General features: G+C 38.4%; 2 protein-coding genes and 1 pseudogene across 5 annotated transcripts in view; 1 reads left to right on the forward strand and 2 right to left on the reverse strand.

Annotated features, from left to right (window-relative positions):
• Nucleotides 1-6,436: 6,436 nt before the first annotated feature.
• LOC114459043 (transcription factor IIIB 90 kDa subunit pseudogene) lies at nucleotides 6,437-14,853 on the reverse strand (annotated as a pseudogene).
• A 5,314-nt stretch (nucleotides 14,854-20,167) lies between these two features.
• slc7a10a (solute carrier family 7 member 10a) lies at nucleotides 20,168-72,255 on the reverse strand. 2 transcript variants are annotated; one of them, XM_028477303.1, is made up of 11 exons: nucleotides 72,065-72,255; nucleotides 57,307-57,511; nucleotides 54,562-54,713; nucleotides 29,164-29,289; nucleotides 28,588-28,741; nucleotides 25,219-25,342; nucleotides 24,296-24,399; nucleotides 24,084-24,180; nucleotides 23,847-23,996; nucleotides 22,572-22,749; nucleotides 20,168-20,501 (listed from the first exon to the last, which is right to left on the reverse strand). In XM_028477303.1, exons 1-11 carry the CDS (start codon nucleotides 72,159-72,161, stop codon nucleotides 20,401-20,403), a joined length of 1,488 nt encoding a protein of 495 aa, XP_028333104.1. In that variant the 5' UTR covers nucleotides 72,162-72,255; the 3' UTR covers nucleotides 20,168-20,400. The 2 variants fall into 2 exon arrangements, with proteins under 2 accessions (XP_028333104.1, XP_028333110.1); XM_028477309.1 differs by lacking the exon at nucleotides 22,572-22,749.
• A 29,132-nt stretch (nucleotides 72,256-101,387) lies between these two features.
• Nucleotides 101,388-144,179, forward strand: part of rhpn2 (rhophilin, Rho GTPase binding protein 2) — a 58,752-nt gene continuing 15,960 nt past the window's right edge. For 2 of the 3 annotated variants that reach the window (XM_028477291.1, XM_028477275.1), the window contains exons 1-9: nucleotides 101,388-101,610; nucleotides 113,102-113,217; nucleotides 124,765-124,893; nucleotides 137,087-137,162; nucleotides 137,633-137,710; nucleotides 138,560-138,684; nucleotides 139,105-139,271; nucleotides 143,315-143,502; nucleotides 143,592-143,748. In XM_028477291.1, the coding sequence (XP_028333092.1) occupies nucleotides 101,539-101,610; nucleotides 113,102-113,217; nucleotides 124,765-124,893; nucleotides 137,087-137,162; nucleotides 137,633-137,710; nucleotides 138,560-138,684; nucleotides 139,105-139,271; nucleotides 143,315-143,502; nucleotides 143,592-143,748 (1,108 nt within the window). In that variant the 5' untranslated portion in view covers nucleotides 101,388-101,538. The remainder of the gene's footprint in view (nucleotides 101,611-113,101; nucleotides 113,218-124,764; nucleotides 124,894-137,086; nucleotides 137,163-137,632; nucleotides 137,711-138,559; nucleotides 138,685-139,104; nucleotides 139,272-143,314; nucleotides 143,503-143,591; nucleotides 143,749-144,179) is intronic. The other variant, XM_028477285.1, reaches the window with a different exon arrangement.

Genomic DNA, 144,179 nt, shown 5'->3' on the forward strand with positions numbered 1-144,179 from the left:
TGTGATTGTATTTTCATGTTTTATTGAAAAGCATTGATGGATTCTCAGTTCTGCTCTGCTCTGCTGGAGTAAGGATCTGGGCAGTCATATACTGCATGCTGCTCATAAGTCTTCATATTGAAGGGCGATTTAGCAAAACAAATAAAATACAAAATATAGTAAGCAAAACATTCAACTGTGAGCCAGATAGCAAAAAAATAGATGACATGTAGGTGGTAGCAGCACACCTTTGGATGAGAGATCACCTGTGATGAGCGGCTCTCAGATGAAGAGGAAGGAGTTCACAAGACAGAAAATGGCGCTACGAGAGTTGATGCTGAAGTTCCCACCAGCTCACAGCAGTGCACAGTCGACCAGAACATGTGTGGAACTAAGTGCACTATTGAGAGTGTCGCGATGGTGAGATGAACTCATTCAGTGCCAGCCATTTTCAGAATTTCTACCCCCCTCAGTGCCAGCCGTTTTAGAGCATTTTGACTGATTTTTAAAGACCCACAGAATATTTTGTACTATGTACTATCTGATATCTGACACCAGATTCTGAAAGAATAAAGTCTCTATTTTCTCCAAAAAGAAATAAAAATTGTTTGTAGCTTGCTGAGTTTTGCCGTAATCAATAGTTGAATAGAGCAAGTTTTACACAAAATGCCAGTTTCAGAGCAAAAAGCTGAGAAAACAGGCTTTTTCTAAAAAAAAAATCTCAGTGACTTTGAAGCATTTTTTTTTGCTTTATTGAAAACTATAACATCTGAACATTTGTTTCCTTCTAAAAAACACTAACAACAACACTGAGACAAGGCTTTTGATGGCAAAAATATTAATATTTTGCTATCTGGCTCACTGATGAATGTTTTGCTCACTGTATTTTGTATCTGCTCCCCACGTCGATCACACAGACGTAACTTCCTCTTCCTCCCGACACGCAGAGTTGACCCGTTTGGCCCAGTTAGTTGCTGGTTTAACAACCAGCTAGTGAATGATCCTGCTATACTACCACAAGAGCTGAACTCATTGTTTCTACTCTCCGTTGTCAAACTTTTAAATTAAAACCAATTTCTGAAGCAGATGCTGTAAAGACCATAAATACCATGAAAAACTCAAAAGCTAAAAATTATTATGGTTTTGACGTTGACCTCCTTAAAAATCATAAAATGGCCATATGCAATTAATTAATTTGTTTGTTCAGCTCTCCATTGTACCGTATACATGGAAGGTGGCCACAGTTATCCCTATTTTTAAGGCAGGCGATAAAAGTAACATGAACCACTAAAGACCAATTAGCATACTGCCAGTATTTTCAAAGGTCCTCAAGAAATGGGTTGCAAAACAGTTAACTGAACATTTAATGTATGGCCAAACTATGAAGGTAGATATGTTGCAAAATGTGAGAGCTTGTAGAATGTCATGTGAGCTTGTGTATAACATAATTCACACGTGAAATAAATTTAAAGGTCCCATGTTGTGCTATTTTTCACCCATCCCAAAAACATAGTATTTGAGGTTTATTTTCCCAAACTCGCCTGTTTTCCAGAGTTTTAGCCTCTAAAAAGTCACTTTCTGAGCAACTCTACACAAACAGGCTGATTTGTGGCCTACTTATGCATATTCATTAGTGGGCGTGTCTATAGACGGGACACTGACTTCCTCCTCCATGCACGGTGACGTAGAGCCAGAGGACGGCCCGCCCTCCTCCCACCTACTCAGCTCATGCTGATTTATAAACATGAGACAGCGTGTTGGCGGGGTGTTCGCCGGTACATACACAGACTGTAGAAAATGCATACATAGTGCTGTGCGAAATGCTCACCTTCATAGCGTGTCTGTTTACATGTCAATCACGCCAAAGAGCTTTCTGGAGGCGTGGCTTCTCCAGCTCAGTGCCGCGTCAAATTCGTCATTAAAGTGGAAATGCATCATTAAATTGGAGCGAGGTGTTTGGGCTCGCCCTGCAGTAAGAAAGGAGCAAATCACCCTCTAACTAACGATTGAGGGAATCAATGAAAAAAACAATTTGATCATGTGTTTGAAGCCCAAATAGCACTTTTATGATGTTTAAAACACAGAAAAGTCAATGTAGCATAACATGGGCCTTTTAATGTCACAAATGATGGGAAAATTTATACAATCTGTATAATGTGACGAAGCATCAAAACAATGAACATGTATGTGAACTGTCTCATAAAAATAAAGATTTTGTAAAATATATTAACCGCTTGGCCACTGCATCAGCTGTCAGCTCTTCATTCTCATCTCCACATAGCGTTTACCTAATTTTAAACAAGGAGAAGCACTCTTCATGACTCTTTTTGTTCAAAAATGACTCTGACAACCTTTTTCAAAGAATCTGTGGAGGCAAATTTCAGCATCCTACTTTTACGGTGAAGAAAAATGACTTTGTTTCGGTCATATCACCGACTGCTGCGCTAAAAAGACACAGCGCTCTGTCTTCAAATCCTCGCTTCTGATTGGTCAATCCCACACATGGGTGAGCGGGGAGGGGAGGGGGGCATTTCTACGAGCATGAATCAGTTTTGCTACAGACGTTTTGCAAAATGTGTTGCAAAACTCAAGTAGTGCAGATTCACACCAGAAAAGTAGTTTGTGCATCTGTAGCGGCAGATTGGAGAAGTTATAACCGGAGAGTTACGCTACTAATCATTTACGCAACTAATTAACAAACGTGAATAAATGATGGATTACAAGTTTGCAGCTGTAATTTTACGTGTAAATATCAGTCTATAAATGTTTTCCCATCATTTGTGACATTACATTTATTTCACGTGTGTGGATTTTTTCTAAACACAAGCTCACATCACATTCTACAAGCTCCCACATTTTGCAACATATCTACCTTCATACTAAACTCCTTTCCATCCCATGCAGTTTGGCTTTCGTGCACATCACTCAACTGAATCGGCCATAACAATGTTTGTAGAAAAAGTAAAAAGTAGTTTGGATAAAAATTATTATGTAGGTGCACTTTTTTTTAGATTTGAGAAAAGCATTCGATGTAGTGAATCATAGCATACTCCTGTAAAAGTTGCAATCTTTTAATTTTTCTGAACAAACCTTAAAATGGATGGCGTCATATTTATCAAACAGAAAACAAGCCACCATGGTTAATTCAGTGAGATCATCTTGTTTGGATTGGATTGATCAGAAGGTACGCTGAACAGGAAAATACAGGACTGCAGTGAATTTCCATCCATCCATCCATTTTCATACCCGCTTATTCCCGTTTAACAGGGTCGCGGGGGTCTGCCGGTGCCAATTTCCGGCTCTCATAGGGCCCTTGGCGGGGGTACACCCTGGACAGGGCGCCAGTCCATCACAGGGCAACACAGACACAGACAACCATTCACTCTCTCATTCACTCCTATGGGCAATTTAGAGACTCCAATCAACCTTACAGTCATGTTTTTGGATTGTGGGAGGAAGCCGGAGTACCCGGAGGAAACCCACGCAGCACGGGGAGAACATGCAAACTCCACACAGAAAGGACCCAAGTCCACCACTGCAGTGAATTTGAAATATAAAACTGTTTTTATTGCAGCACACTAACAAAAGAAATAAAATATATGACAAAAGAATTGTACTTCTTTGTGACCTCTATTCTATATTCTCATACAGCACTTGGTAGATTGTATGTTTGACTGCCTGAACTTTGTGTGCTGGGATGGATTCCAGCATGTAGCAACAGCACAGCCAAACCTTGTGTGTGCTGTGTCCTCAATGGTGGCTCTCATTTTCTCAATATCTACTAATATATTTTCAAGCAGGTCAGCATCTCTCTTTTTCAACTCTGGTCCTGGCGAAACACTCCTTGAGGAACTCCTTTTACCTGAGTAGTACGGCAGAAGTGATCAGAATCAGAAAAAACTTTATTTATCCCAGAGTGGTAATTAGGAAGGCACTGAGCGGCATATAAAGAAACAATAATAATAATGAAACAACACCAATAATAGTAATTATACACAATAACGGAACAACACTAATAATAATCATTATACACACAATATATATAAATGTGCAATATATATATAATATAATAATGTTATCCAAATAATATACACACATGCAGAAAACAAGGGGGTTGTGATACAAGTATATAAGTCAGGCAACTGGCAGCCCGGGGGCCACTAATTTTATACAGATTACAACAGTAATACACAAAGGTACAGAAAATTACAACAAAAGTACACCAAAAGACAAGAAAAACATGAAAAAAAGCCCACAGCACTAACAAAAAAGCAAGACAGTAATACACAAAAATAATTACTCCAAAAACACATAATGATTGCACAACTACACAATACTACTCCAAAAAAAACATATATTTTACAGGAAAAATATGCAAAAGAACAGAAATGCACAAAATGCCTCACAACGAGCAAGAATGAGAGAGAGAGAAATGAGAGAAATACACAAAATTACTATAAAACTCTTTGTTCTTTCCTGTAATAATGCTCAGATCACTCATTATTTTAAATGCTGACATTAATGTTGATCATGTGACCCTCTGCTCAAACAAACGCATTTTTGTGGCCCCGCTGTGATAAAAGTTGTCTATCATACATCCACTCATAATGCAAATTGCTGAATTTACATTTACAAACCGCTTCTGTGCTGTGAAACCTCTGCGCATTTGTGAGAGAAATCTCTGCGGTGAATTTTGAGACTGCCCTGACGTCAATAAATCTGATTAACAGATTCATCAGCCAATCAGGTGTGTTTGCCAATCATAGGGCTTCTTACATTTTCTCCACACTTTTAAACTAATTGCAAAGCTACTGATATGTGCGCATGCTCAGTGTTCAAAAAGAACATGGCGCTTCTGTCCACAATGGTGGACAGAAGAGACAGAATGGAGAGACTTGCCTCAGGTTGATGACATACCCCCGGCTGAACCTAAAACCAGGCTTAAGGTTCAGCGTCAGGACCTACGATGGGGGCATGTCGTCAACGTGACGCGGAGGTTGGCCCATTTACTTCTGCGTGGAGCGAATGCCTCGCTATGCGATTGGCCGCCCTGCCGCTAGGGGGTGTGGCTGTGTGTTGTTTCAAATGAGCATTAAAAAGCCCTTGAAGAGAACAGAAACAGAACAGAAAAATGTTTTTTAAGCATCTTAAAATGTAATTTATTTCTGGATTATTACTGACCTACTGTACCTAACCATGTTCAATTCAACTTTATTTGTATAGCACAATTTACAACAAAGTCATCCAATGCGCTTATCAAAATATGAAATTTGTAATAAGAAAGAAAAACATCCACATGAACAAGCATTTAGCCATCTAACAAAATCAACGTTGTAAAACACCATTAAAGAAACATAAACAATTATTTAATATAGCCTCCATACTCTCCCAACAAGATATATCTCATGACACGGCAGCGAATCCATTGTTTGTGTTGGAAACATAGAAACACAGAGAAAATGACAACAACAACAACTCAGAACAGCCTCAATGAGGAGCATCCACAAAGTCAATCCTTCCTTTTGTACCATTCACTGTAGAAAATATGAAACATTTTCTGACCTTACCTTTGCTGAAGGTCACTCAGGTGTTGGTCTCCCATCTTTTAAAAGCTGTAATTTTTCCTCCAAAAAAAGTTTCTTCATCGTCTCTAGCGCTGTCATCCTGACTGTGGTGTTATCCCGCCCACTAGCTAGAGAACATAGCAGCAGCTGTCACGTGATATCAATTCACTAATGCACTGTGAACTTACGGGTAGCATTTAGCATAGCACGGTTACGTCCAAAGGCAGCGTAGAGAGCTGCCTTTGGACGTAAATGGTTGTCATCTTGGGGAACTGGCTGCGCATGGGCAAATGCAGCAACGTGCCTTTGAGAAGGGGTGTGGCCTCCTCCTGCCTTACAGCGGTTAGGAAATAGCGATGTTTAGTGATTTGGGTTACGAAAAGCACAAAATGCACTTTCAAACTCATAAGTATTGTAGGCTATCGGAAATTGAAAAATAAATAATTCATAATTATACTATAATTAAACAAACAAATAATCAAAAAAACAATTCACCCTTGGGTAGGCACTGCCTACCTTGCCTACCCTGCACGTCACTGGCAATAATTCAGAATTTTCTTGCCGGCGTGCAGTTTGTAGACCTGCTGCTTTATCTCCAAAATGGCAACTTCTGGGTTGATGACGCGATGGATGACGTGCCGTGAAAACCCTCTATACACAGTGTGTACACATTATTATTTATTTAAAAATATGTAAACAAAACAATGCAATTCAGTGACACAACTAACCATTGTCAAAAAAAGGTAATGGCCTTTCCCTTTCTCCTTTTGGAAGTCTCCTAACACCTTAACCCCATGTCGTCATCCATGGGGTTAAGGAAAAGTGGGAGGTAGGAGGGACTACCAAACGCAGCCTTAGCTTTTTCCATGCGTTTTGTTATATCAGCATCAACGTCACTTAATCATCTGTAGCATCTTCATGATGGCTTCGTCCGCCGTGTTGGCTTGGATTTGATTGCGTTTTTTTGAGTTTCTTGGATTCCTTTCCTTATTGATCCCCAGCTCTTTCTCCTTCGCTATCTTGGCCTCCTTCTCCATCTGTTCTTTGAGGTAGTCGGAGTTCTCGGCCATCCACAGCGCCGTCTTGATTTTGACTTCGTTATCGGCGAGCAGATACAGTTCGATCTCAGTGTCGTCGATGCCGCTCAGGTCCAGCTCTCCGCCATCAAGATCTCCGTCGTTCTTCTCCTCAATGCTTTCTCTGTGGGACACACTCAGAGTGGCTGAGGATGGCTGAGGACCCAGGATGAACTCCAGCGCTGGCCCTAGTCTTTTGGGGATGTCCTGATCCTGGTCCTCTCCATCCTGTGCTTGTCGCTCCAGTTTGATCAGAGCCTCCAACGTCAGGTCGTCCAGGTCCTTGCCGAAGTGCTGGGCCACGGCCCTGAGAACCTCATCTTCGTCCGGCTCCTGTAGCTTAACCTCCAGAGCAGACGGAGCGGAGACGGCGGCATACTGACAGCTCTGCTTGGCATAGGCAGCGTACACTCCTCTCAGTTTGGGTCTGCAGCTCTCCAGCTCTGCATCAATCTCATTCTGATATCTGTGAATCTCATCTTCAACGTTGCCCACCTTCTTCTTTAGCTCGATCTCCAACTGCAGCATCTTATTCTTCACCAGTCCCTCGGTGTAGCACGGAGGGTCACACTCCTCATCCAAATCCACCATCAGAAACTCCTCGATGGTCAGCTGACTGGTGGGCGTGTCCTCAAACTCCTTCAGTCTTTTTCTCAGCGTAGTTTCGCACACTTTAACCACGCTAACCACTTCTTTGATGGTTCGATGAAAGTTGTGCATGTGAGCCGAAACCAGGAGAGCTGCTCCACAGAGTCCTGACGGCCTCCTGCCGATGTGCATCCAGTCCCTCTTCATCCTCTGCACCAGTCGCAGTGCTGTCATGGACACGCTGTGGTTCTTCTTGCCAAACTCCAGCATCTGGGCAAAGCGAGGAATGTAAAGGCACGGGTCTATGGCTGGAGCGTTGATGCAAAGCTCTTTCGCCAGGGTGAGGTACGTCTTCCCTAGGACGTAGACGTTCACCTGTAGCAGGTCACTGAGATCCAGAAGCATGTGAGGCGTCCCCTCTGTGCGACAGACTATGTAGATGCAGGCAGCGATGACGTTGGAGCTTCTGCGGCCGCGCGTTAGCTGCTTGTTTAGTGCCATCTTGTAGAAGTTGAGGGCCATGTCCAAACAGTACTGGTTCATCTGCAGCTGGGAGCCCAGATTGCTGATGTGCTGCTTGGCTCTCTGCACTGTCTGTGCTCGAGATTCCCTCCCTATTCCGAACAAGGGAGCATTTCCAAATGATGGCATTTTGGCTCCACCCTCTGATGACACAAACTGTCCAACGGCGTGCGATCCGCCTCTGCCCCCCTCTACGAACTCCACCTCAGACACGATGATGTTGTCCTCCAGCACTAAGCCGCAGCCCATGCAGACGGCGTTCCCTCGAGCCTGGTCCACGTCCACATCAGAACCGATGCAGTTCTTACACTCCCTCATGGTGGCACTGTGCGGGTCTCAAAGCCTGACGAGAAATGACACTTCTGTTTTCTCCGGCTCGGTTTGGCTGTGCTGTGTGAGGTGTGAACACAAGCTGAGGAGTACAAAGTAAAAACTTTATTAATTCCCAAGGGGTAATTAGAATGGCAAAGAGCAGCATATTAAAAAACAACACAATTATGAATAATAGTTATAAGCGCTTTACAATATCAGATCATGCACAGGGTTATCACTGAATATGTTAATATTTGTTTTGTTTGTGTTGAATTTCATTTTGTCAGTTGGTGACAATGATAAACAATGATAACAATGTTGTTACTGCTTTATTTTGAGGTTTTGTGTTGACTCTCCATATCTACTGACAGTTCTTTTGGTTTTATGTGATGTGTTTTTATTTGGTTTGTTTCACATTGAGCTTCCACGGTTTGTTTCTTGTGTGTGTGTGTGTGTTTATGTTGCTTTTTATGTAATATTGTAAATATTTGTAATGAAAATGAAGGAGACCCCAGGCAGAATAGCTCCTGCAGTAAGTCAGAAGCTAATGGGACTCTCAATAAAATGAAATTAAATGTATATACATGATTTACAAGCTCACTTGATTCAGGATTTTTTAAATTTTAATTTTAGTTTGCCGGTCTTCACAAACAAACTAAAAAGTACAGAACAAAAACTCAAGCTTATAAATACCTACCCCATCACAACAATACAAAACAAGGTTCTCTATATAATATCACACACAGAAAATATTGAACTTATATTACTATTTTTACAATATACATTCAATATATATTCTGCACAAGTTTCGTATGTACAGTTTATACAATCACATCAAACATATATATATATACACAGTGGGGCAAAAAAGCATCTAGTCAGTCACCCACTTAAAAAGATGAGAGAGGCCTGTAATTTTCATCAGTTATACCTCAAATACCTCAAATTAGGTTTAATGATCATTTATTAAGATCAAACCATTTTTTTTAAAATGTACACATCTCTATAGTAACTATCCTCAAAAGCTACTGCAAGTCCACATCAGTACAAAACATATTGGTATCATCTGCAAATAACACGTTTTATTTTTTCACTTACTTTACAAATATTATTGTTATACATTTTCGGCCCCAAAACTGACCCCTGTGGTACCCCACATTTAATATTCAAACAACATGATTTGTTCTGTGATATCTGTACAAATGGTTTTCTGTTGCATAGATAACTTTTTATCCAGTCCAAAACAATAGCCCTAAAACCATTTTTTTCCATTTTTCTTACAACTTGTGCTGTTGATCCATTATTCCTGAAACTATACTGTACTACTATACTATCTGTTAATAGTTCATTTATTTCTACAAAATGTAGTCATTCACTATGTTGGTAAATATATTATGAATGAATGTGGCGCTATGTGATGTTATTCTTGTTGGTTTATTTATCAAAGGTAAAACACTCATTCTGTGCATTATGTCAATAAATTCAGCTGTACCTCTATTGCTACTTGCATATAATAGGTCAATGTTAAAGTCTCCACAAATGAACACTTCTTTGTGATTTAAGTTAGAGAATAGTTCTTCCATACCTTGAGTGAAAGTATCCATTTTGGATCCCAGAGTTCTAGATACACAACTAACAAGAATATTTTTCTTTCTTTCCCGTTATACATTCCATTACTTGCTCAATCGTAGTTGTCATCTTTTCAACTTTAATAAATTTCAGGTTTTTGTCAATATAAAGTGCCACTCCTCCTCCCTTTTTATCTGTTCTATCTAAATGCACAAATTCATACCCATTCAAACCAAAATCTACTCCAAATTTCTGATACTACTATAATACTAAAAGGTCTTGCAAATGGGCTTAAATATTCCTTTATGTGGTGAAAGTTTGCAAAAAAGACTCCAATTAATATGAATCATTGTTAATCTGTTACTTAATTTATACTCTCTTTATATTGTTCATCTGTATAGCATTTACATGTCCTTACTAACCCATTGAAGACAGTATTTCAGGGTCAATGTCATTTTCATACATAGCTGTCATATTGTACCCATGCATTTGTTATTATATTTAATACTCGATTACCAAGTTGGCAACATGATCCCTGATGCCATCATTTGTACTCATCTGTACGCCTCCATTTCTCTGATTACTAGGATCTTCACTTCTTCAGGTGTGTCCAGTCATTTTATCCAGACTTTACAATTCCTGGTCCATGTGGACTGAATGTTCCCTTGTTTCTTCAGGGCCCTAGCTTGTCTCGCTATGTCTGAGTTCTTATTTGTTAAGTGCTCATTTATGTACACTGCCGTACCTCTTAACTTTGACGGTCTCGGAAGGTCAGTTTTTACCTGCCTGTAAGTAAACCTGATAATAATGGCTTGTTTTGCGAAGTTCTCCCTTTGAGGGAGGGTATGACAGGCAGAGATAGCTTTACTGTCTATTTCAATGTGCTTTGACTAAAAAACTGCAGGACCTGTTGCTCCAGGTTATGTAGCTCCCCCGAGGACTCATCCCCACCATTCTGTTCACCTGCAGTTATTCAACTCACAGCGGCTGGATTTAATACATCTGAGCACTGAAGAGTTCTCTAAGCAGAGTTGACGGAGAGGTAAGTGTTTTTTATCTTTCTGTGTCACGTCAACACTAGTTACGTGTTAAAGGGGAGGTTTTATGTAAAATCGACTTTTTCAAGATTTGTATCATGTTACTGTGTCGGTCCCTCATTAAAAACATGCCTGGAGTGTTGCCTTGGCTCATTCATGTATGTTTGAGTCATCTTTAAAAACTCTGACGGCATCCATTTTAGGTGTAGATTCACCTGAGTCCTCCTAGGAACGCCCTCACCTCCTGGAAACGCCTCTGACCTCTGGTCACCGCCCACTGCTCCACAGCACAGCAGCTCGAAAAGGCAACAGCACAGCATCAGCAACACTACAGCTGAAGCCTTATTTAAAGTGCACGTTTTGAAACCGTTGTTTTAATGTTTGTGTCCAAGAAAAACACATGTGGTTAGGTACAGTAGGTCAGTAATAATCCAGAAATAAATCACATTTTAAGATGCTTAAAAAACATAAAACATATTTTTTTGTGACTGGAAGATAAACAAGGGCTTTTTAAAGTTAATTTGTAACAGCAACACACAGCTACACCCTCTAGCAGCAGGGCGGCCAATCGCATAGCGAGGCGTTCCCTCTACGCAGAAGTAAAAGGGCCAACCTCCACCCCCTTTAAAGCAGTGCAAATGGTACGACCCATATGTGCTGAGCGCTGTAGTCTGAACTGTGGATGTGACGTGGAGCTGATAGATGGCAGCATTTCCTTCTTCAAGAAAGGAAAACCAGGCCAAAAACTCAGAGAAAGGAAGAGAAGGTGAAATGAGGGAAAGCAACTGCTGACTCAGTTCTTCAGAGGTGAGCTTTAAAACACTCACATCTTTTTTAGGCAATAAATTATTTTGTTTGAAATTAACTACATGCACATTTAAATGCTGGAACATTCCTTTTGTACGTCAAATCTTAATTGGAAATAAGTTTTTTTTTTTTTTAAACTTTAATAGGCCAGATAGCCAGAGTGACCCCATGATTTTAATCATTCTTTATTTACCTTTTATTAACCTTAGTACACGTTTGCTACACGTACATTAAAATACAATAGAACAGATTTATAAAATACAAGCAATAGATATGGAGTTATTAGGTTATTGCAGTTTCTTTTCAACCTTGGGGTCAGGTCCCCATGCGGGGTCAGCCTGGAATTAAAATGGGGTTTAAATGTATTGTTTTTCAAATGCACATCACACACAATAAATATCAAATAACTGTATCCTATACTTTAATTTTCTGAAATATAAATCTAGTTCAAATAAAATGCAGTGTAAAAATATCGTGGTGGCACACTTGTCACCGTGTGCACTAATCCTGGCTGCTCTGTATTTGTAACACACTTTAATAAACATGATCAAAAACTAATTCTAGAAAGAAAATGTCCCTGGGGTCTCCGGACGTTTGTGATATTCAAAACGGGGTCACGACCCAAAAAAGTTTGGGAACTTCTGGGTTAACATCATCGCTAGCTGTGATGATGTTGACTCTTTTATGGCTAACTTTAATAATCACTGTCTGACTCTGTTAGACACAGTAGCACCAGCTAAAAACGTTGTTAGCACTCATAAAAAACCTTGTTCATGGATGAATGAAACCATTTTTAACTTCAAAAGAAGCTGTCGGAAAGTGGAACGGTTGTGGAAAACAACTAAACTGGAAGTGCATCGACTCCATCTTAAGGAAAAGATAATGGAGCTAAATGAAATAATAAAGCGCGCCCGCTCTACTTATTTCACTAACCTTGTTCTACAAAATAAGAGAAACCCCAGAGTCTTGTTCAACACTATTGAACATCTTGTTACACCCCCACCGTCCCATGTCCCTGTACACACAAGGGATGATTGTAACATGTTTTTAAACTTCTTTGTAAATAAAGTAGAAGATATTAGGGCCAGTATCACGACTCCTTTGGTCAGCTTGTGCACTTCTGTAGCTCCCGTCAGCACATGGTCCTCCTTCTCTCCTGTCAGCCTACAGGATATTCAGGATCTAGTGAGAAAAATGAAACCCACATCGAGCCCTGTGGATATTATTCCAACCTCACTGCTTTTAAATGTTTTTGATGAAGTCGGTCCATGGTTGGTGAAACTGATCAACCTTTCACTTAAATCCGGCACAGTCCCCAGCTACTTTAAACACGCCCTAGTAAATCCCATTCTCAAAAAGCCTAATCTTGATCCAGGTCAGCCTATAAACTACCGGCCCATATCTAAGCTTCCCTTCATGTCAAAAATGATGGAAAAAGTGGTAGCCAAGCAGCTAACATCAATCATGGAAGATAATGATCTTTATGATAAATATCAATCTGGTTTTAGGTCGATCCACTCCACTGAAACTGCCCTTGTGAAGGTTTCCAGTGACGTGATGATGGCTGCTGATTCTGGTCGCTACACAGTTTTAACTTTATTGGATTTAACATCTGCTTTCGACACCGTAGATCACAACACACTGATCCATCGTCTCAAATCAGTAATGGGGTCTTCCGATGCTGTACTACAGTGGTTTGCCTCGTACATAAATGGTAGAACTTTTAATGTGGCTTTTAATGATGTAATGTCCAATGTGTCCACCCTGTCATGTGGAGTACCCCAGGGCTCTGTTCTGGGGCCTGTTTTGTTTTTATTGTACCTGATGCCTCTTGGTCGGTTGATCCGTGGTTTTAAAAATGTTTCTTATCATTTTTATGCTGATGATATCCAGTTATACTGCTCTTTTAATGACTCAGAGTTTCACTTTTTACCTGAGTTCTTGGACTGTATCTCATGCATCAAAAACTGGTTTTCATCAAACTACCTCCAGATAAACCCCAACAAAACTGAAACTCTGATCATCGCCCCTGATAAAAAGATCCCACTTATTAAGAACTCTCTCGGTGATTTGGGTTCATCAGTGAAATCCAGCATCAGACATCTTGGGGTTGTGTTTAACCAATCGATGTCTTTGGAGGGCCACTGTCGTCAACTGACTAAAAACTGTTTTTACCATCTGAGAAATATCTCAAAAGTGAGGCATCTACTGTCCAAACCTGATCTGGAACTGGTCATCCATGCTTTTATTTCGTCCCGCATTGACTACTGTAACTCAGTTTTTACCTGTTTTAATAAGTCGACCCTGTGTAAACTCCAAATGGTTCAAAATGCTGCTGCCAGACTTTTGACCGGTACGCCCAGAACATCACACATTACCCCGATACTTTCCTCCCTGCACTGGCTCCCTGTCAATTTCCGGATTGAATATAAAATACTGGTTCTAACTTTCCGGGCTTTGCATGGCCAGGCTCCTCTATACATTTCAGACATGTTGTGTCCCTACACTTCAGGACGCAGCCTTCGATCCTCAGGTCAGGGTCTACTAAGGTTCCCAAAAACTACATTTAAAACCAGAGGAGACCTGGCATTCCAGGCTGCAGCCCCCAGACTCTGGAATGGTCTGCCCCAGTCTCTCCGGGAGATGAACTGCGTGGACACTTTTAAAAAACATTTGAAGACTTCGCTTTTCAATAAAGCTTTTAGTTAACAAGATTTTATTTTTAATTTTTACTGCTCTTTTATGATGCTACACATGTGATGTAAATGTATGTTTATTGTTTCTGTGTACAGCACTTTGTGATTTTATCTGCGAAAAGCGCTTTATAAATAAATACTTACTTACTTACTTACTTACTTAATGTGAAGAAAAAAAGAAAGCTTATATAAGAATACTAGTAAAGTTTCCGGGCGACAAAAAAGTGTACATATTAAAACTTACAGGAGGAGCCCAACGACATGGTTTGTACCCAGGGCCCAAAATGTGATGCTACGTCTCTGAATCAGAGCCTTCCCAACGCCCAGACATAAAGGGGAATTCAATAAAGCCAAATAAACCGGTTTTCCATGTAAACCTTTTTTCATGTAAGCACAAAGCAGAACACTGAATGATTTAATTCGGAATAACTAATTCCAAATTTAAAAAAAAATGTAACTGTGTCCTATGTTTTGCTATACAAAAGTGGGAGGTTAAGTAGCTTTTTCATGGATGGTTTACATGGGAGCTTTAATTCCTTTTTGATTCAGAATATAACTTAAATCCTCTTTAAACTGACCTTGTAAACACTTAATTCCTAATACAAATTTAATTCTGAATTACACACACACTATTTATTATTATTATTACTCACCTTAGTTACAGACGTTGCTCACTGAGGACACCTGCTGGTCAATATTTACAGCTTTCAACCTATCCTGTTACCATGACTACCTGTCAACAATGACAATGAGCTGTTCTATCTTATCCTGAATTAAAATTATTACCTGTCAACATTGAGTTGTTCTCCAAAGCTACATTTAAGACCATCTTATGAAATAATTAATTAATGGTATCATTGCATTCAAAACAAATCTGACGTTGCAGAGTTGAACCAAGCGGCAGCCATGTTGAAAGTCTCAGGTCAGTCTAAGCCTGATTCGCAGAGATATTTGAATAACACACAGACAGACAGAGGTTCCTTGCTTTATAGATAGATAGATAGATACTGTAGATAGATAGATAGATAGATAGATAGATAGATAGATAGATACTGTAGATAGATAGATAGATACTGTAGATAGATAGATAGATAGATAGATAGATAGATAGATAGATAGATAGATAGATAGATAGATAGATAGATAGATAGATAGATAGATAGATAGATAGATAGATAGATAGATACTGTAGATAGATAGACAGATAGATAGATCGATATCTAGATACTGTAGATAGATAGATAGATTAGATAGCTAGATAGATAGATTATGTAGTAGCTGATAGATAGATAGATAGATAGATCGATAGATCGATAGATAGATAGATAGATATGTAGATAGATAGATAGCTAGCTTAGATAGATTAGATAGATAGATAGATAGATACTGTAGATAGATAGATAGATAGATAGATAGATAGATAGATAGATAGATAGATAGATAGATAGATAGATAGATAGATAGATAGATAGATAGATAGATAGTCACAGGAACTAATGTTTTCTGGAAAAAGATGTAGTAATATTTTTTTAAAAAAATGGAATTTAAAACAGAAAACAGAATTTGGAAAAAAAAAAAAAAAAAATTAAATTAAATTAAAAAAAAACCAAAATAAAATAAAATGCATATGCATTTAAATGTATAAAATATTTGTTTAAAAAAAAGTCTAATCAAAATCTCAATATTTGTCAGAAAAATTGCAATTAGGTTTTTTGTCAAAATCGTGTAGCACTAGTTCTTCGTGCAGTCACTCCTGTAGATTCTTAGTCTGAGTTACCATGACAACATTGAGCTGTTGAAGGAGTGCAAAATTGCCCAAAACGAAACAAAAATAATAACAATTAAAAAACATATAATACATTTGAAACAAACCCTTTACAATCAATGCACATGTTTTCTCTTTATCAAATGTTAATATAAAAACATTGCTGATCTTCTGCCGATATTTATGATATATTGTTTTTTAATTAAAACATTTTTCTCCTGCTATTTTTTAAAACTAGATTTATGTTTGAGAGAGTGAAATTATGGAATACAACTGTTTCAAATTGTGTGAAAAAGTAATAATCTAACAAAAATAATAATACAAATAATACAAATTTTTATTATTATTTAATTATTTTATGACTATTTAATTTCATATTTGAGTAAGTCATAGTATAGAATATTTAATTTTAAAAATAATAATTATTTTAAAACATTTCAAAAATAATATATTTTGTATTTTTAATATGATTTAATTATTTGAAATAAAAAAAAAAAATGAATGCAAGTATGCTGAAGTGATGCGATTTTAAGTGTGTCTCTGATAAGGACATAAAATGTAAACTGAAAGTATACTGTTTTAAAGTTTTAGTTTAAATAAGTATACTCTACACACATTTATTTAGACTTTGGACTTTATGGACTTGACCTGAACAATGGAGCACATCTGAGACATTATGTCTCGTTCCATCCACCAATGCGTCTCACCACAGACTGTCCAGTCTTACTGGTGCTTTGATTCTGCTCCAGGAGGAGATCACTCTCATCTGGAGGATGTCCAGTGCACACAGGCACGTGGAGACCACACTTTTAATTTACGTATCTTCAGGAATGTTCACTATAGTTGGATCAGCCTGTGATCTGATTTTTTTTCCCTTCATAGGATAATGATCTTGATTTCCTTTGATCATTTTTTTATGTTCATTTGTTCTCAAAGCATTCCACTATATATGTAATAAATAAAAATCTCCATCAGGAATATTTCATTGATTGATTGTTTTTAAAGTGTTCCCTTTCTTTAAGCGGTGTGTTTTCTACACGACTCACCTGAGCACATACAATTAGACTCCATACTCTCACACCCTTAGTTTTAAACTTGTAACTTTGATAATCTTTATTTTGTTCTTTGTTGGTTCTGCTTCTGTTATTAAATCGATTTTGAAAATAAGTTGGTTCTGCATCTTGTAACATTATTCAGTGTTAAACCAGATGAATAAAAGATTAAATAATCTTCATGTCTTTGTTATCTTTGAGGATTATCTGAGTCAGGAAATACCTGTGCAAGGCTAACATTCTGGTTAAAGTAAAATTAAATCGCATTCAACGTATGTCAGTAATACTCATCACTCACAGAAAATCATATATTTTTTTACGATTGTATTTCCCGGGTTATTTAAAAAAAAAAAGTTGTAGTTAACCAACGGCCAAACAATTGTGTGCTTGTTTTCCCTTCAGAATATTCTATATTTATTGATCAAATGTTATAATTTTACAACTTCTTCTTCTTAATAAAACACAGGAGATACACCCAACGTAATGTACAGTATGCAAATGAGGAATGTGATCTTTTCTGATTCTCTTCTACTTCTTGTCTCTAGTTGTGAATTTCATAAACTGTGGAGTTTGTTTGGTTCAGGTATCAAAAGTTACTTTTAAGATATTACCCAAATATACATAGACTTCATCTTATTTCTATGCACAGTTGTTCTCACAGTTTGATTACAACAGCAAATGAAAAGAATATTTATAGTTTCTGATAGATTTTCAACTATCCTAAATAACTATACATGGCAAAAACACAACTATGATCATTTGTTTGTTCACCTCTCAACCTAGAGCAGACATGGGCAACTGGGGACACTTGGTCAAATTTTATGTTGGCCTCAAGATAAATGACAGTACAAAATGACAAAAAAAATACACAAAACAAAAGAAAGAATACATTAAAAAATACAAAGAATTACAACATTGTAAGAAAATACAGTAAAAAACAAGAAAAACACACACAATCACTCCAAATAACACAAAACAACAACAACACAAAAACACAGGACCAAAATAAAATATACAAAATTGTAGAAAATGACAACAAAAGTACACAAAAAGACAAGAAAAACACAAAAAAATGACTCTGCAATTGCACATTACTAACAAACAAGCAAAATGACAGCAGAAATACACAAATATATATATATATATATATATATATATTTTATAGGAAAAATACACAAGGACAAAAGAAATGCGCAAAATGCCTCATAACAAGCAAGACAACAACAAACATACACAAAATGACAGAAAAATACACAAAACAAAAGCAAGAATACATTAAAAAAAACAAAAAATTACAACATTGTAGGAAAACACAGTAAAAGACAAGAAAAACACAGAATATACTCCCAAAACTTCTACAAAAATGAACAAAAAGACAACAGTAATACATATATCACTCCAAATAACACAAAATAACCCCCCAAAAAATACAAAATTACAAAAAATTACAACAAAAGTACAGAAAAGGACAACAAAAACGCGCAAATAATTGCTTCACAAACGCACAGTACTAACAAACAAGCAAAATGACAACACAAATGCACAATATGACTCTTAAAAACACATCTTTTACAGGAAAAATACACAAAAAGGACAAAAGAAATGCACAGAATGTCTCATAACAAGCAAGACAACAACAAACATACACAGAACGACAGAAAAACATGTTGATAATGTGGCCCTTTGATCTAATTAACACATTTTTGCGGCCCCCGCTGTGATAAAAGTTGCCCACCTCTGACCTATGTTTTCGTGACCTCTCATCAAGACAAGATAAATGACTGGACTTCAGTGATGCTGCTTCGTGTGAAACAAAGAAATGAATGTTGAGAGGCAATCCACTGTTAGCTGGCCTGTCAGTGACGGTGGATTCTGCTACAGGTACCAACATGTTCTGGGTAAACACTGTCAGAACTTCAGCATTAACATAATTAAGTCCTGTTCACAGTGACACTGTCATACGGCGCGTTTCCATACTACACGGCTCCACACTCCTCGCTTTCGGGACCCGATACTTTTCCTCCGGAGTGTTTTCTTTGAGCACCAACCTGACACGAGTAACTGTTAGACTCCACGGATTTTACTTTTCTTCTGTCATCCTCACAAGATCGCCAACAAAATCAATAATTCCTCTCTGTGCGTGAGTTGATGACTCATTACAGATTTTTGCAAAATAAAAATGTTATTTCTAAATGTCGACAAAGTATAATTGCACGTTGTTTCCATTGAACGTTGTTTTGGGCAGGAATCTCTTAACTCCCATGAAATCTCATCCCATGAGACTTCGCTGCAGGAAGATGGACGCTACCTTATAACACTCTGTATTCCGTTATTGTTTCATGTCTAAGTATAATGCTAAGTACGAAGCTAAGAAATGTCACAGTCTCCTTCTCTGTTTACACGTACCGTGTCATGTCTACTCGGATAGAAGTGGTCATGTGACCATGTACGTCACATTCTGTGACCTGTAGTTGCGGTAAAAGTGTTTCCATAGCACTTTTGTGACTCATTTTAACATCGAAAAGTCTGAAATTCCTCCTCATGAAAGCGTAAAATATTTTTTGCGATATTTGAGTGTTTTTTTTTTTCAAAATTCAGGCGTTTAGATTTTTCACATTTCCAAGGGTAATGGAAACGCAACTACAGTCTGCTTTGTGCCTACGTCACATTTTCAGACCAGAGCTGCTTTTTTTGGAATCTCAACAAAGGAAGTGCTAAAAAAAAGCAACGCCATGTACCAGGAAGGAGGTACTTTTTCCCAGTGGAAACGCTCAAAAAGAGAGTAGAGCCGTGGAGAACGATTATTCCTGGAGGAAGAGCCTTACATCAGGTGATCTACTAATGCCCAAAATCAACCATCTGCTGGCTTTAGAGCTCTATGAGGAAGAAAATGGGCTTGACATTACAACAAAAAGGCACATTCTGCACCTGTCACCAAAGAAAAAGCACAAGGAAAAAATGAACGACATACCAGAGTGAGGCAAACGAACCTGGATCATCATGTGAGCAGATATTGAAACAGCAGCAGAGATTATGGCTAAGAGCAGAAATGACTTGCATAGTTATGGTAAAGTTAATATACACAAAATGCAGACAGGATTATATCTACTTTAAAAGGCACATTAGCACAGGTTTTAGGTTAAAAAGCATCTTGAAGTAAGAAAAAAGAAAAAGTGTGACAAAAGAAAAGTTGGCATGAGTGCATTATCATTGGTGAGTTTTACTGAACCCAAAAAGGTAAAAACAGGCTTCTGCTGTTATATTTCACATGCCAACACCGTCGGTAAACCGGTACATTTCAAAAATACTGGTGGCTCCATTGTTGACCCCAACAGAGCAATGCAGTCATTTCTTCGCAATTCATTGACCAAACAAAATGTCCAAAATTGTAACAAAAACTGGATTTAGTGGCGTTCCTGGAGGAAGTGGCTGGTCAGTCAGTGGCTTTGGAGGCAGTGAGGAGTTCAGTCTCTGAGGAGTCTTGCTGAGGAAACACTACATAACACACCTTCTGACCAATGTAGGTCACCTTTTCTGAAACACAAAGGAAGTAAAGGAAGCATCAGAATCAGAAAGCACTACATATAAATGTAGTTGTATTCTAGCTAAATGTGCATATATGGATTTAATAGGAGTTTTTAAAGTGATCCCTAAAGCTGCAACAACGAATCAATAAAATCCATAAAAATCACCTGTTACAAGCGTTGGCAACAAATTGAATTATCCATTTGTTGCGTTGCGCGATTTATGTGTCACTGACTGTTTGCTTCACCTGCAGTTTGTGTACGAGTGTTTCTGTGCGCTCCCACAAGTGGTTGTGAGTGTATGCGCCCATGAGTGTTTGTGTGTGCGCACAAGAGTGTTTGTGTGTGCGCCCATGAGTGTTTGTGTGTGCGCACAAGAGTGTTTGTATGTGCGTGCAAGAGGGTTTGTGTGTGCGCGCCCACAAGTGTTTGTGTGCGCTGCCACAAGTGGTTGTGCGTGTATGCGCCCATGAGTGTGTGTGCACAAGAGTGTTTGTGTGTGTGCACAAGAGTGTTTGTGTGTGTGCCCACGAGTGTTTATGTGTGTGCACAAGAGTGTTTGTGTGCGTGCGCAAGAGTGTTTGTGTGTGTGCCCACGAGTGTTTGTGTGTGTGCCCATGAGTGTTTGTGTGTGTGCACAAGAGTGTTTGTGTGTGCACAAGAGTGTTTGTGTGTGTGCCCATGAGTGTTTGTGTGTGTGCACAAGAGTGTTTGTGTGTGCGCACCCACGAGTGTTTGTGTGTGCACAACAGTGTTTGTGTATGCGCGCCCATGAGTGTTTGTGTGCGTGTGGCCATGAGTGTTTGTGCGTGCAAGAGTGTTTGTGTGTGCATGCCCATGAGTGTTTGTGCGTGCAAGAGTGTTTGTGTGTGCATGCCCATGAGTGTTTGTGCGTGCAAGAGTGTTTGTGTGTGCATGCCCATGAGTGTTTGTGTGTGAGTAACAGTGTTTGTGTGTGCCCACGAGTGTTTGTGTGTGTGCACGCAAGTATATTTGTGTGTGTGTGTGCGCGCAAGAATGTTTGTGTGCGTGCACCCACGAGTGTTCGTGTGCACCCAAGAGTGTTTGTGTGTGCACACCCACGAGTGTTTGTGTGTGTATGCCCACGAGTGTTAGTGTGTGCGCGCAAGAGTGTTTGTGTGTGAGTGCCCACAAGTGTTTGTGTGTGCGCCCATGACTGTTTGTGTGTGCGCGCTCAGGAGCATTTCTGCATGCTCATGAGCGTTTGTGCGCGCAAGAGTGTTTGTGTGTGCGTGCCCACAAGTGTTTGTGTGTGCGTAACAGTGTTTGTGCACGCGTATGAGAGTGTTTGTGTGTGCGTGCAACAATGTTTGTGTGTGCGTGCAACAATGTTTGTGTGTGCGCGCAACAATGTTTGTGAGTGCGCCCACGAGTGTTTGTGTGTGCTCGCCCGAGTGTGTTTGTGTGCGCGTGTTTGTGTGATTAATTCAGCGTAAGCAGGGTTTAAATGTGATTTATATATAAACTTCAATTGTAAACAATTGTGGTAAAAGTATTGCAAGAAATGCTTGTATAAAGTGCTGCATTGTGTTGCAGAAATACATGTAATAATGTGCCGCACGAAAATGGGTGTCTTCAACGTGGTCTGAATGATCCGAATAACATTGTTCACATTGATGCATATGGACGAAGGCCCAAAAAACAGCCTAGATAAAGCCTCAAGTTTACATTTTTTGACCTAAAGTGAGAATGAGGACTCTGGTCTGTAATGGAGTGAGGCTTGCATTTAGACAGGAGTTAAAGTAACTTATTACATCTACTCAACTTTGTTTAAAGTATTTTTTCAAGGTACTAGTACTTATATATATATATACTGTATATAGTTATGTGTGTGTGTGTTTTTTGCTCTTTAAGCTACGAATTTGCCTTAACCTAATACTGCAAATCAAACAAGTAAAATATTGAGTTGCTGTAAATTGTGCTATAATACATACTCGTACTATACTATCCGATTCATCAATTAATCAATTTATTTATTGATCGATTAATTGATTATGAAAAAAATCGTTAGTTGCAGCTCTCGTGAGCCATGGAGTAAAGTGGTGTGTCTGCTGCTTACCAACAACCTGGTAAATCCATTTAGGCTTGTTCTTCCAATGAACTCCCACAAAGTACACAGGAACCCCCGTCAGCATGATAACCATCCCCAGACCGCAAACCACGGGCTCAGAGTACAGACTGAAGCCAAGCAGCACCGCCCAGAAAATCAGGTAACTGATGGGGATCAACAAGTTTACCTGCACGCACACACACACACACACACACACACACACACACACACACACATGCACGCACGCACACACGCACACACACACACACACGCACACACGCACACACGCACACACACACACACACACACACACACACACACAAGAGCTCAGTATTGTACCACATGACACAAAAATGAATAAATATAACAACCCAAAAAACCAGCTGAAGTGAGTTACTGTATGAGTTGTCTTGGATCAAACACTTCAATGCAACGATTAATTACACAATACCTATAAAAAGTATTTATCCAGTGTTTCCCAAACTTTATATCCCCATGTACCCCTTAGCCTTTATTTCTTATCTCCAGTACCCCTGGCCTTAGCTCATGTCATACATGATTGTATGTTTCTCAAATGTGGGTACGTGTACCCCTTGGGGTACGCAATGACACTACAGAGGGTACTTGAGAGAGAGTGAGAGAGAGAGAGAGGAAAATTAACAAATAGTTAATAGATTTTTGAAATATTATTATTATTATTATTATTATTATTATTAATACAACACACAGCCATAAACAACTGTGTTTCTATACTTTCACTTTGTGAATCTAGTTAAACTAAAATGCAGAAAAGAAGAAAATATCTGAGCTCAAACATGATCAAAACCTAATTCTATAAAATAAAAATATCTTTGGGGTCACCAGAAATTCTTGATATCAAAATGGGGTCACGATCCAAAAAAGGTTGTGAACCGCTGCAGTAAATACTGTTTCTTTTCCACTTATTCATAAAATGAGATTCTTTAAAATGTGTGCTATCACTCGTTCATTCCATTATTATGCTCTGTAGTTGTTTTTAAAATGCTTTTCTAAGCAAAATGTTGTAGTCCGACAAAGGGGGTACATGGATTTAGAAATAAACTAAAGGGGTTACGAACCAAAAGGTTTGAGAACCACTGAGTCATATACGACTCAGCAGTACGACTTAATACTTCTTGTTTTGGAAGCCGCACAAAATTAGAGTGAGGGCCACATGTGGCCCTCGGGCCACCAGTTGCCTATGCCTGCGTACTGTCCCTACTTTTAAATAGATAAACTTCACACTTCAAGTATAAATAGTTGTACCTTTATTGGTCGGACCAGGTTGGGTCTCTTCTTACGGAGGTAGAGCAGTCCAGCAATGGTCACGCCATATGACAAATAGTTGATGAAAGATACGTAGTTGATCAGATTGTGTGTTTCTCCAATGCAGAGGATGAATATAGTAGCAATGCACTGAAAATAATCAAGATAATAAATACAGTATTAACACCAAAGAAACAGCACCTCTTCTGCTATAATTTTAAAGAAACTTGTACTCACACAAACCAACAGAGCAGGGATTGGTGTGCAGTTTTTCAAGTGGATCATAGCCAGTAGATAAGGCAGGTGACCCTCTCTGGCCCCCGAGAAACACAACCTGTGAAGAGACGCAAGGGTTTAACATTTTGGATCGCCTGGACAAGGAAAAATAAAAGAAGCTGTTGGCCCCAGGCAGTATGTGTGTGTGTGTGTGTGTGTGTGTGTGTGTGTACCTGGAGGAGGTGAACAAATATCCATTGATTCCTCCAAAAGTAGAAAGTGCTACAGAGATTGGCATCACCCAGGAAAACTGTCCCAGTAGTTTTTCACCAAACGTCTGAGGAGAAAAAGGTGATTCCTGCATTCAGTCCAAACATGACTAAGTATGAAATCAAAATTAGTATGTATTGTAGTGCGTTCATATTAGATAGAATGAAAAGATTGAGTATGCGAGAAATACCCAGATATATATTTTATCGTAGGGTTGGGGTCAATCATAATTGTATTTGCGTAATTGATAATTACTTACAATTATAGCGTAAGTGTAACTGTAATTGAAATTTAAAAATATTTTGCTGTCGTAATCATAATTAAATCGTGATTGAGTTTAGATAATTGACTTTGTAATTGTAATGCCTTGAAAATTCTATGAAAATTGTCAATTATAATTTATTGCAAAAATGGGGAACAATGTCACAGTTCTACACATATATAGTTAACAATTATTAAAATATGTTTCATATCAAGCTTTCCTACATTTTACCATTAAAAATATATATAACTCTAATTGAACTTTAGTAATTGAGAATGTAATTGTAATTAACTTTCTGAAGATAAATAATAGTTGTAATTTAATTTTAATTGAAAAAAAGCCAGTCACTGTAATCGGAATTGAATTGTAGTTGAATGTGGGTAATTGAAAATGTATTTGTAACTGAAAAATGTAATTGACCCCAACCCTGCATATTGGGACATTTAGTATGTATGCACGGTGGGCATACTAGTCATACTAAACCGCCCCATGATGCATTGCGAGCGGAAAATAAAAACATAAGGCAGTGTGCGTAAAGTGCCTTGCCCCTAGATGACCCACTCTACCACTGAACCACGGTCACGTCTGAAAACTGCTGATGGGGATTTCCTCACAGCTGCTCACCACAGCTACAGCATTGGAGGCCAGTAGCTCCTGGGGAGTCATGGAGGAAAAGTAGGCGATGTTGGTCATTGTGTACACCAGGGTCACCAGTGGGATGGAGATGAAGATGGCACGAGGCAGGTTCCTTATATTACACATGAAAAGAGAAGTAAAACACAAGTTGTTACAACTTTTTACTTTAATGCGCCTTTTCTTTTAATTCCTTTCAGAATAAATCAGTGACATAAAATCAGGAATATCTTGGCCCAGAGTGATGCTGAAAAACAAACCATGCATTTGTTACATCTAGACTGGATTATTGTAACTCTCTAGTGTCAGGATGTCCCAGTAACTCACTAAAAAGTCTCCAGTTAATTCAGAATGCTGCGGCTAGAATACTAACAGGTACTAACAGGAGAGAACACATTTCCCCAGTATTGGCTTCCTGTAAAATCTAGAATAGAGTTTAAAATCCTCCCATTAGCCCACAAAGCTCTACATGATCAAGCTCCTGCATATCTTAGAGACCTGTTAGTGCCCTATCGTCTGGGCAGATCACTGTGTTCTCAGTTTGCTGGTCTTCTGGAAGTTCCTAAAGTGTCTAGAAGTAGAACAGGAGGCGTTTAGCTACCAGGCTCCTCACCTTTGGAACCAGCTCCCAATTTTAGTACAGGAGGCTGCTACTCTCTCCACCTTGAAAGGTAGGGTAGGCGATTTTCAAAAGATAGCATGATTTTGAATGTAGCCTCCCCTACGGCTCCGCCTTTACCCCCCTTCCCCCTCCCCTCTGTGCTCCGTCTCACTCACATGCATGCTCACAGCTGCTGCAGAAGAGGAGCTCAGCTCATCGCTTGTATTATGTAGAAAATTCGTTGTCTCATGTCTCAATCAGCAGTAACTAAACAATAAACTTTATCATTATATATGTTAAAAAACGTGACCAAAAACTCAGTTTTAACACTGTCAGCGGTGACGCGCTTTCAGCGTGAGCTTGTGCATGAAAGAGGTCGAGAACGAGCAGGGAAACAGGGAGACATGACTGGTTAAAAAAAACGATTCATTTTTGCAAAGGTGTATGTTCATTATTTACAGGAAAAATTAACGCGTTAAAAAAAAATACTGCCATTAATCACAATTTTTTTATCACTCCAAACAGCGCAGAACATTTCTTATTTTCAGAGTTCCCAGTATACGCATAATACTGATGAGACTACCGAGCTGCTCTGCTTCGTTTGTGTTCATTTTTGCTTTTAAAAACACTGGATGGAAAACTAAAGCCGAGCTGTGTCCAAATTGTGCAAGAAAGAGTTTGGCTAATCACCGGAGCTTTGCAGCCTTTGCTACCACCTTAATGTAGCGGCTAGCACGAACAGCTAGCATGGACACTCAGACAGTGCTAACTACTACATGCTGCAAGCACGCCGTGACTGACAAATGAACAAATTCACTGTATAAATATTATTATCTGAAGGAGAAAAAAAGCAACAAGTTCGGTATGATGTGTTAACTTATAGCACTACATATGATGTTTTATTTCATTTGTATTTTCTATGATTGTGAGATTGATTAAAGTACACATCAATATGACATGTAGCCCTTGGAACTAGGAATGTAAATGCTACGCCTGCATCTGTTCTAGTCTGTTAAAAACAAACAATAAATGACTTTTTAAAGCCACTTTGTTATATATCAATGTTTTAATAATGTAATTTAATTGAAAATACCTCAAGTTGAGGGCGTTTCTCAGCACCTTTTAGGTGCAATTAAAAAGACATTAATTAATTAGAGAGCATGACTAATTATTCGCACATTTTTTAATCTCTTGACAGCACTACTAAAAACGAAGATTATATAGTAGAACACCAACATTACATTCAGACACAATGCACTATCTACACATAGCTCTGATGGGTTGACGTGCAGGCAGACACAGTCGTAGCTAATACTGTCACGTTTTTCTGCAGTCAGTGCCTTCTCCTCGCCCTTCTCTCTCTGCTCTGTTTCAGTTGTTGTAAAGCTGATCTGTGGTTCAAGGCTCAACTTGTCTGGAACATCCTGATGTTCTATCTCTCTATCCTGTCCTGTTCTCCTCCTTCTGCCCACTAACCCCAACTAGTCAAAGCAGATGTTCCCCACCTCTGAGCCTGGTTCTAATGTAGATTTCTTCCTGTTAACTCATTCAGTGCCAGCCATTCTCAGATTTTCTACCCCCCTCAGTGCCAGCCGTTTTTGAGCATTTTGACTGATTTTAAAGACCCACAGAATATTTTCTACTATGACTATCTGAAATCTGACACCAGATTCTGAAGATTGAAGCCTCTACTTTCTTCAAAAAAAATTTGTTTCTGGCTCGTTTTATTCTTTTGTAATCAGCCGTTGAATAGAGCAAGTTTTACACAAATCTTCAGTTTCAGAGCAAAAAGCTGAGAAAAAAGCCTTTTTGTAAAAAAAAACCAGTGACTTTAAAGCTGTTTTTTTGCATTAGTGACAACTCTGTTTCCTTATATAAAACTAAAAAAAAAATAAACACAGACCGGGCTTTTGATGGCAAAATTATTATTATTTATCTATCTGGGTCAGAGTTGAATAAATTTCTTAATGTATTTTGGCGTTCCTCCAACTTTCTCTCTTGTCAGTCTGCACACACGCAACTTCCTCTTCCTCCCGGACATGCAGAGGGTCACTGCTTACCCCGTTTTTTATGGTTTTATCTTACCATCGCCACATTATCCATGAGTTCCACACTTGCTCTGGTCTAGTGTGTGATGCTGTGTGATGCTGGGAACGTCAAATCTCGTACGTAGCGCCATTTTCTGTCTCATAAACTCCTTTCTTCTCTCCCTCTTAGCTCTGCTGAGCATGGATGATCTCTCATCCAAAGGTGCGCTGCTACCTCCTACATGTCACCTATTATTTTGCTATCTGATGCACAGGCTGGGGGTATTTTGTATTTTCTAGTAATCCCCGTGAAAAAACGCAAATGACGAGTTTCTCGTCAATGGTGCTGAGCGTTTGGATTTGAAATGACGAGATATCTCGTCAATGGCACTGAGTGAGTTAAAAGGGAGTTGTTTCTTCCCACTGTCGCTGATGCATGTTCATGTGGATTCGTTGGGTTTTTTCTTTTTCTTAAGAATTTTATATTTTGATAGCGCTTCAAGATGACTTTTGTTGTCATTTGCATTACATAAATAAAGTTGAATTGAATTCAATATATACACTTAGAGAAACTGGTTCTTGCGAACACTTGTCTTTAGTTATGTTGCTATAGGATTAGTCAAGAGAGGAACCATCTGCTTTCTCTCCATGCTCTCCCATGACTGTGCTTGTGGATTGTGGAGGAGGCGTGGTAGTCAGTTCTATGAATGAAAAATGATTATTGACTCATACTTCCGTGGTTCCACCACCTCCTCTGTGACGTAGTTGAGAAAGTTCCAGCCACTGTAGGCAAATGAGGCCTGGAGAAAAGCCAGAGCGATCTGTCCCACTGAAGGTTCCTCACGGAACTCAAAGGCCGTACTGGGCCGCAGGGCGTCATAGAAACCTGGATTCAAACAAAAAATAGGATCAGGGTTGGGGTCAATTACATTTTTTCAGTTACAATTATGCTTTCAATTACCCATGTTCAATTACAATTATACAATTAATGTACGATTACAGTGACCAGCATTTTTTTCTCAATCACAATTAAATTTCATACAATTAATTCTTTTAATGTGGCCGAAAAGAATATTTGACAATTTTGTACCTATTCTATATCTCTGCTACAAAAAAAATAAAATGAAACTAAATATATGGGTATGACTGAAGAATGTGGTCAAGACAGTTTTAACAGGACAATTCAAGACATGGGTCTATCAGCATGAAATACTCCTAAAGATGCACTCAGCATATTAAATCAGAATAATAGAATAACACTAAGCTATAGCAAAGAGATGACATTACATTTGAGTGTGTTATATTTACCTCTGCAGATCTGGACCAGTCCGACCACTATGATGAGTACCAGAGCGAGGAGCTTTCCAATAGTAAAAACATCCTGGATTCTTGTCGCCCAGCGCACACTGGAGCAGTTCACCCAGGTGAGAAACACTGAATACACACACACACACACACACACACACACACACACACACACACACACACACACACACACACACACACACACACACACACACACACACACACACACACACACACACACACACACACACACACACACACACACACACACACACACACACACACACACACACACACACGTTTGTTTCATTATCCAACTTGTCACTTGTTGGGATCTTTTAAGAGTAACTGAACCCCAAAACTTTTTTTCTGCTGAAAACAAATGTATTTGAGATGAAGTAGTGTTGTTGATTGATCCTAGCCCAACTCATTTGGGGCATTTTGTCGTAAAATAGGATGAAACCATGAAAATGGTGGTTTGTGACGTTTTGGTGGCTTTTTAATCATGAACTACCACTGTTGGCCCCGCCCCTTCTATTAAAACTAGCACCTGTGGACTCTGCAATCAGTGGCAAGTAGGTTGGATTGAAGGATTTTTTAATAGAGAGGTATAGTGAGGGCTTGTGTAGTCGTTAACGCGTCTGCCTCACAAGCTGCGTTTCCAATACCCTTGGAAATGTGCCTAAAAATATCCCTAAAAAAGTTTTTACGCTTTCATGAGGAGGAATTTCAGACTTTTCGATATTGAAATGTGTCACAAAAGCACTATGGAAACACTTTTTCTGCAAATACACATCAAAGAACGTGACGTACACAGTCACATGATCACTTTTCTCCAAGAAAACTTGACGCGGTACTTGTAAACAGAAGAGGAGACCCAGACATGTCTTTGCATTAGACTTAAACATTATTAGTGCCACATTAGACGTGAAACAACAAAGGAATACAGAGTGTCATAAGGAGGTTCTGAGCGTCCGTCTTTCTGCGGTGAACTCCCGCGGGATGAGATTTCACAGGAGTTACGAGGCTCCTCCCCAAAACAACGTTCAATGGAAACATGTTCAAAGCGCAATTACACTTTGTCGACATTGAGAAACATTGCTTTTATTTTGTGAAAATCTGTAATGGAAACTTTCTGTCAAAGACTAGCCCCTCTCCAGGGTGTAGCTGTCCATGTTTGCCCCGTACGGCGATGTCATAACACGGCAGTGGTGATTTCCAGTCATCCTTTTTTTACAAACATGTTGGCCAAAGTTTCAGTCAATGGCCTACTGCTTTTGTATTTATTTTTAGGGAGGGTGTCGTTTACTTATTACATTGTTCACATCGGTAATGTCCTAATCAAACACAGCAACATCCTCCATGACTAAACATTAAAGCTGCAGTATGTATAGTGGGTATGCAACCATCACTCCGCATCCAGACTGTAAAATGAATTCACCTTGAATAAGCTTCTCTTAAGTTTACGTGCGATTTATCCCCTCTGCTCTTACTCTCCCTCTGAAGCCAGTACATGAGGCCGCAAAGGCCATTCCTCCCAAGTTTGTTTGTTCACCCCAGTCTGCATGTTTCCGCTTGATTTGCCATGTAACTGTTGTGTCTAACGCTGTGAAGGGGACTTCTGCTGGAACGTCCGCCATTGCATTTGGTACGTGAACATAGGCCTTGGCCGATACCAGATTTTGCTGGACGATATATTGTCCCACAAATTATTGCCGATAAACAATATTATTGTCGACAATTTTTTTAGACCAAATTAACCACTAATGTAACGATAACATATCATAATAATGCAAGTACATCCTTTCAAATGCAACTTGTATTTCTCATTAGTATTTTTTACCATTGTGATTGCACACTGTTAACGACTTGCAATAAATATTAAAAATTGAGGCACAGAGGTATATAGTTGTACATTCCTTAACTGGTAACACTTCCAATCCAGTTAGAATCTTTGTAAACAAAAATGCTAGCGGCCCCGCCTCCCCGTTTCATTCAGTTCCGTTTTCATTCAGTCTTAAACCATACAAAATGAACCAAATAGTTTCTAGATTCCTCCGTTCATTCCACTATGGAACAAACATGTTCAGGTGCTGAGGGTGAACCCACTTGTCATCCATCCTGTTTGGAGGCGAAAGACTAGGAAAGCAAAATACTTAGACTTAGCTTGGTTGCTAGCCCCACTCGGCATCCCCGCGTCTGCTTCCGATCACACCGCTTATGTCTCCTCCGCTGAAGGACACTGTGGGTAAGAGGTCCCGCTGCTTCACAGGCCGCTGGGTGTAGCCGGCATAGCAATCCAAAGCTACGTAGTAGGTCCAGAGTTGCTGCATCTACTGGACTATAATGGTTTGAGTTACCTAAATTTAAGATTGCCTGGCTGTGGTATACTATTTTAGAGTAATTATGCTGCAGTTTCACTAAGAAATTATTAGAACTGACTGAGTTATCTGCTGTTTAATATCCGTTGCTAACACTAGCCTCTGCAGCCGACAGGCGCCAAATACGCATGAATATGACAATATATTGAGGCTGGCAAACTTACAGAGTTAAATTTCATTTACCGTCTGGTTAATTGATTTATCGATTATCGGCCCAGGCCTACGTGAACGCTCCTGACTTCAGTCGAGCAGCCAATAGTAATGCCCAAAACACCCCACGGAGCACACTTGTTTGTACAAAGATCTCTGATTGCCTGACATCTAGCGTCACACTCCTGGATTTATAAACTTATTTTACAGAGCCAGGATAAGGGATTCACAGCCAACTCAGAACACTTTTGGATTACAATATGCTCAAAGACGATTATCGATTTTTGACCAGTGACGCAAAAAAAAAAACTTACATACTGCAGCTTTAAGGCCATCTGCATGATTCCCGTGTGTGTGTGTGAACATACTTCCATACTGAAATCATTGACCTTGATAGTGACCTCAGGCTGTTTGTGTTTGCTAATGGAAGACTAATAAGGGCTGGCCCAGTTCCAAGCGCAAGCGGCCCCAAACTCTTCTTTTAAACTTTTAAAGCAAAGCCAGTGGGAAGATCTGCGCTGGCCATTAACGGATGTGATACACTTAAAGGCTGAGGAGTAGTTAGTGTTTTTTGGGGGGACAATTATATAATTTCAGGAAATTTTAGAACCTGACAGCAAGAGTCAGTACCTGCTGTTAACATTTTTTAATTGTAAATTCCACCCTCCCTTCTTGTTTGTACCATCCCCAACACAGAGCCTCATTTATTCAGCAGCAGCAGACTGACTGAGAGGAAAAGGTGCTACTCTTCAACAGAACACAATGGTACCTGTTATGACCAATGACCAGCTATTGCCCAAAAGTGGGTAATTAGTTCTTTTAAATGAATTTTACCAATCCTTAATCTCTTATACAGTACATATTTTGGGCCCTAAATGCATGCCATAGTCATGTATTCACATTTAAACAACAAATAAAGAAATGAAGCTAATTCTAGTATTGAATCCATATTGTATTCAAGACTATACACTTTACATCATAACTGTTCAAGTTCCAACCTAAATTTGATTTTACAGTTCATACATCGTCAGACGTTAGCATTAATAACAGTTTCTATTTTTTCTAAATTCAACATTTAGACAATTACAAACCTATGGCCTTCAAAAGTATTCTTTGTATTCTTTTTGGTAAAAGTTTGTGAACGTTTTAGTATAAAACCTGTATTTTGGGGAAGATTTTTATTCTGTATTTGGTTGGTTTAGAAAGAAAGGCACCACTTCACTAGGCTAGGCTAGGCTAGGCTAGGCTAGGCTAGGCTAGGCAAAGGAGTTCTTCACTGTGACTGCGTAGGTCAGAGCTGGGAAATTCCACACCTCAAGGACCGCTGTCCTGCATGTTTTAGCTGTCTCTCTGCTCCAGTAGAGCCCACAAGTGATTCTCTGAAAATTAAAGACTTTCCTGTTTATTCTAATACTGAATATTTATTTCATGAGCAAATTTGAAGAGAGGTATTCATTATTATTCTGGGTAATGATCATATTCTTTGTTGCTGATGGAATGGTTGTGTCACAGATTGTCAAACTTTGATTCCATTATATAAAGTAGTGTAGTGAAGTCTGTGTGGTAAAGTACAGTCAGCCAGTTATTCCAAATATGTTAAAAATGTTCTTGTGGGTACTTATGATTACTTGAAGATGACCTTTATTTGTCCTTAAGGGGGGGTCTGTGTTTCTGGTCTTCTGAGTCCTGTGACTCAGTGTGTGTGTGTGTGTGTGTGTGTGTGCGCGTGCGTTTGTCATTTGAACCCCTACTTTACAGGTATTTCCCTGCTTGTTACTTTGGTATTTATAATTAGAAATGGTTTGTGAGAGAGTCTGTGGTTGTTTTCTAATGTGGGTTTAATGGTTAAATCTAATTTACAATCAAAGGGGTGTGGCAGGAATCAATTGCAACACTAGCTGTGTTTCCATTACCATTGGAAATGCAAAAAAATCTCAATAGCGCAATAAAAACTGGTAATGAAAATTACAAAAAAAAAAAAACACTCAAATATCGCTAAAAAGTTTTTACACTTTCATGAGGGGGAATTTCAGATGTTTTGATATTGAAATGTGTCGCAAAATCGCCATGGAAACACCTTTTCCGCAAATACACATCCCTGAACGTGAGGTACCTGGTCACATGACCACTTCTCTCTGAGAAAACTTTAAAATTATTACTGCCACATTAGACGTGAAACAACAAGGGAATACGGAGTGTTATAAGGAGGTTTGGAGCGTCCATCTTCCAGCAGTGAAGTCTCCAGGGATGAGATTTCACGGGAGTTAAAAGCCTTCAATGGAAACACGTTCAAAGTGCAATTCTACTATGTCAACATTTAGAAATATCGCTTTTATTAAGCAAAAATCTGTAATGGCAACACAGCTACAGTCTAGTGTATGATGTGCTTACTGAAGGCCTTTACAGGAGTAATTAATGATCACAGTGCTCCAAAGTGAGATAAACATAAACCACCACTACAACACTCACCCGACACACACACCCTCCGTTTGCACGTTCTCGTGTTGGCTTAGCCATATTAAGGGACGTCCCAAACCATGTAGTGTGTAGGGCGAGTGGATTTGATTAAGCAGCCTTGGCCCCTCAAAATGTAAACACAATGCATATGCAGGATTTATCCATTTGTTTGATTGGAAATGTCAAATGGTCATGGGGTTAAAGGACTTATGGAATCACTTCAAATTATTTCAAGTGTAATGTAGCTGTGGTTGCTAAATTTACGATGTTAGGGATAACATGACAGTGTTGCGGCATGTTGCCATGGCGATGAGTGCTTCCATTTTACAGTTGAATGAGGATGGCGTCCCATTCCTGCCCTTAGTTTACATTCCCTCCACAGCTGCGAGTGTGACGTCGTTTGGAGGGACACTTGGTAGTGAAGGGATAGTGTGTAGGGGTGGTTTGGGTTTGGGCCATCCTCTCAAACTCCTGGTCCACACTCATAACCAGTGGGTGGTGGTAATGTAACGAATCAGATACTTACAGCATAAAAAACCCAAAGAAGAAGAAGGAGATTTAAGGGTCTATTCTCTCGTCTGGACTGAAGCGCTTTTTTGCGCGCCTGCAGTTACGCACTTCTCTCCTATGCGTATTTTCCGGTCCAGGCTGCTGACACGCCCACGGCGCGTAAGGAGACCAAAAGAACGTATGTGTGAATGAAGGCGGGCTGAAGGACAGGAGGTGGTGATGCCATTTTTTTGGGCTGTCTAGAAATCACGGAACATGGATTTTTCCCAACGCTCCGTGAAAATTATAAAGTTCACTTTTAATTTGAAATGCCTTCATTGATAAACAATATAACAGGTTGATTTGATCAGATCATTGAATAGATTATTGCAGTGTGACTGAGTCACAATTAAAATCTCTTTCCTTGATCATCATCATCATCATCACCATCATCATCATCATCATCATCATCATCATCATCATCATCATCACTGTAAAGTGTGACAGAGTTAGATGTGCTGGAGATATGAGGAAATAACGCGGCCACAGAGCGTCCTGCTTTAATACAGAGGGATGTTTGCAGTGAAACACAACTATTGGCTTCCATAATACACAGTTTTAGATATAAATTGCTTAAAGCGACCTGAGCTGAGCCTCATTAAAATATGTGTGGGAACAGTTTGTGGTCCATCCTCATCTGCATATGACAGCTTGTTTCAGTCTGTAGTAGATCAAACTGTGACTTTACGTTGGACATAGTATGAAAATAGTTGAATCTCTGTGACCAACGTGGACAGAAGTCTGTGTCTGTCAGAGTTTTAATTAATCGTGCAGCAGCAGCTGAGTGATCACAGCTGCTGCTGCGCAACGCACGAGTCCGTGTGGCTTCAAATGTAACTAAGTCCATATTTCTAGTGCAATACAGTATAATGTTTCACCTTATAGGGGCACTGCACTTATTCCAAGGTTAAAAGTGCGTAAGAGGAAAAGAACTAACGCACGCCAGATTTGAATGGCAACACCCACATTTCAGGGCTGCTCTTCCCAGAGAGCGTAACTGGGATGGAGGCACGTAGTGACTGACTTAAGTACAGGGGGAGAATAGCACACATGCATCCTTTACCAAAGGAGACCACATAATGCTGACCCACAATTCCTTGTGGCGATAACATTTAAAGGGGACATATGCTAAATCCACTTTTTTAGCCCTTAAATGCATTTTGTTGTGTGTTTAGAAGTACAGAAAAGTTCAAATTAGTCTCTTCAGATGCTCCGTTAATATCTTTATATTCTGTTTTGGTCATATTTTTCAATCTGTTTCGATTTTTCTATTCTCTATTACGTTTTTTGAACAATAACGTCACAGTATTTGCAGCAGAACTGCAAAATTAGGACATCGACTCCAGGCCCAACACTTCGAGCAATCCGCCATTTTTATTTCTCGCTTTTATTTTGTAGTCCAAGCTCAAGGATGCCAAAGTTACAAGAGGATAAATCAAAATGTTTGGTTGTTGGATGTAGTAACCCACACGCTTCATTACACCGTCTCCCAGCATCAGAACCTTTTCAAAGTGCCTGGTTGAGTTTTATTTTTCACAGAAATGTACCCACATCTGTGGGTAAGGTCATTTTTGTGTGCGTGAAGCACTTCAATGATGACTGCTTCATCAACCTCCGCCAGTATAAAGAAGGATTTACAGAAAGACTTTGTCTGATTGAGGGTTCAATTCCTTCTATCTTTGGAGACGACGAACAGAGCACTTCGGTAAGCTGTAAATAACGCTAAAAAGTGTGATGATAAGACGTCCCTGTCATTGTTTTGTTAGCATTAGCAGTTGCACCGTCTTCATATGTTAGCGCTGTGTGCTTGTTTTAGATCCTTGATGATATGGCCTACGTGATTTAATTTAAGTCTAAAGTTTTCATTAGTCATTTCATTTTGCCGTTTTTGTCTCCGAAAAGACTGTATTAAAATGCATTTTGTGACGTTAGCTTGGCGCTAGCGTTAGCTCGGTGCTTATGTTAGCTCACTTGTTAGGGTTCTGCAGGTTCATCATCTTCATTTTCATCTCGCTCCGCTGGGTCAGACTCTGGCTCGAACATGTAAGGCTGGATGGACAAGTCTTCTGTTGTTGACATTTTGTAAATAACGTGTGAATAAAACGTTTCTGCGCCGCTACATAATCGAATCTCTTCTATCAAACTACAAAAGTGGCCGAACAGGGTGGAGTTGAACCAAGTGTCACCTCTGCAACCTGGAGAGGGGGCGGGGTATGAAGTGTCTCATTTGCATTTAAAGAGGCCGCACCAAAACGAGTTGCTCTCAGAAGCACATAGAAAAGGGGCAGAAAAGGGGCGGAGCTATAATAATGAGGAATTCAGACCCAAGCATTGCAGTTCCGCTTTATATAGACCACAACTGTATGATTTATATGTAAAAAGGAAGGATTTAAAAGCATGATATGTCTCCTTCAAAGGGACATGCACACCTGAGCGCTCACGGAAACTCATGATGACCGACAAGGGACAGAGATCAAGTTAAGTTACCAATGCAATAATATGCTTTGAACAACTTGAAATAATCTAAAACCCATATTTTATGATATGTAAGACATGTTATTAGATTATAACTGACATAAAACAGACACTGTCATTCTAGAAAAAGGGATCAGAGACATTTTTAGCTACATTATGTTTCATTCAACATATTCCATTCACCTAGGAATGCTTTGTGCTGTTGTACATGTGTATGCCTACAACGATAGGCCTATATCTTGCATAAATGCAACCATTTCATAAAATCATACTAATTTTGGATTAATGTTGATTGAGTGGAAGGTAAATGTGAGCAACCATTCTCAATGTGACATTCTTTTAGTTTCACTTTTGTTGGTTGTAGCCTGATATTTGAGATTATATCCGCTTTTAGTAGTCCATTTTCAGAAATTTGTAGTTTTTTCACCACGACAGACGTCACTAACCTTCGTCACCTAGTGGAAGTGCGTCTGATTGTCAAAACAACGTGATGGCCTTTCCCTAACTCCCTTAGGAAGTCTCCTAACTTCTTTCCTTAGCTTTGTGACGTCATCCAAGGGGTTAAGGAAAAGTGGATAGGAAAGGAGATAGGAGGGAATATTCGCTCCTACGGGATAGCTCACATGACACTTACAGTATACTGGTGTAGATACTGGTTTTAAACATGGAAGTAGGACAATATCATGACAATATCTCCATATTCTGAGTAATTCTTATCTCTTCCTTTTTCTGCTTCATCAAATGAATTTGTTCTGCAGATTATTCAGTCTATATACTTTCTGTCCTCTAAGCTTCCAGTACTTTGAAGTGTGTGCGTGTTTGTGTTTGCAGCCTTATACATGCAGTCTTGGTGTGGGTGGGAGGGGGCTGTTATGAGCCATGCCATCCATCACCACGGCAGGGTTTCCCTCCCACTACAGAGATGGGAACAAACCACTTCCGCAGACTCACACACACGTGTGAATTTTTGGCAGAAGTTTTCAGTGGCACCGGGCAGAGCTTTCTGTCTGCTTCAGCACGGCTGTGTTTTATAGTCAATTACTCTGGGGCTGTTGTTGCATTTCCGTTTCTGGGTTCCTTAAAGTCCCCCCCACCATGAACTCTCCCCCTCCCTGTCTGCTTTCCCTTATTTTAACCCTGACAGGAAGGAGGTGCCAGTGGCTTTGAGTGTGACAGTGCAGGTAAATCTGCGTCCTGTCGTCTCAGCCTCCATTGAACACGGCCTCAGCACCAGAATACTAAACTAATTACAGCTTTGAGTGTGAATGAATCCTGATTCTAACTCTGTGGGGGTTTATTAGAGGAAGGCTGTGACCTCAGTAACGCCTCCTCCTGGTCCACCCTGTGGTTATTGCAGTCAATGAGCCCCCGTCCCTCCACACTGCATGCTATCGGCCAGCTAAAAGCCTTCAGAGTAAGAATGTGCGATATGTTATCGTTGACGGTATATCGTCAAAAACATTCTCACCGGTAAGAATATGTCATCCCACGATAGAAACGATAAACTCTCATGTCAGAAATTAAAGAGGGCCATTGGCCATTTGTCCCACAATTTAGCCAAGAATGCCTCTAAAAACCTTGTTCCATGGGCCAAAATCTCCCCCAAGTATTCTCTGGAGTGGAGCGCTGTTCATGGCAGCTCCACCTCGGAGCCGACATGGTGTGCGCCGCCAACACCACCGCCCCTCACTCCAACACAGACGGCTCTGCTCGTCACAGCCTACCTGAAGCTACCGTGCTGCGATAGATCATGGACTGCTAGACCAGACAACTATCCAACCAAGTGAAAGAGTCCAAGGGGATATTTCATCAAAGTCTTCTTAGTAGAGCCAGGCCTATGATTTAAACCTGGTTTAGCTAAGCTGTCCATGACCATGCTGGCTTTTACCATTCCATCACACTCTTCGCAGCATGGAGCTCTCCAGCTGAGCCAAGCCAAGTGACAGTGATTAACTTAAGTGCACATCCTCATAAGACCCACGAGATTGATCACAGATTTAGGGGTCTATTCTCCCGTCTGGAGTTAAGCGTTTTTTTTGCGCGCCTGCAGTTACGCACTTCTCTCCTATGTGTATTCTCCGGTTCAGGCTGCTGTCACGCCCACCGCGCGTAAGGAGCCAAAAAGCGCGTATGTGTGAATGAAGGCGGGCTGAAGGACAGGAGGTGGTGATGCCATTTTTTTGGGGCTGTCTAGAAATTACGGAACCTGGAGTTTTCCCAACGCTTCTGAATGTCATTGAAATCCGTTAAAATGATAAAGTTGACTTTTAATTTGAAATGCCTTCATTGATAAACAATATACCAGGTTGATTTGATCAGATCATTGAATAGATTATTGCAGTGTGACTGAGTCACAATTAAAATTTCTTTCCTTGACCATCATCATCATCATCATCACTGTAAAGCGTGACAGAGTTAGATGTGCTGGAGATATGAGGAAATAACGCGGCCACAGAGCGTCCTGCTTTAATACAGAGGGATGTTTGCAGTGAAACACAACTATTGGCTTCCATAATACACAGTTTTAGATATAAATTGCTTAAAGCGACCTGAGCTGAGCCTCATTCAAATATGTGTGGGAACAGTTTGTGGTCCATCCTCATCTGCATATGACAGCTTGTTTCACTCTGTAGTGGATCAAACTGTGACTTTACGTTGGACATAGTATGAAAATAGTTGAATCTCTGTGACCAACGTAGACAGAAGTCTGTGTCTGTCAGAGTTTTAATTAATCGAGCAGCAGCAGCTGAGTGATCACAGCTGCTGCTGCCCGACGCACGAGTCCGTGTGGCTTCAAATGTAACTAAGTCCACATTTCTAGTGCAATATAATGTTTCACCTTATCGGGGCGCAGCACTTATTCCAGGGTTAGAGGCGCGAAAGAGGAAAAGGACCGGAGAATGCGCGTAAAACCAGATTTGAACAGATTGAACACCCACATTTCAGGGACGCTCAGCCCACAGTGTGTAACTGGGATGAAGGCGCACAGCGACTGACTTAAGTACAGGGGGAGAAAAGCACACAGCCAGAAACAGCGCAGCTGTGCGGCTTTTTGGACTTAGGCACATGGGTGAATAGAGTCCTTAATGATTAGAGATGTGAGGGGCATGCACTGCAGCTTTTACTGGTTAAACAGCCAATAGAAACCAATGCTGACACCAATAGGACGTGACATCATCTGTTACTGAGCAGTGAGAATAAAGTTGAAGAAGTTTCTCTGGTTTGAACATTTTAAAAGTAGTAAAGGGTTAAAGATGGTCTTATTTAGTCAATGTATCATAGAGAACAACTGAAGCATGTGATCACACACTGATCATGTGAGTTTGATAAGTTTTTAACTTAAACAGTGTTTAATAAAAGACGACGCTGTAACACAATTAAATAATATGTAATTTATGAGACTTGTGAGTGTTTTAATGAATAGTTTCTTGGAATTCAGCACTAAACATTATATTAAAATGAACAGAGGGAGCAGCTCAGCTGTGTGCGCCGCTGGATGTCACATCCAACACTGCTCCTGGTGCTGGTGAGCAGCATGCACGGTAGATGTGCGCACTGATCACCTCCTGAAAAGCGATACTGTTGATAGAGTTTGTCATCGGGGAGCCTTGGTGCTCTGCTCTGTGACTGTCCCCGAACAGCCCCTCCCTCTCTGTATATTTAGAGCTTTCTCATTATTATTCTCTGGATCCTCATGGACATCCGTGTGGTAAATGGAGGAGATCGATACGCGTGTATTGTTGCATCTTGCAGCTCTGCATAAGGAAATGAGCTTTTACAATCTAAAGATTAGCTGGACAGTAGTTTAACATCACTTAAGCTAGTATGTATAACATGTAAGAGTCTAAACTCTTATACAACATTAAAGGCATCCCGTGAAAAGAAAACTTGCAGTGGATAAAAATAAGAGTTTAAGGGCTCAACTGACACATCTCTGCATTCTTCAACTCACATTTGTATTAACTCTCAATCAGTAAAATTCTCAATACAAACCTCTGTCTGTAAATATTCTGGACACATTACTGAAGCTGACCTCTGGTAACTCCTAATGTTCCATGCGTATGGCAGTAGTTCTGGTGAAACTCTAAATGAGGACCGTACTGCATCCAATATGAAAGCCTGCGACACGGTCAGGAATGTAAGGAAAGCTGTTAATACTCACTCAGCCGCAATAAAGCTAATCCTGCCACTTTGCGTAAGCCACGGTAGAGTGGAAATAATATAATCATTATAATAGTGCATAGAACAGTCAGCTGTGTCATGGTTCTGGCTTCATTCATATTTTTTTGGCAAATAATTAAGGCAAAGGACAATAAATACACAAGTACACATGTAACCATAGGAAACCTGTTAATATAAAAAGCAAAATAACATAACAATAAAAAGTACAAAAGAAGCACATTTTGGTTTTGTATTACTAGTTTACATTGTTTGTTTTATGTTTTGTTTCTGTGGATCTAGTTTTTGTTTTATGTTCTGTCCAAATATGAAATACAGTCAAACTGTTTTTATGTGTTGATATTTTGACACTGCTTGAGTCATTTATCAATAGTTTTATTTCTGATGACTTTAATCAATGATTTTATCTAGCATGAGTTAAATAAATGGTTCTTTGCTGGTTTTTCTTAGTCTTTTTCTTGAAGATCATAACTGCATATTATAGTTGCACGATACCCACACGTTGGTGCCAAATTGTAACGGTTCCTACTATACTAGAAATTCTACACGTTGTTACTACCATAGATTACGATAACTACCGATGCTAGTTTCCGCTACATAGCGGCTGCCTCTACTCTCCTCCCGGCTTCTCACTGCACAGTCTAAGCTCACTGCACGCTACTTACTTGAAAACCAACATGGCAACCGAACTACAAAGCTGCTGAATTGGCTGTTTGCCTGTCACTGGTGACATACGGAGATATGATAGGCTGTTTCCGCACGTTGGGTCCACCCGTCTGTTAGCTGATTGGCTGTTTGTGTGTTTCTGCCGGCAGAACCAACTCCATGAAGACAGCTCCGCTTCGACAGAAACTCTATTCAAAACAAACAACAAGCTAAAGTTCTGTCTCACCTGGACGCGTGCACGGCTTACAGTCACAAACACGAGACAACACATGGCAGAAGCACCGGGCCCGAGCGAAGAGTTTGCCGCGGCATCGACGTCGTCAGTGGCATCACTAATTTTGCTCAAAAAACTCCAAAAGTCCCATTTGGAACTATTTTGGCTTTAAACGAGGCTGAGACGGTAAAGCAATAGGAGATCTACTGTGCAGGCGCTGTCACCAAGCTATAGAAGCCAAATGAGGGAACACTTTTTTTGTTTTTTTCTGCACAGACTCAGAGCCATTTTTTATTTTCATTTTTTTATTTACAGAGATATTTACAGTGTACAAACAATATTTACAAATTATATACATAAAAAGGAGGGATCACATCCAATCCCATTAAACACCAGTGACGTCATCCAGAAAATACATACAAATATAGTTTCCCCAGGGAATCAGTTCCTGTTTATTGTATTTTATCCTCTATGGTTTATTATGATGGAGAAGAAGCATTATTGTCAGATATTTATATTAGTTAAACATAAACTGATGTGCAACGTAAACTGAATGATTATTTTTTTTAATTTCAACCATGTAAATTCTAACTTCATTTATTTGTTTTTTTATTGTTTTTTTATTGTTTATATGCTTTTGTTCATGTACTCTTATCATGTACCAAACAACACTAAAAGTAATTAACTTGTACAAATACATTGCAGATCATAAAAAGAATAATAATAATAAAAAGGCTTCAGTATCAAGATATTACCAGGAACTGTGATACTTTGTCTGGTATAGTATTGTGGTTACTCATTTTGGTATCGTGACAACTCTAGTGCATAGTCATGCTCACACTATACTGTATGTCCTCCACATGCCATGACACACACAGATCTTCCTCCAAGCATTCATTTAGCCTATTTTAAACAGTGGTTTTTGACAGTATTTGGCATAAAAATGACCAAAATGTGCTTATTTTAAAAGCTTAGCTAACTTCAGTAGCAATCCATCAGTGTCCAAGGAAAGCATAAATCTACTGAATTGGGTGCACTGGTTAACTGGTATTGCTATAAATAGAGCAAAACTAGACGCCCCCGACACACACACACACACGTACGCACGCACGCACGCACGCACGCACGCACGCACACACACACACACACACACACACACACACACACACACACACACACACACACACACACACACACACACACACACACACACACACACACACACACGGTCACTTGTGACTAAAACCAGAGTCGTCACATGTCTTCAGCACTTAACTGGAAAAAGTTTGTTCAACGTCAGAGCAGCCACAGTCAGACTGGAATAAGCAGGAAAACTTAATCTACTAAATCTCGCTCTGTATTTCAAATCAACACTAGCTGTGTTTCCATTACAGATTTTTGCAAAATAAAAGCGATATTTCTAAATGTATAAGTATAATCGTGCTTTGAACGTGTTTCCATTGAACGTTGTTTTGGGGAGGAGCCTCGTAACTCCCCTGAACTCGCATCCAGTGAGTCTTCGCTACAGGAAGATGGACGCTCTAAACCTCCTTATGACACTCTGTATTCCTTTGTTGTTTCACGTCTAATGTGGCACTAATTATTTTAAAGTCTAATGCTAAGAAATGTCCTGGTCTCCTCCTCTGTTTGCACGTACCGCATCATGTTTTCTCAATGTTATTAGAATGTTACATTCGAACAACCTCTCATCAGAGCTACAGAAGATCTGTGGGACAAGTTGTTCTGTTGTTGTGGACGAGACCATCTGACCCCTAGTGGTGAAATAACTGATGCTTCCTTGTGTCCATTTAGTTTTGTGTAATCATTATGGTCTGGAATGATGTCATCAGGATAATTTGAATTAGGTTAATTTAAACTAAGTTGATCAAAAGTTATTCAATAAACCTGATCAGATTCAGTAAATCATTGATCCCGGAGAGGAAAATGGGTGACATTAATGCTGTTCGCATCTTTATATGACATATATATTAAAAAGGAACAGTCAAAATAATCCATGTCACTACAACTTATATCTCCTTTTTTATTGTATCTTACTTTATTTTTGACACATTTATGTTTAATTATGGTTTTTTTTTATTTATTAGTATTTATTTTCTTTCCTCACAGGAGTTAAAACAAATATTTTCTTGAAAAAAAAATGATAAATATTTCTTAAAAAAATGAAATTTAAAAAATTAAGGTGGAATTTGGAAAAAATAAAACAGATTTTATAGGGCCTAGCTAGGTTTCTACTGTGGCTAAGCAGACTTCGGCCAATAGGACAATAATTAATATGTTGTGGGTTTATCCACTTTAATGTGCTTCAGTTTTTTTTGGGAATGCATGTTTTGTTTTATTTGAAAGGTTAATATAAAAGAAAAACTTTGTTGTGCTTTTTTTTTGAAAAGCAAAGGCTGCTGGAATATTTAAAAAATGTCATAATATTCAATAAACATTTACTTTCTTTAAAAAACATGTCTAAAAATGTATTCTAGGCTATTTATGCACTATTTAAAAAAAAAAATAGTGAAAAACTTAACAATCGTATTCGGTATTCAGTATTCGGCCAAGCGTTGATATTGTATTCGGCTTCGATCACAAATTTTCATTTCGGTGCATCCCTAAAATAATATAAATCAAAAAGATTATATGAAACTTTACCTCCTATACTGATGTCATCCTAAAAATAGCCTCATTGAATTTCCTCATGTTTATTTGTGTTTTTTATGGTCACTGTTTATTCTACCAGGAATGTTAAGCTAGGCTAAGGCAGATTTAAAGGTCCAGTATTATGCTATTTTTCACCAATCTCCATTTGTTTTAAGAACTCCAACAACATAGTATTTGAGGTTTATTTTCCCAAACTCGCCCTCTGAAAAGTCACTTTCAGAGCACTCCTAAAAACAAGCTGTTTTTTAGCCTTCATGCATATGCATGAGTGGGCGTGTCTGTAGACGCAGAGGGCTTGGCTTGTACTAATATTATACTGTGTCTGTGTTTGGTGTGTGGGATTCCAGCAGTTGATTATCATAGCGTTTGTCTTTTGCTATCCACACTGCACATTACAGTCAAACACATGGCTATTTAAGCGGCCATTGTGATTGTGAGTCCGACAAATGCTGCTTCAGGGTGTGTTTATTACAGCAGCAGCAGCAGAGGAGTAAACTGTCATCTGAGTCAGCTGTTTCAAACACTCACCGGCGTGTTAAGCTGCTAAGTCACTTTCTTGTCATTCTCACCTATTCTAACCACAGGAATAGTTCATTTAAGACAATAGTTTATTGTTTTGTCCTCGCGCTGCATCACATTGGGTCACATACGAGGCAATATAATGGCTGCAAAAAATGAAACTGATTGTGAGCTGATGCTGCACTTCGGATTATCTATATATTAGATTATTTATATACTGAACATAAATATTTTAACTGTGGATAAAGGGCAGTGGTGGCCTAGTGGTTAAGTGAGTGGGCATGTTATCGGAGGGTCACTCACTGGCAGGGTTGGGCACCGAGAACGTCCGGTTCCAGAACCGTTACGAAGATGTTTGCATTTCGATTCTTTTTTTCGATTCCTAAATGCCGGCACTAGTTTGTTTCTGCGGCTTGCTCTGATTGTTTACATGGAGTTTGTATTAGATGCGTTCAGAAAGCGACTGCAGTGTGTGTGTGTGTGTGTGTGTGTGTGGCTATGGTTTCAGTTTGGACCGCGGAGCGGAAGGGAGATATGAACCAATCACCAGTAAAAAGCCCAATAAAACTCTGGAAAACAAAAACCAGGAATAAATAGTTGCTCCCTGGTAAAGACAGTAGCTCTAAAAACAGGTAAAATGATAAACTATTACAGCCTGTGAATGCAGCACGGGGACGCATTTACTCCGCCTCCGGGTCCTAGTGCCAGCTGTCTGATGAAGCCTGTTCCGTTTACTGAGGTCCGTGTGTGTTTAATAAGTCTGTGTGTGTCCGTGTGAAAGTCTGCATGTTTATGCCTCTGTCCATCCACTCTTTTCATTATATCCATGTCTTTTAAGGTTTTTATTAAATCGTGTCGGCTGTAGTCCGGGCCGCCGCCATCTTGGATTATGTCATCACCAGCGCGTCATTGCCACAAGACGCGCAAGCGCAGAATTACTTTTACAATTACAGTTGGGGACCTTTGTAATTGAATACCCTAGTTACATTACAGCAACCAAATTAAACTATATCAACTAAGTGAATTAATAAAAATGGCCCGTGTAAAAGCTTTTTCAAACGAAAACATTCTGTGTGAAATCTGTGACTTGTTGACCTGCACAACGCAAAGAATCGGAATCGAGAATTGTTTAGAACAGGAATCGAAATTGAGAATCGGAATCAGAATCCGTAAAATCCAAACGATGCCCAACCCTACTCACTGGTTTCAATCTCCCTGGGCCATCACTGTGGGATGTTGAGCAAGGAGCTCACATTGTTATGTAGGGTAGGAGGAGTAAATATTGTCAGGAGGAGGAGTTTCTCCCTTATGATGTAATATTGGGCCAAAAATCCAACTTACCCATTTGGAGCTGACTTTTTACACAATGTGGAATAACAAGGGAGGGAGGAAACAGAACTTTTTCAACTTTGGCCCTCTGAATGAGGCTACAGAGATGTATATCACTGTAGCAAAACTATTATAAAGTGCCTTTTTCACAATAAGGCCTCTTTAAGCAACATCAAACCTTTGGAAGTACACCTTGCTGCTAATCGAACTCTTGAAGAGTTGGTATTTCAAGTCAAAAGACAAATCGATATGGTTGAGTAGATGTTCCAGGCATGAGAGCTCCAACTTATATAACTGCTGATAACAAAGACATGACTTCACTCTGACACTTCAGGCCTGTAGTGTGACACTGAGGAATCCCCCAGGCAGCCAATAGAAACAAAACAGTCCAGTCAGTAGGGGAAAGGAAATCCCCATCACTGATGTGTAAGGTATCCTGCCCATTTCCCTGGCACTAAGGGCGAGGAACAGCAAAAACCACACAACTGTTCACACACACACTCTCTCACTATGCACAACAGCTAGCAATACTATGTCTGGCAACGATTCTCACACTCGGGCACACACACACATTCCTAAAAACACACTCGTACTTAATGCTCCACGTGGATTTACCAAAGCCACGTTTGTAACATTCTGTTTCCAAAAATAGTGTTGGTCCACACGCAGACTTTATAAATGCTTCTCTCAGCCTGATGCATGTGCACTCACACTTTATTGCTTTACTACAGTTTCTCCATCCACTTCTGAAAAGACAATGATGGACTGAATAAGTACACTGTCTACTTTGGCCACGGGCTAATGGCATATAGATAGCTTAATTCCAACATTCCAAAGGCAGCCACTGATCAGATTAGCTTCTGGAAATAGAGCATAACATTTCTAGGAGAATTATGAAATGACAAAGACAGCAGCATCAACACTGCACTATTGCAGTGTTACAGTAACCTCAGGCTTTAAGAGAAAAGTATGTGTAGTTTGCTTACTTTCCATCTTTTATCCTGGGACTGATTTGACTAGACAAGTTCTCTTACTTTACTTTTTTACATCACTTTACTGATATTTATTTTCCAAGCAGTATATTTTAATGAGTGTGATATGTTCCAAATAGGCGGCTTAACATATTCTGAAAGAAAGCCAGAGCTCCAGCTTGACCGATCCTGCGTGGGATAAAGCCAGACTTAGCGTATCAACTAAGGCTGCAACAAGCAATCGTTAAAATCGATAAAATCTACTATTAAAAGTGGTGGCAACAAATTTCATCATTGATTCATTGCGTCGTGCAATTTATGTCACTGACTGTGACGATTAGCCATTTGATTCACCTGCAAAGCTTTGTCAATAAAGTTTTTTTTTTGTGTGTGCCTGTGTTTGTGCTCGTGTGTTTTGTTGATGTGTGCGCACGAGTGTTTGTGTGTGCACGCACAGATGTTTGTGCACGCATGAGTGTTAGTGTGCACGTGCGTGAGTGTTTGTGTGTGTGCGCTAGGGCTGCAGCTATTGATTCTTTTTGGAATCGATTAATCTAGTACTTTATCGATCGAGTAACTGGATTTTTTTTTTTTTTTTTGCATTTTTAAGCAACCAAAACAAATAACGCATAACAAAAATGACGTGACTGTAAAATGATCAAACATTTGGCTTTTATTTCTCAAAAATTGCTCCAAAACTAAGCCCATTTATTGCATTTTAACCATGTAGTGTTTCTAAGTGCCAGTGCCAACAATTAAATAACAATACAGTTAAATAAACTAACTAATTACTAACAAATAATATATAATTTCCAGGGTGAGCCTATTTGCTATGGTAACCTAGAAACCTGTGTGTGTGTGTGTGTGTGTGTTTGACAAACACTGGAATTATGTTTTTTGCAGCCGGGAAAATGTTTTATCTCGGGGTCAATAATAATAATGTGCTGACATTATTAGAATTGCCCCAGTGATGATCAGAAACAGTGTTTCTTCAGAGCACAGGCACCGAGGCGTACCACAATATTTAATGCTACAATTTCTCAAATTTAATGCCCTTTTTCTCAAATTTAAAGCTTTTAAGGCCTTAAATTTGGCTACACCAAATGTAATACCTTACTTTTTTAAGGATTTAATGACCGTCTACCCTGGTTTGTGTGTGCATGCATGCAGTGCGTGCCGTGCGTGTTTCCGATCACACCGCTTACGGTACGAGGCTCAGCTGCTACACAGGCCGCTGAAGCAATCCGAAGCTAGAGTTGCCACATCTACCGGACTATAACTGTTTGATTTATCTAAATCTAAGATTGCCTGGAGGTCGTGCTATTTAAGAGTGATTACGCTGCACGTTCACTGAGAAATTATTAGAACTGACTGAGTTATCTGCTGTTTTACATCAGTTGCTAACGCTAACCTCTGCAGTCGCAGCCGACAGGCCGACAGGCACGCAGCCAAATACTGTACACATGAATATGTCAATATATCGTTCATTTTCATTTATCGTCTATCCATGATCATTTAATCTTACTTTTTGAGCCGGTTTTTCAAAGCAACATTGGATTGGATCAATCTGATCCGGATAGAAACTTTTCAGGATCACCAAATCTAGATAGTCAGAGCTCATCTTTGTTCAAACCTTTGGAGACCATGACCAACCTCCTGCATTCTGCCAGAACCACAACCAACAACAACAGCATTTGGATTTGGATTTGTTTTGGACTTCAAAAACCAGTGATGCCCTTTAGGGTTGGGACAATGCTTTGACGTCATCGATGATGTTGACGCAAAAAATATGTTGACGCAAAATATGCTGACGCAAAATATGCATGCTGACCCGTCATTCGACCAAAACAAAGATGGTTTCAAAAGTGCAAGGCAGTGATGGTCCGCACATGTCCGTCAAAGGTAGCTGTTCCCAGTAACCCTCGTCCTTTATCCAAAGCGCATCGACGTCGGCGGAAACAGGAGAAAACACCCGCCATGACAACAGTGGCAGCAGCAGCAGTATCTCACACACACACACACACACACACACACACACACACACACACACACACACACACACACACACACACACACACACACACACACACACACACACACACACACACACACACACACACACACACTTCTTAAGGTAAAAGAAACCTTTATTTTTTTGTCGGAAAAGCACTTTCTGTATCAGCATTTGGAATTTCGAGTTAAAGAAAAATGTGAGTGTTTTACTTTAAGTTGTTGTTATTTTCATGTGAATGAAGAATTAAAAGATGCACTTTTGTCAGTCAGCTAGGCCTATGTGTTTTCAACATAAATCTTAAATTCTGTTGGTTCAGGAAGGACACCATGACAGGCTGCCGGCTCCCACTGACTTTTTATTTTTAATGAATGCAACCTCTGACTCTGAATGCATTATTCTGTACTTTTATATTGTTACTTGAACTTTATTTTTGGAATTTCAAGTTGAAGAGCAATAAACCAATATTGCAATGTTAAGAAATTTGTGTTTTTTTTTTTCATTTTAGACACAGTATGTAAATCAACATGTATAAATTGCTTTTTGTCAATTAATGGGGAGATGATCAATAATCGAATCGAGTCGAATCGAACTGGTAAAATGAATCGTTAGATTAATCGATGCATCAAAAAAATAATCGCTAAATTAATCGTTTAATAAACAATTGTTCATCCCTTCATCCCAGCCCTAATGCCATTGCTTTATTATCCTGTTTAATCATTGTATGCATCACTAAAAATTAATCTAAAAACAAAACAACAATATTTTTGATTGTGATGAATAAACATCAATTAATGACAGAATTAAATATTTTATTTATGGTCAATATGGACAGCTGTTTGGGGGATTATTTTAGGCCAAAATCTCACAATCACTGTAGCCTGACGAATGAACAAATCAAATTAAAAATGTATGAATAAATTGGATATCTTGTAGGCTATACTGCATGATCAAAATACAAAGTTATTAGATACACTTTTATAGTTTCATTACATTTTGGGCCTGAAATCCAAACTGAAACCACCCTTCTAATGGGATCAGATTAATGCAGATTAAGTAAAGGTTTGATCTGAATCAAAACCAAGATTGGATTACGTGGCCAAGGAGATCACAGAAGACATGATTATCAGTATCACAGAAAGACAACAGAGAAAAACACAATTAATTGTACTGTGGTGGAAAAAATATGTTTTTATGAATTCATATTTTGATATGAGCGTGTTTCGGTCCTCTGCTGCTCTAAACAGGAGATATGACAAGGAATAAAATATCTGACTGTGTCAAAATGTGAGGTTTGTGTCTTATCCAGTCATTTAAATTACTTTAAAGGGGGGTATCATGTTTTTTTCAGGCACATAGTGCCATTCTATAGCTAACTGAAATAACTATACTACCCAAATTTTATTGGAAAATGCAGAAAATATTAAAAAAAAAATTTCCCTCTGTAGCACACAGTTCATGACGCTTCGATTTCGCCTCTGTCTCTTTAAGAAACTCCAAGCTTGTCTGACACGCCCATGAACACTCTCCCTTCAGTACTCATACAAATTTGATTTGGAATTGGATTTTGTTTATTTCTGTTTATCAGTGCGCTGTATTTGGCAACTTTCTACATTTTGACATCACTACAATCAGTGTTGGGAAAGTGACTTTAAAAAAGTAATTAGTTATAGTTACTACTTGTTCCAAAAAGTAACTGAGTTAGTATCTGAATTACTCTATAATAAAAGTAACTCATTACCAAGTAAAGTAACTATTTGCGTTACTGTTGAAAAAAAGTTGCTATATGCCAAAGAATTCAGATTTTACAGATGCATGTGTCGTGAGGTGCTTCATTATTTTTGAGTTGCTTACAACGGATGGAGACAAAGTCTTCACACCTGGATATAATGAACACTTCACATACACATTCTTAACTTTGACCATAATTAATATAAAGTAGTGTTTGTATCGTCACCTTAAAAATGACAACTTTTCATCAGACTGCTCCACGCTCACCATCTCTGCTGATTCATCAAATCTGTAATGTGTGTGTGTGGCGCGTGTGCTGGCACATGTGTATAAACACTGGCTCTGATTGGCTACCATGAAACATGACGCCGCCTTAGCCAATCATAATCACTCACCTTGTTTTTAACCCACCTCCTCACTACAGCTGTGTATGAAGCCAGAGGTGCTTTCAGATCACAGTTTATTCAATCAATACCAGTAACGCACCGCATTACTGGTATTACTACAAAGTAAATACTACAAAGTAATTAGTTAGATTACCCCGTTACTGAAAAAAAAACGCTGTTACCTAACGCCGTTATTTTAAACGTCGTTCAAACACTGGCTACATTAGAATCATTATCAAAGTGAGGAATGCTAACGTACGGACGGAGATCTCTGTCACCGACACACACGCACACACACACACTACAGAAGTAGTCCAGAGTAGGGATTGCATTGATTTTTAGTGTCTGTGTACTTATTAATCCACTTTCAAATAAGCTCTTGTTTTAAAGCAGTCATCTGAAAAGTGCCTGGAACAAACATAGCAGATCTTTTTGGGACAGACGAGAGATAAACCAAAGATAAACTCCAACCATTGTTGACGAATTGTTTCATCCAAAAGAGGGCTGTTTTCTTCACATCCAAAAATACATTTTCTCGTTTAAGGAATTTAAAAAAAAGGGCAGGAAGCTACTACGATGAGCAGAATAGACAAATCGACACGCAGATATCTCTTAGCTGTTTGCTGTGACTGCAGCTATTTTCACAGAGCTGGAAGCGGGGGAGTGGTGGAAGTTTTATTTACATTTTTATTTTTTATTTTAATGTGTACATTATTGAGTACAGACAACATAAGCCATGGGTTTCTTACAAAAGTATTTCAAATAAGTAAATTAAAAGCTAAATCTGCAGAGGCAGGTGATGTGAGCTGAACTAAGGAAGAGAAGTTACGAGGGGGAGGGGCCTCGTCCCCAAGGCGGAGCCTCGTCCCCTCGAGCAGAACAGCAGAAAAATGGCTGCTGGCAGGAGATTTAAAGATTACTAAAAAATATGTAAGTCAATCTGAGAAACACTGGAGGTATGTTTTTCAGGAGGGAATGACACACTAACATGATATAAAGCTTGAAAAAGTGATTTATACATGATACCCCTCCTTTAAAGAAAGTACTTTTATCCTGTTCATCTTCAGACTTTGATCAAGATTCAGAGGACTATCTGTGGACACCAGTGATGGTAGTTACAGCGTTACAGACAGCCCACTGCTGGTGAACAGAAGGGTGACTCTAGGACTCAGAGTCAGATGATTACTGAAAGTACGATCTGAACATTGTGAGCCAAAGTGTTGAGCAAGTGAGCACTGCAGCATGGTACAAGTACATCAACAACTCATTACAAAGCAGACCCGACCATACCAGAGCGCTAACCACCGTAGACAGAGTGATTGTTCTAAACATAGATTCAAATGTGAAGCACATGAGAAGAAGCTCAAAACTAGTTCACTGTGTGCTATTGTTGCGGGACAAGAACTCATTTACTGAATACTTTGACATTTAACATGTTTGGTTTTTATAAGTGTGAAGTGTAATCGATGTTACTTTGTGTAAAACAGATTTTTGGGGCCAACATCAACTCTCAACTCTTCATCTTCTCAGAATTTTATTTTGTGTGTGTGTTTAATCCGTGTACCCTTTGTTCTTTGGTTATTCCATTTGAAAACCAAATCAAGATAATAAGTAAACAGTGTGGTTATTTTGTTTTACTGACTTAAAACCAAAACAGAAATACAGAAAAACCCAAAAACCAGAAAAGCAGCGTTTTTCTGTTTTAAAATTAAATATTCTGTTTGTGTGATATTTGGATATTTAAGGGAAACTATGGACGAGAGCTTCATGTTTTAAGCTCACCACACAGAGTGGACCCACAGACGGGGGCAGACTTTTTCTCTGCTGCGTTTGATAAAATGATCTTGTATCATGTTGTTCACCTCACACCTATGGTAAAGAGGAGTTATTCGTGTCTGACGTTTTTTGTTAAAGAGTTATTGATGCTGGAAGTCTGAATCTGTGAATATCTGCCAACTTTACCGAACAGTGTTATGGTCCAAATAGCATCCAAATAAACTGGTGACTGACTGTGAGACTGGTGTGAGGAACAATAGATGTTAGAACTTCTACCATTTGACACTTTTGCAAAAAGATTTACAGCTTTTTTGAGGGCAGTAAAATATTTATTTTGAACATTATAATATCGCTACTCAGACGTAAGTTGATCACAAGAAACGAGGATCACCGGTAGATTCATTACACCCCCTCTGGTTCCTTTAATCATGTGATGTTTTACATAACTTACATTTTTTTTGTTTTGATTTATTTATGTATTTTTAACGTTTCAATTCACCAATTCATCAGTCATGTGACTTCTGCGTTGCTCCTGTTTTTGTCAGGGAGTTAAAGTCCATCTGTGGGTCCCCTCTATGTGGTGATATTAAAACATGAAGTTCTCGTCCATAGTTTTCCCGCAAATATCCAAATATCTCACAAACAGAAGATTTATTTTCTGTTTTGGTTTTAAGTCAGTAAAACAAATTATTTGCTATTTTTGATTTCGTTTTAAAATGGAATAACCAAAGCATGAAGAGTACACAGATTGTGTTTGTTTAGTTTGTGTAGGCTTAAATCAAGAGTGATATTGTCATGTCTGGCATTGGATAAGCAGATCTAAAAACAAGCATAATTCAAAGACAATGTTGAATCGATTGTTGATATTTGTGCAGGAGGAAAAAGACAAGTTATTTGAACGTACTCTGGGCTACAGTGGACAGTGTTTGGGACTCACAGATACAGATGGTGGCGAGGAGTCTGGTGGCGATAAAAGGAGGCAGGCAGTTGGGGAAGGCTGGCTGTAAGACGTAATTGGAGAAGGTGAGGGCGATGACGGCCAGAGTGGTTGGATACATGATGAGGACGGCACTCCATAACAACAGGAAGCTACAGAGTAAAAAACCACAAACAAAATGACTGTGTGAAGAGTAAAACAAATGCTTTCCACCTGCATGAAGGAACTGCAGATAATACAGATAAGATAAGAACCAATAACAAGATAAAATAAGAACCAATAACAGTTCTTTACACTAGAATGGTTGGAGAAGTCATGTTGATTTTTCTATTCTAAAGTAGAAAAACCCATTTTCTAAACCTCACCAGAAAAACATGGTGTAACTCCCAGTGAATTTTGGCATGTACTATTTAACACCACATTACAAATATTTACTTAGGAGCATTTATATATTCAGAGGACATATTTAAAGAAGACTATTCATACAGGTGAGTTAAACAACTGTAAAATGTAACTGAACAAACTGAGCTTTCTTTGAGAGTCATTTACACAATTTTAGCCAAAATGCTAACAATCTAATATTAATGACTATGATAACAAAGGAATTTAGCTTCTTTAAAATATCTGTAAAATATCTGAAAATACTTTTTTTTAAAAAATTTGCTAATGATGTTGTACCAAGACTTGCTTGAGACCAGATTACACTGAGACCAAGACTTTTTGGAGTTGAGACTAAGTCAAGACCAAGACCTTGACTAGCTGAGACCAGAGCCGTATAGAGAAAGTCCAAAAAGCTTGACCGTCACGTGATTCATGTAGACGAAGTGATTGGCGGGCAATTCGAATCCATTGATTCCGAGTGACATAACTGCGATTTTCGGTAATTTGTCATCAATAATTGCTTTTTTGACGTAGTTAAGGCCAACATTCATTTGGTTAAAAACCGTGTTATTGTATTGTAGGACATATTGCTTTGATTTTTCTTTAATGTTCTTAAACTTGTATGGTATTAAGAGCAATCACATCTCAATGTTTATTGACATACTAATAGCCATACAACTTTTATGCATACAACCAACTTCTATTTCTGCCTTTTACTTTTTGTTTTGTAAAAGGCAGAAATATATCTTTAGAGCTTACATGTGCAGAAATCTGGAAAAAGGGGTCACAGGATACTTTGAAAACATATTTATTATAAATATGCATATATGAAAAAAGAAATTAGATTTTTACTATGCACTTATGTACCAAGATGAATTCATTAAATAAAGGTCCAATCTCCAATCGCTGCAATGGATAGATACACTGATAATAATAATAATATTAATGTTAATAATAATAATAATAATCACTGGCTGCAATAGTAAACCGGTCTCTTCCGGGGAACTATTGAGGTTCCATGAGCCACCATTGCCGTAAAAAAAAAAAACCATTGGCATGAACAAAGTTGTCTAAACTCTCTCTCTATACAACTCTGGCCATAAAAAACAATGTAAAAAACCATGAAATGGTTGAATTCTCTCTTTATTTGAGTTCTCTTTTAAATACATTTGATAGACAAAAACAAGGTGTCTGCAACTTTTTCAAAGCAAAAAATGAAAAATCTCAAACCCTGACACATTTTTTCAACTAATTTTTTATAGGAAAAAACAAAAATCCTTGTATGTATTTAAAAACCACTGATAAATTCAGAATTATTTTAAGTAATCCAAGTGTCCTTGGGCAAGGCACTTTACCCACATTGCCTCGTATGAATTGTGCATGAATGTTGGTGGTGGTCAGAGGGGCGGAAAATGGCAGCGACGCTTCTGTCAGTCTGCCCCAGGGCAGCTGTGGCTACATTGTAGCTTACCACCGCCAGTATGACTGATGTGAGTGACTGGTTTGAATGAATAATGGTTTCTGTAATGTGCTTTGAGTCTTCTCGAAAAAAGCGCTATATAAATCCAAGCCATTATTAATATTATTATTACTAGAAATGAGATGGACTGATGTGGTGCTTGACACATAAGACAGAGATTTCCAACGAGGCAGAACAATCTGTGAGCTAACACTGAATAACATTAGTTAATCAGGAACAGTTCCAGGTGCTTCTCCTTATTATCACATTAACAAAGTTGTAGAATAGCAGATCAGAGATCAGTGTTGGTCGTGACTGGTCTTGATGGAAAATCCAGAGTCCAGCCAGGACGAGACTGAGACAAGGCCAAGTAAAAATACCCTCAAGTCAAGCCCAAGATAGCCAAAATGAGTTCTCAAGACCGTCTTGAGTGCTACAACACTAGATGAAACGTAGTCGTAATGAACAAAGATATCTGATAGTATCACAAAAACAGCCACACATCTGTGATAGTACAATTTCTGTTACAGGTTTCTTTAGTTTGTTAATTCCATCTGAAAAAAGTATTTTAATAATCAGATTCACTTTTGTTTGTTCATTCATTAGTTTTTTCTGTTAGTTTTTTTGTGTTTTTTTACATTGATCTAAGATTAATCAAGATTAGTAAGGCTCATTTTTTTAAAAACATGGCTATAAGTGCACAGCCAAAGCCCTTTTGCCTTTATCACAAAGAATTGCTCTTGAATCAGCTGACTTGTCATGACCAACTCATGAGTCCCTTAAAGCTGAATTCTTGTAGACTGTGGGTTTGTTCATGGCTGCAGTATAATCCATAACAAAGAAGTACAACTCACACCAAACCTAGCCCAGTTTCAAGCCCAGCTTGAAAATAACATGGTACTTACCCAACCAGCCCTCCAAAGATTTCCGTCACATATGAATAGTCTCCTCCAGATTTTGGGATTGTGACCCCCAGTTCAGCATAGCACATAGATCCAAGGGTGCAGATACCCCCTCCACACACCCAGACAATAAGCGACAGCCCCACAGAGCCGGCATGCTCCAGCACTCCTTTAGGAGAGATGAATATTCCAGAGCCAATGATGTTACCTGAGGACATAAAAAAGTTGAAAAAACTTACAATGAGTTAATTTGACTGAATCTATGTACAATACACGTTAAAGTGAATAAAGTTGAAAAAAAAATAAAGCACGATTGAACAGATGAAATAAAACCACATTTCCAAAGACAAGTTTGCAGTCGTAACTATCGATGGAGCATCTACCATCACTACGTTGTCCATCTTGTAAACGCTGTAGAATGTAAGCTACTACGGCAAGCAAACGGTCAAATGTCATCGCGCCCCTTCGTGTTCTTGAAACTTTTTTACTTGATTTTATTTCGTGTTGCTTGAGCTTGCTTGAATGTAAACTAGTCACCAGAGCCGTTGAAGTCACGTTTGGTGTAAATAATGACATTATGGTGAAGTCTACCTTCTTGTAAATGAAGCACATCACATTCACAGCCATTAGCCTAAATCATGCTGCTGCGTCACGTTGATGCCGTAGCTACTCCTAGCCTTTTGCGTAGAAGCAGAACCCTACACAGTAACCTGACACGCACCTCCCAAAAAAACAATGCAGACCAAAAGGGTTCGGCCATTGCTTTTTCCAATTGACAGCGCCACCTTTTAACTTTTTGTAGAGCGGCGTGAGTTTCGTTTTTACAATGGATCAAGTAGTGAGTCTCAGTAGTACTGAGATGGTCAAAAGGCGCCGGTGTTTTCACATTTCCTTTCATGGTTGCACCACACTTGAAGCACCACCAAAAAGAGTCAAATCAAGGACAAAAGGTGTGTGTTGTCAGAAGTATTGATACTCAAAAAAGTATCAATACTAAAACAACATATCCAGATACGATACTCATTTGCAAAAGTTTCGACACTACACCCCCCACCCCCGCCATTCACACAAACAGCAGCAGCCAGGTACACTGTGTGCTTACACCTCCCCTACCTAATATTTAGATGTCAGCACAACCTCAAAATATTGTTCCAGATATCATTTATTTTACTTTATTCTTCATCTTTTTTGCACTACCTTTGATTACCTGAATGTTGAAAATTTCAGTATTGTGACAACCCTAGTTAGTGTGTGTGTTTCATTAACAGCAAACAATGACCGACATGCTGCGAAGGCTGCCAGAGGACTGCAGACATGAGGTAATCTTAAAGAGTAACTAAATCCCAAAACCACTTGTTTCTGCTGAATACATATGTTTTTGGGTATTAAGTAGTGCTGTTGATTGATCCTGGTCCAACAGTTTAGTCCAAGTATTTTAATTTGCCATATTTTGTTGTACAATGTCAGAGTCACTGCCCTCTATGTGTTGAACGCCAGCTATTACAATACAATTATGCTATTGGCTGAGAATGAGATTCTGTGATGTCATAGGACCAACATTCAGCAGCAGCTCCATGCCGACTATGTTTAGCCACAGTAATATTTGTGACTCTGTGATTCTATAAAGAGCTGACTCTGGTCTAATCAGAGGGTTAATCAAGCTATGTGGGAATGTACAGACACATTGTGTGCGTATCCCCGTCTGTTTCTGCGTGTGCGCTGAAGTATATATACTTCTTGTCCCTGTGTGTGCATCTCAATGGTTTGTGTGTGAGTTCACGCTATCGAGTCTGTAGGGTTGTGTGTGCATTGGTGAGCATCACGTTGGGATTGTGTGTGTGTGTGTGTGTGTAGGCGTTGCGCACAGCTCGGCTGTGCACTCACTGCTCACTGCTGTGACTGGGCGTGTCTTAACTGCTCTAGGAGCCACGCCCATAATAAAGGCATGTTCCGTCCTAGTGGCACGTCAGCAAAAACCTTGGGGTGTACTTACACTTCAAAGTCTACAGCTCGATCCACAACAGTGTCAGAGTTTGATACTTGTTTGTATGATGACAATGTTTATATTGATACACACACGTAGGCCTGGGCCAATAATAACTTGGTAAGTTTGCCGGCCTCGATATATTGCCATATTCATATGTATTTGGCGGTGTGCCTGACGGCTGCAGAGGCTAGTGTTAGCAACGGATATTAAACAGCAGATAACTCAGTCAGTTCTGATCATGTCTCAGTGAACCTGCAGCATAATTACTCTAAAATAGTATTCCACCGCCAGACAATCTTAGATTTAGGTAAATCAAACAGTTATAGCCGAGCAGGGCTAGCAACCAAAGTCAGCCTAAGCTAAGTATTTTGTTCTCCTCGTCTTTGCCTCCAAGTGGGTTCACCCTCAGCACCTGAACATGTTTGTTCCACAGTGGAATGAACGGAGGAAACTAGAAACTATTTGGTTCATTTTGTATGGTTTAAGACTGAATGAAAACGGAACTGAATGAAACAGGGGGAGGCGGGGCCACTAGCATTTTTGTTTCCAAAGGTTCTAACTGGATTGGAAGTGTTACCTGTTAAGGAATGTACAACTATATACCTCTAAGATTTGATAAACCATTTTATTTATTGCTTTGAAACAGGGTCTATTTTATTGTTTTCGTTTGTGATATTTATTAAAGTGCTATTTTTTGCTAACAGAGACTGAGTCCATTTTATTTTATTTTCTATGTTTGTTTTATTTTTATCTTGACATTTCAATTACAAAGGTAAAAAATACTAATGAAAAATAAAAGTTGGTTGCATTTGAACGGGTGTACTTGCATTACAACATCATTGGCCCTTATGCTCAACAGCGCTGGCGGGAACCCTGGTATATCATGGATCTACCTCACAGAAGGTAGACCTATAGTTCTTATAAGTACACTTTGAAGGAATAAATGTCACTTTGGCAGTGATGTGTTCTGGCATCATGAGACTTTTAGATGAAATACAGGAACAGTTGAAAAAAATGTGATTCATGTGGTTAAGCAGCTTTAAAAACCTTGTTTTCCAACTTGAGTTGGTTTTATTGGTTTGAACCTGAAGAAAACCTGGTTTAGTTTTTACTAGTTAGGAATAAATCAATATTTACAATATGATAAATAATCTGGCGTAACTGCCACAACTATGCAGTAGTAGTTTACAGATCAACTGAAGAACTTGAAGAAATATGAAATCACGCAAATGAAGAGCCACCCAACACGACTACAGAACTGTTTATCAGGGGTTTGATTCTCTGTGGTCTTCGGGGCGTCTTTAGCTTGAGAGGAAAACAAATCTAAAAATGACCTTAAATAACCCTGTGCCGTGCACGCTGGAATTCAATCGGTAGTACTACCAAACAAATGTGTTAAAATAAAACAGAGCAGTCTATTTGAAAGTGTGTGTATAGTTTTTAAAAAGTCCACTTTAGGTTGAAAGAATTAGAAAACAAGTCTTTTCTCTATGTAAATACAAGAGTGTAGGAATGAAAGTGGGATCTTTAAGGTCGAATAGGGGATCACAGCCAATGCTCTAGGCATTTACTGTAACATGTAAAAACAAGCAGTGGCTGTTCAGTATTGCAGGTGTTCACCTGACACAGCCAGCCCTAAAGAACTACTGCAGTGAGTTAGTGAAAAGGACCAGAATAATCCCATCAACTGTATATACACATACTGTACATCAGAGATGGGCTACTTCTATCAGAGTGGGGCCCACAAAAATGTGATTGTCTGACCTGAGGGCCACATTATCAGCATTCATGTTAGCATTTAGAACAATGACCAATCTGAGCATTAATACAGGGGAGGACAAAGGGGATTCTCTTTTGTGGGTTTTCTTTGTGTTTTTTGAGTTCTTAGACCTTTTGTGTGTTTTTGTCTATTTTCTTGTCAATATGGTGAACTTTTGTTGCCTTTTTGTGTGTTTTTGTTGTCTTTCTATTTATTTTTCTTTTTTCTCTTTTTTATTCCTGTGTATTTTTCTGTCATTTTGCACATTTTCATTAGCATTTTGTGTGTCTTGGAAGTCCTTTTGTTTATGTTGTTGTTTTTGGAGCCACGTTGTGTGTTTAAGTGGTTGTTTAGTGTGTATTTGTTATCATTTTGTGTACTTTTATTGGCATTTTGTGGATTTTGCTGTTGTTTTCTGTATTTCTGGAGTTTTGTGTGTTAAGTTGGGCTTCATATAACTTCCAACTTCCCGAATTACAAATTGGTTTTGGGAGCTGCACAAAATTAGACTGAGGGCTGCATGTGGCACCAGTTGCCTATGTCTGCTGTACATACATGTACTGTACAGTATGTACAGTCAACAGTAGGTATTTCATCAAACTTATTTTAAATGGGTCATTTTATTCAGCAATATTTCCATTGTTTGTATAACTGTTGTTTTTGCTTCAGGATAAAAACGTTGCAGAGCGTCTACTTCACAGAAACATTCACATTGTCCTGGTGACCTTGCTGGCTGATGCACAACAATTTAGGCCATCATGTCTTGGGTTCATTCCCATTTGCCGTTTATATTCACACCACACCTGCTCAAGCAAAGCAAAAAGAGTAACTTTTGAACAATGTAATCAAACAACAGCTGTCTAAGCAGAACCTGTTTTTCTACAGGTGCAGGGAATCTTTGTAGTAAACACGACTCTTTCAAACATGATTCTGATGGATGTTAAACCCAGTGAGGCACACTGAATGCTCACTAATGAGAGAAGAGGTCCAAGGGAAAGCCTTTCTAACTGTCTGATAGGATTGTTAAAGCCATAGTGAGATGCAGGGTTGTTACATAACACTTGTTGTGGTGTTTATTATGTCATAACGTTTTGCATCTCCACTGAAAGTGTAAATTAGAATCGCACTGACCACACAAAAAACTTTATTTAATCTCTGATAACTGATGGATACTGAACACACATTATAACAAGTGCACTGCTAGTGTTTTCCTCTGGGAAGAATGCATCCTGCTGGTATTGACATAGCTGAGGAGTGGAATGACCCTGAGGATATGGTGGCTGCTGGAATGTGACACGATCAGAACAGTTACTTTAATAAATAGTGAGTAACGAGTGGTTGGTGCACGTTGGCAGCACGAGGCTGATGATGTGAGTGGGTGAACGTGGGAGGTGATGATGTTATGACTCACTGCATTCTGTGCTCCTGCGTGAGTTTGCATTTTCGTGCTTCTCTCGTCTCCTTTTTCGGCATGTACAAAAAATGTAAAAAAAAAAAAAAAAAAAAAAAAAAAAAGTGAATGTAACCATGTCGGAAATAAACTGAATAAAAAAATAAAAAATAAATAAAATAAATTTATTGCTTGTATAGTCCCCTCCAAAAGCTTCTCCCGATTAGTTTGGATGCATTTTTCTGTAAATTGCCAGACAAAATGATTTGTTGTAATCTGGAGAAGCTTCATCATGTAACAAGACATTGACCCCAAACACACACTGCCAACACAACAAAGGACTTCATCAGGGGGAAAAGTGGAAGGTCTTAGACTGGCCCAGTCAATCACCAGACCTGAACCCAATAGTAGCATTTTGCCTCCTGAAGAGGAGACTGAAGGTAGAAACCCCCAGAAACAAACAAGAAGTGAAAGAAGCTGCAGTAAAGGTCTGGAAAAGCATTTCACATGAAGAATGCAACAGTGTGGTGAAGTCAATGGGTCGCAGGCTTGATGCAGTTACTGCAAGTAAGAGTTACTGTATGCCACCAAAGATTAAATGTTATTCACTTTAAGTTGATTTAATAATGTCTGTTCCAATACTTGAAAAGTGGGTGGGTTCAAACCAAAGGTGCTCTGTCCTGAGATGTTTAACATCTAGATGTAAATACCATGAAATAAAAGCTGGAATTCTTTTGTCTCATATTCATGTTGTGATCTGAAACCCAAATGTCTTCAGTATACAACAAAAACAAAGGAATTGACCTTGGCGTTCCAATACTTTTGGAGGGGACTGTATATATAGATATACAGTATATATGTCCTCAACTAATAAATATTCACAGACACTGTAGAGACAAGAAGTAACATTTTAATCAAAAAACTGATTCCAAGACGCACTTTTCAAATTTAAATGAGGTGTTATGTGGGACCTGCAGTAATATTGGAATAAAGGACTGAGTGACCAGTCCTTTACTGAAACTATTCTTTGTAACAAAAGTTTCTAACCTGGACAGAGGTCCCCCCTCCCCCTCCCTCCCCCTCACCATGTAGTGAAGTTAAATGCACACACTGATCCAATGTAACCAAAGGAGCAGTTAAACCAGACTCAGCATTCAAAGTAATAATAAGACTGACAAAACCAATCTAACCAGACATACGAGTCTCCCAGCGAACAAGTATATTCAACACGTACAAGCATTTATAACATGTTACAAAACAATTCACTTGCAGTGTAGGATTCTTCCCATTCACACAAATACACAAAGGTAGGTTCTCCTTTAACAGGGCAAAACACATTCACCTACCGCTATAACTAAGCTGACAACATCAATACTGAGAAAATTGAAGTTATGTTATATAACTACAATAGGAAATGAATATTCAATCAACCAATAGCCAAAGGTACCCTTCAGCATGTTTGAATAGTGAACACAAAACTTACATTGGTCAGGAGTGCAATCAAAAGTCCCATTTAGTTACCCTGTGAGTCCTCTCTGCGTTGAAGTGTGTGGACAAACTTCTCGGAGTCTGATGCACACTTTTGTCCATCAACCGTCGTCAGCCTAAGCTTGGCTGGGTAAATAATTCTGTAGCGGATATTCAGCGCTCTCAACTGTCGTTTTACACCTTCAAAGCACCTTCTCCGCCGGTGAAGCTCCGTAGAAACATCACCTCCTGTCCACCGCATATTATCATGCCTTTGGCCCTGGCTGCTCGCATTACCCGGACTTTATCTTGGAAATTTAAGAACTTCACGATGAGAACCCTCAGTGTAGGGGGCCTATTGTGCTGTGCCCGGCCAGGCAGCCTGTGTGCTCTTTCAATGATGGGTGAAGATGGGAAAGTAGCGGAACCCAAAGCCTCCGGCAGCCATTTCTCAAGGAAAGCGATAGCGTCATTGCTTTCCACTCTTTCGGGCACGTTAGCCAGTCATAAATTGGACCATCGGGATTGGTTTTCCAGGTCGTCAAACTAATCTGTGAGGGGAGCCACTTGTTTAGTGCATCAGTTTTCAAGATTCAAGATTCAAAGATTCAAAGTGTTTATTGTCATATGTGCAGTTAGAAACACGTTTCCCTGTACAATGAAATTCTTACTTTGCCGACTGCCAGTGAATGCCTACGTAATAAAAGAATAAAATCAAAAGGTATAAGAACTATAATAACTAACAGTGGCATGCTATAAAATATAAAATACAAATATATTAACTATACAGAAAGTAGAGTTGCTATATAGAGTTGCTCTTCTCTGAATTAACTGTGTCTTCGACACTACTGATGTGCTCTTCCGCTTCATCCATACGACCCGAGAAGTCTCGTATATCCTTCTTAACGCATTGGATTACATTCAGGACCCCATCAATCTTGGTGGAAAAGTCATTTCTGATCACGTCGAGCTTCTGAATAACATCAATGTTATGCGGTTTTCCAGTATTTGCGTCTTCCGACTGAGGCCTGGGGCTAGCCTCACCCGTTGAGCTAGCTAGGCAGTTAGCATCCACCTCATAGTGAAAGGGCTGCATTTAGACTTTGTTTTGGATTTTTTAGGCGACCTAATACTGCAGGAGTACACTGCAACGTTACCGCAGAGGTTTGGTATTCTTGTCCGTGGTGTAAAGGATAATGTACAGGAGTTTAATCAGTTATCGCCAGGAGCTCCAAAAAATACGTGTGTCTAGGTCAGCGCCATAACCACACCCCCTCTCCATCCACCCTTTTCATTATATCCATGTCTTTTAAGGCTCTTATTAAAGAGTCTGGGCAACCACCATCTTGGATTATGTCATCACCAGCGCGTCACTGCTGCAAGTTGCACAAGCGCAAAATGACCCGAATTAACTTAATCTTTCTCAACAAGAACTGTTGATTGATTTGTCACACAACTGTTCCTGTATAACACTACTGTTTGTCGTGTTATCTCAGTAAGTGTCAGTTTTACAATTACAGTTGGGGACCTTTGTAATTGAATACCCTCGTTACAGTGAGTACAGCAACCAAATCAAACTGTACCAACTAGGAGGATTAATAAAAAAAAATTGCCTGTTTAAGGCTTTTTCAAGTGAAAAAAATATCCTGTGAAATCTGTGACCTGTTTACCTGCACAACTCAAGAATTGAAATCGAGATTCGTTCAGAACAGGAATCGAAATTGAGAATCGGAATCAGAATCGTTAAAATCCAAACGATGCCCAACCCTACTCATCATGGTAGTAAAATAGACCAATCTACTGCAGTAATTCCTCTCTCAACCAGTAGAAAATGCTGTGAACATATATACATTTTTGGTCATACCGCCCAGCCCTACCAGGCGGTGTTCACATCCGTGCGTCCACATCTAGAATGAATGTCAGGGGACTTACGCTCAACAATGCTGGCGAGGAACCTGAATAGTGTCGGACCTTAAGGAGTTCGGCCTTTAATAAAAATCGGCTTCATTCGGGTTTGAACGGGCTCAAGCTGTGTGTGGTTGAACTTTTGAGGCCTGTTTACAGCTCTAATGCTAATGCACACTGATTTTATTGTACCATATGATTATTAAATAAGAATTCAATAAAGTTGTTTTCATTCAAATGTTTTTTGTTTAATTTTAGTTTTTGTTAGATTTTTAGGCATATAACACAAAAGTGTGTCAGAGTCAGTTGATACACATTTTATTATGGCACTAAAATTAATATGAGAACATATTATGGTTATATATAGAAATGTCAGGAATCATATAGAGGTCTTAACTCTTCTTTATTAAAACAATTAAAATGAAAAAGCAGAGCACAGAGCATTTGTAGGGAACCTTTTCTTTTTCTTCTTCTTCGTCAATAACTGATTTATTTATTCAGAAACGCTGTTTTTACATTGACTCCAATTGAAAAATCCCACTGATGCTTGATTTGTGATGCAGTAAAAACTTCAGTTATTGAAATAAAATTCTGATATTTTCCAAGCTTCATCTACAATGACTGCAAAAGGTTGTCTTTTTTATGTACATTGAGTAGGGCTGCTCAATTAATCAAAATTTGATTAAGATTTTGATTATGACAGCCAACGATTACAAAAATAACATAATCGAGAAAAACGATTATTAAAATACTATATATTTATTTATTTATTTTTACATGTATTTTATTCGCTAAATAAAACAAACCCACTATTTCGGACATCTACAAATAATACTAACTTTGAGTTGTTTAATCCATGCACATGCAAGCTCCTCCCCTCCACCCCGCCCCTCTCAAAGCTAAAGCCAACACGAGGAGAAACGCTGCAAAAACACTTGGTAAACAAGTGGCAAGTCAAATTCTCTGATATGGGATCACTTTGATGATGAAGACCTAGAACAAAGACACGTCACATGCAACAAGTGTTTAGTTTTGTGCAAAAGTGAACATACTTAATTTTAGTGTTTGAAGGATTTTATTTATGTTTAAATAATATATTTTGGTTTTTTGTACAAAAAATAAAGAACTTTTTGGTTAACAAATAATCGTTTGAATATTCGAGATTTCAATTATGACTAAAATAATCCTGATTATCATTTTTTTCTTTACTCGAGCAGCTCTTAACAAATTCTGTAAGAATCTGCAAATATATATTTACAAAGCCATTTAAAGTCAAACACGATGCACCGTAAGCTCAATTTTAGATGACCAAAAATCTGTGTGGAACGTTTGTGTGACAGTCTGAAGATGTGCTGTAGCAAGTTTGGTGTCAATTGAGTAAAAATTGTGGGAGGAAACAGGTGTAATATGTTTTATAGTCAGGATAACAAAAGGCCCCTAATGATGTAAAATTCACATTAGAATGCCTCGTTTTTCCTATTTCTACACTTGTATTAAATTGAGTCTATTTTTATTTCCTAATTTTGCCTAAATTGCCTTGCCCCGACCATTGCTGTGCAGCAACTATAATTTAACGTTGTATTCTGTTATTTTCAGCTTTGAAATGAGAAATGTAATCCTTTTTTTTTATTAAACAAAATATTATTTGAAGTGCCTTTATACCACTTGATCTGAATTGGAACAGTGAGTTTACTAGTTTCAGGACAGCTGCATGGTAAATAGTCAGACAGTATTTTAGGCAATGACATTTAGATCTTGCTCTTTGCTCACTCCGCACCATATTATGTGCTGTAAAAACAGAAATGTTTACTGTAATGTGGTTTCCTGTTGGATATTCATATCGATGAATATAAATGTAATTTAAATAAAGACTAAACTGAATTGACAGCTTTTAATATACAGTACAATTAACAATGTCAGCTGTATTCTGTGCTCTGGCTCTGTTAGAGTGTGCTGTAACATGTACAAATGTTTCCTGATTCACATGTTCAGATTCTGCCTTCGTAGCAGCCATGGGATAATTGTATAGTGTTTTGTTTCGTACGTCAGAAGTTTAACCAAAGATGGCTATTATGAAAAGTCTGTGTTATGACTCCACCTACTTTGTATACCCTGTCTCGTACTGAACCACGCAAACTGTAATTCAGTCCATTTGAAACTGTCTTTGTTTTAACCATAATCTAAAGCATCGACAAGTGACAAAAAAGTCTTATTTTCACAGTCACTGATTTTGCATCAATGTTTAAATATGTATTTAAATGTTTTTTTACACATTTGAAGTTGAATAGCAGGAGATTAGATTCTGATGCTGGGAGGTTTTCCATATTTGTGTAATATCGTATGAACTGAAGTAATGTGTTTAACACTTATCCTCATTGATACGTATCAGGTTGTGGTTGGTAATCTGGAAAATGGGGCTTTGGATGTGCCCACACATTTACTGTATAGTCACTGATTATGTATTGCCATGGATGACTTTACATCGTGAGAATGCTAAGGGCTGCATGAGTGGGTGGGTTTCCTCTAGGGCTGTAGCTATCGATTCTTTTTGGAATCGATTAATCTAGCACTTTATCAATCAATTAATCGAACTAATCGGATACTTTTTTTTGCGTTTTTAAGCGACCAAAACAAATAATGCATAACGAAAATGACGTGGCTGTAAAATGATCAAGCATTTGGCTTTTATTTCTAAAGAAAACAACATTTGGCTCCAAAACTAAGCCCATTTATTGTAATTTAACCATGTAGTGTTAATAAGTGCCAGTGCCAACAATTAAATAAGAATTATCAGAACTGACTGAGTGATCAGCTGTTTTACATCCGTTGCTAACGCTAACCTCTGCAGACGCAGCCGACAGGCACGCAGCCAAATACACATGCATATGTCAATATATCGAGGCTGGAAAACTTCTGCGTTCATTTTCATTTATCTTCCGGTTAATTTATGTATTAATTGATTATCGGCCCAGGCCTAAGTTAGCGCTATATTACCTTGTTTCAGCGACACTTGTTTAAACAGCATGTGGATGTTTTTGGTTCAGATGCTGAACCACTGAAGTTGTACTGCTGTGGTATGACAGGTATTGTTTGCAGTAAACACATGATTGCACCTTGTTCTCTTCGTTTTTGAGGATGTAATGATCCCAGACTTTAGACGTTCTCTGTCGCTGACTCTCCGCCATGGCGCCAACTAAATGCAGAATGTTTCTCACGCATTGATGACGCGCTAGTGGTCTGCGGTCCCTGCACGTATATTGCGCGTCATAGGAATGTAACAATGCTTCGAGGCACAATTTTTGCCTCGAGTAATTTTTGTAATCGAGTTAATCGAGTAACTTGATGAAACGTTTCAGCCCTTGTTTCCTCTGGTCACGCTGGTCCCTGAGTAGATTTTAGACTCTCTGAGTGAATACTCGGAGGAGTGTATGTTTGTCTGTGTATGTGTCATTTGATGTTGTAAACTCCATAAGGTGGGACTCGCCTCGCATGAAGGTAGGTGGATTAAAGACAACATTTTTCAGTGTTTTTACACTAATGTATGGGCGGCAGTAGCTTGAGACATTGGTTGGGAGCCGGAGGGTTGCCGGTTCAAGCCCCGGTGCGGACCAATAATACAAAAGTTGTTCTGGTAGCTGGAGAGGTGCCAGGGCACTTCTCGAGCACTGCCAAGGTACCCTTGAGCAAGCCAAAGGCAGCCTCACTTTGACACCTCTCCATTAACCACAGGTCCAGTTTGTGCATGTGTGTGATTCAGGCTGACAGTATGTGTGTGAGAAGCATGTCCCCAATAAAACAGCGTAAAAACCCCAATTTGCCCCTGGGATTTATGAAGTGTTCAAAATAAAAAAAATATTATATTTTCCTTATGCATTGTAGTAATCTAAAATATACTGTACATATTGACAAGGACTGTTACAGTCACTGTGCAAATCAAAGTCACAGATGATGAATAAAAAAAAAAAAACAGTTTTAAAGTTTGTCTCACAGCAAGAACATCCTGGGTTCAAGCCCTGGGATGGACACTTGGGTCCTTTCTGTATGAAGTTCTCTCCGTGCTCTTACGGGTACTCCAGCCTTCTTCCACAATCCACAAACATCTGTTAGGGTGATTGGAGTCTCTAAAATACCCGGAGGAGTAAATGTTGAGTGAGTGGTTGTGTGTGTGTTGCCCTGGGATGGACTGACACCCTGTCCAGGGTGTACCCCCAGCTAACCCCCATTGAGAGCTGGAGATAGACACCAGCAGACCCTTGTGACCCTGAAAACAGGAACAAATGGGTCAGAAATTGGATGTACGGATTGATGGATGGTGCTAAGCACATGTGCTTTCTTTTTCTTTTTTGTAATAATAATAATTATGTAATTTTTTCAATCTGACTCTGAGACATGCACAACAATTCCATTATACCTGTTCTTTTTAACTTGTACATATGACAATAAACTCTATTTTATTCATTCTATTCTAATATTTTAATGATTGTTAGACCTTTTTATGTTTGTTTTTTTTTTGTGTGTGTTTGTTTATTTGTATGGTTTTTATGCTCCCAGAGTCTGAAGAAAATCTATCTATCTATGTATCTATCTATCTATCTATCTATCTATCTTTCATTGATGAATTTTATGATTAACAGAAAAGATACAAACTTCATCTAAAAAGCAGGTGCCTGTTAATGGTGCTCCGATCGATCGGCCACCGATCATTATCGGCCGATCTCCGTGGAAAAGTATGTGATCGGCGTTCGCCGATCAATGCCTTACATTGCCGATCACAAAAACTGATCACCTGTCCTGTAGCTCATACTTTGCAGCCGGCAGAGGCTCTGTGTGCAGAGTAGTGTCCCCTCCCCCTTTCCTTCACACTGCGCAGGTGCGCGGTGGTAAACCACAACAACAAACATGTCTGCCGTGTGGAGCTTTTATAAGATCAGTGAGAGTGATGTAAAGTTTGCATCCTGCAACACATGCATGTGGAGGACACCAGGTTCCGCCGACTACTCTCTCACTTGGAGCCCCGCTACATGCTACCGGGTCGTAAATGTTTCACAGACGTAGCCCTACCAGAGCGTGGATGAACACAGGAATAGACTCATGACCGCAAAAGCAGAGATGCTCCTCTTTATTAAAAATAATCTTGCGTCTCAACAAATCATAGACATTTGGCATGTGGAAATGCTGTTTAAGATATTTTTTCTTCTTCAAAGCAAACGATTGTGTTACGATAGCAGGTCATTTTAACTGTTTTTTCAGTTGCTGCATTGTCCCTGCAAGGTTTTAGTATTTTTTCTTTTGAAAAAGTAAAAACATGCTTTTCTCTAAATCAAAGTGATTTTATGGTTCGTTTTTCCAAACCGTCTAGCCGGTAGCACTCATCATACTACAGTGCAAAATTTACAGCCAATCCATGTGATCGGTATCGGTGATCGGCAGCATAAAACCTGATCGGAGCATCCCTAGTGCCTGTTATGATAGTCTACAATAAAATACAAGCAAAAAATGTCCCCATGACGGCGCGTGCGTCCGCGTGTCCTCCACAAATACACAGGTCAGCTATGTGTTCCTCACCACTACAATAGAACAGGCCACTATTAAAAGAGCCTGGTGAGCGCAGGGCACGAGCTGTAACTGTTCTGCAGACTGTGACGGAATAGTAACGAATATGGCAACCAGGGCATCAAACTTCCTCTATTAGAAGCAGAACTCTGTCAGATACCCGATCACTCTGTAACTCTACACTTTGATTGTGTTCGGGCTGTACTGTACTGTACTGTACTGTAGTGTACTGTACTGTAGTGTACTGTACTGTACTGTACATAGTAACACGTTACAGACCCACATCATGGACATCACATTGTCTACATGCGATTCAAGTTCAACGCAGATGCAGCCACGTCGGCATGTTCATTTTCAAATGTTCCGAGTCCACACTGATGCAACACTTTCCACGCACGCGCACACGCACACACACACACACACACACACACAAAGCCCAAACCCAGACTACTGTACACGGAAACGCAGTGCGTGCGTAACCGCTCCATGGTGCGCGCCTTGGAGGCTCCGCGCCAAACAACAGAGCTGCGCTTTCATCACTTCTGATTGTGAAAGATGAGCCACATCTTCCTCTGAGGAGCTTTAATGTAAACTTGTGTGCCACAAGTGTGTAAATGTAACCACAGAGGAAGAGCAGAGCAGCAGCCACGTTACAATGTTCTCCACACGCACACACACACACACACACACGCACACTCACCGATGATAATAGCACAGGCACTCAGGAGTCCGATTTCTTTTTTCAGAGTCACCCTGTCGCTCCTGGAGGTGTTTCCATCTTTCTTTTCCTCTTCCATCTCCTCCGCCTCTCGGTCCGATCCACACTCAGCAGAGCGAACCAGGCAGGACGCCACGGGCAGCCCTTATTATAACCTGCCGTTCACACGGAGAAGGCTGTGCGCATGCGCCAAACGTGGGACACCAACGTCACCTTCTCAGGTGGGCAGAAATATGGGTGTGTCTGAAAACTGGAGAGAATGGAAACCAGTTGACCACCTCCCCCAGGAGTCTCAAATCCTGATTATGATTTTTACATTAAAAAAGTTTACAGTTCAAAGGAATTATTTAATTACCTGCAGGTAATAATGGTGTAACGCAGTGGTCAGGGTTGGGGTTAATTACAATTTTCAGTTACAAATACGTTTTCACTTATCCATGTTCAATTACAATTCAATTACGATTACAGTGACGAGCATTTTTTCTAATTATAATTCAATTACAACTATTATTTGTCCTCAGAAAGTCAATTACAATTACGCTCCCAATAAATAAAGTTCAATTAAATTAATCACAATTACTAGGCCTGAAATAAATAGCCTAATAAAAGTTGACCTTCCTCTTGTTGTTAGCTTTCTGTTAGCATCTTTCATGATAACGGATCCTAAATCAGCTGTAAAATACAATAAAAACAATGCTCTATCATCTAATTTCTTTCCTATTTATTGGTTTACTTATTAAGTTTCTCTAATCAATGAAAATATAGGTTCTAATGTTTTTGGTGTGGGCGTCTGAGCTTTTTTTTTGTGTGTGTCAATGTACACCTATATTTATTTATTTTTTAATGGTAAAAGGTGGGTAACCTTGATATGAAACATATTTCAATAATTGTTAACTACATATGTGTAGAACTGTAGATAGAACTGTAACATGGTTCCCTAATTTATAATCAACTAGTACAGTGCCCATCAGAAGTATGTATTCATATAGTGGGGGCTTAAGTAGAGTTGTCAGTTATGGCCAAATGAGTATGTGTTTGAAGGTTGGATATACAAAGAGGTGTACATACTCTGTACCCTGTTATAAAGGGCTATATGTGTGGGTGCAAAGTAAAATAGCGTGTGCAATTTCAGTGGTTTAATTCTATGGGACATGCACATGATGAATGTGTTTGTTTTTTACTCATTTTTATATATTTTTTGTTTTGTGTATTTTCTGTAATGTATGTTTTTTGGAGTCATTATGTGTATTTTTGTATCTTTTTTAGTGTAGTTTTGTGCATTTCTGTTGTCATTTTGTGTATTTTTTGTATAATATTTAGTTTTGAGTGTTTTGAATCATTTTAATATTATTGTTGTCATTTGGTGTGTGTGTGTGTGTGTGTGTGTGTGTGTGTGTGTGTGTGTGTGTGACTCACTACTCCGTGGCTCACACACACGCACGCGTTTTAGCCGTGCACATGTACGCACATCAATGACTCACATCAGGCCCAATCAGTGAGACTTGAGAGCTTTGCTAGTATAGAAGGTTTTCATGGCGCGTCATCAACCGCGTCATCAATCCAGAAGTCGCCATTTTGGAGGTAAGCAGCCGGTTTACAAACAGCACACAAACAAGCAAATCTCTAATTTTGAGAGGAAATGGTGAACTATTGCCACGTTCTTGGCTGTACTAATTGGTCAGACTGTGAAAAACATGGAGTTTTATAGACTGTTAAAAGTTATAATAGATCATGGAAGAACAATGTCTGCATTTTATAGTCAGTAGTTCTACATCAGAAGAGCAGTGACATGAGACTAGCTCACCGTTGTTGCACCAGTTGTTATTGGTGTACATGAAAACACCGCCGCCCTCATCTCCCGTCTTGTATTTAAATCCAGCTTCAGGGAGTCCAGTTTGTTCTCCAGGGAGCGGACATTAGAACACAGGATGGAAGGAAGCAGCGTTCTCTGAGGATTAGCTTTTAGCTTGGTTGCTACCTCCACTCGGTATCCCCGCTCCTGCTTCTGATCACACTGCTTACGTCTCCTCCGCTGGCGACACCGCTGGTACGAGGCTCCGCTACTCTAGCGGCCTACGAAGTAGCAGAGCCTCGTTCCAGCGGCCCCCAGGCGCATCGACCGAGCCCCTCAGAGCGCCCCAGATCACTCTTTATTGATGCCATCCGTGCGATGAGCCAATGTTAGGCCGCCCCTCCCCAAGGGCCCAGCCAGATCGCCATACCAGCATGCGGCGCGCGCAGTCCCTGGTTCATGGTTTTGTACTTTTCCTAGTTATGTCAGTTTTCACAAAATTACTTTATATTTGAAAGTCTACTTCACTCTGTCTGCCTTATCCTGCATCTTTGTATTTGGGTCCAAACTGCATCACCCCACTGAACGTGACACTGAAAGTGAGGAAATGTTTTGTATTCAGGCCTTCTGCAGAGTTTGATGTTGACACATTCATGTGACAGTGAGAGCAGGCCAACTGAACATGTAGGATTGCAGACCTCCAGAAATGGTGACAAGTTCAGGGTAGATCCAACTTTGAGAGATAAGAACCTGGGAAAAAAATACTGGCACTCCACAACCCTGATCAACGAAACAGTGAAAAAGCAGTAACAAAATCTATGTAAGAAAGCAGCAAGACAATATGAACATACTTATATCCATTGCATTTGTAGGTTCCAGCAAACCACAACTGTTAACTAAAAGTGGCTTGAGACGATGAATGTTTAGGTGACTTCCACTTATCCATATTATTGATTTGACAGGCATTCCTAACATTATGAGTTGTCCATGTGAATTGTCCTTGCACAAGTGATACCACACAAATCTAAAAGACCTTGGCCCTCATTTATCAACTGTTCGTACGTTCAGATCTGTGTGTATGACAGGCGTATGGCCATATTCACGCAAGCTTTGGTATTTATTAGGGATGTAACAATTAATCGCAAGGCAGTTAAAAATCGATTCATAGGTATTACGGTTCATATCGATACTCTGAAAATTTAATCGCAGGACTTCTTTTTTAAACAGCAGAGGGTGCTATATATTTATCCTTCTCTTGTCCAGAAGCGTGGGCGGTGGGCGGAATCGCCTCCTACTCTTAGACAAGTTCATAAATGATTCCTTACCCCTTTAGCACCAAAAGAATATCTGTAATATTACGTGAATATCTGTAAAAGTCAGGTTTTTCTATTAGCTCTGTCTGCTAGCGCGTAGCATCTCTTCTTCACTGCAAGAATATCTGCATGCCAACTGACCACTGGGTTACCAGCACCCTCTGCTGGTCCAAACAAATATCTGACGTAAATACAGTGCAATGAGTGTTTTTTTTTTCAAGTGCAATTGTTAAGGCACAAAATACATTTTCAGTTGCACTTTTAAAAAGAAAAATAACTATTATGCAGTTTTGTATTGTTTACTATAGAACCAGAATTTAAATGAATAGGTTTCTTCTTTATTTGTATTATTCCCATATTTATTTATCATGTCATATCATGATTTATTTTTAGTTAAATTGCATTGTTTTGAATAATTTATCAAGTTGTTGCAATTCTGCCCCCAGGTGGTGAATGTGAGAAAATGCATGTGAGTGTGACGTGGGAGAGCGGTGCATTGTGGGAGTGTGTGACGTGTGAAAGAGGTTCATTCTGGGAGGTAAACAGTGTGTTGCCACGCGGATTATAAGGGAAAACCATACAGTGCCTTTTTGTGATGCTCTAAGTGCAATACCGAGACAGAAATAAAAGCCCGAGTTCCTCTTACAAGCCACCGCCTCGCAGTCTGATTCTTCAACGTGCTAACCCGGACCACTGGACGTAAGTTACCTGCCACGAGCCGGAAAAGTATTAGCTTGCTCCCAACTACGGTTCGGAGTGTGGAAGCGGAAAGGAAACAAGTGATTCTTTTGAAAATGAAAAATAAAAGGAAAATACTCCAGTATTTTCTATTTTTTTCCCGAAAAAAATAAAGAATTATTTTTGAGTCATTTGTTTACAGTCCCATTTTGTAAAATAAATCGTGAGAGAATCATATCGTGAACCCAGTATTGTGAATCGAATTGTATCGGGAGTTGAGTGAATCGTTACATCCCTAGTATTTATCAATTGTGATATGAGCGTACGCTACAGTCAGATCTCACATCAGGTCTGACCTCATGTACACAAATCTGAGTGTGTGTGCAGAACAGCAAAATCTGACTAAAACACACATTCAGAACTGATCAAAACGGATGATTAAAACGAATTAAACAAAATACGGTAAAATGAATTTCATAAAAAAAAAAACACGTTATTACATTTACCACTTTTTGAGTTTGAGTGTGGACTCAGGTCGATATAAACATCATATCTGTGCTTCTCTCCAGGATCTCTGTTACAAAGTTGCTTGCAGCGCACACAGGGGGGCAGACTTCACCTGCTCCGTAGCTGATTGTCTTCCACAGAGCGTTTAAATGAGCTCCTAAGTCCAATTTTCACACGATCAGAAAGCACATATTTGTTTTGTTCCACCTCAGGTGTGAGGATGCCATTTTCACCTTGGATATGTTTCTTTTCTTGATTGACCTCAGTGGGCGGGACATAGAGCAGAGAGTGTAACATGTTAATTGACGATTGAGATCAGCTGCAGCATTTATCAACACTCGATCATTCGTACGCTGGGATTGGTCTAATATGAACGTTTCATGAATTACATGTTGGTCCTGTTGTACGACCAACTGTAAACTCAGATTTGCACCTGTTTTCACACAAGGTAGATACTGTACATGAGAGCCCTTGTGACCACCTGAAATAGAGCCAAAGTAAAGGTTGATGGTAGATCTTAATTATTCAGCTCCTTTAAAACAATTGTGCTTGATTTAAAAGGGACATGTTGTTTGAGAGTGTAGAGTAATCAGTCATTAGGATCTTAGCATTTGTTGTTTGCTTTTGATTTAGAACCTCCTGCCCAGTCTGAACTTCAGACATCATCACACTCATACCAATTAGACAAATGACCATATACTGTATGTGCCAGAGAGGCATGAAAAGAGTGAAACGCTGTCACAGAATGATTGATTGTTTCCCCCTGCAGAGCATTTCTTTTCAAAGATGACTTCCTGGAATTAAAAAAGCTCTTAGTTTTTGTCTTTGAATGAGTCAACGTCCATGGACACACACACACACACACACACACACAACTTTTAGAAAGAGTGTTAAATACAACAAGATGCATTGTAAAATTGGTGTTACTGGCCTGTGATTTTGAAAAAAATCCACCATATAATTGAAAAAGTTAGAAAAATAGAAAAAAGTTATTTGATAATTGTTACATAAAAAAATAAAAATAAATGAAAATGTGTCTGACATCCCGGAATTCCAATGATAGGTACAGTATGTTTTTACCCAAACAATCAGAGTGAAATAAAGTTTAAATCATCTTGAAATGTGTTCAATATTCAGCTGCTTTTTTACAAAGAAGGCCAGCTGAGTTACAGAGTGGTGTTTCATTCCCCTTGAAAATGTGCAAAATCTAAATAGCGCAAAAAAAGCTGGTAATGGAAGCACTTCAGTTTTGAAACAAAAACCCTTAAATATTAATATTATTCTTTTATGAGGAGGAATTTCAGACATTTCATTATTGAAATGTGTCGCAAAAGCGCTATGGAAACTTTATCCACAAATACACAATGACGTACCTGGTCACATGACATGAGGTACCTGGTCACATGACCACTTCTCTCCGATAAAACATGACGCGATGAGTAGCATCCAGCTGCAGCCCAGGAACAGAAGCCCCTGATGTGACACAAGCCCCTGGCATGATGGAAGTGATGTGGAATATCAGAAATTCCTTTTTTTAATTTGGAACTTTGCAATACTTACCTTCCTTTTTTAACTAACCCTAACGCTAACCGTGACGGCCTCTACTTCCTGGCTACACTTACCTTTCTTTTTTACTTACCCTAATCCTAACCCTAATCCTAATCCTAACCCTAATCCTAATCCTAACCCTAATCCTAATCCTAATCCTAACCCTAATCCTAATCCTAACCCTAATCCTAACCCTAATCCTAATCCTAATCCTAACCCTAATCCTAATCCTAACCCTAATCCTAATCCTAATCCTAACCGCTACCGCCTCCACTTCCTGGCTAAAGTTTCCTTCATCGCTTGCACTGTATCTGCGGCTGCAGTTGGATGTACTTAAATAATGATACTAAAACTTTTGAAAAAAGGTAACTCCTAGTACGCTACGTAAATGCTGTGTCACTTCCGTCAAGCCAGAGGCTTGTGTCACATCAGGGGCTTCTGTTGTCACGTCAGGGGCTTCTGTTGTCACGACAGAGGCCTCTGTTGTCACGTCAGGGGCTTCCGCTCTGGTGCTGCAGCTGGATATTATTGGACACAGTACGTGTAAACAGAAGAAGCGACTGGAACATTTCTTAGCTATATACTTTAAAATTATTATTAGTGCCACATTAGACGTGAAACAAAAAAAGACTGCAGAGTATTATAATGAGGTTCTGAGCGTCCGTCTTTCTGCAGCAAAGTCTCACGGGATGAGATTTCATGTGAATTACGAGGCTGCACAAAACAATGTTCAATGGAAACACATTCAAAGCGCAATTATACTTTGTCGACATTAAGAGATATCGTTTTTATATTTAATTTCAATAACTAAACATAAATTGCTATATTAAAAAGATTGCACTTCTTGCAGTGTTGACCTTTGACAGCATGTGCAGACAAAGTAGAAAAAAAGAAGGAAAAAAAAAAACAAAATATTGCTTTTATTTTGCGAAAATCTGCAATGAAAACCCAACTACTGACAATCAGCAATAGTGGGACACTGCAGGGACTGTTAACCATAACAGCAGCTTATCAGCTCTAAAGTTATACAAGAAGCTTTTACATATAATATTGTGTATACATGACTCAGGATTTAGTATTTAACTACTTCTCCAAACTGTCTGTCTGTGCTAGGTAAGGTTTATTTAATGTGGGGTTAGTCTTTGCTTTGCAGCAGAGCAATGTGTGATTTTCCAGGACCTAATGCTGCCACGTGTATTAAACTGATTGTAGATAAGATACTGCTCACATATGGGCACTGCACTGTACATATGTCTACTGCACTTGTAAATTTAAAAGCTGGACAAGCCTTACAAAATGATTTACATTTTAGGTTCCTAGTTGGAACCAAACATTTGCATCAATGCCATGTGTACTATTAGAGGTGAAGCCAAAGTCAGGCACAAAGATCAGACAAAAGGCCTCATTCAGAAACAAATCAAATTGTGCAAACAAAGGCAGATAAACACAACCCTCCTAAACCACAGCAGTTGGAAAGGTGTTGTCTAATCCAGACAAAAGAGCTCAATCATTCGTTCATTCGTTTTTCATTATGTAACAAAAACATGAAAAACCAAAAAAAAACACTCATTATTTGATATTTGTTTACAAAACCAAAATGAAAAAACAAAAAACGCCTTGTTTTTCAAATCCAAGCTCTTTTACTTCGGTATAGAAAACGAAAAACGCAAAACAAACATCTTTATTAATTTTCTCCATTACCGATTTGCCACAGTACTTGACCCAGAAGTGTACTCTCATCTGATGCTAACGGCTATGCTAACGGCAGTTCGGCATGACAAGATCGCTGCTTCCAGCTGTGCATCAGAAACGTGTCCTTTTTGCTTTAGCAGGTGTTGGTCACAGAACCTCCTCACGTACATTTAGGAGGATTTAGAGACTCCTAAGTGTTGCAGAGCTAAAGATATCACAGAATGTGTAACGCTTCACTTCCGGGTCACGTACTTTGGCAAATCGGTAATGGAGAAAACAAATAAAGGTGTTTGTTTTCAGTTTTCCATTTTCTGTACCGCAGCAAAAGAGCTTGAATTTGAAAAATAAGGCGTTTTCCGTTTTTTTCATTTTGGTTTTGGAAACAAATATCAAATAATGAGTGTTTTTTTTCGTTTTTCATGTTTTTGTTACATAATGAAAAACGAATGATACACGGATTGAGCTCTAATATGAAGTCATTCTAAAAAAGAAACTCAACCTCCATTGTCGTGACTATGTGACGCTGCCCTGTCACTACTGACAGTCAGACTATCACGTCCTATATTTAGTTTCTCTTCCTATGTTTTCCAAAGGAAATTCTAAAACAATCATCGCAGAAAAGTAATTAATGATCATTCAAAATAACCGATAATCACACGATGCCACAACCTGTGCTAATGTTCTACATAAACACAGCTGATGCCGAGCCGTCATGTCACCGGTAACTTACCGGTGGATGTGTAATATGTGAAGATATGAGAATATATACACAGATTAAACAGAGCAGTCAAATGTGCAGCCATCGCTGATCATGTGAACAGTTTGGAACAACAGAGATGAGTAAAAAAAAAGGAATGATGTGGGAGAAATATGGAAGGGAGTGAGCAAATGTGACGTGTTTTTTTTGTGTGTGTGTGCTGACAAAGGCGACTCTGAAAATGAATGGTTGGATGGTTGGATGGATGGATGGATATGTGTGTGTTGCTGCTGGAGCACTGGGTTGTGAATGAAGTTGAAGTTTGCGGAGCTTACGGAGAAAAAAAAAGGCGTTGTTGAGTTGAAATGTAAGTTTATGGTCGATTATGGAGCTGAGATATTTATATGAGCTGACCTTTTCGATTATTTCATTGTTGACTGTGAGTAAGGGTGTGGTGGGATGACCATGATGGAAGTAAATGACCATTTCTTTGGTCTTAGATACATTTAAATCTAGACAGATGTCCCTGCACCACTGTGAAAATACGTTCTGTTTGCAGTGTCCATGATTAAGATTAAGATTAAATCGGGGCTTTCGCCTTTAATTGGCCATGTAATGTTTGTACATTAATGGAATTTGTCCTCTGCATATAACCCATCCCTGAGGAGCAGTGGGCAGCCATTTTGCGGCACCTGGGGAGCAGTTCGGGGTTAAGGGACTTGCTCAACATCCCACAGTGATGGCCCAGGTGAGGCTTGAACCGGCAACCCCCCGATTACAAGCTCAGCGTCCTTAACCACTCCCCACTGTGTTATCTGAATACTTGGAACACTCCTGGGGTGGTGTTCCTGCAGTCGTTAGTGTACAGAGTGAAGAGAAGTGGAGAGATGAACCTTGACGTGAACCAGTTGATATTGTCCTATCAGTGCTGAGGTGATCATTCACCCTGACCCTGTGAGGAAGGAAAGGACCCAGAGAATGAGGTGGGGGTTGGCATTCATCTGGAGCAGCTTGCGTCTCATGAGGTGTGGTTGCATCGTGTTAAATGCACTAGAGAAGTCCATAAAGATCAGGATGACATGGGACTTGGACTTTTCCAGGTGGGTGATGGCACCATGCAGCAGGGTGAGTACAGCATCACCCCCCCCCTCTGTGCAGCTGGTAAGCAAACTGCTTTGTGTCAGCGAGCACCCCTACATCAGCCTTCAGCTGGGCCATGACCTTTCAAAGCTCCTCATGACCAATCATGTAAGAGCCACAGGCCGATAGTCATTGTTGGTACTAGGGTCGCTCTTCTTCGCCACAGGGCAGAGGATGGACGACTTCCAGATTGAGGGAATGGAGTCCTCAGCCAGAGAACGGTTGATCAGTGAGCAGATGACTCCAGCTAGCTGACTGCAGCAGCCTTTCAGCAGGCGCACACCAATGTAGTCCAGTCCGAGAGCCTTACTGGGCTAAATCTGCTCCAGCGTGCGCTCCACATCTGCAGGTCCTCAGTGGGCTGAAGCATGGAGACGAGCTCTGCAGTAAGCTCCTCCCTCTCCTTGGTGTAATCACACTGATCAAACCTGCAGTTGTTAAAATCCTCTGCCATGCTGACAGACACAGCTTTGACCCTGACGTACGCACAAAATCATGAGAAACGGGAAACTCTGACGCCTACAGGAGAAGGATGAAATTAAAGACTGCTCTGTGAAATTAATAGAATGTGTGTGAAATAATCAAACACATTGAACATTTCACAACACATTATTTGAAGGATGCATTTGCAAAAACGGAGGAGGACAAAATTATACTGAAGCCCACAGGGAGTGAGTGACGTAAGCGCGTCTACAAATACAGTTTTATAATAATAATAATAATTGTGATCACAATCACATGATCATTGTGCCAAACTGCAGATCAATTGGCTGCAACACCTGCAGCCGTTAAAAAAAGGAACGCGCACTAATGCGTAAAGACGCACAGTGGCTTATCAGGCACTGATGGAGGACGTGGCGCACGGGATAAACCGGTGGGAGAGGATTTTCAAAGACCAGCGAGAGAGGTGATAAGGTGATGGAGGTCCGATCATGTACGGATCAGTCTCTGATGATCAAGCGTACATTCAGGAACAATATGCCATTCAGAATCACACAATTAGACGACAGGATTCACAGCATTTACAACAATCAACCAATCAGCACTCGGACGCCATCAAAGCGCCGTACTTTACGTCTCTGCGTGTGTTTGCAGCTGCTTGTCAGTTGTACTATTTTCCGTTGCTTATGAGATACGCCTACTTTACATATTCATCAAAGGGAAACGCACTAAATGGATTGTGGGCTCATTGTGAAGCGCAGAACACGCACAGTCCTGATTTCCTGGGGTTTGTAGCCCTTATTAGCGTGTGGAGTGATGTTTGCACACGTTTTAATACCCCTAAACATTTAGTGAATCCGGCCCAAAGTGTTTTTGCTAAAGTAGTCATGATTTAATAAGAGATTGGTGTTCATCCTGAAACAAAAGATACTTCCAGGAAACACAAATCAGTGAAATGTATCAAAGACTGGTTCAAATAAAATAAAAGTAAAGGTGTAAGCGCCATTTTATACAGTTAATATGTTTAGGAATAATTCATGCTTATATAGTATATATTATTTTGTATTTCATATTTCGAATATTTTGGTTAAAAGTAAAGGATACATTTTACATGTCATATCTTGGTTTAAAACTATATACATTTATAAATGTTGGGCAATTTACAAAGAAAGCAAGAATGCATGTTCTGCCATAAGAGGGCGCAGTTGTGTTGTCTTTGCCCATGAACAGGATGTTGTTATTTAACCTGTCGAAGAAGAATAAAAAGATGGCTGACGGAGCAACATGTGCTGCGACGGATAAAGTTGTCACACGCGTAAAACCAGCCTCAGTGTCAGTCATTCCCCGAAGAGGTTGAGCTCAGAACAAAAGAAGAAACTAAGGAACCAAAGATTAGCCTCTACAAAAGGCATTTATAAGACTATAGGGTTATTTGGAGACATTAAAGGTCAGTTTTAGGCACTACGGCACATTCAAAATTATAAACTTCTTTAAGTCAATTATTAGGCATAGGTGTATATAATGTTCACTAAAAACAATTATTCTCAACTGTTAATAAATGATCTGTCTGTATTAGGTTTTATTTGTCCTGTGTTTTGCTTGCTTTTTCTTTGCCTTTTTCACCAAGTTAATAAATATGTTGTAACTCAGTCTTGACTTTGTTTGTTTACAAGGAATCAGCCCATTGAAAGTCTGCTGAGAAGTCCAGCACGTGCTTTCAGCTTATAGGCTCGTTTGCTTACTATGTTAATCAATTTGAAATGTCTTTGTTCATGATTGAGTTTGGTTTTCTAGCTTTAATCTTAACTGGGCAAACATTTACACCTCACGCACAGACACAAAATGTTTCATCTACTGTTTAGGGAATTAAGTCGGTAAGTTGCGGCGAACGAATGCTAACGAATGCACGATTAACTTGGAGGCTGGCCTCCCTCTCCAAAAGGAGGCCTCAACAAAGACAGGAGATGCTTTGTTGGCAACAGGAAGGCAGGAATGAAACACTGGCTCCTGTGTGATGGGAGAGGGGATGAGGATGAGGGGGAGACAGAGGGGGAAACAGTCAAAGTGTGGTGACATTAGGGAAGGAACTGTAAACAAATACATTACAGCAGTGTTTCTCAAATGGGGGTACGCGATGGAACTGCAGGGGGTACTTACGAGACAGAGAGAGAGAGAGAGAGGAAAATGATCAAATACAGTGTCAGTGTTGGTCCCACCCCAGGTGTGATACTGAAATGATAACAAACTATAGAAGTAAATCTACTCAGGAGCCAATAAATCAGTGTTTTTCAACCTTGGGGTTGCCTGAAATTTTTGAAAAATGTAATTTTAAATTCATTCATTTTTTCAATTAAAACAACACAATCTTAAACAACTGTATTTTATGGAACCCCGGCCTAAACGGACATGAAAACAACAATGATGATGATGATGATGATGATTGATGATTGATGATGATGATGATGATGATGATGATGATGATGATTAAAGGAAAAAAAATGGTCGCCAGAAATTCTTGACATCAAAATGGAGTCACGATCCAAAAATAGTTGGGAACCACTGCACTAAATAGTGTTTCTTGCCACTTATTCATTAAATAAGATTCTTTAAAATGTGTATTACCACTCATTCATTCCAGTATTATGCTCTACAGTTGTTTGACAATAGTTTTCTCAGCAAAATGTTGCAGTCGGCAAAGGGGTACATGGATTCAGAAATAAGAGAAAGGGGGTTTAAACCAGGAAAGTTTGAGAACCAACCAGAATAAAAATGCATTGTGGCCCACATTTGGGTGAGTGCTGGTATTTGGTCGGTTTGGTTTGACATCTGGTATTTCTATGGCTGTATTTTGGCCCAGATTTTTTTTTTTGTTTTGCTCTATGTGCTGAGAAGTTTTTCTCCTAATCCCATACGGTGCCCCTCACTAATGGGGCATAGTTTGGGACCTGCCTTTTTCCCCTCTTCTTTAGGAAATTTCCCCCTGGGATTAATAAAGGAATCTTGATTCTGATTCTGATTACCTGCTGTTCTCCACTTCTCATTTAAGACGACTTGTGGCTTGCGACCCACAGTACTCCCGCTCCTGTACTCCCATGTTATATGTGATTGTCTTTTCATGTTTCATGAGACAGGTTATTTTCACCCTACTGATGATGTGTTGTTACAGTAATAATCCTGCTCTGTTTCTTCCTAGTACAGGGGTGTCAAACTCATTTTAGTTCAGGGGCCAAATACGGAGCAGTTTAATCTTAAGTGGTCTACAGATTTTATGTAAGAAAATGAGCAATTTTAACAATTTCAATGCCCTAGTTTACACTTCTACGTGTACATAAAATACAAAAAACATAAGAAACTGACAATATCCAAGCAATAAGTGACAGATATCAGTTCCAACTGGATCTTCACTTTAAATTTCCTAGATCTTGTGACAAATTTCTACGTAAGAATTTTGAGTTTTTTCAAGAGGTTACCATTAAAAATGATGTGATATAAGCACTGGGGAAACTGTGAGCACCTGCAAATATTGTTGAGTTTCATTTATACAATGACGTCTTTTTTTACTTTCTCCTGCGGGCCAAATTGGATGCTCCAAAGGGTTGGATTTGGCCCCCAGACCTTGAGTTTAACACTCGTGCTTTAGTAGAACCAGAAGGACATCCTTCTGCAGGTGTAGTGGTTGGTTTTAGTTGAAAATAATTCCAACATTAGACAATGCTGCATGTTGGTGTAAGTCTTATCTCAATGTAGCAACAGACAGATGTGATGCCCCTAACATGTTGAGCTGAGTCCTGCTGTGAGTGTTCCCATTGTTTTCCTACAGCTGCTTCATCGTGCAGCTGCTGTTTAGAGCATGACGTTATCAGCTGATGAGCACTGATCAATAGCTTAAAATGTATTTGTATCCTTTTCACAGACAGTTTGTGCTTTGCTTGGTGCGTCTCTGGTATGTACACGGAATTCTTCTGATTGCACATATTTTCCTTCCACAGTCTGTAAACATACACATGGGCGGGGCCAACTAAGTGGCCCAGGGTGGCATGTGTCGCCCCTGAAATCTGATTGGCCATTACAAGTGCCACCCCATCCAGATTCACAAAAGATAAATTAAATTGTAGCTTGTAAATTGATTTTTTTTTTTTTGGCAGGATAAACTGTTTTTATGCTTTTAAAATAAGTAGTCATGCCTTCATCGCTCTAACTGCACAAAGATTTAAACTCTATTTTTATACTGTTTTTTCACACCATCCACCAAGTCACATGACTTATATTGTTTTAAACTCTACTTGGCCAATGAAACTTTTCTGATTTTGATCTAAAATTAGTCCGAAACCAAAAATTGGTCATTTACATCAGAGGCTTAAGTAACTGAATCAAATATTTTGCTCCTTTGTGACTCTCGTCTGATGTTTTTGTAATATGTTTTCATATGGAATTTAATATTCTTAAATCAGGTTTAGCCACTTTCTTATTTTTTCACTTTCCTAGTTGTTGTCATGGCAGTAGTTTTACATATTTGAACCTAAAACATGTATTTAGGAAAACATTCATTTGGTATGTAAGTTGTTGCAATGAGCAGCTGGCATTTGATTCACACAAATATAAACTTTTTTATTGCATGAACTGCATATTACGTGCATTTTTATCTTTAGATGTTTAACACGTTTTGTTGCTTGAATATATAAGGGAAATGCCCACGTTGAAAATAATTATGTCATTTAGGATGAACAGTATGATTTGCTGCAATTTTAAGTGGTTGTTTTATTATTTGAGATTTAGTGTGCCACCTTAATCTGAGTCTGTGCCCCTGCAGTGCCCCCCTAGCAATAACTTCCTAGACCCGCCCCTGAACATACAGATTAGATTCATTAGACTCTAAAAAAAGAAAGTGGCTACGTTTGTACACATTATTCTGTAATGAACTGCTAACATGTGTCCTCTCATAAAGTGAAATATTTCAAGCCTTTATTTTGAGCGTAGAGGAGCTGCAGCTGGACCCCTCTCGAAATTTTAGTGATTATGTGTTACAGATAACAAAAACCCAATATTCAGTGTTTCGGAAAATTTGAATATTACATAAGATCAATAAAACAAGGATATTTAAAACAGAAATGTCAGGTTTCTTAAAAGTATGTTCATTTCTATGCGCTCAATAGTCCTGAGTAAAGTCCGACACGGCGACCCGGACAGGAAGCAAGATTTATGTTTACAGTGTGGTTAATAAAGTACAGTTCTCCAACAGCAAAACCGCCTGATCTCTCTTCAATGAGCGTGAAGTCTACGGGATTTAACACCGGAGGAGAAGCTGCCTGATCGGCTCTGGAGAGTAAGGACCTCCCCTGTGTCCCCCAACCACGGTTAGGAGATGAAAACAGGGAAGGTTTTAACAAAGTAATTAGAGCATCCACTTAATCTGCTTTTGATTTATCATTTTTTTGGCGTCCATGGGTTGTCATATGACCCACAGAATAATGTCCAGTAACAAAAAAAACAAAGCAACTACTGATCGTTTACATAAACTGATTCGATTGCATGAAAGTTAAGAGTAGGTTTGTCACGAGAAATGTTATCAAAACAATTCTAAAGCCACAATCTATCTTGAAATAAGACAATTTGCCACTAAAATATACAAGATGTGCGCCATGTTTTTCATTTAGGCAGGCAGCAGAGTCAACAGTCACGTGACCTGGCGTCAGCCCGTTGAAAAGACTGGCTGGAACAAACTGTAAGAGCCTCATATGTAAAATGCTTACAATATTGCTTGTGGACAAATGTTGCTATTACACATTTTTCTGCGAGACTGGGTTGCAATTCTTCCTTTTGCTAGAATTACTGCATCAATGTTGCGTGGCATGGAGGTGATCAACCTGTGGCACTGCTCAGGTGTAATGGAAGCCCAGGTTGCTTTAATAGCGGCCTCCAGGTCATCTGCAGTGTTGGGTCTGGTGTCTCTCATCTTCCTCTTGTCAATAGCCCATAGATTCTCTGTGGGGTTCAGGTCAGGTCAGTTCTGCTGACCAATCAAGCACAGTAACACCACAGTCATTGAACCAGCTTTTGGTACCTTTGGCAGTGTGGGCAGGTGCCAAGTCCTGCTGGAAAATGAAACCAGGATCTCCATAAAGCTTGTCCGCAGAAGGACGCTTGAAGAGCTCTATAAATGTCCTGGTAGATACTGCGTTGACATGACATGACAGCCCATGTCATCACTGACTGTGGGAACTTCACACTAGACTTCAAGCAATGCGGTCCGTACCTCGTGCAAAATTTACTTTCATCTGAAAAGATGACCTTGGACCACTGAGCAACAGCACAGGTAAGACGCTGCTAATTGTTCAGGAGTGGCTTGACACGAGGAATGCAACGTTTGTCCAGCCTCAGTCTACTTCTTGTGAAGGTCCCCCAGACTCTTGAATGGATTTTGCTTGACAAAGCTGCAGTCATCCCTTTTCCTACCACACGTTTTCCTTCCACTCAACTTTCTATGAATATGCTTGGATCCAGCACTCTGAACAACCAGCTTCTTTAGCATTACTTTGGTTTTTAATGTTTAAATGACTTGCTCAGCAGTCTTCCCCTTGATTGTGTAGCCTACTGACCCAGGCTGAGAGGCCATTTAACTCATTCAGTGCCAGCCATTTTCAAAATTTTTACCCCTCAGTGCCAGCCTTTTTAGAGCATTTTGACTGATTTTTAAAGACCCACAGAATATTTTATACTATGACAATCTGACATCTGATTGACAATCAGATTCTGAAAGATTAGACTCTCAGCAGTTGAATAGAGGCAAGTTTCACACAAATCGCCAGTTTGTGACAAAAAGCCGAGAAAAACGGCTTTTTCTGAAAAAACCTATTAGTGACTTTGAAGCATTTATTTTTTGCTTTAGGGACACCTCAACATTGCTTTCCTTCTATAAAATTACAAAAACAACACTGAGACCAGGCTTTTGATGGCAACATTATTATCCTTTTGCTATCTAGGTCAGAGTTGAATAGTTTGCTTACTGTATTTTGGCCATCCTCCAAGGCTCTCCCCCCATCATTCTCCCCACACACAACTTCCTCCTCCTCTCGGACATGCCGAGTGCCACCGCTTGCCCCGTTTTTTTTTTTTATCATTTTGTCTCACCATCACCACACTCTAAATAGTCTACTTAGTTCCACACATGCTCTGGTCGAGTGTGCGCTGCTGTGAGCTGCTAGAAACTTCAGCATCAACTCTCGTAGCTCCTTTTTCTGTCTCGTAAGCTCCTTTCTTCTCCCTCTGGGCTCTGCCCATCACAGGGGATCTCTCATCCAAAGGTGCGCTGCTGCCACCTACATGGCACCAGTTGGTCACTACATCATGGTACAAGTTAGATATTCACCGGAGAGTCACACTGTCTCCTAGCAACCCCAGCCAAAAAACACAATTCACGTCTATAGACGTGAATGGCACTCAATGAGTTAAAGGCTGATTAGGGTGTAATACCATGATTTCCAAAATTGGACTTTTTTACAATATTCTAATTTTTGGAGACCCAGAATTTTGTGATTTCACTGTATGTTTAATCATCAACATTTCAAGAAATAAAGGCTTGAAATATTTCAATGCCATTTAAGTAATATCACATAAGAGGGAGTGCTGTTGCGATGAAATATCAGCACTGATGTGATATTTCACACAACAACACGACCTCAAGTCTCATGTTGAATTTATCCAGCAGTACAAGTGCATTTTATTAGTTAACAGTAATAAGTGATTATGATTTGTTTGTTTATTTAATAATTTGGTTCTGCCAACTAAAATAGTTCCACAAGTGGAGAACACACATGCTACGTGATCTAAATGCGACCCAAATCCCACCTTTTTGCCTAAATGCGACCTGTATCCGATCTGTTATAGACAATCTGAACAGCACAGTGTATGCCCGCCTTAAGAAGAGGTTCGAGGGTCAAACATAAGATGTGAGACAGATAACAGGATGAGCCAATGAGACTGTAGTCTCAGATCGGAGAGCGAGAGACTTCAGAGCTGGGCGACAGGTAGACACGGACAACCTGAGAAGAAGAAATGAAGAAAGATGCAAGAAGGAAAGAAAAAGAAAAGGAGCAGTAGAGGCCAAACCTCAACAGCACTTTAGTGCCAGAGACAAACTATTACTCTCTCTTATTCTCCACCCAATCCTGCCTTGATGTATTCTTACTGTAGATCTTCTGGAGTGGCTGCTCCAATTGGTAGTTCTACTGCCCACGCCACACATCGTTTGTTAACAGTGAACCCTGAGTTCTTGAGGTTGGGGAGCAAAGCTGCATAGCAACCCCGACAGCACTTCCTGTTGGGCTGGGGTTGAACGTCGGTGCCCGTTTTTCACCAACGTGCCCTCTGTGCCAATGGAAAGGCAGCCGGGAGGCAATCGGCTTTGTGTGTCACTGTGAGGAGGAAAGAAACGAGCGGAAAATCAAGGCACCCCAGTTCACTGCACCACATGCTAGAGCCGAGGCGTAAAACTGGATTATTTTCACACTGACAAATCGTGGTTACCAAAAGCTAAATCTATTCATAGATGTCTTACACCCTTAGCAAAAAGTACTTCACGTGTACTCCAAGTATACTTTTTTATACTAAAATTAAAGAATAATACTCTATATACTATAAAGTATAATTGGCTAATGCTTGTCCACCTTATATTGTCTTTGTATTTTTTGTTGTTTTCTACTGTTTTTTTACCTGTTTTTCTGTACGGTGACCTTGGGTACCTTGAAAGGCGCCTTTAAATAGCATGTATTATTATCTTATAATATTATTATTATTATTATAAATATTTATATTAATACACTTGTACTGTACGTGTTTTGACTTTCAGCTGCCAGTCTTCCTCAGAGGTGATATGCTCGAAACATGTCAGGTGATAGAATTTCCTGAAAAACCTTGTCTGAATAAACAAAACCTTAACATATATTTAAAAAAAGAAAACAAAGGAATACTCAACCTTAAGTACAAAGACAGCGCAACTCAAAGACTGTTGTTGTTAAATGTTTGTGTAGGAATGTGAGGTTCCTACTATAGGAAGCTGCATATGCATTAAGAAGCACATTAAATAATCGTTCATAGACTTCCATGTTTTAAGGTGTCTTCCTTGTGCAGCTGGAAGTCATGCACGGATCTGCAGTAAGAGTAGCGTAAGTTTATCTTTAAAATCGACCAATTTTAGGAATAAAGTTATAATAGTCAAATAATTGAATGACACTTAACTAAGCGCTAGAATGTGGGAATAAAATGCTGTTTCACGATAGAGTAACATTGGGAATGGAAATATATCGAGTAGCCCTGATGTGAAGACAACATAAAATGTGAAATACTGATTGGCTAAAACTTCAAAATGGCATTGCCCACATATGAATTATATTATGTGTATCTGATGGCAAAAAGCAGATAAAAAATGACTGCAAAGGCATTTCTTACACATCTTAGCAACAAAGGTTTATTATTCAGCTTTAGACGTTTCTAAAGCTCAAAAAATGGGTGCTTTAAGTGATCTGTGATACACAAAAATACCTTAGTGGGTAATCACTGGTTTACTGAGTTTTCTAATCTGCCTGCTGGGTAATATCTAATTATTTGCGGGGGTTTTACAGCCATCATAGCCACAGCTGATTGGTTTCATTCACATACTGAGCTTTACTTAATGAGCCCTCTGAACATTAGATCATATGCCAACTTGGATTTTAAATGTTGCAGGGTGCTGAACCTCAACAAACCCATATCCCATAAACTAAATACACAACAGTCACTTTAGAAAGATTATCTATTATAGTATTAGCCATTATTGCAGCTCATGTTAATTGGTGGTGTGCATGGTTCTTATCACTGCAGTGCTCTGCTATTTACTATTTGATATTGTAGTTACTGGAGCGATGAAGTGATGGAGTGACCAAAAAGCACCACTATGTTCAAGTGACTTATCACGGGCGATTTAAGTGACTGCAGTCGCTACAATATGATGAAAAAGTTACTTAACTCTTGCTTTAAGTAGGGTTCGGGTTATGTTTAAAGAGCCCATGTTAAAGCAGAACTAAGTAACTTTTTCACCTTGATAAATCCATCTCGTAGTCCTGCTGAGGGTAATACAAGTGTTTATGGGTTGATTGGGGGGTCTTTCATCACCCCCTGCTGTCTCTGGCCAGAAAACCACACTTGCAACTTTCCCTACCTCTGACCCGGTGGCAGTCTCGCAGCTCTGTTCTCGTTCTTGCCAATCTTAAAGCCGGGAAAAGACCCATCCTCTCTGTCGTCTTACAGACCTATTGCATTGACTTCAGTGCTTTGTAAGGTGATGGAGAAGATGGTCACTAATAGACTTGTGCATTTTTTTGTGTTTTTTGTGTTTTTGTGAATTATCAAAATAGATTTAGGTTTGGTAAAAATACCATGGACTCTCCTGTTGCAGTATTGGATAAAGATATTCGAAGGGCAGTGATTAACAAGCAGGCTGTGGTGGCAGATTTCCTTGACATAGAAAAGGCTTATGACAGCATGTGGTGAGAGGGTTTGCTGTTTAAATATGTGTGAAGCCTACATTCACTCAGAATGTAGGCTTATTCATGATTAGCTGCTTTAATCCTCCCGCTGCCCGTCTCACTGTAGGGAGGAGCTGCTGCCTAGGGAGTGCGGAGTGTTTACGACAGTGACATAAGCAAAGGGGACCTTTAGAGGGAGCGCTAAGCAAAAGTTACTTAGTTCTGCTTTAAGTTAAATCAACTTTTCTGTGCTTTAAACATCATAAAGTGGTATTAGGGCTTCATACACATGCACAAAGTGTTTTTTTCATTGATCCGTTTCCACTTTCGTGAAGAATTTGACGCCGCACTGAGCTGGAGAAGCCGCACCTCCAGGAAGCTCTCTGCGACATGTAAACAGACACACCCACGAAGGTGAGCATTTCATTGTCCTTCATGCAGTGCTATGTATGTATTTTCTATAGTCTATGTATGTATCGGCGAACACTCCGCCCCCACGCTCTGTCTCGTGTTTATAAAGCAGCATGAGCTCTGCTACAGAGTGGGTGGGAGGAGGGCGGGCCATCCTCTGGCCCTACCTCACCATGCGGGGAGGAGGAAGTCAGTGTCCCGTCTATAGACACGCCCACTTATGAATATGCATACGTATGGCACAAATCAGTATGTTTGTGTAGAGTTGCTCAGAAAGTGACTTTTCAGAGGCTAAAACTCTGGAAAACAGGTGAGTTTGGGAAAATAAACCTCAAATATTATGTTTTTGGGGTTCTTAGAACAAATGGAGGTGGGTGAAAAATAGCATGACATGGGACCTTTAAAAGCACGGGCTACAGGAACCCCTTCCCTATAACAGCAGATTTAAAATAGTAAAATTAAAACAAATGAAAAAATTTAAATCAGGAATCAAAAGAAAAAAGTTAAAAAAAAAAAATTCCAATAAAACAGGTCTAGGACTCAATGAAAGAGGAAAGGATGTGCAGCTTCCTGTGAGAATAAAAAACAGATTATTGCCCCACTTATTTTAAAAATTTCATAAAAATAAATAATCAAAATAAATATTAATATAAAAGATTAAAAAAAAATAATGTGCTTATACTGGGATATGCAGAAGGGGGTTGGGGCGAAGTATCTGGGAATACGGTAAGGTGTGGGGAAGGGGAGGTTAGGGTTAGGGTCAGAAAAAAATGGGTTACGAAATGCATGTCATACCTAGCAGACCAGTTGTTTAACACCTGTTTGCATCGAGGTGTAGAGCTCTGTACGTACTGTAGCCAGGGTGAGGACCTTCATTTCCAAAATAAATGTTATATTGTTACTTTTGTCCCTGGTGCATAAAATCTGCTTTACCAGTACAGTATATGATTGAGTATATGACACACAGTGAGTTTCCCTACAGAGGGAAAAGTGAAGAAACCTTTAAAGGAGATATCACACATTTAAGTCCTTCCTTTTTAAGATATAAATCATACAGTTGTGTGTCTATATAAAGCGGAACTGCAATGCTTGGGTCTGAATTCTGAAATGAGTCATGAAAACTTTAGACTTAAATTAAATCACGTAGGCCATATCATCAAGGATCTAAAACGAGCACACAGCGCTAACATATGAAGACGGTGCAACTGCTAATGCTAACAAAACAATGACAGGGACGTCTTATCATCACACTTTTTAGCGTTATTTACAGCTTACCGAAGTGCTCTGTTCGTCGTCTCCAAAGATAGAAGGAATTGAACCCTCAATCAGACAAAGTCTTTCTGTAAATCCTTCTTTATACTGGTGGAGGTTGATGAAGCAGTCATCCTTGAAGTGCTTCACACACACAAAAATGACCTTATCCACAGATGTGGGTACATTTCTGTGAAAAATAAAACTCAACCAGGCACTTTGAAAAGGTTCTGATGCTGGGAGACGTTGTAATGAAGCGTGTGGGTTACTACATCCAACAACTGAACATTTTGACTTATCCTCTCGTAACTTCTGCATCCTTGAGCTTGGACTACAAAATAAAAGCGAGAAATAAAAATGGCAGATTGCTCGAAGTGTTGGACCTGGAGTTGATGTACTAATTTGGCAGTTCTGCTGCAAATACTGTGACGTTATTGTTCAAAAAACGTAATAGAGAATAGAAAAATCAAAACAGATTGAAAAATATGACCAAAACAGAATATAAAGATATCAACGGAGCATCTGAAGAGACTAATTTGAACTTTTCTGTACTTCTAAACACTCTAAATATACAACAAAATGCATTTAAGGGCTAAAAAAGTGGATTTAGCATGATATGTCACCTTTAAAGACAAGCAACGTGAAATTAACAGTAAATATGCAACGTGTTGACTTGTATATGAACTGTAAGTATATTAAATAAACACATGTGCTTCATTGATTTACACATTTATGTTTTACAACAAAATGCATTTAAGGGCTAAAAAAGTGGATTTGGCATGATATGTCCCCTTTTAAAACAGAATATAGAAAATTATTCTCTTCTCCCATCTAGTGGTTCTAAGGTGAATTACATTTAAAAAAAAACTAGTTCCACGAGTGATGAAATCTCCTAATAGTAATTAGGGATGGGTCAATTACATTTTTCAGTTACAATTACGTTTTCAATTACCCATGTTCAATTACAATTCAATTATGATTACAGTGACCAGCATTTTTTTCCAGTTACAATTAAATGACAACATTTTTTATCTTCAGAAAGTCAATTACAATTATGCTCTCTGTTACTTAAGTTCAATTACAATTAATCACAGTTGCTGAGCCTGAAATAAATAACCTTATAAAAGTTAACCTTCCTCTTGTGTTAGCTTTCTGTTAGCATCTCTTATAATACCAGGTCCTAAATCAGCTGTAAAATACACTAAAAATAAATATCTATCATCTAATTTATTTCCTATCTATTGGTTGCCTTGTTAAGCTTCCTAGTCAATGAAAATGTAGGTTTTTAATATTTTTGGTGTGGGTGTCTGAGCCTTTTTGGTGTCACTGTACACCTCGATTTCAATTTTGTTTAAATGGTAAAATGTGGAAAAGCTTCATATGGACCAATTACATATTTCAATGCCATATTTCCTCCTCATTTCTGTCATTAGACAGTAAATTGATTAGTCTGCTGCTGCCATTTTGGCATCAAATTACACATACTAGCCTACATGTGTCAAAATTATTTCTCAAAATATTCATAAGAAATAAGGAATTTAAATTGTGCAAAATATTTTTAATTGGCTATTTTTTTCAACTTATTATTATTATTTATTTATTTTCATTTAATTATCTTTGTTCTTTTTCCCTCTTTTCTCTCAATTTATTTTTGTATATGTACTGTATGTATGGAGATCTATATATGTATATATATATATTTATTTTTTGACTACACACACACACACACACACACACAGTATTATAATGTATAAGATTTGTAAATATTGCCTATGATTTGTGGCATTTTTTCTGTAATTGTCTCGAGAAAGGAAAACAGAAGAAGAAGAAAAAAATGCTATTGATTAATCAGCAGTACACAAAGTATAATTCATGTGCAGTAGTTCATGTTGTATAATAAAACATACCAGCTAAAATATGTAATAAAAAAGGCTACATCTCTCTCCCCACTAGAGGGTGCTGCTCTTCATTCACACACTAATATTGAGAAAGCTGGAGTCAGCACTTTTATTAATAATAATTATAATTCATTGTAAACACATGCAACTAAAGTCATAATACGAGTAATTGATAAAACAGCTTTGATTGTTGGATATATCTGTATTTTTTTTGTATTTTTTTATTATTATTATTTATCTTATTTTATTTTTTTCTACTGTAATGTATGCACTTGTATTTAATCCTTATTTAATAAACAGTCTTTTACCTGATTATGTAGGTTTTTCTTTCTTTCTTTCTTTCTTTCTTTCTTTCTTTCTTTGTTAAGTGATTATTCTTTTTATTTCGAATATTTCTTGAGCCTCTGGAACACAAGTAATTTCCCCCCAGATTAAATAAAGTATTTCTAATTCTGATTCTAATAAGAATATCAATGAAATGAAATCTAAGATATTGCAAATATATTTGATTATTCCAGATATTTTAAAAGGCTTTGTTACTGTTTGAATTCCAGAAATCTACCCACAATAAAGGCTTTATCTGATGTTTTAAATAATGTGTCCAACCTCAGCTCTAATACAGTAGATAGTTAAATATCAGTATGTCACACGTGAGCACAATTATCAGATGGAAATTAAGAAAAGAACAAAATAATTGTCTGGTGTAAAGATGCCAAAGGAAGTTTGGCATCTTTACAACATACAATACTTTTATTGCATTACTTCATTATCATGCTTGTATTCTTAACACTATAATAGTTCTGCTTTCAACAACAGATAAAAGCTCACCTTGAACTTGACCTGCTTTTTCAACTGGAGTAACCTTTCAAAAACAAGCACTAATGCATTCATCCTTATTTAATGGCAGCTTTAATCTTTAGCACATGCAAAACCAGGGCATGGTACATGTTTCTGTGTGGTTTGTTGCATTGCTCCCTCTCTTTGTTTGTTACCTATGCAGGTATCTATGTCAGTCATACTTCCTTATATCGACCGTAACCTTTTGCTTGTTCTTCAAACATGTGAGGAAGTCTTGAAATACAGGTGTGTTTCAAACACTGCTAGACTAGTCTCCAAATAATGTTGTTCAGAGTTTACATATTTCAAACAAATCAATATTTGGAATATAACTTGGAGTTTTTACTGTGACACAGACAAATCATTACATTCTAATTTATTTAAACAAGTTCTGACAAAACTTTTTTTCTTCTCATTTTGGATGTAAATAAAAGATGTATTGTACCTGGTCAATGGGGCGCTGGTTGTAAAGTTATGCATGCTAAAATAAAGAGCAACTTTTTTCAATATTTAGTAACAAACCACGTTAAAAAAATATGTACATTTTTTATGCTACTTATGTGATATTTGTGATATTTGTTTTCTTGTAAAAATATGTCAATGTAAAATCTAAAAATTAAATATTAAATCAAAATGTAAATGTTAAATATAAATGTTAAACCCATTCATCCATTCATTTTCAGACCCACTTGTTCCTGTTTTTCAGGGTCGTGGGGAAAATGGTAAACCTCAACGGTAAATCTAAATGTTCAATCTAAATCTAAATGTTCAATCTAAATCTAAATGTTCAATCTCCATCTAAATGTTGATTCTAAATGTTAAATGTTGAATCTAAATGTCACAAGTAAAACTAAATATTTAGCCAATATTACATTAAAGGTGCAATCCGCAACTCTCAGATCCCTCTCTCCCCCTCCCTCCCCGCTGCTCTCTTGCCCTGCCTCCAAACTCTCCAAAGTCCCTCCCTCAGAGGAGCTAACAAGCTAATGTTAGTCCAACAGCAACATCACAGTAATATAACATGTTCTGTTAAAAGCATATTACTGCAGCACTTCTCTCTCTCTATGTGCACACACCTCAGCAGCAGCAGCAACAACTCAGCATCACTTACAGCAGCCACACGCGGGCTGCTGCGCGCACATAAACACATGCACTACAGAGTTCTAGTGTAACAATTACAAAACAAACATAATGTAAATCAAGCAGCAGTAATTACTTTTCAAGCAGAAAAGTCACCAATTCCATCTTCCAGTCCTCCAGACCATACACTGTAAAAAAGACGGCGCTCTAGGTCCGGGAAAGGGGTGGGGCCTGTGAGCAACAGCTGTCAGACAGCCCATCAAACACAATCCTGGTTCTGATTGGTTCTTATTGCTCGGTCCCGGTGCATTCTGGCAATCTGCCAAAGGCAGCAGGAGCAGCAGGGGGCGGGGCTCAATGAGCCGTTTTTTTCACACATACTATTAGTTTTATGTAAAGCTGTCCGTACATAGTGACAGCTTTAGCAAATATGACAAAGTTACTTTGCAGACTGCACCTTTAAACATTTACATTTAACATTTAAGATTTAGATTTCAAATTTAGATTCAACATTTAGCATCATTTATATTTACATTTCATATTTCATATTCACATTTAACATTTACACTATATAATTACAAAAATTATATATCACAAATTTCACAAGTATTGCTATAAATCTGGTCAAAAGTAACATAAAAATGCAGATACAGTTTTTAAATGTATTTTGTTGCTAATGCAACTTTACAATCGGCGCCCCATATTGGTCAGAATAAGCTCTACTTCAACATGTACAGTAACTACCAAAATTCTAACATATCATTTTTATGATTATGTGGTCAAACAGCTAATGCTGGTGCAACATGAAAAAGGCTGTTAATGTAACTTTCAACTGTGAATTAAATATGAAATTCTTTAAATCCAATACTGATTTTAAAAAACGGTTGAGTAAACCGTGAAACACAATTGATATGATCATTAACAGTAGCAAATTATATGATAGTATCATAAAAATATAAAACAATTATGACGCATGTCCGTTAGTTAAAGGTCCACTCAGAATTCTATTAAATAAATTGATGAATTAATAACTAATGGATAAATTCCAATGTGCTTTAAAAAAGAACAATGCATGCTTTTCTGATTTCGTTATTTTTTTCAGGAACATTTTTTTTTTTTTAACATTTCACTTTTTTTCCTCTGAAACTGAGTTTGAATGGTCCTGTAAGTTGTACATGCTAAAATAAACAGCAACTTTTTGCTACATTTAGCTACAAAACACATTTAAAAATCACATGTACATTTTTTCAATGTTACTTTTGACCAGATTTATTATTGTTTGTGACATTTTTCTCGTTAAAATGTAATGTCAATGTTAAATTTGAATGTTAACTCAAAATCTAAATGTTAAATGTTAAAATCTAAATCTAAATGTTAAATCTATATCTAAATGTTAAATCTAAATCTAAATGTTAAATCTAAATTTAAAAGTTTAATCTAAATCTCAATGTTAAATCTGAATTTGCATATTAGCTAAATACTTTGATATTTAGATTTAACATTTAGATTTAAAATTAATGTTCAACATTTAAGATTTACATTTGACATTTAGATTTAACATTTAACATTTGTATTTAAATGTAACATTTAGATTTAACGTTTATAATTTTTAAATGTTGTTTGTTGCTTAATGTTGCAAAATTTGCTGTTTATTTTAGCATGCGCAACTTTACAATTGACACTCCATAGTTCACAGTCCAGATTGTGACAAAGTCTCTTTATCGCAGTCATTGCATGATTTTTCAGGCGTCTTCTGGGTATTCTGTGTGTTGCCTCTGTTTTTTTTGTTTTATTTTCATGCACTTTATCTGTGCTGTCAATGCAACACTGCCTTCAACTAAAATGGGGGAATTTTTTTCTGTGTTTCTTGTTCCTGAATCTCTGAGAAAAAATGTGAGCAAAAAAACTAAGAAACCAGGGTATTGTAGACAGTCTGCTTTAAAAGATACCAGCAAAAATGTCCCTAGGAGGCTACATAGCTCGTTGTGTCATTGGAGAAAAACAGTGTGTTTTCCTTGTAAATCACAGGTCACCAACATAGGTAGGCCCCATGGACCATGTGAGGGGCCCTCAGGCCAGTTTTAGAGCCCTCCTCACCAATGAGCTCCAATAAAATTCTGATTTACTTGCCAGGCTTCCAACTTACACAGATAAATACAGATGTAGTCTATAGTAGAGTTACACATTGCTGCACTTTATACGTTTTTGTGTTAAACTAACATCTTTAAATGTTTATTTTCATACAAAAAACAAAAAAAACCTTGTGGCAAATGTTTTTAGGTTTCACTGATTTGGTATATGGGTTGTGAAATGCAAAGTGGAAAAATGTTACATAATGGTGGTTATGGTTACATAAAATCATGTTTTAAGATGATTTAAAATGGTTCGTGGCTAGTGAACCAGGAGCATGTGTATTTTCTGTGAAACATAATGAAAGTGAAGCAAGTGCATAAATTAGGAGAAATAAAGTGTTGTATTTTGAAACTTCAAAGTGAAAACGTTAAGATTTAGTATTTAATTATTGCTTTTTAAAGTTACTAGTCACTAACTGAAGTAGCTCACAGTTGCAGAGAGGTTGGTGACCCCAGCTGTAAATAATAGTGAGCTTTCCTCAGAGGTGACTAGTAACGAAGTACAAATACTTTGTTACTGTACTTAAGTCGTTTTTCTGGTATCTGTACTCTACTTGAGTATTTTTTTTTTTTTTGGCAACTTTTTACTTTTACTCCTTACTTTTTAAAACAAATATCTGTACTTTCTACTCCTACTCCTACATTTTAAAAATGCGTTCGTTACTTTTAAGACCTACAAAGATGGCGCCACAATGTAAAAGACACATTTTGGTAGTTTGAGCTCTTTTTTGTCAGGCATAGTTAACATTTTCAAGCTTTTAAAAAATGTTAAACTCAAAGCTGCTCTGGGTTATTTTTTTCTCCCCTTCAAACATTTTATTTACAAATTGTATCAATAATGAGTGCTAAATTCTCCAGGTGTTCATAAAAGGTAACGTATATAGTTTATTTCTATGTACCAGTTTCCTACAAGTTCTTAAAGATGTTCAATTCAAAGCTGCTCTGGGTTTTACTGAACATTTGCTCTTTCTTTTTTTTCCTTGAAACATTTTATTTATAAATGTTATGTATTATGAGTGCTAAATTCTCCAGGTACCTAAGGTAACAGAATTAACTTGTTTCCATGTACCAGTTTTCCACAAGATCTTAAAAAACTAATTGATGAAAATAATTTGCTCGTTTAAAAACCCTGTCTTATTATTGAAAGGACATTTGTTTTTCTTTTTTACTTTAGTACGTTTAGTGGCATTTACTTTTTTGAACTTTTACTCAAGTAAGGGAACAACTTCAATACTGTTATTTTTACCAGAGTCATTTTTATTGACGTATCTATACTTTTACATGAGTTCTGAAGACTTGTGGTACAGGTGTGTTTTGGCCCGGAAAGCCCCGCCCTCAACGGTGCTCGCCCCGCCTCCTTCCGATCTTGTGGGCGGGGTTTGATGTCGAGCTGGAACAGACTGGTGAGTGAAGCGAACAGAGCAGAGGTCAGAGCGGAGAAATACGGACACACAGGCTTGACACCTGTTAGCTTTACCTCATTTTATCCCACTATCTCAGCTCTTTGTCGGCTCAGCTGTTCGGAGAGCGAAGCTTCAGGATGACCGACGCCTTGTTACCAAACGGCCTCAAATCTGGAGGAGGCGGTGGAGACGGCAGCTACTTTAGAAAGGTGAGAAAGGTGGTGTTTACACACTACTCCTCCATGATCCACCATCACTTTAAATACTCACTTACCTGAGCTTCTTTGATCATTTAGTATTATATGAGCTACTTATTTATGTAGTGTTCAAATTCAATTTGAATACAATACAACTGTTCAAACAAGTATCAATAACTAGTTCTTTATATGTCGTCAGAGGTTAACAAACACTACATGTAGTGCAATCTTTGCATGTGCAGATATGCATGTTTTATTCTGCCTAAAGAAGCATGAGCTAAACTTTATTAGGTGAGAGATGTAAAAAGAAAGTGTAGTGTTTTCCCCTATTGAGGGGGAAAAAACAGGGGAGAGGGAGTCAGGGTGGACATAAAAAGAAAGACGAAAGAAGCAGGGTTTCCGTTACAGATTTTCGCTAAATAAAAGCAATAATTTTAAATGTCGACAAAATAAAATTTGAACATTGTTTTGGTGTGAAATCTCATTCCGAGAGACTTTGCTGCAGAAAGACGGACACTCCACACCTCCTTATAACACTTCGTCTTCCTTTGTTGTTTCACGTCTAATGTGGCAGTAACACATTTTAAGTATAATGCTAAGAAATGTCCCGTTTCCATTGAGCTTTTGCGACACATTTCAATATCAAAACGTCTGAAATTTCTCCTCATGCAAGCGTAAACATTTTTTAGTGATATTTGAGTGTTTTTTCCAAAATTCAGGTGTTTTTCATTACCAGTTTTTATTACGCTAGATTTTACTCATTTCCAAGGGTAATGGAAACGCAGCTTGGGAGGCCATTTTGGTCGTGCTGTTGGTAAAATATGATGCTACCATCGTGCATTGGAGTGAAATCTGCTGTGCCCGGGCAGTGACAGATTATGGGGGGGGGGGCGGGGCATCCCACTGCTCAGATAAAATACAGATAAAAGTGAACAGAGGGAGGAAGTGTGTGCTTATTAGTGTTGCAGAGTAGTTTGTTCTATTCAAACAAGTCATAACGGTTGTCCCGACTCGGCCCCAGACATGCATGTACACAGCGTGTGAGTGTGTGTTTGAGCGCGAGTGTGTGAGTGAGCGTGTGCGGGCTCTTCATCTAAAGCATTGTTTTTCAATCATGGGGTCTTGACCCCATGTAGGGGTCGCCTGGAACAATTGTGAAAGGAATAATTACTGTTTAAATTTACATATTTGAAATTGTTGTTTTTTTCCAAATTCAAACAACACAATATTAAAGAACTGTAGTTCAAATAAAAAGCAGTATAAAAATATCTGAGCTGACACAACTTGGCACTAATCCTGGTTACTCTGTATTTGTAACGCAGTATAACAAAACATTTCAAAAACTATTTCTAAAACAATGTTTTTAGGTTAGACTTTTTTAATGTTAAAATGGGGTCACAGGTTGAGAACCACTGATCTAAACGATTCAGCCTTCTCAGTAGAGAGGAAACATACTGCGTCACCAACATCAGCAGAAACCTCAGTGTGTGTGTGTGTGTGTGTGTGTGTGACTAAGAATAGAAAAATCTGCTGTCTCTGTGTCTTACTGATACTGGGAGATCCTGACAGACCAGTGACCAAACATCCCATAATTACCATGAGCAGTTTCCTGTTTGTTGTCACAGGTGGAACTTCTGTTCTTACTCTCTGTCATTCTATCTCTGATAAACCTGTTTATCTCCTACCTTAATCTAGGTAAGATTAGATTAGCTTCACATCTGTTGACTTAGTTTTAGTTTAGTTTTAGATTTATTAAGTCAGTTTGTGTTAAGAAGAATATATTAGAGTGGAAAAAACATCCTCACCCTGGGTTTTAAATACATCAGCTCAGACACATGGGTGTTGCTGGCATCATTATTACTGTGGTTTTTTATTCGAAATGTGTTTTGCACAGGGTTTCTCTCTCCACCACTTGTCTGCATGAAACCTGTGTATAATTGCAATATACAGTATAAATCTCAATCATTTTAATTGAAATGAAATCTGATGAGAAAGACAATTCAGGGTTAAATCTGCTGATGCAGAATGTCACACAGACTGAAAACCTCACAATGCTTTAAGATTGGTAATAACAAAAACAACAACTTGTGCATGTATCACAAACATGAGCAACTCGTGGCCCCAAAAGTAAATGCACAAAATGACTGCAAAAACACAAATTAACAACATAAATAACAATACAGTTACTTAGTAGGACAACAAAATTCACAATGGGACAACAAAAATACACAAAAAGCCCCATAATGAAACATACAAATAAATGGAAAATACACAAAAGAACAACAAAAATACTGAATAGAACACAAAAAGAAAAAATGTACAATGGGACAACAAAAATCCAAGAACAACATACATACCAAAAATATACACAAAACGACTCAGAATGGCATCCAAGAACAAAAATACACATTACAACAAAATACACAATGGGGCATTTATTAACAAACAGCTGCACAATATTTTCTACTTTAGCCTTTTTTTTCTCCTCTAAGGGACAGCACGTGTGAGTGAGTTCTGTAGTGTATCTTGTTGGGTTAGAACGCACTAGAACGCAGTAATCCATTTAATGCTGTTCTAAGAAGTAGTGAAAGGAGCGACTGCTAAAACAATTGTTTTAAAACAAAATAAGCTATATATATATATATATATATATATATATATATATATATATATTGATATGGGTGATATGGGCGATATTGTAATTTTCTATAGAGCCAAAATAGAAAACTGGACATATCTTGTATCTCTATATATTGCCCAGCCCTAACCTGTGTATGATTTCATGTCGTTGTGACTGTGAGATTGCAATGATTGAGTGATTATGTGAGGACGTTCCCTGTGATCTGTGGCTCATTCATCCATACTGGTGTCCACAACCAGATGTTTGCATTGATCATGTTTGTTTAGATATACTACTGAACTCAGCTTTTGTCTTTTTAAATCCGGTTATATCACCCTCTGAATAGTGTCTGGATTTAGGCTTTGTGTTGCACTTCCTGCCACTAAAAACAGGTCAGTGGGAGAGTCTACATGGAGCACAGGCCAGGGTGGGAGACTGTAAAGACCAATACCAAACCATCACAATATTTCCACTTGAACTGTAGCTAATGTAGCTCCTCCCTCTGTTCCTCTGTTTTCACTTAGTCATTTGTTTTTTAATGAGATGTGCTTCCATTGCCTTTTTTCACTATTAACAAGGCTTTAGCATTCATAGCAGCCCAGGAGGCAATCACTTCCACATTGTTAATTTATCGCTTTTGGGGCAAATTTTAACCCACAAAGGGGCTGAAATGATCTTTGCCTCTCTTTTCTATCAGGTGAAAATGAGTAATCATTAATGCTGCCTCACTGAGTCGTGGTGGTTTAGAGCTCCTTCCAGCTGGCCTGTGTCTGACTAGAGAGCTGCAGGATGGAAAGATGGCAGATGAAACGGCTGAATCAGCATGTTTCTCCTCCTGATCTTCCTTGGCTAGCCAGGGCTTTGACGTAGAATCTTGCCCAGGGGTTTCTTTCAGCCAGACCACAGACACAAATTGACTACATGTGTCCTGGTTCAGAAGCCAGAAGACTCAAAAGCACTCTTAGATTTGCTCTGTTGGATTTGTTTATGAAAGAGAGTACGTGTAAATGAGAACAGTAACAGCTAAGAACAAAAGTTCAGTTCAAGACGACTGTGTTTATAATGTAAGAAACTCATCAGTCACTTTACAATGAAGAGTAATGGAGGGAAAGCTACTGTCTCTATTCATAAGTATCCTGTAAACCAGTGTTCTACATGTTGGTCCTGGTGCTGCTGTTTGTTCTTTAATTGACTAACATGGGTTAGAGAATACAGTGAAACAGCAGCCGAGGACAAGAGTTTGGTACCAATTATTGCTCAATTGCCTGTGACCAGGATTAAGGCATTGCCACAAAATTGTACAAAAAATTCTGAATGTGCAAAAATTCTTTGTTGATTACAAACAGTAACCCAGGGTCATGAAATTCTTGGAAAAGTTATGGAATTTGAAAAAAACGATTTTCCAGTCTTGAAAAGTTATGGAATATTTTAACTGTTTTGGAAATATAGCCCATTTTATTTTAATGTTTAAAATATGTTAAACCCCTAATATGTTAAGCGTTATCTCAAAGTAAAAGTGCTGCTTACCAGCAGCATAATTGTGCGAGAAACACAAGATCTCACAAATTCACTCTCCGTCTCATTTATAAAACTGTGCGTACTAGAGGTGGGGGAAAAACGATTCACATAAGAATCATCTACAATTCTTTTTAAAGAAAAACTCTGATTCAGAAGATTCGCTTAGAGCCTTCACTTAGGAAACACTCTAAACTGAACATACAAATATAGACTAGTGTTCTCATAAATAGAAAATACCACTGTACAAAAAGTCCACTAGCTTCATGCTAACGTCTATGGGAAAACCCATGTATATGCTCATGTTAACATTTATGGCGATTGGCGGTGATTTATATAAAACACCCTTTATGCCTAGCTTTCACAAACACAGTCTTAGGAGTGTTATCAAACAGTACACTTTGTTCAAGCCAAAAATACAATGACTTAGTTATTAGAGACCAGTAGGCCATAGGCTTTCAAGATGGCGACTTCCGACTACTACGGCAACAGTGTTAGGTCAAAATAAACAAACTCACCCAGACCTTTACAGTTTATGACACGATCCCAACTTACAATGTATGTATTACATAGACAGCACAATGAGTGAGTATTTTTTTTATTTGTTTAGCATGAATAAATGTTACCTTTTGTCTAACTTTAATAAATTGGAATCAGTTTATTTAAAATTATCTTATACAAACTGTATTGTTTTGATGATATAATTTGCCTTAACACACTATGCATTGTATACATTTTTGAATCAAAAATTTTTTGAATTGAGAATCGTTTGAATTGAGAATCGTTTGAATTGAGAATCGTTTGAATTGAGAATCGTTTGAATTGAGAATCGTTTGAATTGAGAATCGATTTTGAATCGAATCGTGAGACACCCAAAGATTCACATTCCTACTACGTAGGTAAGATCACTTCAGCTAGCGTACGCCAAAAACCAGGAAATGCATATGCAAAAAAAGATATTGGCGCTTCAGAACCAAGTCGTGAAAATTTGGTAAATTATTTTGGAAAATATTTGAAAAACAATTGTGAAAAAAGTTTGGGAACCCTGTATACAATCCATGGGTAGAAAAAGAGTTTATATTTATATAATGGGCTTTCATGGTCAATGTGCAGCTATGGCCCCTTTTACACTTAAGGCCTTCCCCTCTGGAGACATGGAACATTTTCATTAATTTTACCACTTCAAAAGCAAAAAAAAAAAAAAAAAAAAACTTTCTCTATATTTTGTGTTATTTTCTGGGGTGCAATCCAAGTCAAGAGGCATTATTAGAAACCAGAACCAGAAATGCAAAAACACACAACAACAAGCTTCTTTATTTAAGAGGAATAGTACATAAGTACAAAGTCCAAACAAGTTGAGGAAAATACACATCATATAATTCCCCACATCAAAGCGTATTGGCCACACCTTGCTGTCAATAGTGTGTCATAAATTAAAACCCAAGGCCATTGTTTTGAGCTGAGGTGTGAATGAATGAGGGGAACTCACAGGATACAAGCAATATCTCAGAGTACAGTGTCTCATCATTCCTCAGCATAGTCTCACAGCTCATTACAAATGAAAAAAAAAACAATAAAATGCTTTATTGCTATGGTCACCAATAACCATGAGCTCCTCCCTTGTTCCCACACATACAGAACAACCCTCTTTGTTTGACTTTTGGTTTTCTATGAATAGCTCCATGAGGTTTGTTATACTGTACCTAGCCTCTTCATTTACAGAACAACCCAGCTGCATTAATGAGGTCTTGATTAGTTTAAATAATGAATCATTAAATCCTTCAGTCTTCATAGTGTTTGCACAGGATCAATCTAGAGAGGGAAGTGCAGGCCTGTGCACACACCCTGGGACAGCTAATGTCCCAATTATGGTCTAATTTACAGCTTTAGTCAGCAGAATGTACAGGGCAGTTTCCATAAAGAAATTAACTTCAAATTACATATCCAATGTTTCAAATGGTATGACTTCAGTCAATGAAGTATTATCTCTATTATGTAGTTCCCAGGGAGGGGATAGTACCATGAATGTTGAACCATGACAGAGGGGTATGGCTGAATTGGAACCGTAAATCCCACCCCCCACTCTGATAATCCCTCCCAGTCTCCTCCTCTCTGGAAGTGCACAAAATTGCGCACAAGAGTTGAACGTGTACTAACAATAAAACATGTCACCACGCAAAAGGATTCACAGAAAATATAGGAAAATGGAACATTAGATGACCTGTCTAGAAGGAGAACAACCACTTGCACGTCCACAGTTAGTTCAAGGCTGAAAACAAGTTTGCACCGTGCACGCGCTTCACTATATATCGCGGCAGCCAATGAGGAAGCTCAGTCGTGAACTCTGCTCACCCCTCCTTTCTCTAAATCTCGTGATTGGAGCTGGACGGGGTGACCGCCAAGATTTTGTCTTCCGGGGTTTTATTAACTAAAATACTTAATTATAAGGCACATACAGTACACAGACGTACAATTTTTTCAGAAATGATTACTTTTACGACTTATTATGATGCTAATAAGAATGTTTTTTTTAAGTAAAGAAAATAATTTGAGTACCCCAGCTTTAACTGCACTCCAATGCAGTTAACAACACTTCTCAGGTAGATGGTGGCATCTAAACAATGTTTAGTTGATACTAAAGTAGGGCTCGGCGATATATCGAATATACTCGATATATCGCAGCTTGTAGTCTGTGCGGTGTTGAAAATGACCATACCGTTAAACTCGCGGACTTTTTTTTTTTTTTTTTTTTTTTGAAATGTCATCTTAATGACAACATGCACAAAAGGGCACTATTTGTTTTAAAGTATTGTAGTGGCATTATGTACAAAAAGTGCACTTTAATTTTGTGTTTTGAAATGCCATGTGAGTTGCATCCTGCACTAATGTCTTGTTTTGAAATGTCTCTGTGACAATTTTGCACAGAACGTGCACTTTCTGTTGACAATTTTATGTTTGAGCCACTCACTGTTTAATAAATACAGTTATGTCAACTTTGACTTAGTTGTGATATCCCCTTTTTTGCATGAAAGTTTAAAATTGGCATATATTAATGCAGTATGATCAAGAATGTTTTAATGTAGACATATAGAATCATCATACTGGTGTGATTTTGTGCATCAAAGTGTTAATTCAAGGGTAATGCAAAATATCGAGATATATATCGTGTATCGTGACATGGCCTAAAAATATCGCGGTATTTATAAAAGGCCATATCGCCCAGCCCTATACTAAAGGCAGTGTGCCAATTTTATTTAACAATAAGTCATCAAGACACAAGTAAGAAAATGTCAATACTTGGATTTGTTTTCATGTGATAGTGATTTAAAAGCAGGGTTCTCACCAGGAATGTTTCACAGCGTAGGGGGATCGCGAGGTGCGTGAGCGAGCCCAATTGGTACAAGTGTTGTAGGGGGTAGGGATGGGCGATACAGATTTTATCATTACCATAAATGAAAACAATAAATAAATCAATTCCCAACTTAAAGTGTGAACAGGTTCCTTACAAACACAAATGAATTTAAATACATCAACACTAGAATCTGCTTCAGTAATAGCATTTGCACATTAAAAAAGGCTACAATGATACTGATATTTTATGTTATATATTTGTGCATGTGGGTCACTCTATTAGTGTTAATGTATGTAATTCATTTATTTCCTCATTTATAATGAAATAATTTTCTAAAAAAAAAAAGCACATGAAAAGCAAAAATAACTCCAATAGTGGTTTTTATTGCTGCTGAATCTAGTTTATTTTACATCTGATAATGAGTTACATAAGGTTATGGTTGATACATTTCTCTCTTCTTTCTTATAATTAAACCAGATCAAGCTGATTATTTAATCATTCAGGATATTTTGACGTGATAATCGCAATAGTGACATTACTCATGGGGCCAGTGTTGCCTTGTAAACACGTGAAATATAATTTAAAAATACTGCATATCTTAAGTTGGGATGGATTAATAGTGACGTTAGTATTTATGCTTAACATTTATTTCACACAACTTGTGACATGCTTGCTTTTATCCTCCATACAAGTGTTAAATCTGACCATATACAAGTCGGTGGCTCTCTGTGGTTTGATGTCAGTAAACCGTGTACTTTACTATTCCTTTTATGAATTTGTTAGCGGAGGCTCCGTGGCGGCGCTCCCGTGAACAGCTCTCTGCTACAGAAAATAAGTTGTTAACAAAAAAACTTGGAGGCAATCACGGCCCGTGGATCAAGGTTTTTAGGGGCATTCTTGGCTAAATTGTGGGACAAATGGTCCGGGGCCCCTCGCTAATTTCCAAGATGGGAATTTATCGTTTCCATTGTGGGAAGACGTATTCTTACCGGTGAGAATGTTTTTGACGATATATCGTGAAAGATAACATATTACACATTCATGGTAGGGGGTCCAGGGGCAAAAGGATAAAACAGTAGAAAAGTTCGCCTATGCTGGTTGAAACACACCGTAGGTAGGGCTCTATAAAATCCGCTTTTACGGAATCGCGGACGGAATCACGTAATCGACCAACGCGGAAATGGACAAAATAGGCATGAATTGCCGTCACCGTGGGGCAAAGAACATTTTTGTTATGGGGAAATGTTCCGGGGAGCGCTTATTAGGTTCACCGCCCTCCCGTCTTGGCTGCATTAAACTCATCTTAAACCACCACAAACACCGCATAAAACAACACAAATCATCACTGACTCCTAAATACAGAGTCACCAGTGCCCGTTTAACTTTGCTGTGCCAGTAAAGGTCCGACCATTTTTCGTGTAGCGCAGCGGTGTTTGAACTGTTGTGCCTGGTTAACTAAGAATAGCTCAGTCCATGTTGACCTTTATTTCTTTTTATTCCAGCCTTTTGTCCGTGCCTCATAGCTACACATTCACAGTCAGCTAGCTACCTCAAGTACCACCGTTTCAGTGAGAACTTCTGATTTACAAAATAAAAGTCCGTTGGAGCAACATTATTAGAATATTACATTCTAACAACATGTCATCAGAGCTACAAAAGACAGGATAATTTAAATGAGGTAAATTTAAACTAAGTTGATCAAAACTTAATCAATAAACCTGATCAGATTCAGTAAATCATTGATCCCTGAGAGGAAATTGGGTGACATTAATGCTGTTCTCATACATCTTTATATGACATATAAATAATTAAAGGAGCAGTCAGAATAATCCATATCACTACAACTTATATCTACCTTTTAATTGTATCTTACTTTAGTTTTGACATACATTTTTGTTTTTTATTTTTTTTTTATTAGTATTTATTTTGTTTCCTCACAGGAGTTAAAAACTAATTATTTCTTTAAAAAAAATGATAAATTTTTCTTAAAAAATGGAATTTTAAAAATTTAAGTGGAAAAAACGGAATTTTGGAAAAAATAAAATGGAATTTGGAAAAAAATAAAACTGATTTTATAGGGGGCCCCTACTTAGGGGGCCCCTACTTCCAACAGCACAGCACCCTGAAAAGCAATCACTGCTCAATATACCACCTGAGCCATGGGCGACCATGGCTCAGGTGGTAGTGGGTCGTCTTCTGATCGAGAGGTTGGGGGTTCGATCCCAGTATCTGACTATGTGTCGAAGTGTCCTTGGGCAAGACACTGAACCCTAAGTTGCTCCCAGTGGTCGACTAGCGCCTTGCATGGCAGTCCTGTCCCACTGGTGTGTGAATGTGAGAGTGATTGGGTGAATGAGCTGATGTGTAAAGCGCTTTGAGACTGCTTCAGTGTGGTGATAAAGCGCTATATAAAATCAAGTCCATTTACCAAATCAAGTCCAAGTCCATTTACATACTCTCAACATAACACTTTTGGATCATTGCCACACTGCAAAAACAATCCAGGAATCAAAGAAGTACTTCATTTGTGCTAAACACAGGTCATTTAGGGTAATAAAGAAAAACGTTATCCTCCCTGTCATGTTCTGTCCACTGTGCCAAACTGGCTGATGAAATGACTGGTCTCTCCAAGCTTGTTGCTTTTTCTTTGTTTTGAATCCAAACTAAGGCCGTGCTGTGATCTGAGTCAGTCACTGTGAATGCTTGGAACCCGTTTATCTGCACGGTTACTGAGTGTTGACTTTAGAAGGAGGGGACACTGATGGAGCAGGGACATGTGCTGCAACATTCAGACCAGTGCATGTAAACATGGGAAGTGAGACTCTAGAGTAATAGGGCACTGCCCCTTCCACACCCAGTGGAGGAATGGTGTTACTATGCTGTCAGGAGATGCAAAATAACATCCAAGTGATGTCTGTTAAATGGCAAAACAATAAACAATGGATTGATACGTTCTTAAGTTTGTACAGCTTTCCATGGGTGTGTTTTTATGTTTTTATCCTAACCAAACTATTAGGGTCTAATGTAGATTTTATTTGTTTATTTAATGTGGACATCACAATTACATTGGTTACTCAGATGTAGGGATGTAACGATTCACTCAACTCCCGATACGATTCGATTCACGATACTGGGTTCACGATACGATTCTCTCACGATTTATTTTACAAAATGTACTATTTTCTTTTTATATTTAATTGTCAAAAAATCCCTTGATAAACTATTCAAAACAATGCAATTTAACTAAAAATAAATCTTGAATGAAATAAATAAAGGAATAATACAAATGAGGAAGAAGCCTCTTAATTTAAATTCTGGTTCTATAGTAAATGCAAAACTACATAATAGTTTCTTTTCTTTTTAAAAGTGCAACTGAAAATGTATTTTGTGCCTTAACAATTTGCACTGTATTTACGTCAGATATTAGTTTGGACCAGCAGATAGCGCGGGTAACCCAGTGGTCGGTTGGCATGCAGATATCCTTGCAGTGAAGAAGAGATGCTATGCTAGCAGACAGAGCTAATAGAAAAACGTCACTTTTACAGATATTCACGTAATATTACAGAAATTCTTTCGGTGCTAAATGGGTAAACAATAATTTATGAACATGTTTAAGGTAGATGGCGGCCAGAAAGAAAGTAGTAGCAGATTCTGTCCGCTGTCTACACTTTTAGACGAGAAGGATATATATATATATATATATATATATATATATATATATATATATATAGCGCCCTCTGCTGTTTAAAAAAAGTACTGCAATTCAATTTTCAGAGCATCGATGTGAATTGTGATACCTATGAATCAATTTTTAACTGCCTTACGATTAATCGTTACATCCCTACTCAGATGTATTGATTTAAATGTTAGCACGTGCCAATTTTTTAAAAAGTTTTCAATGATTCATTCATTTACTCACAGTCTGATAGTAAAGTACATATTTTTGCTGTTCAGTTTATGTTTCGGAATTTGTAGTTTGTTGCTGACGTGCTGTTTTCTGTGTCTAATTGTTTCAGGGCTGTAATCCATTTGCACAGACTGGACGAAGCAAACTGCAGAATAAGCGCGCCACGGTCAACCAGCAGATCATCAAGCAAATGAGGATAAGGGCTGGGGCTGAGAATCTGCTCAAGTAAGTTTCTTCAAATTGATACACCTTGAATTAGGTAGAAAGATAAACATGTCGTAGGCAAGATGATGGGATTAGATAATCCTCATTTTAGTAGTTTGTACAACTAAGGGTGCGCGATAGATGAGGTAGACGGTATAAAATCATACATTTGGCCTATGGCAGATATTTGGAATCTAGCTAACTAGGATTGGGGTAAATTATAATTGCAATCTTGTAATTGATAATTAATTACAATTACGTCATGATAATAATTGTAATTGTAATTTTAAAAATCAGTTGCTGTCGTAATCATAATTAAATTGTAATCGAGTTCAGATAATTGACTTTGTAATTGTAATTGCCATGAAAATTCTATTAAAATCGATTTTATATTATAAGTAATTAACAAAAAATACAATTTAAAGCAAAACTGGGGAACCATGTTACAGTTCTATGTACAGTTCATATGTAGTTACAAATGATTAAAATATGTTTCATATCAAGTTTTCCCACATTTTACCAATTTAAAAAAAAATTGAAATAGAGGGGTATACTGACAAAAAATGCTCAGACGCCCACGCCAAAATATTAAAACCTATATTTTCATTGATTAGGAAGCCTATCAAGGCAATCAATACATAGGAAAGAAATTAGATGATAGATTTTTGTTTTTAGTGTATTTTACAGCTGATTTAGGACGCGTATCATAAGAGATGCTAACAGAAAGCTAACACAAGAGGAAGGTTACCATTTATTAGGTTATTTATTTCAGGCTCAGTAATTGTGATTAATTGTAATTGAACTTTAGTAATTGAGAACTTAATTGTAATTGATTCTGAGGGAAAAAAATGATTGCAATTTCATTGTAATTTAAAAAATGCTGGTAACTATACTTCTAATTAAATTGTAATTGAACATGGATAATTGAAAACGTAATTGTAACTGAAAAATGTAATTGACCCCAACCCTGCTACCTACCAATCGCGATAGCGCTTGTTGAGGTTCAGGTTCCTGTGACTTTATTACTACCCTTAGGTAGATTTGTTTTGCAGTGACAACAGAGGATGGCATATGCATTGACATTCAGGTCGTACTTGGCTAATCGAACTTTTTGTGTTATCCTTGGTGACTCTTTTTCTTCCTCTGCTCCTCTCTCGTGTGGAGTGCCACAGGGCTCAGTTCTAGGCCCGTGCCTCTTTTCTCTCTATTTGCTACCGCTTGGTTCAATACTGAGGAAACATGGCATTTCTTTCCATTGTTATGCAGACAAAAGTCAGATTTATGACCCTCTTAAAAAGAACAGTGAATACTCTGTTCAAGTGTTATTCAAATGTTATTATTCAAATCTACGCCTTTGTTACCACTCGGCTGGATTACTGTAATGTATGGTATGTGGGGGTTAGTGGGTCCTCCATCGCCCATCTCCAGATGGAACAAAATGCAGCTGCACGTCTTTTAACTGGCACACGTAAATATGATCACATTTCCCCCATTTAAAAATGATTTTATTTGCTTTTAAATCTCTAAATGGTCTTGCCCCGCCCTACCTCTCTGAGCTTCTACATCCTTTCACGCCCACCTGCTCTCTTAGATCAGCTGATCAGATTCTCCTGAGAGTGCCAAAAACCAAACTGAATCTCAGACGGGACTGTGCGTTTGCTGTGGCGGCTCCAAAACTGTGGAATGACCTTTGACAACTAATAAGACTAAAATTTTATTTCTTTTTTATTTCTTTTACTGTGTACTTTGACTGTTGATGTTTTATGCCTTTTCATTTATTTTGCATTTCAAATGTTATGTATTTAATTTATTCTTCTGTACAGCACTTTGCTCAGCTGTAATTGTTTTAAAGTGCTTAGCAAATAAAGTTGGATTGGATTGGACTGGATTAAAACAACAGACAGACCAAAAAGCATTGATAAAAACAGACAAACCACAACACGACAGAGTGCTCGCAAACTGACCTGGACCAGAACCAAAGGAAAGGAGGCCAAAAAGACCTAAAAGACAATAAAAGGATAAGACTAGGCAAGGCAAAGCAAATCTATTTGTATAGCGCATTTCAAATACAAGGCAACTCAATGTGCTTTACATGATTGTAAACAGATTCAAGTACAGAGACCACGGTGCTACGTCACTGATTTGGACTTGAGTTTGATTTAAAAAGTCGGAGAGTGAGCAGAAAATGTGATTGAAAGATGTGTTGAGTGAAGGAAACATGAGCAGTTTGTCTAAAAACAAACATCATATGAGGAGAGCTAGAGGATGCGCTCGACTCAAACGCAGTCAGACTCCGACAACAGGAGTGAAGAAACAAGTCTGCCCTATTACTCAACCAGACTTCTATTGCACAAGCTCTTTGAAGAGTACTCCCTATGATAAAAAAGAGTAAGCGACACTTTGGACTGACATTACAACAGCCGTTACGATACCGCAGTGAGCCGTACATACTTTAATGTACCTGAATGACCCCTGTGAATTAAAGTATTTCATAACTATACAGACTTGCTGTCGACTCACATTGCAGAACATTATATCAGCCTCACGATCCATTTCATAACATAAACTGTCCAGCCGATGCTTACAGACTTCATATTTCCCTGATAACTGTATGAGTGAAGCGATAGCAGACGGATTAAAGGTTGTGCTGCTATAATGGTGTCTTAGGGAAGAATCTCAGGTGTGTGTAACGACCGACAACGGTGCAAATGTTGTGAAAGCAGGAGTGCTTCGTCACAGGCTCCATCTCACCAGTAGCTGTGTTTCCATTACCCTTGGAACGCTTTTCTGAGGAGTTTTGATATTGAAATGTGTCTCAAAAGCCCTATGGAAACACTTTTTCTGCAAATACACGTCACAGAATGTGACGTACATGGTCACATGACGTGAGACACATGACATTGCTGGTTACATGACCACTTCTCACCAAGAAAACATGCTGCGGTACGTGTAAACACGAGGAGACCGAGACATTTCTTAGCATTATACTTAAAGATCATTACTGCCACATTAGACATGAAACAACAAAGGATTACAGAGAGTTATAAAGAGGTTCTGAGCGTCTGTCTCCCTGCAGCGAAGTCTCATGGGATGAGATTTCACGGGAGCTACGAGGCTCCAAAACAACCTTCAATGGAAACACGTTCAAAGCTCTATTATATTTTGTAAACATTTAGAAATATTGCCTTTATTTTGCAAAAATCTGTAATGGAAACCCAGCTACTTATAGGTTAAAACTTCTGTTGGAAGAGTGTAACATTATAAGCTATTTTAATTTACTTACTAGACCAGGTTGAACAGAATTGGCATAGCCAACGATTGCGTTATTTTTTCTGTGATATTCATTTTGTATGTTCTTCAAGACGTGAGCAATTGTTGTTGAAATTATTTAACATTTTCATTATTTATGAGAAAACAGTCTGTTGTACTGTTTTTATTTAATACAGTATTTTTCACCACAGAGTGCTGAGTTAATATTGAGTTTTGACATCTGCACAGTACATTTTCTCAAAATTACATGTTATGTATTTATTTATTTATTTTTAAATACATTTAGCTTTGCTAAGGGACTATATGACCCATTCAGAAACACTTCCACTATTATATATTATAGTTCATATTGCAATATATACAGTTACCGTTATCGTAAAGGGATTAAATTTATACCGTGATTCGGGCTGGGTGATATGGAACAAAACACATATCTCAATGTTTTTTCTTAAAGTGGCGATATACTCAATATATCTTGAATCTCAATATATTGCTCAACCCTATCTGTGATATGCAACCTCCAATAATTCTTTCTGGTTGTGTTGTTGTTGGCAACGCCTGCATCTCCTTTGTTGTTTTATTGAAGGGTAAAGGTTGGAATAATTGAGGCAGGCTGAGAATGTTGAAGAGGAACTATCCAGTGGCATACAGCTCATAAAAACCTCAGAGATTGGTTTTGTTTTGATTTGGTCTCTGGGCTATAGCTGTTATAATGTCTAATATAACGCTGCCATTGGTTCTGCTTTTCTTCTACCTTATTTATGTTGCTTTACAGCTTATTTAAATAAAATAAATAGTTATTTATAATAAGTGCTTTTCTTGCAAAAAATGTAGCTCAAAGTGCTAAAAACCACCCACCCCATACAAACCCTGTCCACCACAAACGGACTCAGGTTAAAATAAGGCACATGGCAACATTTAGTTTAAAGGTGTATGCTAATATTCAACCCATTGGGTTTCTGTGCTCCAACCCAAACCTATCATTAGATTCACTCAAGTATTCAATATAATATAAAGTCAATTCACAAAATGACATGGAAAAAAACCCTCAAAAACGACAGAGAAATAAACAATATGTACTGAAAAAACACACACAAAAATACATACAATTCTTTACTGTGTCACATGGGTCATTTATCAAAATTCTAACATTATTGTTGATAATGTGGCCCTCAGATGTTTGTGGCCACTGCTGTGATATAAGTTGCCCATGTCTGTATTAGAAAATGCTAAATTTAAAGATAAACAGTAATGGTGAGTCAAATCTGTAAAACACCAAAACATTTGTTAACAAAAATCTGCTCCATTGCTCTAATACTGCTTTGTGTACATGAACGAATGTAGAAGGGAAGAAATACCTCTAAATTTAAGTACTAAGACACCAATAACAGTCTGTATTAGGTGGTTAATCTGAATTTATTTGGGGTGAATTTGCTCATTTGTGTTGTTTTATATGTACTGTGCTGTGAGGATTTACCATTGTGTGAGATTTAGGTGTAAGGCGTGCTTTCCCAGAACTCAAGCTGCTTCACTGAATCGATGTCAGTCCCATCTGTTGGGTCATTTGGATCTCTTTAAGTTTCAACTAATGGTGAACAGCTGCTCTGTCTCCTTGATGCCTTTTGAATTTCAAAGATCTTTAAGAGTCTAGATAGTTAATTATTGATATGTTTAGCTTTAAACAGTTTATCGTCTACTTTTATTTACTCTGTACAGGTCGAGATGGGCCTTGTTTAAACATTGCTACGTGTTACATCACATTAACCTGCACAGGGAATAAAAAACAAGTTGAGCCACTTCACCCCCGCCTGACCTGAGTTGTGTTGTCCTTGATTGTGTAGCGTAACAAACACTCTTGGGTCACTGTGTAATGGCGGCGGTAGTTTGATGCATCACTATTGGGTCACTGTTAAGGTCAGTAAACCCTAAACAACAAAGAGAAAACTTGAATTAGCCCTTTTAATTTGCAGGTATTTCTGATTGGCCAAAGCATTGCTGAATAACACCCATGCGTAACAGCATCAAAAAGTGGAACCAAAAGTAGCATTACGCATGGCACCTGACCTGAAAAAAATGGGTATGTGTTTATTTCAAGCCAAATTGCAACATCTAGTGGTCATATATAAGACAAACAATGATTGGAATCAATTTGACTGACATATTAAAGTTGCAAACTTGTTTCCAAACCTGTGGAAAACTTTGGCACAGTTGTGGCAAAGTGGGCTTCCACCTGAGCTTTTTGTACAAAAAAAATGTGTATCTTTGGCCGAATGTTTCTTATTATTGCCAAACTTGCTGCAGTTGAGGTTCATACATTAGTTCAATTATTTCTGCTTTTATAGCCTTCGTTAATGACAATTGGCTTCATATTTGATGTAAATCTCTAGTTTCTTTTTTTTGTATTTGGCGTATTACAGATTTCCAAAATTTAACATCATATGTAACCACTAAGGGTCCTACTTCAATCTGAACAAAAATTAGCCATGTATGTCATGTAGCTTAGAAAAAAAAATGTATACCATTGCCGTAAAGGGATTCAATTTATACCGGGATTTGGGCTAAGTGATATTGAACAAAACTCATATCTCAATGTTTTTTCTCAAAATAGCGCTAAATATAAATTTTGATATTTTTACCTCAATAAACTCTTACCAGAAAGACAATTCAGGGTTAAATTTGTTGACGCACAATGCCACACAAGCATATTTATTAATAAACAGCTGCACAATATGTGACACTGTAGGTTTTTTCTCCTCTAAGGGACAGCACGCGTGAGTGAGTTCTGTAGTGTAGCTTGTTTAGGGGAAGGTCTGAGTTAAAGACGCACTCAGTGATGCATTTAACTGTGCTTTTCATGCTGTTCTGAAAAGTAGAGAAAGCAGCGACTCCTAAAACAATCATTTTAATACAAAATAAGCTGTTACATGAAAATATATTGTTATGGACGATATTGTAATTTTCTATATCACGAACATATAAATCTCAATATATCTTGAATCTCAATATGATAAATGGACAGTGTGTGTGTATAGAATGTGTGTGCGTGTTTGCATGTGTGTACTACGACTCTGCTTTTCTTGCAAAGCAGCTGCAGTCCAGATACAGACCTGGATACAGTTCTGAGTTCCAGTTATGCCCAGAGCTATTTTGAAGGCCTTAAATCATGTGCATCGACCTTACCTGTAATCTTCCATATTCCAAGTACTGAGTTCATACCGGCTACACTGTCACAGAAAACCCAGTGACATAAAAGGACTTTACATTGATTTCATAAAGAATGGCTAACTCTAAGTAAACAAATTGTCATTTTTTGTGTACTTTTCCCAACACTTCTTTTTTTTTTTTGCATGTCCCCATTAACTAAAGGTTTACTTCAAAACTATTCGTGTTGTGTCTCAAATGTAAAGCTTGTTAAATTACAGACAAATGGAAAGCTAATTTAAATGTTTCCTATCAAAAACATGTTTCAATATACAATAGATTAGCAATGGACTGTTTGTTTACACATTAACATGTACCTGTAGGTAACGAGAACTATCTCTACACTATCTATATTTTTAACAGATTATTGAGACTGGTTTTAAATTACAAGCATTGGATTTTGCAGAAGAGCTCCAGTCAAAAAGTAAATTCACTGTTACCAATCAATAAACTACATGGACACTACTAGGATAATGCAGAGGGCACAAGTTGACAAAAATGTACTAATATGATCATTTAAAAATCTCATTTACCATTTTTATTCTTAGGCTTTAGAGAAGCTTTACAGAGTGCAGATGAATAACAAAAACTCCTTTTATGCATCGGTCAGTACGGTGCTAGTATAGGGCTGGACGATATATTGAGATTTATTTTGGTGATATAGAAAATTACAATATTGCCTTCATCTACATATATTTGTTATAGCTTATTTTGTTTTAAAACACTTGTTTTAGGAGTCTCTGATTTCACTACTTATCAGAGCAGCATTAAAAAGCACAGTTAGATGTATCACTGAGTGTGTTCTAACCCAGAACTTCCCCTAAACAAGCCACACTACGTACAGAACTCACTCACACATGCTGTCCTTTATAGGAGAAAAACCTAGTGGTTAAGGACGCTGGGCTTGTAATCGGAGGGTTGCCGGTTCAAGCCTCACCTGGGCTGTCACTGTGGGATGTTGAGCAAGTCCCTTAACCCTGAACTGCTCCCCAGGTGCTGCAAAATGGCTGCCCACTGCTCCTCAGGGATGGGTTAAATGCAGAGGACAAATTCCATTAACGTAATAACATTACATGGCCAATTAAAGGCGAAAGCCCCGATTTAATCTTTAATCTTAATTTTGCATCTACAGATTTAACCAGAATTGTCTTTCTGGTGAGACTTTATTTGAATTAAAATCATGGAGATTTATATTGCATATTGCCATTTTGAGAAAAAATATCGAGATGAGAGTTTTGGCCGATCTCTTGGTGCTAGTCGTAATGATTCATTTTAAAGGCCTTGAGTGAAACCACACTGCAGGAGGATTTAGATACTGGATGAGTTTGGATGTAATAACAGCTAATCTGCACACGACTACCTCCTCCAGCCCAATCCAAGTTTTTATTTTTATTTTTTTTATCAAAGCACTTCAGAAGGATGTCACTGGGCTGAAGGGGGTTTGTTGCTGCACTGCATATTAAAGAAGTCAAGATGATGATGTAAAGGTTACACATTTCCAAAATTTAGCATCATTATTTACCTCGACCCTGATTTAAAAATACTAGCAGCATACAGAAAGAAACAAGTCATAAAGTAACAGAAATAGAAACATTTTCAGTCTGATTTTTTTTTGTTTATAACATGTATCTATTTGGGGTTTGGGGTCAATTACAGTTTTCAGTTACAATTACGTTCTCAATTACTAAAGTTCAATAACAATTAATCACAATTACTGAGCCTAAAAAAACCTTCTTCTTGTGTTAGCTTTCTGTTAGCATCTCTAATGATAACGGGTCCTAAATCAGCTGTAAAATACACTAAAAAAAAATATCTATCATCTTTTTCTTTTTCTTTTTTTTGGAAAAAATATATCAGAAAAAAATATCTATCATCTAATTTCTTTCCTATCTATTGGTTATCTTGTTAGGCTCCCTAATCAATAAATTTATAGGTTTTAATAATCCAAGCCTTTTTTTGTGTCCGTACACCCCTCGATTTATACAGAACATTTTTAAATAGTAAAATGTGGGAAAGCTTGATATGAAACATATTTTAATAATTGTTAACTACATATGTGTAGAACATGCTTCCTCAGTTTTGCGTTAAATTATAAACGACAATTTTTATAGAATTTTTATGGCAATTACAATTACAAAGTCACTTATAAACTCAATTACATATTAATTCTGATTACAACAGCAACAATTTAAAAAAAAAAGAATTACAATTATAATTACGCCACAAGTGTAATTAATTGTACATTTTACAATTATTGTTATTGACCCCAACCCTGGTGTGTGTGTGTGTGTGTGTGTGTGTGTGTGTGTGTGTGTGTGTGTGTGTGTGTGTGTGTGTGTGTGTGTGTGTGTGTGTGTGTGTGTGTGTGTGTGTGTGTGTGTGTGTGTGTGTGTGTGTGTGTGTGTGTGTGTGTGTGTGTGTGTGTGTGCGCGCGCGCGCGTGTGTGTGTGGATTCAGATTTATACTCAAAATGAAAAATGAGATCAAATACTGGTCCAACTTTAGTACTAACTCCTCAAGATATGAGGCTCCGTAGTGTGTGTGTGCGTGTGTCTGTAGTGTGTGTGTGCGCGAGTGTCTGTAGTGTGTGTGTGTGCGTGTCTGTAGTGTGTGTGTGTGTGCGTGTGTGTGTGGATTCAGATTTATACTCAAAATGAAAAATGAGATCAAATACTGGTCCAACTTTAGTACTAACTCCTCAAGATATGAGGCTCCGTAGTGTGTTTGTAGTGTGTGTGTGCGTGTGTCTGTAGTGTGTGTGCGCGAGTGTCTGTAGTGTGTGTGTGTGTGCGTGTCTGTAGTGTGTGTGTGTGTGCGTGTGTCTGTAGTGTGTGTGTGTGTGTCTGTGTGTGTGTGCGTGTGTCTGTAATGTGTGCGCGTGTGTTTGTAGTGTGTGTGTGCGTGTCTGTAGCAACGATCGATTATTGTTCGAGTATTATTTATTTATTTATTTTTAAACCTTTTCTGCTTTTTCACTAAAATGTCCAGGTACGTCTTCACATAAATGTTGTCACTGTTTGTTGAAGGAACCATTATATTGTTTACTGGAATATTGCATTTTATGATGTCACTGGTAAGAAAGACCCTATTTTTTTGTTTACAGAAAGCACTAATGGAGATAGTTATTCGTTTACATTGGTATGTTGACACTTATTTACAGAAATGTTGCACTAAAATAGTGTCACTGTTCATAGGACACTTTTAAACAAAAATGTATTTTATCACTTAATCTTTTTTTCTCCTTTTTATGTCATAAATGATCGCAGATTGTTTTCTGACCAATATATCGATAATCGTTATCATGAGCTTTGTATTGCGTATTGTATTGTGAGGTACCCAGAGGTTCCCACTCCTAGTCTGTAGTGTGTGTGCGTGTGTCTGTAGTGTGTGTGCGTGCATCATAAATTCAAACTGACACAGAATATGTGAGGATTTCCTGTGAAGCTCAGATAATGACTGATCTAGTTGTGTTTTCTATCACCTTGGTTGCACGTGAACACATGTTGTGCTTTCATCTGCTTACAATACGTTGTAAATCCTACTATACAAAGAACAAACCTTATCTTTTCAGTGCAGGGAATCCAAACAAGTCATTCATTTTTTTCTAACAAACATTTCTAGCCTCAACACCTCGTTAGCAGAGCTAGAGCACCAGCTCTGTATTTCAAATGTTTTAGTTTTCCTCTTAAAATGTTTTGCACAAATTGTCAGATTAGTTTTTAAGGGCAAATTAAACGCTTACAATTTTGGGAGAAAAAAAATCAAAGGTAACGCTTGTGAGTCCAAGTCAGTATTATTGTACCAGATAACATTAATCAGGGTTCGCACCAGCAATTTTTCACAGCATATGGGGATTGCATGGAGTGCGCGCGAGTGCAACTGGCACAGAAAATTTAGAAATGTATAATTCTCTGAGGGACAAATTTAGTGAAGTAAAGCTACAGTTAGTTTCTTTGTTGTGTTTTTAATCTTTGTTCCAGCCTTACTTTAAAGCTCAGAGTTATTTGTTGAATTGAATTTCTTGAATATATATATATATATATATATATATATATATATATATATATATATATATAGGTCCTCCACTAGAAAGAAATAACATTGTATTTTTTAAATTTAAACGAGGTATTATATGGGACCTGCAGTATTATTGGAACACACAGACGCGCGCAGACACATGCCCACGGAGGAAGCACACATTAGAGCTTTAATCAGGCCGAGAAAAGAAGACCCTGGCTGAACCTGTCCGACCAGAAAGAAGCCGATGTCTCTTTAAGCCTGAACACGTTTCAACCAGACGGTGTATACATCGGTATTTATACCCTACGTCTAATTGAAGAACACTGTTTATATCGGACGGTTAATTACTTACCAAGCAGAGGATGTACACAGGCAGCATCGGGGGCAGCTAAGTGGTGGCAGGGGTCCTCGGGGTCCTCAGGTAAAGACGGGAGCATCCGAGCAAATTGCATTATTAAATAGAGGGTGTGGCTGATGTATGCGTTTCTGCGTTATGCAGATTAAAAAGAGTTAAAACAACCCGTGAACGTCTGGAAGTCCCTTTTATGTCCAAGTGTGCAACAATTATTACGACGTTACTGATTAAAATAGGAAAAAAACAACAGTAAATCCCACCTATGTTGCTGAAAACGGAGCGTAGGGGGCGCCATAGCTCCGTAGGGGAGCAAACGTACAACGTTGGGGGGCCCTACGCTCAACAGCGCTGGCGAGAACCTGGTTACTACTGCCAATGGCTTTAACAGTGCACTGATGCTTTTTAATTTACTCGTAAGGGTTATGTTTTGTTTAATTTAAGAAACAGTTGATCTCATGGAAGTGGTTGTGATAAATAAAGTGTTATGATTATTGATTAGTATTACATACAGTTGCACTTCTTCCACCTTTTTTCTCCTTCATTCTTTGGAATCTCCAAAGGCTGTAAAGATCAACCCATATAATATAATCATATATGAAGGGTTATTTTTTATATATTTGCACATTGTTGTATTGTGTAAAGCTTTTATGTTGTTGTGCGTTGACAGTAAGTATGAGTAAATATATAAAATACTCACCTCTTTGAAACTTGTTTGTGTGCAGGGCTTCATCCAACAACAAGGTGAAAGATATGGTTCTCCTAGAGTTGAGTTACGTTAACTCCAATTTACAGCTACTGATGGGAGAACTGGAAGGACTCAACAGCTCAGTGGATGTCTACCAGAATGCCCAGTAAGTACAAGTACCACTGTTGTTCGTATTTAGTGGAGTGACATTAATCTTCTAAGCAAAAAAAAAAAAAACTGAATATCACCAGGAAAACGGTTCTGCTTGGCTTTCGCTGTCAGAAATGAGGCTCCAACTGGCAAATTAACGCAGAAACTCAAATGTCCGGAATAATTGAAGGTTTACTTGCTAAGCGTGCACGAGGAGTGTATAGAGTGGATTCCATTTGTTATTGCTTCCACTGTAGGATTTTGCGGTCTACGTGTTTGGCACTTGTTCACTCAAAAACTATGTTGTAATGTCGTCTTCTGTACCCTTGATGTGAAATATCTCTTTTTCACGTGTCAATTTGTCTTTTTTTTTGGGTGGAATTATTTAAAGTGGATCGATCAAATCATTTTGGTAACAAAATAATAGAAAGCTAGCAAGAAGTATCTGCTCTGCACTGATGGACGTCTGCCAGGTAAAGTCTTCATATTAAACATACCTGATGACAGAGGCACTGAAAGGTGCGTGTGTTTTCTGGAGGAAGATGCAGACAAACCTAGAGATAACATCTGTTGTTCAACCAGTCCAGCAGGTTTTGACAAAACAATACACTGAACATGAAAACTGACGCGCTCAACCCTCATAAAAAAACCTTCAAAGGGCCTCCAGCAACTAACCTGAGGCTGTTTCTCAGTCCAAGGTGTTTTCTGTCATTACTACATCATTAAATACCAATATTTTACTTAGAAAACTCAATTTCCATTCCAATTTTTTTAATATGTCCCCTTTAAAAAAAGACACTGGATTTAATTATTGCAAGTATCTTCTTTTAATTGAAAAAGACCAAACATATTTCCGTATTGGGAATAAAGTGCAAAGCTTTAACAAAGAATGTTAAATCCCCTGTAGTTAGTTGTGATAAAATAGCAACCTGCCCAACCAAAATGAATCCCCCAGCATTTTTAAAAAAGAGAACCTTACATTAAAAAAAACCCCTCACATTTAAATAAAAAAGAAGAGGATGTTGCGGGGGTCTGTCACGTTCAACGTGTGTTTGAAATGTGTTTTTCAACAGTTTGTAAAGAGAGAGAATCCGTGTACCCTTCGTTCTGGTTATTTTGTTTTAAAACCTAATCAAAATAACAACTAAACGGTGTGATTATGTGGTTGACCTAACATCAAAACAGAAATACAGAAATATAAAAAAACCAGATAATCGGTGTTTATCTGGTTTTTAAAAAAAAATGTTTTTCTGTTTGTGAGATATTTGGATATTCACGGGGAAATTAGAGCGAGAACTGAAGTCCACCTCACCTGGTTTCCCTCTCCAGGTCTCCTGTTTAGGATTTATTTCAGCAGTTTTCTGCTCCTGTTCCTGTTTTCATTCAGTCTGTGGATGTTTCAGCTCCTAAAAACCTGCTCACGTATGTTTTGTTTTGCGGTGTTATGGTCCAAATAGTATCCAAATAAACTGTTGACTGACTATTGACTGTGAGGCTGAGGAACAATAAATATTAGAACTTCTACAACACTGACACTTTTGCAAAAACAATTCCAGCTTTTTTAAGGATAGTAAATGTTTTTATTTTGCACGTTATAATACCGCTAGCCCCTAACGGCTGCTGTCAACACACACGGAAGTTGTTCACAAGAAACGAGGAGCACCAGTAGATTCATTACCAGTGACGTGCCGTGACCACTAGGGCTGGGTAGGCACGTTGCAAATCAAGACCACCAATGACAATTTCATATGTTTCTTCTGTCAAGTGTTAATTCAGTTCAAATCAATTTTATTTGTATAAAGCAATTTACAACTAAGTCATCTCAATGCGCTTATCAAAATATAAAATTCATAATAAGAAAGAAAAAACCCAATAAGATCCACATGAACAAGTGTTTAGCCATTTAACAAAATCAACATCATAAACACCATTAAAGAAACATAAACAATTATTTAATATAGCCTCCATACTCTCCAACAACATATATCTCATGACACGGCAGCACATCTGTTGTTTGTGTTGGAAACACAGAAACACGGAGAAAATGACAACTTGGAACAGCCTCAGTGAGGAACATCCACAAAGCCAATCCTTCCTTTTGTTCCATTCACTGTGAAAAGTATGAAACATGTTCTGACCTTACCTTTGCTGAAGCTCTGCTAACTCATACGTTGGTCTCCATCTTTCAAAAGCTGTCGTTTTTCCTCAAAACAAAGTTTTTCTATCATCTCTAGCGCCGTCACTCGCCCACTAGTTAAAGAACGTAGCAGCAGCAGTCACGTGTCATCTATTCACTAATGTGCTGTGAACTTACGTATAGCATTTAGCATAGCGCAGTTACGTGCAAAGGCAGCTCTCTACGCTGCCTTTACGCGTAAATTGATGTCACATTGGGGACCTGACTGCGCATGCGCAAACACATAAACTCACGCAATGAGAACAGAGGCAGAAGAGCGACGTGCCTTTGTGAGGGGGCGTGGCCTCCCTCTGCCTTACAGCGGAGCGGAAAAAAAAAAAAAGACTGCAGCTGTTCCAGGAAACAGCGCTGTTTAGTAATTTGGGCTATGAAATGCACAAAATGCGGACACTTTCAAAGTTATAGGTACTGTAGGCTATTGGAAATGGAAAAATAAATAATTTATATTTAAAAAAAAAAAAAAATTATAGTTAAATAATCAAAATATCAATTCACCCTTGGGTAGGCACTGCCTACCTTGCCTACCCTGACGGCACGTCACTGTTCATTACACCACCTCTGGTTCCTTTAATCACATATTGTGTGTGCTTTTCCTAACATCCATTTTTTGTTTTGATTTATTTATGCATTAATAATGTTTCAATTCACCAGTTCATCAGTAATGTGACTTACACGTTGCTCCTTTTTTGTCCGAGAGTAAAAGTCCGCCCCCATTTGTGGGTCCCCTCTATGTGGTGAGCTTAAAACATGAAGCTCTCATCCATAGTTTCTTGTAAATATCCAAATATCACACAAACAGAACAAGATTGAATTTTAAAGCAAAAAAAACGCTGCTTGTCTGTTGTTTTCTGTATTCCTGTTTTGGTTTTAAGTCAGTAAAACAAAATAACCACACCGTTTATTTGTTATTTTGATTAGGTTTTAAAACGGAATAACCAAAGAATGAAGGGTACACAGATTGGAGAGAGACTCTTGTGATTATACATGATTAAACGGGAAAATTGATTTTTTGATAAATAATCTGATTTTGATGTTATATTGATTAATCATGCAGCCATACTCCATTGCTAATCATTTGAGCTTTATAAAACTGGTCATTTTTATTGAATGTTTTTGTGTATATACACGAGAAACATTCAAAAAATACACACTGAATTTGCACAAGGGTTACATTATTATACAGAGAAACACACTGCATTAGTAAACCACTAAGTGACCACAAATGGGTGCTTTACAGACACAAAACCCTTATGCCCACTTCTCCAATGCTGTAGCCTGTAACCCATAGCAACACCTCAAGGCAGAGCAATCATATATGTTGGCTGGTGTAGTGCTTGGTGTTTGTTTATTGGTGGTGACCATGGTTGCAGTGCTGAGGGTTATTAACACACATGTAATATGGTTTTTTTTTTAAAGTATCAAATCATCATCAGGCTACATGTTTTTCTCTGTCTGACTTTTCATTCAGTGTTTACACATGACCTTAGAGACAGTTTATACTGGCACCGCTATGAACCCTGATTAATTTGTCAGGTTTACAGGCTTTCAGGAGGTTTTAACCTAGTTTTCATAAATCAGGCTGGTTATCTGGAGCCCTGCTCACCCGATGTGTGAGACCATGAACTTTCCTCCGAGGAATCCAGGAAGGCAAATATTTCCCTGAATATACTTTATGCTCCATTCAGGAACATCCTCCACAGATGTGCTCTTCCTCTGCAAGATTTAGTTTCCCGTTCTGTTCTAGAGTCTAGATTTACAGCTAAGAATATTAACATCCTTTAAATTTAACGGCAGCTTCTTGGCACACCTGTGGCCCCGAGTGTCTTCTGTCACATGGGATCAGATAAAACAGTCAGCCACTCCTCAGGCTCTTAAAGAATCACCTACTTCCTATACACACCACCAGCTGCCTTGGACATCTCCATCTTCCCTTTACCATTGTATTTGTTTGAAAGAAAACATGTGTAGATTAGACTGTGCATCATCATATGCACACAATTGGACACACAAAAGCCCATACATACGGTGAAGGGGTAACTGGTACATGAGAATACTTGATATGTTGAGATAAACTTGGCGGAGCAGGTGACCCAGTGGCAGGATGGAGAGTTCTTCTTTACACTGAAATACAAGCTCAACTCTTTGAGCAACAGAACACCTCCTTCACCATTATGGGCTTTTCCCACTACTTCACTGTTCTTTCAATAGTATCTTTCTCAGGATTTTTCTTTCTTTCTTTCAAACTCAGACCAGATTCAGCTGGTTTTTGGTATGAGATAATGCAGAACAGGAGGTATTTTACACGTGCTTCATGTTTTTGTTAGTGCTTCCCTTCAAGCACCCAGTAAATCCAGCTAATCAGTGTTCCTGACAGTCTTATCATGTGTTATAAGAAATGGTACCAGTACTTAACTATAACGCTTACTTTGAGAACAGCTTATTCTACACAGAAAAAGTGCATTACTCATCACGTCTTAAAATCAGTTTTGCTGCTTTTGGCTGCCCTAAAACGTGTGTCATTTGGGTAAATACCAAGTTTCTGAAAAGAGAAAGCTCAAACGATGACACATTGAATGGTAAGTAGGGCTGCGTGATTATGGCCGAGATGATCATTATGACAATTTTGATCAACATTGTAATCACAATTATAATCACAATTATTTATCATGTTAGGTAAAAATCTGTGTTTTTATTACACCACTTTTGAACAAATGTATACAGTTTACAGTAAAAAATTAAGCTTTAAAATGGAATTATACTAATTAAAAAAACAAGAATTTAAAATATACCAAAGGCTAACTGCATAAATACACTATTACAGTGCAGAGCCTATATTGTAAATGTAAATATTGCAGACGATCAGGTTTATTTATTCATGGCAACCAAAATCGTGATCATGATTAAAATTTCATGAATTGTGCAGCCATCACTGCCTAACAGACTGATGGACTAGTGAGTAGATTAAGAAACAATAGTTATAAATCTATTTTGACCCTTTACCTTCAAAATGGCATCAAATCTGTTTGGTAGTCGGTGCAGTGTCAGGAAATATGTAAAAATATTACAGTTTTGTGTGATCAACTGCTGTGATTATAATAAACAGTGACAATGAATGTACATTGAAATAGTTATTGGGTGAGAATCAGCCAAATATATATTATAGTATACATTACATTATATATACTGTACAAACTAGTGCTGTTTGGGTTTTTTCTCAATGAAAAACATGGAAACTATAAATATTGTAAACAAAGTAGTACAAGAAGCCTTTTTTCTTTTCAAAATCAGAGGATCTTATGAGAAGTGGTTAAAATTGAGAAGTTGAAGCCAAATTAAAAACTTTAATTATTGCACTGTTTCCCCTAAACATACAATATTGCACCTTAGGTGTGATTTTTTCATGTTGACCACTAACGTCTGCCTACAACAATTGAAACAGAGAGTGTCCTGGGTAAGAAGTGTTTTTGAGGATGTCCTGCTCTTTTTTGAGGCAGCAGGAACTGTGCAGATCTTCCAGAGATTTAAGAGGGCAGCAGATGATGTTCTGGGTTGTTTTAGGGTGTACTCACACTGGCAACTGGGGCCGTTCCAAGCTCACAGCAGGAATCCCCCCCTCCCTGTCCCTTTTCTGGCACGGTAGAACGGACGTGATCACCAGCTCAACTCGGTTCCCACAGAGAAACACATCATCACGTTAATTTATGACACACGTACGGCGTTACGTCACCATTAAGCGACTCTGGTTTTGTTGTTGACAGTACATTCTGTTAATTTCATATTTTCTGTTGCGTAGGGTAACTATAAACCAAGATTTACCCAGACACGTGCTCTTTTTTCTGACTGGGTTTCCCAGGGCCCCTGAACGCATCACATTAATTTAAATGACCGTAACTCTGCTCATATTTGCTCTATCGGAGAAATTCCACCAGTTTATGAAAGATAATAAGTTTGTCTTTACAGCCAGTGTCGGTACATTGCGGTAATTTTACTCACACGTAACGGAAACATTAAAGATGCCGCTTTGTTTTGACGAAATCGACACAAGGAACATGGAGAACCAAGTGAGTGAGAAAGAAAGAAAAAAACAGACCAAATAACGGTGGATTTATTAAAAATGAAAGACTTTCTCTGACGATAAAAACCACCATGGATGGAGGTTCAAATGGATTTGAAAACAAAGGAGGAAACTGAGCCTATAAAGGTAAGATCAGTTTAATTTCTAAAAAAAAAAGTTCACTGATGGTGACATTGAGATCTCAATGTCACCATCAGTGAATTTTTTTTTTTTGTTTTTTGTAAATTATTCACTGGAAGCTTAGATATTGTGTGACAAAGATATCAAAGTTTGTTGTTTTGAGATATTACTAGTGGTAAAAGCACAAGTTTTTTTTCAAGCTCACAATCAGAATGGCAGCATTTACCTGAGTCACTGTGATACTGATAGTCTCCACTCATAAGTCTGAACATAAGCTGCTACATTACTGCATTTTAATTTACCATGACAGCTTTTTTCTACTGTTCTGGGCCTGTTTTATAACTAGCATATAGACACCTGAACCATAAGTGGGAGGTGTATGTCTCTCTTTGTAGGTTAAGAAGTGAGATGCTTTTTGAAATGTAAATGGCTTATGCTGCCCTGTCAGGTTTATCCCACTGAGTGTTGCTGATGAATGAGATACTTTGGTTTACAGAGCTAGCGTATGCAGCTTTTCTTTAAAGTGTAGCTTTGTTGTACATTCTGTCTGTGCCCTTTTGTGTAGTGAAAACACTGGACTGTAAATAAATAAAGGGAACACTTAAACAACTAGGGATGTAACGATTCACTCAACTCCCGATACAATTCAATTCACGATCCTGGGTTCACAATACAATTCTCTCATGATTTATTTTACAAAATGGGACTGTAGGCAAATGACTGAAAAATATTCCTTTAGTTTCCTTTTATTTCCTTTTATTATTCATTGTCAAAAGAATCTCTTGATAAACTATTCAAAACAATGCAATTTCACTAAAAATAAATCTTGGGTGAAATAAATAAAGGAATAATACAAATGAAGAAGAAGCCTATTAATTTAAATTCTGGTTCTATAGTAAACAATGCAAAACTGCATAATAGTTCTTTTTCTTTTTAAAAGTGCAACTGAAATGTATTTTGTGCCTTAACAATTGGACTTAAATGAAAAAAAACAGTCATTGCACTGTATTTACATAAGATATTTGTTTGGACCTGCAGAGGGCACTGGTAACCCAGTGGTTGGTTGGCATGCAGAAATTCTTGCAGTGAAGAAGAGATGCTATGCTAGCAGACAGAGCTAATAGAAAAACGTGACTTTTACAGATATTCGTGTAATATTACAGCTATTCTTTCGGTGCTAAAGGGGTAAGGAATGATTTATGAACATGTTTAAGAGTAGAAGGCGGCCAGAAAGAAAGTAGTAGCAGATTCCGCCCACCGCCTACACTTCTGGACAAGAGAAGGATAGATAGCGCCCTCTGCTGTTTAAAAGAAGTACTGCGATTCAATTTTCACAGTATCGATGTGAACCGTGATACCTAAGAATCGATTTTTAACTGCCTTACAATTAATCGTTACATCCCTATAAACAACATAATGTAACTCCAAGACAATCACAACTAAACCCCAAAACCACTTTTTTTTGCTGAATACAAATATATTTGGGTATGAAGTAGTGCTGTTGATTGGTCCTGGTCCAACTCTCAACATTTTATTCCAAGTATTTCAATTTAGTGTATTTAGTTGTAAAATGTCAGTGACTGCTCTCTATGGGTTAAAACCCAGATATTACAATTGATTTTTGCTATTGGCTGAGAACAAGATCATGTGACGTTTTGGGACCGTCTTGCATCACAAACAAGCACTGTTAGCCCCGCCCCTTTTATACAAACAAGGACCTTTGGGCTTTACAATCTGTGGTGAGTAGGTTGGATTGAGAGAAGAGGGAATAGAGAGGTATATTGAGTAATGAGGTTAAAGAATAAACCTTTATTGTTCATATACTGTATGTTATTACATATGAAATGTATCCTCTGCATTTAACTCCCTGAGGAGCAGTGGGCAGCCATTTTTGTGGCAATTGGGGAGCAGTTAGGGGTTAAGGGACTTGCTCATCCTACAGTGATGGCCCGGGTGAGATTTGAACCAGCAGTCCTCCGATTACAAGCCCAGCGTCCTCAGCCACTGGGCCACCATTTTTTTTAAATTTTCCTCACTTGCTGTTGTGCAAAGGGAACAGATAACAGGTGGAAACGAGAGGCAATTAGCTAGACCACCAAAGAAATGGTTCTGCAGGTGGTGACCACAGCATTAATCTGTTCTGCTCCTTTCTGGATGATATTTGGTCACTTTTACAGTTTGCCCCTTACCACTAGAGGTCAGGTAGCGTAGTTCATCTAGGATGGCATATCACAGCAAGAAGGGTCACTGTGTCGGTTTGTAATGGCATGGAGGAGAACCACGAGACAGGCCAGTACCCCAGTAGACATGGAGAGGGTCATAGAGTGGAGGGCCACCCAGTCCTCCGTGTGCTAGCCAGAGTTACCCAGACTACCATTAGTTACTGGGATGAGATCCTCACACCCATTGTAAGACCATGTGCTGGTGCAGTGGGCCCGGAGTTCCTTCTGATGCATGATAATCCTAGGCCTCATGTGGCTGGAGTGAGTCAGCAGTTCCTACTTGAATCCAATCGAGCACATCTGAGACCTCACGTCATGTTCCATCCACCACAGACTGTCCACTATTACTGAAGCTTTGTCTAGGGCTGGGAGGAAGTCCCTCAGGAGAACATCCATTGTCTGTTGGGAGTGGATACTGGCATAGGGAGTACACACACACACACTACTGAGCCTCATTTTGACTTATCTTGAGGAGTTAGTACCATAGTTGGATCAGCCTTTGATCTGATTTTTTATGTTTATATTGAGTATAGATCTGAATCTAAACCTGATCTCCATTGATCATTCCTATATTATATTGTTCTCAATGTCTGTAATGAATAAAGATTTCCAACTTTGAGTGTTCAGTTTTTTAGGGCAGTGTGTTAAATGAACTATTTTGTTGGTTTTTCAATGTTTAAGTCACTGAAGGACGTCTTTAAACCAAACCAGCTCCAATGTTTCTTAAAGCAGGCTAGTTTACTTGGTAACACCTCATTATTCTGCTCCATGTGAGGGGGAGGGTTTGGGTTGGCTCTCTCAGATCAGCAGAAAGTCTTTGTCACGCTGCTTTTCCTCCTCCCTGATAACAAGCTGAACCTGCTTTCCATCTGTCAGTAACAAGGATCTTACGAAATCAACACAGAAGCTTTGTACAATATTAGTTCCTCTGTTCAATGTTTGCTGGGTTAAAAGCTGCATGTGTTGCTGGTGTTTTATGAGCATCAGTGAAGCAAAGCTGGAGCTTCAAAATGATTAGGTTGAGTTTCTTTACGATGGAAGGAAGCAGGAGGCCCTCCTTCACCTTTAAATCCTGACTCCTACTGCGTATGTTTACAACACCATCTGCCTAATCCTCACTTGCCTCCTATGAAACACTACAGTGGATTAAAATAATGCCAACTTTCTCAAGCAGTGAAGTGATTGCTGTTGTAGTCAGGACGTTTAATCTACTTATCCCACTGCACTGAAAGTTTCAGGTTAAAGAGTTATTGATATTTGGACAATCCTCAAAGCAAACATTCTTTAAAGGGGCAGCATTATGGAAAAAAACACTTTATAATGGTTTTGCAACAGTTGCAGTATATACACATTTAGCCTCATTCAGAGGGCCATTGTTGAAAAAGTTCTGTTTCCTCCCTCCCTTGTTATTCCACATTTTGTAAAAAGTCAGTTCCAAATGGGCCAGTTGGATTTTTCCCCACTAATAATATGTCATAAGGTGGAAACTGGCTCCTCCTACCCTATAAAAATGTGAGCTCCTCCCTCTCAAACTACCTCAGAGGTAAAGCAAATACTGTGGTTTAAAATACAATATATATTATACTTTATTGTCATATATGTAAAGCTACAAACACAACATGTGTTTTCTGCATTTAACCCCTCCCTGAGGAGCAGTGGACAGCCACGTAGTTGCACCTGGAGCATTTCCATTTTTATTGTCCGTTACATTGTCTCGTATCACTTTTGACATGATCTGACGTGTTTGTGACCCAATGCGACGCAGCAGTTGGTCAAAACAAATGATTATTACCTTAAATGCACTATTCCTGAAGTTAATAGAGATGAGGAAGAGAAGAAAGTGACTTGGCAGCTGAACACTCTTAAAGGGGACATGTCATGCTAAATCCACATTTTTAGCCCTTAAATGCATTTTGTTGTATATTTAGAGTGTTTAGAAGTACAGAAAAGTTCAAATTAGTCTCTTCAGGTGCTCCGTTGATATCTTTATATTCTGTTTTGGTCATATTTTTCAATCTGTTTAAATTTTTCTATTCTCTATTACGTTTTTTGAACAATAACGTCACAGTATTTGCAGCGGAACTGCCAAATTAGGACATCGACTCCAGGCCCAACACTTCGAGCAATCCGCCATTTTTATTTTTCGCTTTTATTTTGTAGTCCAAGCTCAAGGATGCCAAAGTTACAAGAGGATAAATCAAAATGTTTGGTTGTTGGATGTAGTAACCCACACGCTTCGTTACACCGTCTCCCAGCATCAGAACCTTTTCAAAGTGCCTGGTTGAGTTTTATTTTTTACAGAAATGTACCCACATCTGTGGGTAAGGTCATTTTTGTGTGCGTGAAGCACTTCAATGATGACTGCTTCAGCAACCTCCACCAGTATAAAGAAGGATTTACAGAAAGACTTTGTCTGATTGAGGGTTCAATTCCTTCTATCTTTGGAGACGACGAACAGAGCACTTCGGTAAGCTATAAATAACGCTAAAAAGTGTGATGATAAGACGTCCCTGTCATTGTTTTGTTTGCATTAGCAGTTGCACCGTCTTCATATGTTAGCACTGTGTGCTCGTTTTAGATCCTAGATGATATGGCCTACGTGATTTAATTTAAGTCTAAAGTTTTCATTAGTCATTTCATTTTGCCATTTGTGTCTCAGAAAAGACTGTATTAAAATGCATTTCGTGACGTTAGCTTGGCGCTAGCGTTAGCTCGGTGCTTGTGTTAGCTCACTTATTAGGGTTCTGCAGGTTCATCATCTTCATTTTCATCTCGCTCCACTGGGTCAGACTCTGGCTTGAACATGTAAGGCTGGATGGACAAGTCTTCTGTTGTTGACATTTTGTAAATAACGTGTGAATAAACATTTTCTGCGCCGCTAAATAATCGTATCTCTTCTATCAAACTACAAAAATGGTCGAACAGGGTGGAGTTGAACCGAGTGTCACCTCTGCAACCTGGAGAGGGGGCGGGGTATGAAGTGTCTCATTTGCATTTAAAGAGGCCGCACCAAAACGAGTTGCTCTCAGAAGCACATCAGAAAAGGGGTGGAGCTATAATAATGAGGAATTCAGACCCAAGCATTGCAGTTCCGCTTCGACCACAACTGTATGATTTATATGTAAAAAAGGAAGGACTTAAATGCGTGATATTTCTCCTTTAGCTGACTGCTGCTGCTGCTGCTGTGATAAACACACACCTTGAAGCGCTGTTTTACTGTAATGTGCAGTTGTTTGGCTGAAAACAATAACAACAATGTGTGGTAGCAAAAGAAAATCGCTATGGTGATCATTGATCTCCCTCAAAATAGTGAGGCATGAAGTTTGCGTCTACAGACACGCCCACTCATGAATATGCGTGAAGGCCCCAAAACTGCTTGTTCATAGAAGCGTCATGAAAGTGACTTCAGAGGGTTCAACTCTTAGAAGAAATGGAGATGGGTGAAAAAAGCATAATACTGGACCTTTAAGAGAACCTAGGTTGCTTTTTCCAACCTACTAATCCATATTAGTTAAATGTATTCAAGCGTTTACCGTATTTTCCAAAATCTAATGTAGATCTATTGGCCATGATTGTTTGTTTTTTTTGCCCCCAGGGAAACGACCAACATTCCTGTCATTGCTTTGGGACTGAAGGAGACAAAAGAAGTGGACTTTTCTACTGCATTTAAGGTACGGAGAAAACAACCAAAGCTTTAACATTATTTAACAGTTTCATTATAAACATTACACAATTCTACTTTCAGTGGTTCTAAAAAAACAAAACAAAAAAAGACAGTTTATTGAAGTTAACATTGAATATGAAACTGGACTCATGACAAATTCAAGTTGGGATGAAGTTGTATGTTGGGATAACAGTTTTAGATGATCAGGTGAAATATATATTTTTATTACAGAATCTTTACTTCTCCTTGTAATTGGACAATGTGAGCCTTTGAAGTAATATTACAAATGTAAGAAAGTCTCAAAGGCGTGTTTACGAGATGTAACATCCTGTTATTTGTTGGTATTTGTTGACATTTTGATCTCTAAACATGTGAATTGTGTTCCTCTACCGACTAACTACATGACACTGAAGTGTTATGCATTGTGAGAACACTGACGTGACACCCGTTAATGTTGACTTATATTTCCTGTTGTAGGACTTGATCAGAGACCACTACAACGAGAACGGGAATAGTTTTGAAGATCAGATCGCTGACCTGATGGACCTGCGACAGGTAAACAAAGCACCACCAGGTTGTTTTTATAGGCAGTGTTTGTGTTGCAGGGTTGGGTCATCACCTGAACTGTAAATACACTACATTCTTACGTTCTTGTTCTTACGTGCTAGTGACAGCTTTTTTTAAAATGCACGCTAACTGATGATGATTGTGTGGAAAGTGTCAGAGAACACCTGCATGCAGGGTTGGGGTCAATTACATTGCAGTTTCAATTACCCATACTCAATTGCACTTCAATTACAATTACAGTGAGCGGCATTTTTTCCAATCACAGTTATTTTTTATCCTTAGAAAGTCAATTACTAAACTTCAATTACAATTACTGAGCTTGAAATAAGTAACCTAATAAAAGTTAACTTTCCTCCTGTGTTAGCCTTCTGTTAGCATCTTTTATGCTAACAGGTTTTAAATCAGCTGTAAAATACACTAAAAACTAATATCTATCATCTCATTTCTTTCCTATATATTGGTTACATTGTTAGGCTTCATAATCAGTGAAAATATAGGTTTTAATATTTTTGATGTGGGCTAGTAAAATGTGGAAAAGCTTGATTTGAAACATATTTTACACGGTTTTCCCAGTTGTACGTTAGATTATCATTTACAATTTTTCATAGAATTTTCATGACAATTACAAAGTTGATTATCTGAACTCAGTTACAATTTAATTACGATTACAACAGCAACATATTTTTAAAATTAAAATTACAATGATAAGTATGCCATACTTGTAATTAATTATCAATTACGCAATTACAATTATAATTGAGCCCAACCCTGCCTGCATGTCAGTAGTAGGTTTGTAAACCATCACATGTGAAAGCTGTTTTCTTACTGTTGTTGCAGGCCTGCAGAACTCCCAGTAGAAATGAAAGTGGAGTGGAGCTGCTGGCTAAATACTCCAACCACCTGCCTCTGGTGGAAAGCAGATTTTTCGCCCCAAACCGACCGACTGGCATCTTCTTTACCTGGTACGCAGCCATTTTTTACCTGTGCCATGTCCTCGAACTTAGAGAAATTCAGGTAGAACTTGTAAAATGGGTATGAACATGAAAGTGAACTAATAAAACAAATTCATCTTAATGCACCCCAAAAAAGAACAATCAGTAACTGAAGCGTAATATTTAATAATGCCTCATGTGCAGGGTAATTATATCACTAAGTTTTCCAGGGTATGTGACTTTTTCAGCACATCTGTATTCTCTTGGTACAATTATTATCTTTTCATCATAATCCAACACAGGTGTTTCAGGTCAGGGATTTGATGCATTTTGAGCTTAAAACCCTGAAACATTAATGCGTGAAAAAGACATCAGTTCTTTGAGGCCAATAGTAAAACATTTGTTCCTTCAGTCTCCACATAATGGATCTCTGGTCTTTTTATTTTGCAGGTACGACTCATTCACTGGAGTTCCTGTGTGCCAACAGAACCTGTCACTGGAGAAGGCCAGCATTCTATTCAACATGGCTGCCCTGTACTCTCAGATTGGCACTCGCAGCAATCGACAGACAGCAGTTGGTCTCGACGAAGCCATTTCTTCTTTCGAGAAAGCTGCAGGTACAAATATGTAGAAAGCAGAAAGACTTTTATTATTGTGCTTTGTTTAGTAGCTTCCAAAGAGGATTATTTTTTACCCAGGATCCAATTTAATGAGAAGCAAAGAAACTGGTTACTTCTATATATCTTCTATATATGTCAGTGAAGTTATGAACTATTAAAGATCATCTAGATTTTAAACCAAATATGTGCCTCCACTGGTCAGAATAGGCAGAGTTGGACCCAAATGCAGGACTTGGATGCACAGAGTTGTGAGTCATGCCGTCTTTATCCACGTAAACAGAGGTTGGCTAACACAGCCACTGTCAGGAACAGGTTTCTCTAAAGAACATGAGACCTGTGTAAGCTGGAAGAGCATTCTCTTGAGTCCGCTGAGGAAAGATGAAGCTGCATTAATGGCGGGGAGACCTTAACTTTCCTTAAATTAAATGTGCACTGCCACTCAGCAGCAGACTACAGCTCAGACTGACACTAGGTTACACAGCTCAGATATACCATGTTGTGGCTTAAGATGGACTGAAGGTAGCTGGGTTTACCTTTGAAAATGCAAAAAATCGAAATAGCGCAATAAAAACTGGTAATGGAAACACCTGAATTTGGAAGAAACGCTCAAACATCGCTAAAAAGTTTTGATGCTTTCATGAGGAGGAATGTGAGACGTTTCGATATTGAAATGTATCGTAAAAGCACTATAGAAACACTTTTTCTAGAAATACACGTCACACCTGGTCACATGACGTGAGGTACGTGGTCACATGACCACTGCTCTCTGTGACGGTACGTGTAAACAGTAGAGGAGACCGGGACATTTCTTAGCATTAGTGCCACATTAGACGTGAAACAACAAAGTGATGTGGAGCATTATAAGAAGGTTCTGAGCGTCCGTCTTTCTGCAGCAAAGTCTTGCAGGATGAGATTTCACAGGAGTTACGAGGCTCCTGCTGGAAACAACGTTCAAAGAGCAATTATACTTTGTTGACATTTAGAAATATCGCTTTTATTTTGCGAAACCCAGCTACTGACTTGCAGTACTGATGGACTTTAATAAACTGCTACTTTGGCTAACAGCCAAACAACATGGCGGTCACATGGTGCGCTGCACAGCTCACATGCATTGATCCTTCAAACCACTAATAAACCATGTGACTAAAGAAGCACCAGTACCTGCAGCACGATCACTCCAACAACTAAAAACACTTCTCTGCTTCAATAAGAGTCCTAATCTCCTCTCTTGAGCAATGCATTTGCTCCTAAACACAGACATACTGACCAGAGAGACAGACATAGAGACAGAAAGACTAGAATCACTGAACTGCCAAACCACACCCTGATAATAATTTACACTTCAACACATCATTGTTCATACACAGCGATGCCAACTCATTCCCAAGCACTGGAAGAACAACTACGGTATTATCTTAGTACATAGTTTACCTTTAAAATACATCATCCAACATGTCTCAGGATAAGGGAGCATGTTTTCTTATCTTGGAAGAAAAAAATCTGAATCAAGTGCAGCTGCAGGGTGATTCATACGATACTATGAGATTTGTGTATTTGTTTTTTTGAGTGGGACAGTGTGTATTAATGTACAGCCAAAGTTGTAAATACACCAGATTTAGCTAAATGCTAATTTACATCCGTAGTTCATAACAATATGACTATACACTAGGGGTGGGGACCTCTGGATACGTCACAATACGATATGCGATACACAGCTCAGGATAATATTATTTTACCAGTGACACCATTATAGTGCAATATTGGTTCCTTCAATAAACCGTGACCAAATTTCTGTGAAGACCTACCTGCACATGTTAGTGAAAAAGCAGAAAAAGGTTTTACATATGATAAAAATAAATCTTAAATCAAAAAAAAAACAAAAAAAAAAAAAATACATACTTAGAGCCAGCATATCGATAATTGATCGTGCGAAAAAAAATCACGATATATCAAGATCACACTCCTACTATACACAGTGACAGTGTTGTGAAAAATACAAACATAGCAGACCTAATCAGAGACACACACACACACACACACACAAACACACACACACACACACACACACACACACACACACACACACACACACACACACACACACTTGAGCACAAAATGTGAATGAAAACGACAGAAAAATAACTTCTCCTAGTGTCAGGCTGCTTTTGTCTGAAAGTGAAGGACAATAGAAAAAAGTGGACAGGAGATCACTGAAGCGACGCTCACATCCCCAGATGTATTTAATGTCTGTGGTTCGTATGTTGAATTTTGAAGCCATCCGTTTAGTCTGGGAGCAGATGTTTACACTATTTTATCCAACCTGAAAACTTTCCATTGGTCGCTTTTTGACATAATGTAAATCCTGTCTTAAAATATCCCCAGCATTATTATATTCATCTGAACCACCTCAGCCCCATAGAACAGGGGTTCTCAAATGGGGGTATATGTACCCTTTGGGGTACGCGATGGCCTAACCAGGGATGATTAAGAGAGAAATGTCACTCTTGGTCCCACACCAGGCGTGAGATGACTGGAAATGATAAAAACTATAGAAATAAATCTATTCAAGAGGCATTAAATCAGTGGTTTTCAACCTTGGCATCGGGATCCCATGTGGGGTCACCTGAAATTTCTGAAAATTTTAAATCGATTTTTGATATTCTTCAAACTCCATTCTTGAACAACTGTATTTCTGTACTTTCACTTTGTGAATATAAATCTAGTTCAAATAAAATGCAGTAAAAAAAAAAACAGAAATTCTTGATGGGGTCCAAAAAAAGCTTATAGTAACCACTGCACTAAATAATCTTTCTTTCCACTTACTTACAAACATCAGAGTCTTTAAAATGTGTTATTACTCATTCATTCCATCATTGCGCTCTATAAAGGGGGACTTGTATTCAGAAATAAGAGAAAGGGGCGACTTGAGCCAAAAAAGTTTGAGAACCACTGCCATAGAACGCTGAGTTCAGTGCTCCAAAATGAACTTTTGTTGTTTTGTTGGCTTCTTATCATGTGACTGCTCTCCAAGACTAATGCTGTTAACTGAGGACATCATTAAAGACAAAGTGAAAAGCATCCTACTGTAATTACAGCCTTGAAAATTTCACTCCTTTGATGGCTCGTAACAAGTCAATGAATGAGTGTGGGAGGATTGCCGTCACCCTTTAATGTTGAGCTCAGTTGGCTAATGCTACGCACAGAATGGAAGCTGCAGAAGTCATTGTCTGAATGAGTCAGAAATGACAGACACTGAGGAGGTCAGCAGCACTCTTTCATAAAGTCTCCTCTCAGCTCCATGTTGGCTGCGTACAGAGAAAAGTCTCTGTTTCTAAACATCATGGTTTGGGTCAATCATGAGTTCAATCACTTAATTGATCTTTAATTACAATTATGGCGTAATTATTATTACATTGTAATTGAGTTTAGATCATTTACTTTGTAATTGTAATTGCCATGAGCATTTTATACAAATTGTCAATTATAATTTAACGCAAAACTGTGGAACCATGTTACAGTTCTATGTACAGTTCTACATGTGTAGTTAATAATTAACTAAATATGTTTCATATCAAGCTTTCACACATTTTGCCTGTTGCACGTCTGCACTAGACACTGGACAATATGAACCCTAACCCTATGTCATTGACGTGGAATATTTCCCTAGTGTGTTTACTGTAAAGTTGGTCTTAAATTTCATTTCAAATGGCAATTAAAAGTCTTAAAAAGTCTAGAATTTAATTTGACTGAAGCTGTAGGAACCCTGGCTCTGTAATTGTGATGAATTGTAATTGCACTTTAGTAATTGAGAACGTAATTGTAATTGACTTTCTGGGGGGGAAATAATATTTGTAATTTAATTATAATTTAAAAAAAGGCTGGTCACTGTTCTCAAAATTGAACTGTAATTGAACACAGGTAATTTGAAATGTAATTGTAATTAACCCCAACCCTTGTTTTAGGTACTATGTTAGATTCTGATCCGTAAATAGTCTTTTTTGATTGCTGTTGCTGACCTCTTGTTATCTCTTTGTTTATAGGCATTCTGAATCTGCTGAAGGAGACCTACACCCACATTCCAAGCTACGACATGAGTCCAGCTATGCTCAGTATGCTGATCAGACTGATGATCGCTCAGGCTCAGGAGTGTTTGTTTGAGAAGACCGCTCTACCTGGGGTCCGAAACCACTTCTCCTCGCTCATGAAAATGGCACAGGAGGCTGCTAAGGTAACCAGCAGCTAAAATACCACTGCCTTCTTTCACTCTGTTATTAAATCATCATTTTAACTGTCTTTTCTTCTTGCGTTGTCTTCCAGGTCTCAGAGATTTATGACCAGGTCCATCAGTCCATGATCCAGACACCAATCAAAGACAACGTCCCCACGTTCTGGTCCACCATGTCACAAGTCAAAACCAACCACTACCGATCCATGGCACACTACTTTGTCGCCTCAGCTCTGCTGGACCATGAGTGTAAGGAAAAGGGTTTCATATTCATGCTCAGCACATGACATTTAAATTATTAAAACTAATAAAATGTGTTTTTTAAATTATTAAAACTAATAAACATGTTTTTTTTTTTTTTAGAGAAAAGTCACAAATGCTAATATATTTACCAGGGTTGGGGTCAATTACATTTTTCAGTTACAATTACATTTTCAATTATCCATGTTCAATTACAATTCAGTTAGAATTACAGTGACCAGCATTTTTTCCAATTACAATTAAATTACAATTATTTTTAATCCACAGAATGTCAATTACATTTATGTTCTCAATTACAATTAATCACAATTACTGAGCCTGAAATAAATAAACTAATAAAAGTTAATCTTCCTCTTGTGTTAGCTTTCTGTTAGCATCTCTTATGCTAACGTGTCCTAAATCAGCTGTACAATACACTA

This window comes from Gouania willdenowi, chromosome 3, assembly GCF_900634775.1.
Source record: "Gouania willdenowi chromosome 3, fGouWil2.1, whole genome shotgun sequence".
Lineage (NCBI taxonomy): Eukaryota > Metazoa > Chordata > Actinopteri > Blenniiformes > Gobiesocidae > Gouania > Gouania willdenowi.

What these genes read in the sequence shown, in the direction of transcription:
- slc7a10a (XM_028477303.1), bottom strand. Translation starts at nt 72,161, where the DNA reads ATGGAAGAGGAAAAGAAAGATGGAAACACCTCCAGGAGCGACAGGGTG. An exon ending in ATCTTTGGAGGGCTGGTTGG is followed by an intron (nt 54,714 to 57,306) that starts GTAAGTACCATG and finishes TTTACTCTGTAG; the next exon opens with CTTCCTGTTGTTATGGAGTG. An exon ending in ACTGGTCCAGATCTGCAGAG is followed by an intron (nt 28,742 to 29,163) that starts GTAAATATAACA and finishes GTTTGAATCCAG; the next exon opens with GTTTCTATGACGCCCTGCGG.